This window comes from Ammospiza caudacuta, chromosome 2 (genome assembly GCF_027887145.1).
Source record: "Ammospiza caudacuta isolate bAmmCau1 chromosome 2, bAmmCau1.pri, whole genome shotgun sequence".
NCBI lineage: Eukaryota > Metazoa > Chordata > Aves > Passeriformes > Passerellidae > Ammospiza > Ammospiza caudacuta.
This window is the reverse complement of record NC_080594.1, coordinates 91,390,573-91,502,983: the sequence shown is the minus strand read 5'-3', so window position 1 is coordinate 91,502,983 and position 112,411 is coordinate 91,390,573. Positions and strand designations below refer to the sequence as shown.

General features: G+C 39.4%; 4 protein-coding genes across 4 annotated transcripts; all 4 read right to left on the bottom strand.

Annotated features, from left to right (window-relative positions):
* Positions 1–6,165: 6,165 nt before the first annotated feature.
* SLC9A4 (solute carrier family 9 member A4) lies at positions 6,166–35,787 on the bottom strand. Its single transcript, XM_058800092.1, has 12 exons — positions 35,505–35,787; positions 32,924–33,387; positions 27,454–27,713; positions 24,171–24,388; positions 22,022–22,224; positions 20,817–20,903; positions 19,487–19,557; positions 17,127–17,288; positions 11,741–11,837; positions 9,920–10,051; positions 9,117–9,204; positions 6,166–6,464 (listed from the first exon to the last, which is right to left on the bottom strand). The coding sequence occupies exons 1-12, from the start codon at positions 35,779–35,781 to the stop codon at positions 6,166–6,168; spliced, it is 2,358 nt and encodes a 785-aa protein (XP_058656075.1). The 5' UTR covers positions 35,782–35,787.
* Positions 35,788–38,862: 3,075 nt separating this feature from the next.
* On the bottom strand, positions 38,863–58,104 carry IL18RAP (interleukin 18 receptor accessory protein). Its single transcript, XM_058825606.1, has 11 exons — positions 58,000–58,104; positions 51,647–51,778; positions 50,318–50,585; positions 49,993–50,167; positions 48,586–48,760; positions 46,802–46,870; positions 46,524–46,644; positions 44,599–44,753; positions 43,590–43,727; positions 39,850–40,020; positions 38,863–39,227 (listed from the first exon to the last, which is right to left on the bottom strand). Exons 2-11 carry the CDS (start codon positions 51,768–51,770, stop codon positions 38,863–38,865), a joined length of 1,761 nt encoding a protein of 586 aa, XP_058681589.1. The 5' UTR covers positions 51,771–51,778; positions 58,000–58,104.
* A 4,521-nt stretch (positions 58,105–62,625) lies between these two features.
* Positions 62,626–78,841, bottom strand: IL18R1 (interleukin 18 receptor 1). Its single transcript, XM_058800267.1, has 10 exons — positions 78,737–78,841; positions 77,460–77,700; positions 72,046–72,223; positions 70,983–71,136; positions 70,370–70,432; positions 67,865–68,021; positions 67,551–67,684; positions 66,605–66,766; positions 64,917–65,075; positions 62,626–63,284 (listed from the first exon to the last, which is right to left on the bottom strand). Exons 1-10 carry the CDS (start codon positions 78,783–78,785, stop codon positions 62,884–62,886), a joined length of 1,698 nt encoding a protein of 565 aa, XP_058656250.1. The 5' UTR covers positions 78,786–78,841; the 3' UTR covers positions 62,626–62,883.
* A 9,809-nt stretch (positions 78,842–88,650) lies between these two features.
* On the bottom strand, positions 88,651–109,403 carry IL1RL1 (interleukin 1 receptor like 1). Its single transcript, XM_058800154.1, has 12 exons — positions 109,335–109,403; positions 106,470–106,559; positions 105,548–105,623; positions 103,028–103,229; positions 102,591–102,759; positions 102,348–102,510; positions 100,108–100,176; positions 98,064–98,196; positions 97,814–97,971; positions 93,660–93,803; positions 91,529–91,687; positions 88,651–89,708 (listed from the first exon to the last, which is right to left on the bottom strand). The coding sequence occupies exons 2-12, from the start codon at positions 106,470–106,472 to the stop codon at positions 89,362–89,364; spliced, it is 1,623 nt and encodes a 540-aa protein (XP_058656137.1). The 5' UTR covers positions 106,473–106,559; positions 109,335–109,403; the 3' UTR covers positions 88,651–89,361.
* Between the last annotated feature and the right edge of the window lie 3,008 nt (positions 109,404–112,411).

Genomic DNA, 112,411 nt, shown 5'->3' with positions numbered 1-112,411 from the left:
GCTTAGTAGCAAATAATGACTCCAAATTAATACCTGGCACAGGTGCCAGCAGTTTAATTTCAAGCATCTTTTATGATAATTTTGTATTTTGCCAAATAGGTTACTGATGAGAAAGCATTGAGCTGTGTCTGATAATCTGACCTGTGTTTGCACATGTAAAAGTGATGTTGCAGATGACCAATACCTGTGCCCATAGCTCACTGTGGCTATTCTTGACAGATCCTTCTTCTTTTCTATGTTTCTCCCACAAGGATGGTGGAAAAATAAGTCAGGTATGATGTTCAGATTGGCTGTCTACTTCTGCACATTGTTGGTGTGGCTGCAATCTGCCCTGCCAAAGAAAACTCTGAAAATCAGAACTTGACATTGTTTTCTCCAGTCCATGTCACTTTTCTTATGATTGAAAGGTAGTCAAAATTTTCCATAAGGATGGGTGGACTAGAAATAAACAAGAATCAATATTAGCTTTTGAAATTTAACACCTGTGAAACCAAAGAAGGAAAGAAAAAGAAGTTTCACTTGTGATTAACACTGAGACAGATTCTCAACATGAAATTAACTAGGTAACTTAGCTCAATAAACTTCCAGTCATTTTAACTGGTTCTGAATATTACTCATAAACCTAACATCTTTAATTTTAAGGTTCTAAAGTATAGTGAGTTTGGCTAATCAGTAAATATAATTGTCCTACCTAAAAAGCAAACAAAATATAGAGATAAGGTAATCTGCTTTTCCACTCTCTGTGTTTGTATTTTATGCACATATGTAAATAGAAAATTTTTAAAAGATTACATATGAAAAAAGGAAGATTGAAAATATTTTTTGCTATTTTCCAGTCACCCACAGGCTTTCAAATAGTAGCTTCCACTCATATAAGACAATAAAATGTGAGGTTTTGGGGTCTAAGTTTTTGGGCCACAGAAAAAAACCTTGAAAGTGCTAGTTCTCAAAACTGACACAACCAGCAGGAAAATAAAGAATATTTCACAATATTTTTCATCTTCTGTTATTTATAAGTTGTGTTTTGCATCCACAGCCATTTGATGGTTTCCCCTGCAGATATCACTGGTCCTCTTTCTTTGACTACTTCTCTCATAAATATGAATTTTATCCTTCTCACATTAAACATGATCACTATAAGCCTCTCCAGCCTTGAACTCTGACCTACTCTCCTGAATCCCATATAGCTTCCCTTTGCTGCTCTGAGCACATCTGAACTCTTGTCATTTAAGCCAGCGTACCTCCTTGGCACACACACAGCACTAAATCAGTCTACCCATAGCTCCCACCAGGACATTTACTCTTTTTCTTGTGCTGCAGCTTCTCCTCTCTGCCTTCAATGGACACCTGCCGGCTCCATGCACTGGGGTTTGAGCTGTGCTGCAAGGGGAGATGCCTCCCCCGAGCCCCTGGTTCTGCATCCTTTGCCAGTGTCCTCCCCTGGTGTGACTCACAAACTCTTTGGGGTCTGTCACAGCATCCTTCCCTATCCTGCTTGCTGGCATTATCCTGTAAGCAGCAGTTTTCCCCATGGGTGCTGTACAGATGGCAGCAGCCCTGACTGCTCAGGGGTGGGCACCACTGTCCCTTGAAGAGACACCACAGCAAAGCCTTCTTCCAGTGCACCCTGCTAACTTGGATGTAACATCCATCACAGCCTGGATGCTCCCTGCACAAGGTGCTATCTTGTCTGATTGCTGGCACTCCACTTGCTGCTGCAAACTTCATGCTGACTTCTCTAAGGCAGAGATTCTTCTTTTACTGCACATTCTTACTTGCCAGGGATATTAATTGAAAAGCAATAGCTGCAGAAAGAGCAACAAGATCTAACAGTTAATTACACTGTGCAATAAACATGAAAGTACTGCCAGCTCCTCACAACATATCACTGACCTCAATAAATGCTCCCTTTTTCTGCAATATTCTGTTTGAACATTGTTGCTTTTGCTCCTAAAATATGTTCTCATTGTGATTGCTCTTGTCTTATTTTTCTCATTGATTAACAAGTTCTCATTGATTAACAAGGTGTTAATCAATCAAGTCTCATTGATTAACAAGGTGTGAGGTGGTTTGGGCTGGGATAGAGTTAATTTTACTCATAGTAGCTCATATGGGCCTGTATTTTGGATTTGTGCTGAAAACAGTGTTGATAACAGGACTTTCTGTTATTGCTGAGCTGTGCTGACAGAGTTCTGTGTACACAGAGCACAGAGCTGCTCTGCCTCTCACCCCACCAACGAACAGGCTGGGGGTGCCAAGGCAGCTGACCAGGTGAGCAAAGGGATACCCCACACCTTGTGGTGTCATGCTCAGCAACAAATCTGGGGAAATAGGAAGGAGGGGAGGACAGTCGGAGTGATGGTGTTTGCCTCCACAAGTCACTGTTATGTGTGGGGGAGCCTGGTTTTCCTGGAGATACCTGAACCCCTGCCTGTCCATTGGAAGTGGTGAATGAATTTCTTGTTTTCTTTTGCCTGTGTGTGTGTGACTTTTGCTTCACTTACTAAACTGTCTTTATCTCATCCCACAAGGTTTTCCTCCTCTTCTCTCCCCCATCCCACCACGGGGGAGTGAATGAGTGACTGCATGGGGCTGAGTTGCAAGGTGGGCTTAAACCACATTACCACATCATCTTCTGTTTTCTCTACTGTGAAAGGTAAAGGCTATTAATTATTACTCCTTCCTGAAACTCATCTGTCTTGCCAAGGAAACAGTCTTCATTTTCTAAGCTCTTATTTCCTCTCTGGATTTTGAATAATATTCTTCACCTTCTGGGCATGGATTTCCTGTGCCAGTTTACCTTAAATAAGTGTGGAATTTAAATTCCTGAGTAAATAGCACTCTACCAGCCTAAAAAAAAAATAAAGGAAAGAGGTCTTGAATTAACTACCTTTGTAAATTACAGCACAAGGTTCCTGGATGTGACCCAGGCTCAAGAGCTTAAGAATGCCCACACACTGGATTTAAATTCATGCCCTAAACCATTTCAGCTTTCTTTATGGTGAGGCCTGAAAGCCTATGGACATGGATTAAGTTACTTGCAATAAGATATTGCTGTAGTTATTGCTACTTAAAATATAAGTAATGTGCTTCTTTCAGAAGAACTTTTTTCCCCACAAAAAATAACTATAAAAAAAAAAAGTGCAACATTATATTTTGGAACATATTTTATATAGGCATCTGCAGCATTGCTTCTTGGCTGATGGCCAGCAAAGCCATTAACAGCAACTAATGGCACAGAAGGAAATTTTCTTCCAGTATTATTTACTAATTGCTAGGAATGAAAACTAAAAATAGACTTTACAAGTTTAGGAGTTTGTAGACTGCAAAATCTGAGAGCACTTTATTAACTTCTAGCTTCTCTACAGCTTTACACTCTCTGAAGTTCTGGGTCACTGATTTCATCAACAAGATTAGGAATGAAGCAAAGGAGGGAGATTTGACTCCATCTATGCACTAATTGTCTTAGTATTTTATTATTTTTCTCTAGTCCTAATATAAACCCATAATTAGAAACTGAATGTTTTGCTCCCTACTTCTGACAGGTAATTATATTATGCTCCACAACTTGTACAATATTTAAGGAATTTAGGAGTCAATTTTGAGCCTATCTGTCAAACATATACGGGTCAAAATGCACAGATTCCTCTTTTTCATGGTGTGTGCCTAGTCCCTTCCCAGGCCATTCCTGACATCCCATAAATCCTTGTCTGACAGAGTTTGTCCAGTTCCCTGATTTAATTCGCTGATTAAATCTTGTTAAAGATGAAATGCTGAATTTGCTGCTCACAGTAATTCCTCCATTAAAGCTGTCTCTCATGAGCCTCCCTTGGAAGATGAGACACTATCCCTTCTTCATCTTTCTTTCAGATTTCCACATTCTCCTGTTCCCAAGGATTGCCAGCAGTTCCTATCCCCCACCAGCCAGTTTTGGAGATCCTAATCCCCCACAACTCTGCGATGCAGAAGCAGGTTTCACACCTCTTCTAGTTGTCCTACTCCATGCACCTCTGTGGCCTTAGACCACATCATATGGGTACTAATTTTGCCCTCAATTAAATATCATGTGGCAAATATCGTGTGGCTCACAGTGCAATTTAAGAACTGAGTTTGTATAGTAACTCTTTCCCTTAATATCATGTTTTAATTTAGATTTATGATATGTCAATATAACTTGCTGTAGGACTGAGATCTGGTGCAAGGCTTTTGTTTAAAAACTCTGTGGAGCACTTCCTCCTTTGGTGGAGCTGGGTTTATTTGTTGATTTTCAGGTACAGAACTGTATTTCATTGCTAATTCAGTTTCGGTACAGAAGAAAAATCCTACCCTGTTTCAATAATGTACCACTGTTTTTATAAAAGGAAGTCATATAATTTCTCTGGCACAATAAGGAAATACAAACAGAACTCGAGTTTCATAAAGCTTTGTACAATTTCAGTACAGATGATTCATTATAACCTGCTAAGCATAAAAGATGCAAACACAAGAAAATGGGGAAAAGGGCTTGTAGGGCTTTCTTCCTCTGGCAATGCTTTTCAAGTTTATTAGTTTATATTCTACCTGAATCAGAAAGCCTTTGTAAGAAATGTGAAATCATAAGTTACAGAAATAAGTTCTTTTATGGACCAGGACATACATGCAATAACAGCAATACAAAAAAGAGAAACATGCAAGTAGCACTACTATCTCTGACTCTTAGAGAAGCATTTACAGACCTTGAGCAAGGTCTGAGTGGAGGAAACAGGAGGAAAATTGACAAAAATGTGACTGAACTTCGTACATTTCTTAACCATAGATTTGACTTCAGGGCAAATGTAAGGGTGGGTTTATGGACTGCTGGATTCATCCCCTTGGATAAAACCAGCTCAACTACAGTGCCAAGACACAGAAGACAGTGGCAATTCTGCTTCCATTCCACAGAAAGGAACTTTTTCAGAGAAACTAGGTGTTTGGGACTTAGCTAAAATGACTAAAGACCACACTTGCTTCTCCTTCTGCTAGGGAGAGCCAGCATTGAGAATGGAGCATGGGCACACAGAGCCACTTGGAAGGGAGCTCCATAGAAAGGCGGGGAGTCCAAGTGCTGTAGTGCACATCCCTCTGGTTATTTCTGCTTTCTTTTGGAGAAAATCTTCTCTGTACAAGATATAGGAAGACACCACAAAAAGCTGTGAGGCAAACACAGGGCCTCTTTTTCCTGCTAGACAGCAGGCTACAGGATTAGGCTCCCTCTACCTTTAATCCCAGTTTCTTGCTTCCTATCTGCATTGCTGGTCCAGCTGTAGTGTGAAAAATGGTGCATGCATTTGGGCACACAAGGTGGGAGTGGGGAATGGAGAAGTTAGATACTCTACAAGGAAGCCTTCTGCTTGCTGTATCACAAAAATATTGTGTATGTTCTTGCCATTCCATGCTTACAAATAAAATCCTGACAGTACTTCTGCCTGAAAACTCCTCTGGATTTGTACCTCCTTTATTCATCCAAAACAATTGTAGGTGAGTGAGAAGAGCCTACATATTGAAATTGATTTAAGTATCTGGAGCCATGGATCATCGCAGTAGATGACTTTACACACTTTTGCAGTGCCAAAACCTGAGTTACCAAGAGGTTCCCAAGTGCTTAAAATGTTCACTGAAAATCCTTTTGACTTAAGGTCTTGCTTAGGCATCTTCAGTGACATTTACATGCCCTAAAAAATGCCTTTCTGCTTTTAACTCTTTCCTGGAATGCAGCTGATTCTGATCTGAAATCAAAAGCTCTATGCAAGCTGAAGTTATTAATCTGTGCATTCACATGTCAGAGATGCCTTTAGATATTTCTGGATGCAGACCATAGCATGAAACAAAGGCAGTGTCAGCTTCCACCCATAGTACTTCATGCACCCAACTACTGCTGTTTAAATCCACATCCAAACCCCTACAAATATCATGTTCTCCTCTTTCCTGGACTGTTTTGTTGGAAAGAAAGCTTGATATTAGCCCATAAGAATTTGAGTCTTCTCTGAGCCACTAAGTACCTTAATACAACTCTTGAAAGCGATACGAGAGCAAGCACACTGGTCCCCAGAGGAAAATCATAGTTTGGTTCATATAAAAGCTTTGTTATTTCTTTTGAAGCAGTGCAACAAGGGCCCTAGAGATGCAAACACTGATGATCTCTGCTCCTCATATAACTAATGGCCTGGCTGGTGCCATTGTTTCTGTCTCTTCTTCTGACTCATACTCCTCCACCTCTCTGACAGTGAAGCGAGCCCTTGGCATTGGAGCTGGATTGTGTGCTCTGGTGAAATGATGAGGCCTGACTGAATTTCCTCTGCGAGCTGGCAGGTTGGATGGAGCAGCTCGTCTGTCCAGGTGTGCCATTGGAATCAGCTCCTGGCGCTGCTGTGCTTCCAGCGGCCGCGGTCGGGGCTGGGACCTCGATGTCAATGGCAGTGCAGCATCAGAGCCTCTCCTGTGCTGATCTAAAGATAAACAGACAAATAATTCATTGCTTTAAACAAGAGAAGAGAGAAATGCCATTGGAAAGGAGAGATAAAGGGTATTAAATACAATATCCGGGAACTGAAACATTTTAAATAATTACTATAGAATAAGGACGCAGTCAAGAACTAAAAATAGCCCTAATTTTTAATTTTCATCTCAAAGTCGATGTTTAAAAGATTTTCTTTACCTCATCTCAGCTCTGAAACCCCAGAATATAAGCACATTCACCTTTTGGTGTCTCACAGACCTGCCCAATGCCTTCACTGCAAGGGTGAAGGGCAAGAGTGAAATGCAAGAGTTTTCCTTTATGTAATTTAAATTTTTCTAAAATTTCACAAGTACAATTTTACCTAGTACCATGGTTAAAAAGCATTTTTAAACCCACAGCACAAAACAAAACAAAAATGGGATAAAGGAGAAAATTCTGATCCATCAAAAATCAAGTTTGCCAGTGACCTGTGACTAACAAGATGAACAGTTTCATCTGAAACCAGGGGTGCTTTGATTTCTTTGGGTGTGTCAAATCTGCTCCTACCAGCTTGCTTTGCCACAAGTACATTGTAAAAAATTGCGTGCAAGAGGTCCGTAACTGGCATTCTCATCCTGCTGAGTTTATAGAACATACATTTTCCCTTTCCTAAAGCGACTTGTAGTCTAACTACAGAGCAGGAAAGTAGTTAATGTAAGAAACAACTCCTAACAATCTAAGCTAGGAGGATCTGGGATATAAAGACTGTGAACAGTAAAATAAGTCCAAATCCTGCTACACTTAAAGTACACATGTATTGACTGTGGTCACAGTTTTAAAATTTAAGAAATTATTGCAGATCCATAACTATTAAATTCTTTTAAGCTAATGTTTCTTTCACAGTTGGCACAGTGAAGCACTGCTGCTCATAGGCCACATGCACATACTACATCCCAAGCAGGATAGGATTTCTCAGATTTCCAGGGCTTCTAGTCAGCCCTTTGGGAGCATCACTGATAAAAAGTATGAATGATATATACTGCCAAAGAAATAATTCATAAAATCATAGACTGGTTAGGGTTGGAAGGGACCTTTAAGATCCCTTACTTCTGCCCCCCTTCCATGAACAGGGAATCTTCCACTAGACCAGGCTGGTCAGCCCCGTCCACTTGCTCATGAACATCTTCAGGGATGGGGAGTCCATAATTTGTCTGGGCAACAAGAACCTCTCTGGACAATTCATTTATATGAGTGGCAGAAAGAGCTGGTAGGTGACTTAAGGATCAATTTAAGGTATTTCTGAGCTTGATTTACTAAAATTTCTGCACATGCTGTATATAAGACCTAAATCAAGCTTGCTGAAAGATTTTTTTCCAGAAGGTCTTCCAGGCATAGACAAAAGAGATGACATTCATCTCTGAAAATGCATGTGTGCATGAATGAGGTTGTCACTCTAATTCCCTACATACTGAGTACTTCTCTTCTTAGTTTCCAAGAGCAATTTATCTCATCCCAAGAGTTTATGAGAGACTTTAGGGTGTTTTTTTCCTGCTGAAGATGCTTAAAGTGGTGTTAAAGCCACACAATGGCCCTAAGGTGGGGCCGGAGGCTGGGCCAAAAAATGTTTTATTTTGATAGATTACAAGGCAGGCCTTAAATTCAGGCCTAATAGAAAAAAAAAAAAGTACTTGCGTTCACTACTTCCGGATTTAGCTCTCTCCCCACTAAAATAATGCATCTACCTCCTATAGCAGCATTTGGTTCCTTGCAAGTGTCTGCAGTGCTTTTAGGTCTGAGACTGCTGTGTGGAATACTTTAGGTCTTTTAGGCAGGGAAGACTGGCTGCCCAAGGCCAGCTGCTGGAGGGTCCTACAACACACAAGGGAGAGTGTAAGACCAAGTCTCTGTGTGCCATTGTGTAGGTCTGTGTAACAGCAGCTGCTGGGGGCTGTGTCCCCAGGGGCTCACATGCCCAAGTGCCACCAAATGTGCAGATGGAAGGTCCAGGGCCAGGTGCTGAGCAGAGCATGTATCTCAGGCCAGCTACTGAAGATTCAGATAGCATGCATGTATTTATAATTTTTCACTAACAGTCTATCAGTCTCATCAGCCAGAGAGGGGACAAGGATGCGGCCATTGGTGCTGTTTGCATTTGTGTGAGCCCTGTGCCATGTCTGTGCTGCTCTCTGTGTCTGGCTGTGTGTACACATGCATTGAATTTTGGTGTGGGGCTGCATGTTGGGAATACCTGCTCAGTCTTGGTACCTGAAGGACCTGGGGCATGGAGCTCCATCAGTCTCACCTGGACTGGGCTACAGGTTCAGAAATTCATAATAATTTTGCATACAGCTCTGTCTGTAGGGCTGCAGGGAATGGCTAATTTGCGTTCTTGAGCTTAGCCAGGTGGAACTGCAGGGATCACAGGAATATTTGTCCAAGAGGGAAAAAGAGAAAAGCAGAAGGTGCTGGAACAAAACAAACTGCTGCAGTAATGATCATATAAACAACATAGATAAAACAGAAAGGAGAGAAGGGTGCAGTACATTTAAAGAGACTGTAGGCTTCCACGGGACTGTGCACGTAGTACTGTTAAATCCACCAAAAAACTGGCCAAGTTTCTTTTGCTACTGGAGTAGGATACAGAGTAAAGCACTTCCATTACCTGTAAAAGTAACATGCCTGGCTTTTCTTCTGGTGGGCTGGCGTGGACCCTGAGGCAAGGAGAGGTAGCGTATTTCCGTGGTCTTAACCTGTTCAGGAGACAGAAGTGTGTCCAGTGCCTGTGATTGGATCCACTGGGCACTTACTTGGTGAAACAGTAAAGAGTTATGGCAATATGCTGCACCTTTAAAGCCAAATTTTGATAGGCATGAATAAGACCAATGCTTGGTTTGGAAGGCTGAACTCACATCAGCTCCAGTGAGAATGTCTGTCTGATATAACAGCCAAAGGGGTTTTTACTGTCACCAGAGAAAATCATGTTCTTCTAAGATTCACCCTTCTTGTTTCAGGTGAAAAATTCAAATACAACTAATCCATCCAACAAGAACTTATTTCTCTTCCTTAACCATGATTATCTCAGCTATAAATGTCTGTGCTGTTCAATGCCTCCCTTTAGTCAAACAAATCTCTTACTGATTGAGAACCAAAATCATCAACGTGCCAGAGGCTTTGCATCAAGCCTTTTTTGATTACACTATACTTTGCACATGCAAAATCAATGCAAGTTACATTATTTTACTACACACAGCCAGAGTAGCTGATTTCTGACCAATGTATAGAGATGGGACATGAAAACTTCACTGCTCCCGTGCTAAGTGAAGCTCGCTCTTTGTAAGTGCTGCATGAGCACATCGGGAAAAGACCCATTTTAATGCAGTGAAGGGCACATTAAAACTAGTGTCTTTCCATATTTACAGAGAAGCAGAGGCATTTTTACATAAACAGTAGATGGATAACAGGTACCGGTCTACCCCAAGGCAAGCTGTTTCCCTTCCTGCAACTTTGCCTCAGGCTGTGTTCCCGACGGATGAGGATTTCTTGCACTTGTTTCTCACTTGTCTCAGTAGGAAGATTGTGCCTGTTGTATGCTGGTGCCTGAAACAAAAGATGCAGCCAGCTCATTTTCAATGCATTTGCAATGTTGATCAGTCTGATCAATCACAGGGCCAAGGGGACATCTGCCTCAGCTCGGTCACTGACCCAACACAGATCGCTTTGGTATCACACGGCAAAAGGCAGCCACGCACAAATCTCACTGCTGCAGAGCAAGACGGGAGGAAGATGAACACAGCTGTGTGTGTCAGACCTCAAGGGCTGTGTTTTGATGCCATTTTTGATAGACTCTTACCTGCTCAAAGTGCAGGTGTATAAAATATACCTTCCTAAGAAGGCTGCTATAATCTCTGGGCTTGCCTTGCCATCTCTTTTCTCCTCTCCTTAAGTGTAGTTGGGAGCTACAGATATGAGGCAGGTCTCAAGAAAGAGATAACTGGTTAACTCAGCTCTGAGTTTTGGTGCTAATATTACTGAGTCTGGAGCAAGATTCAGATGGACTCAGGAACAAAGAATGAATCTCCAGAATGAGATGCACAACTGAGTTTCCTTTCCATACTTGCACAAAATTCCAATTTATATTACCCTTAAACGGAGCATCATTTAAGACAAGCTTTTTAGTTTATCATCTACATCTAGTGAAATGAAGGAAATAATTATTGGCCTTAAAGAGAAAAAAATCACTTAAGTTTATAATCCCTCTTAAAAAGTAGAATCTCAGTTTCATTCGCAAGGGTCCTTGTAAAATTGATCTGCGGAGCAAGAGCTTTTCAGAGCTGAAAAGGAGTATTAGAAGCAGCATTACTTTCCATCCAATCTTTCATTTCCAAAAGCACACCATTCTTAATACTACATAGGAAATGACTAGCACAAATAGTCATTACTGTAATTGATTTTGAAGAGAGAGAGTTCATTTCAGTAAGCTAAGAGATAACTATATATGCAAATTGTTGCTGGTAAGATAAGAAATTAATATCATAAGGATAATTAGGCATGGCAAGTCAAACAATGTTAGGAATGAATAACATATTAATAATGCCACATTTAAATGAGCAGGCCCTAGCATTTTCTAGTACACGTGTGTTACATGAGTTAGCCTTGTTTATCGGCATAATTTCAAGGTTACTGTAATGTATTCTCTCCCACTCATTGCTGTGGGCGAGCTCTCAATTGTCTATTCAGTGCCCGAGACCGGATTAAGCAGATACCATACCCTGGGCTGCATCAGGGTCACTCCAAATTTCTACAAAACAAATCCCCACTGAGGTATTACCACACCACTTCTACAGGGAAACAAACCACCTAAATGTGTCAAATGAAGCTTGGAGGACGTGGAAATTTTTTTTCCTCATTTTTTTTCTCCTGCGGTACGGTAAATGCCGCTCCCAACACGCGGGACTGCGCGGCGTTTGCGCGCCCGCCCCCGCAGCGCAGTTTCAGTTTCGCAGTTTCACAGCCCGGCGGCGAGGGAAGCCTGACCTCTACAGCTCAGGCACTGATTTATCCTGGCTTTTCGCGCTGCCGGCAGGACGAAAAGCTGATGGGGGGAAAAAAAAAAAAAAAGGCGCAAACCCAGCTTTCCCTTATTCCGATCAGTGCCCAAGCCCAGGGTTCTTATTCCCTCCGTGCCCTCCCATCTCCCCGCAGTGCCCCCGCCCGCGGTACGGGCAGGGCAAACACGGGCTGCGGCGGCCCGGCCCGGCCCGGCCCGGCCCGGCTCGGCTCACGCACCCTTTGCCGCACTTGGTACAGGTTGTGTGCCAGGACGTCCCGCATGGCCTCCACCTCTGCCGGGGACAGCCTGTGTGCACGCTGCTTCTTGCCGCTCCTGGAAATAAAAGGGGAAATTAAATATTATATTAATGAGCTGATTAAATGCTAATCCCATTAAATAATGCGCATGGACTATTTTTAGTGCTAGAACAGAAGGCTATATAGGGCCTCTCAGTGATCAGCAACACCTGCAAATCATCCAAAGATGAATTAAAAAAGGTCAAATTTTGCTCTTTCATTGGTTTTATCCATATAGTCAAATTGGGCCCTAAGCCCTCATACAGCTGGCAGCAGAAACTCTTCTTTCTTAAACCTCCAGAAGGAAGTTCCTATTTAAGGATTAGACCAGGCCATAACCAGCTCAGGAAAACGCTGCAAGTTTCCTCCTCTGTCTGAACAAAAACCTCAGCATGGTCTAGCAGTCTGGGCCTTGCAATTTTACTGGTTTTTACTCCTTTGAGAAAGTGAAGAAAATCCTGAGTATATTAATTATGAAGTCTGAGAGACCTGCCCTGTGGTGAGGAGAACATATAGAGTTTCCTTGCTACTGAACCTGTTTCTCCATTTGAAATTAAAGAACCACCTAAAAGATAGTAATCTTTGTGTCTTTAAAAAACTTTGACAAGCCCACAGTCACTTGTAACTGCCTGGCTTTTTCACTAGCAAAACAGTGGAGGAGGGCTGCTGTGAAATGTTATCGGGTTTCACTACATCAATCACTGTGAGAGTTAGTGTTCAGATGAATTCCCAGGAAAAGAAAGGAAAATAGATAGTGATCATCCAGGATGAATCAGTCTATCTTGTTTCTGAATTTTTCCTTTCTCCATTTTGTTTTCTTGCCTCTTAAAAAAAAAAAAAAAAAGTGATTGCAAGTGGTGTTTTTCAGCTAAGTGATGTTGTTAAAATGTTGTCTGTACAGTATTGCCAGAGTTTTGTGTGCATCTATCTCACACTTCCTCTAAAATAAATTTAAAAATTTTAATGGCAAAGGACAATGGATTCAAGCTAAACTGTGATTATGATGTAAGCATAGGAAAAAGGTTGGAATTTACAATTTTATCTAGTTTAACAATACTACTACTGTTTTGTTCTATAATCTACCATGAACATCTTGAAAATTTGTAGGACCAACATGAACTACCTGCATTCTATATTTTACTGCCTCTTACTATGAAGTAGACAGTGATCTCTGGGGCCCTGGCCCCTGTGCAAAGCCCCTGGAATATAAGAATTAATTTTTTAAATATTTCAAGGTTTTGAAAGTGTTTTCATTTTGCCATCAGACTAAAACAGAGATCTGACTTTTTTCTGTGAAATAAAAACTAAAAGGGAAATTAACAACGGGTTAAGGTGTAGTATTAGAGCTAGGACTGGGATAAGCAGCAGGTTAAGGACCTCACTGAATCATGAGTCTGCCACTGAGATGCTGGCAAGTCAGTGTGACAGAAAAGGGCTGCCTTTCTGGATTTGACCAGAAATCTTATCTTGTCCCTGATAAATCCTTCCCATCAAATGTTTAATTGACATTCATCAATTCTCAACAATTGCAATGACAACAAAGTTAGTTATTTCCCATTAGGGAAAAAAAAGACCTTCACCATCACCCAGTTCCAGGCTGAATGGGTGGGTGCATTGGTTAGTTGGTTTCTTTTTCACTTGCTTTCAGTTCTCAGAGATACACTGGGAGGACCTGGGGATGCTACCAATTTTCAGGCTTGGATGCACTGTGCCATTACTCTCTGCTGGGTGTGGTGTGTCTCAGACTGGGGCACAGCCTGTGCATGCTGCCCTCCACACAGGGAAACCAGACTCCTTGCTGTCTGCAGCCCCCATCTGATGTCCCTTTGGACAACAGGGAGACCCTAGGTACACCTGGAAAATATACACAAGCACAAGCCCTGGGGACTGTCATCAAGCATTGGTCTCTAAAATACAGGCTTGGCTCATTTGTGTAATGCAAATGGAACTGGAGTAGTTGCTGCAGGTGGCTTTGACATCAAAGGGAAGAGCTGCCTCCCTGCTCTGTGCTCCACTGAATGTGTCCACCGGGTCTTTATAATTTACGGTTGGGAATAAACAGGGGATAGCATCTAAACAGGGAAAATCTTGACTCCACAGGGTAGATTATCAGATTATCTCTTTTTTTCCAGCTGCATACCCGTCTTTCTCCACATGCCAGCACAGAAGTATCCTGTTCTAAGTAATTTCATATCTTATTATTTTGCTCTTAAAGTGAATTAAGTAGAGTAAATAAAACTGCTTGAGTCTCAGTTGAGCTGGGGTAGCAAGAGAAAAAATAGCATGAAGATAATCCATATTGTTCTGGAGCACAAATAAAAAACCGTCATTCTTTTCATGGGATTAGAAATTAACCCACCCAACTGATAACAATGCACATATATGGTAATAAGGAAAAGATTGCTTTCACATTTTGCAGTACCTAAAGAAAGGGCTTTCAAACATGTACAGTATGTTACCAAAGCCATAAAGTAATCCTTATTGAAACTATTTCTTTTTTCTTATTGAATCTTCCAATATGTTACAACAAAAAATAGCACAGGATACACATGTATGAAGAAAAAACGTTATATTATAATATGCCATGAAAACTGTCTCTCTGTAATGACTGCCATGACATTATTTCTTTCTTCCTTAGATATGGAGATACTTGATATTTGATACATTGATACTTGCACAATCTGTGTAATTTTTTTTATTTTATAGCTAAAATTTTGAACTTTGTAAACTCTCCATTAATCTTTACTCGAATAATAATGAGTAATAATTTTGGGACACAACTTTCTCATAACTGTACCACCACAAATGACAATACAACAGTTAGTTCTGATCTGTACTGTATTGATACATTCTAAGATTTATCAAAGTCAATATTGCAGCAATATGAAGCCAGCATTAAGTAAACTCAGTACTAAACCATGGTTCTCTCTAACAGTCATATTTCCTACAAAAACCAGCCATAAACCCACAGTTTTGATAATATTTCCTAGATTCCATTTTTGCCATCTCCATCCTTATTTATCAGCTTATATTCTCCAAAGTGTCAGAACCAAATGCTCTGCTTTCATTCCACTGTGTATTCTTTGTTGCACAATCCATGGGCAAATTTTCTTGCTCCACACAGAAAATACTTACTGTAAATTGGACATCCACTCCACCTGCAGCAATCACACCAGCATGAATGCAATTCTCTAATTCGCTGCATTGGACATCTGCTTTGATTCTTATAAAGTAACTCTCCTTGAGTGCATAAAGACTGAAAAAACTGATCAGAAGTGTGAGCAAGAGTTTTCTCACTACTCTGGCACTGCTAATAATGATTTACATGCCATACATTGGAATTTTATTTCAAATCTCCTCTTGTTCATGGCCAGAGTTTTGTACCTTCACTGAAGACAGGGACTTTAGGAACATGCTAAATCAATGACAGCAATCATAGGATTTATAAATACATTTAGAGACCTTTTACACAGGTTCATTTAATTGCTGTAGGGAAAGACAGCAAGAACTGCTGTATTGGCTCAGACCAAAGGTTCACCAACTAGCTCAATATCCTGTCTCCTGCAGTCCTCAACAGCAGACACTTATCAATGAACAGAGTTGGGGAAACGTATATTTTCCTAGAACACTCTCACAGCCTGCAAGATCATAATGGCTTTGAGCCACAGGCTGTTTTTCTGAAGTTGACACTTCATTTTTAAAAAGGCTTTCTCATCAGAGGATGATGCATAGCAAAATTCAATTATAGCCAGGTTAGAGATTGCAAAAATTAGTCCATCATATCAGCTGGTTATTAAAGAATATTTTTCAATCTAAATTCTCAGCTCAGGAGAACATTTTTGAACTATGCTGGAGCAATTTGTCTTATTTTCTCATTCCCTCAGGAAAAGAAGAGGGATGTGGTTTGATTGCTATGGATTGTGTATCCACCTTGCACATTTTCTCTTGGCTCAGAATGGTTAAGGGATTACAGCAGACAGAAAGGAGCCCGACATACATGCAGTCTTTTTTAATATCATCCATTCAGCAAAGAACAATTTAGAGAGAAAAGGGCAAGGTCTTACACTGCATGCTGACATCAGTACAAGAAAGCAGATTGATCTTGACATGATTAAGCCAGAGTTTCAAGCAAGATTTTAATAGCCAGTTGATATTTGAATTTTCTGTTATTGGGAGTGATCATCATTCAAAAAAGGTAATATGCCAGACCCTACAAGGAGCTGCTGCAAAATGGACAGTGGTTTAAGGATGCAACAGGAAAGAGCAGGCATTAGCAGCAACAGTGGTCAGCAAGAACCCAGGAAAGAAATGATGGAGGCAAGTGCCTGCAGCAGTACCTGTGCTCTGGACAGTGTGTTGCAAGGCAAAGATAATACATGCATATCAATAATAGTATGCAGGACAGAAGATTTGTGCAACGTTTCTCCTAGAGGGTTTTTCCCTCAGTTCCCTCAAGAGGTCCCACCTGTTTTGTCCCCTGGTCTGTCTGATGTCAAGTGGCATCACTGTTTGATAGAATCATAGAATGCCTTGCAACTGGTTCCAAACCCCCCACAATGAGCAAGGACCTCCTCAGCTCTGTCAGGCTGCTCAGAGCCCCCTCACACCCAACTTTGCATCTTTCCTGGGATGAGGCATCTGTCACCTCCCAGAGCAACCTGTTCCAGAGTTTTACCCCCCTCATCATAAAAAGTTCTTGTACCTAGTCTGAACCTATCTTCTCTTTGTCCTACTGCTACAAGTCTACTAGAAAGTCTGTCCCTTTCTTTCTTGTAAGTCCTCTTTAAGTACTGAAAAGCTGCAAAAAAAGCTGCCAGTGTTCCCAGAGCCTTCTCTGTCTCCTTGGAGTGGTGCTTCAGCCTTCTGATCATCTTTGTGGCACTCCTCTGGACCCACTCTAACAGGTCTGTGTCTTCCCTGTACTGAGGACTCCAGAGCTGGACACAGAGCTGTCAGCTCTCACAAGGGCAGAGTAGCAGGGACCTGGCAGGGATTAACAAAACCCACTGGCCAGGTTAGTGATAAGTACATCTGTCTTGAGCCACTACTGTGATTTAAAGCAACCAGAGTGGCTTCTGTATGTGACTCAAGATTCCTCTTCAGGACTGCCCATCATGGAAAAGAAACAGGAAATGTCCATGATTTTATTTTCACTCTCTGAGCAAAGCACAATTATGATGAGCACCAAATTGCATCTTCTCTTTTCTCAACTGTCTTTTTTTTTTCTTACATTTCAATTAAATCATGGAATACCTTGGGTACCTCCTCATTTTTATCCCTGCCCTTCTGTGCCTACTCTGCAAAGGATCAGGAGGCTGGTACTCACTGTAAAGAAGTAGTGGATGGTTTTGAAATTTTCATGCCACTCTCAGCCATCTCGATGGCCAGTTTTATCTCCATCTTTTTGTACAATGACACAAGGCTGGATTTGGGCTGGTGTTCCCGAATTAAAATTTTCTTCAAATACTTATTGTCAAACTTCTTAAATCTGCAAAAGAGATACCAAAATCAAAGTGTAGAAAAGGAAATATGTTTTCATTTCTGTACTACAAGCTGATCTTCATTCAAATGCATATATCTACAATTCAGTGGTGGAAACTGAATACAAATTAGAGGCACCTGTGGACTCCTGAAGGCCTGGTGAGCTGAGACCTTTAGGGGGATATTTGGCATAGTCTACTGGTCCACAGAGATTGCAGAGCCCGGTAGACAAAAGAAAGAAACAAGCTGCAATCAGAGCAAAAAAGAGGGCTGCGTGTATGTTTGCATATTACACTGCCACATTTGTCAGAAAAGAATACGGCCAGTCTCCATGCCTTTGTACAAATGTTGCATTATAGAAGGACATAACAGCAGCAGCTGCTCTTACTGTAATCCTGGCCTATTCAGCCAGCCACCAATGAGGCTCTAAGTGGCCCAGCAGTTACAGTAGTTAGGGCCCATTACATTGCTGATAATTTTGAATCCTGACAATTAGAGCAGAGAAAATACATTTCTTTGTATTCTGAATAACAGAGAAATTGAAAGGACCCCAAAATACTATGTGCTTGCAGGCTGCAGATTGTAAAATATTGCTAATGTGTGGCATAATTTGAATGTGAATGTGTGTGGGTGCCTTGGAACAGGTACATGCTTTCAGGCAGACATTTAGCAGAACAACAGCAGATCTTCAGCAGAGCAACAGTTCTGTTTCTTTCAAAGGAACAGTTTACCACAGCAAGGTAAGGTGCTCCACGATGCTGGGAAAAGCACCACAGGGTTTGTATCTTTCTTTCCTTAGCAAAGGCTGGTTTTTATTCATTAATAGCAGAGGAAGGTACACAAATATTTGCACGGGGATTACAGCTCTTTATGTTTCTCTGTGTAATAAAAAACCTCCTGGATTTTCATTGCTTAGGTAATTAATTCTGTACACAACTTTAAAGCTGCATACAAAAGTTTAGGGAATACTTTTTAATAAAATCTTCTTATATTAAATGTCCTCAGACATGGTGTGTTTTTTGAATCTGTCCATGAACCAAAACACTACATTTATGGCTAGTTCAGGGAAAATTCTCTGTTCAGAGCTATCAGGTAGATATGGGACAAATGGATGGCATTTACTCACAGATATGTGTAAATGCAGCTATTTAAATGGATTTACTGCTCCAACAGAGATTTGTTCAGTTTGTTGACTGCACAGACAGTGGTGTGGTCCCAGCAGATGGATGTCCTAAAGCTATTTCTGTACTCAGAACCAAGAAGACATTTCAGATTCTGGGTATGCCCTAGTACATTATATCATTACTTCCCATTGGGACAAAAGTTGGATGCAAACTAGTCATCCTCTTTCCCCTCTGAATTTCTGATTTCCATAGGGAGAAACTTGGGAAGACTTGCCACATGTGCCAGCAGACACCCTTGGCTGCATTACTGGAGTCCAACGCTGAAAGTCAGACAAGATTCCAGCACAGAAGCCTAAGCAGAACTAGGGATAACTTTTAGCCCACGGCATCATAATAAGATGTTTGGGGGGAAAGAAAAATCAGTCTTTTCCCTACTTGCCTTCACATGCTGTGGTGGTGGCCAACATGTCCACAGGACTCCCTTAGGGAAAACTTAAAGGAAACAGATCTATCTCTTATGGGCAGAGTTTGGAAGAGCTGCAAAACTTCACAAAACCACCTCACACTGATGATGGAAGGGACAATGTGGGACCTGCATTTCTGAGTAAAGACTAGCTCTGCTTATGCTACTGGCTGTTTAAATTCAAACACTCCAGCACTCTTATTTTAGATGTTACTGAATGCAAAGGACTGTAAGGGATCCTTTTTGCTATGGAGGCTCACAGCAAAAGCCAGCAAAGCACTGAGACCATGTGTAGCTTATGTTCTAAATCCAGAGTTAAAGTGTTTCCTGGGACCTCAGATTTGTACCAAGGGTATGCACAGGCTGATGTCTGCAGCGTGAGTTCCCATGCTATGTTTTTCTTTCTGAAGGCTTATTTTCTGCTTGTGCAGATCCAATCTAGCAGGCAATGTATGAGCATTGCACTCTCAAGAGTTAATGGTTACTCAGGAGTTCAGTTTCTAGAAAGAGATACGGCACATGACCGCAGCATTTTGATATCCTCTTCTATTTACCTACTATATTTTACCTGATAGATAGGTTATTCTATTATATTAGACTGCAATAAGACATACTTACTTATCTCTCAGCTGATAATGACTCCAATGTCCACATATGTCTTCAATACCAGCCTTCAAGTGATCCATCAACTACAAAAAAACCATGGAAACATTGTAAGTGGCCATTATGAAATGTTCATGTGTTCATTATGAAATGTTACCACAAATCTGCACTTATTGACATGATTTTGAGATTTATTTTTTTTTTTAACTGGAGCACGTAAGTTAATTCTGAAAGCATCTACATTTTTCTAAAATCAAGGCAAAGATGCCACTGCGGATGCTTGGCTGCATTGAAAGTGTTTTGATGGAAGCAAAAAATTTTTGGGTCCTTTTTGTCTACTGAACCCAAAATATAAATTCTTGGTTCTGTTTCCCCTCCAAGTTTCCCCTCCTCATGCATGGCCTTCCTGGGAGAGGCACAGGGCCACATACCAACATCTTCACCTTGACAGATAAATTCTCTGAGGATTTTGCAGAATGACATGAGACGGGTTACTGCTACCTTCTGTTACTTTCAGTCCTTTTTTGTGCTTGTCCAGCACTATAGATACAGAAAAAGGCCAATTCTTACAGACATGTTGTCATAACGGGTGCTTTAAAATGCAAGTTTTCTTCAAGGTTCATTGTAAATGTTCAGATAGGAAGAATTAATTTCACTTTAAACTCCAAATCAGTTCAATGTTCTAATTTTGCTAATATCTCTTCAGCTTATATCTGTATGTGTGTTTCATTTTAAGACACAGTGTTTCTGTTGATTTCAAATGTATTCCCTATTGTGAAATGAAAGAATGTACATAGGTTTTCTGTAATGATAAATCAGATTGAACAACTTCCTGTGATTTTATATAATAGTAATTTGGGAACTGAAGTAAATGTTTGAGAGGATAAAAGATCACTACCCAGAATAAATTGAAGCTAAGTTTGCAGCTCAATGGTTCAACTCAGTTCAATAGATCTGGATTAAAGACTCTTAAGACTTCAGTGTCTAGAACTGGTCAAAAGATGGCAACAAGTGTTTCTGACTAATCCAGCTAGGAAGGATGGTGAGTACTTTGATAAACATTACCTTTCTCTTTCTGCCCTCCCATGGTCAAAGTGCCAATGAATAAGGGACCTAATACACCATGACACTTGTGGATGATAGTATAATATGACAGTAAATATGAATATAAATGAGATGCAAGATCTTAGAAAATCATGCCTAAGTTACCTCCATACATTCTTAGAATCACTGAGCATCCAAATGCACTCAGTGCCAGGTCTCCAAGTGCCTCCCTCTTTCCAGCTCTTTCAGAATACCTGTTCTTTTCTTTTTGGGATAGTGGTTGCTGATGTAAAAAACTTACTCGCACATGAATTTCTTCATTGATAGATTCCTTTTTGTTCGTCTTTTTAACATCCAGATATCTGACCAAAGGTCCAATTGTGATTCCCTGTATTTGGAATAATGAGTGGAATTGTTAATTATCTTTTAGGCAAAAATAGAAAGAATGCAAAAGGAGATAATTTTAATCAGTTAGGAAAGCTGTGTCTTAGCACAGAAATGAACCATTATTTGTATGGAGGTCTACAGAAAAGAATTTTAAATCAAAAAATGTTTAGAGGGGTTTTTTTAGTGAGAGTCTATTTATTGGCATATTCTAATAATGTAAAGTAACTGTCTCATTGGCAATCATCTTCAAAAGAGGATTCATTTGAAAGAAAATATTATCTTTGTGAGGTCTTGAAGTCTTAAAACCATTTACTTCAATATTTTCAGAATTAAAAATTCCAGGGTTTTTTCACTTAGAAATGGTTTTCATTTTTTCCCATTTCCTTACTGCACTGCTACAGAAAACCATTTTAAAAGTGGAAATAGAAACAAATTGTTTTTTTCCTGAAACATTCTGGTGGAACCTAAGTGCCTTACTTATCACAAGTGCATAGTGCCCCATTGGCACCCTAGAGGATCTGAGACTTTGGTATTGGAAAATGCAAAATATGGGTTGCAGAGTTCTCTAGAAGTTTCAGTTCTTCCAAGTACAGCAGTAAGCAAGGTGAAATAACTCAAATATCTAAAATAGACACCTATACTTACAAATGTGACTTATTCACTTCATTTTTTGAAATATTCTTTTGCAAAGCATTTCAAAATCTTTGTATTTGGTCCCTAAGACAGACAAAAATAAAACTATAAAATTCAAAATCTGTCACAGAACAGACATACTGTTTTCTGGTCAGTTTGAGATACACCACAAATAAAGAATGAATCACTACTGAAAGGTAAAGCTAAAAGACTTCTTAAATTGGAAGTACCAGGAAATGCATGTGGAATGAACATAAATAATTTTGGACACCAAGTGCCCTCTCCCCTGAATATTTTAAAAGATACAAAAGAATTTTTGTATTACCTAAAAGCTCTTAAAAAGGCTAATTACACAATACAGTGCTAAATCTGGCCCTAAAACACAATAACTTGTCCTAGCCTAGGAGTGAATTCAATGCTATTTTCACTATGAAGCTTTCAGTCACCTCTAGTACATGAAAGTTATCCATTAAGAAATATACATACTTGGATGAACACCGTGAAATATATAACCACAATGGTTGCAGTGATGAATAGTTTTTTTCTGGGGAAAAGATTCACTGGAAGCAAGAACACAAGAGAAAAGCTGCTGGCTCCTCGGAGGCCACTATAAGAAATGATGAGTTGGTCTTTGAAGGTGAAGGGATATGTTCGGAACTTGTTACTGATGTAGAAGAGAGCAAACACACCTATGAGGGGGGAAAAAACCCCACAGCTATTATCAATCAAAGAGAAAAAGCAAATATTAAATATTAAAAGCAAAACAATTGTTGTTTTGGGGAACTGTTGACAACCCATGTTTTTTTCTCTTTTTGTTTCTTGTAGCTTTTCTTTGACCAACTGCTAAATTTGGCTTGTGTGAAATATCTCCTATAAAATACTGGGGTTCCTAACAGCTTCAGGATTTAAATTCATTAACACAGTTTAGAAGAGAGATTAGGGAAAATATTAACTTCCTATACTTATGTTGCATAGTTTCCTCCAAAGTGTTCTGGAGAAAAGAAAAACAACTGGATGAGAGTTTTCCCTGTGCCCTCCCTTGCAATATTCCCTGCTTTCTGTACAGTGTCTGCCTAAAGTGTTTGAACAGTGCTTTACCAACAAGTCCTGTGGACAGGCTCACTGAAAGACAAAGAATAATAGCATTTAAAATTTTAATCCTTGGGTTTATTGTGACTCTAATTCTTTGTTTATTTCTCAAATTTAATTTTATTTTAATAAAATTTAAAATTAATAAGAATCTGTGGCTGTGTAAAGACTGCAACTTGTCTTTATAGTGTAATTTTAGCAATTGTTTGATTCACTTCTTCATCCTCCATAAAAAATATATATCCTATGTTTTATGTGGAAAACATTAAATTACTGACATAAAAGCTGACAAATGCTGATAACTGATGTTATTTTACACAGCTGTCACTGATACACTCAAATTATTAGAGGTAAAGCCAGTAACAGCATCCTCTTATGTAGGTTGCTGGATATCACTTTATGCAAGACCTTTTTTGGCTACTTATAATTATGTTAGGCATCAGGTACTCAGAATGAAACAGCCTATGTGAGGTATCAACCTCAGGCCACATCTCCTTTATTCAAGTTTCAGAGAAAATGATGTAATCCTTTTAACACACACATTTAGCAGAAAATGTTTAGTCCTTCCTCTGTAAAGCTCTAGCACTCCCCTTGGTGTCTGAGAGAAGGATGGACATGTGGCTGGAAAGCAGCTTTTATATCAGGAGAGCATTTTTCTGTCTTAATTAGAAGGATAATTCAAATGGAAAGCAAGCTTTTAAAATCAGACGCCACACTTGGTCCAGATACAGCAAGAAAATATGTAATTACTTCCTTTTTGCTACCACTTCCAGAACACCAACCACCAGCCTTCTTATTCCTTCTCCCTTCTCAGCAGTACTGTCAACCCATCCTGGACATAAGGAGAAGATGAGAAACTGTGTCTCACAACTTGTCTGACATCATCTATGAACTGCCCTGACCATGCTGGAGGAATCTGTCCCACAGGTCAGGGAGTAGGACTCCTTTGCAGGAATGGGACATGCCATGTGCAAAAATGGAGTAATTTCATATGGGCACTACTTTTTAGCAGTTTAAAACCTTAGACTTGACTTGTGATTAGTAATAACATAGTGCTGTTGGCCCACATGTGGTATAAATCCCTGTTCAGTTATCTATCAGTGCTAATTTTCACCTTCCTTCTTTTCCTATGCCTCCAGCACCTGTAGTGTTGTAGCACTGGAACTGTGATGATATACATTACCTAATTAATGAGTTAATGACAGTGTGTTGTGAAATCATTATGAGGCCCACTTACCCAAGGGGCATATAGTAAATAACGACATAAACATCTCTACAAGCATAATCATGACAATATTTTAATTTTGCTTTTAAAAGAATCAATTTTCACCCAAATGTAAAGTCTGTGCTTGGAGAGATTTGTGTGGGGCTTTTTCCCCCTTTTTCTCTGTGTGTAGATTTGTGAAATTTGCTTGTCACTAATATAAACTAGTAAATTTGTTGTTAAAGCAGTTGTGCCAGTCCCCACAGACTTTTCTAACAAAATTTTGTGCCAAAGATTTTTTCTCATAGATGCAGAGAAGGTTGTCTGCAAGAGTTTACTTACTCAGTGCCCGCCAAGTGAGGCAGAAGAACAGAGTGAAGCAAATGAAGGCCCAGTTCCATTCATGGTTCTTCCCCACTGTAGACACTCCCATGAACACAAAAATCAGGGTCTCACTGATGCTGCTTAGCATCTTCATGAAATATTTTATTGTGGTGTAAGAATTCTGGGAAACATTCTCCTCCACGTATTTTTTCATTGTCACTGCACATGCTGTCATCCTGTACCAAGCAAAACATCAGAGATCAGCCATGATCTGTTTTTCTTTTCAGTTAAGGACAATATCAGCCATCATTACCTGTACTCTCCACCACCAGGTTCTGACCTTCATCAAAACAAGCATTTTATTTCTCCAGTAACACTAGTTATTTCATTAGCTAGAAAAGGATCTTCATTCAGGTTTACAAATCTGTTTTACTTAGGATAAAGGAAGCAAACTAGTCGGCCTTTCTGACAAGGAAGGGAGGGTATCACATTCCAGCTCAAAGTCCATTTTATCCTGAATGCCTAACATGGAGCCACCAAACACCAAATATTTGTCTCAAACAACAGGCAGGTCGGTTCTGTACCAGCCTGCAGGTGGATCAGTTAGAGGGACATAACCTGCCTCTGGGTGACATTGTCCCTTGAGGTGGCAGTGCAGATCATGGTAGCCCCGCGCCAGGGCCAAAGCTGCCATGGCTCCCTGGCAGAGCAGCAGTGCCAGGGCAAGCTGCAGGGCTCTCCAGCCACAGCAGCCCATTGTCGCACAGCAGGAGAAAATTAAACCATCCCACAGAGGTGTCCTCCTCCCTGCAGTCACCTAGGGTGTGTGGAATGGGCCTAAGAAGGCAAAGGGATGTTTTGCATCGCTGTTAATGAAAACTAGAGCCTGTGTCAGAGGCATCAGCAGCCACCCAGCACAGACTGGGTGGCAATCACATGGAGCAGCAGTCTTTGATCAGCCCTGCTGAAGGGGATTTCCTTTTCCCCTCTGCATTTTCCATAAGTAACACACAGATTGAGTGCTATGCTAGTAACATATTCCATCACCTATCTAGTTTCTACTGATATGATTTTAGTCTCTGGGGGCCTCTTGTAATGATATTTTCCCAAACTTGTGAATTCAGAGAATGATGACTGTTCATTAGATAACCTTCCTCTAGTTTCAGTTCATTTAATTTCCACTGAAGAAATCTCAAGGGTATCCTGGTGGAGCTGAGTCATTTAGCATGTCCAAGGACACTTCAAGACAAGGCCATTAGGCATTAATGATTAATACTGTTGACTTTCAGATACACATACATAATAGATTTTCATGATCCAAGTGAAAAATGAACGAATCCTCAATAATTCAGAAAGGTGGCAATAAGTTTCCATCTCTAAAACAAGCAATAATTTCCTCAATGAAGCAGTAAGAATAATAAATCCAAATTATATTTCCATTCTTAAATTACTTATAATTTCAGAACTCTAATGAAAATAAGAAGTGAAAGAAATTAAGAACTATGTAGTCTTGTGCAAGGAGTAGGTGGGGAAGCAGTATTTCAGTCAGTGCAGGTAGGAAGAGGTCCATATGGTTTTACTGTTCACTGCACAGTACATCAAATCCTGCTCAACTAAAAGTTGCCAGTCAGCTCAATCTGAGCATTTGTGTTGGGTATACAAAACACAGCACAAGACTCATCTGCTTTGTCTAATTGCTCAAGATAATCTATATCCAGTCTAACTACTTATTTAATATGTTTAAATATTCAAATACTGCTTCCCAGGACCATCCTGCAAAGGTTATTTTTATAAAGGCAATTCTGCTCTGAAGCTGATTAACCCAGGGTTCTGCAGCCTGGAGAAGAGAACCCTTCAGGAACACCTTATTTCAATATTTTGACTTTTAAAAGAGGCCTATAAGAAACATGGGGACAAACTCTTTAGTAGCACCTATTGCCATATGACAGGGGATAATAGTTTTAGACTAAAAGATTTAGGTAAATTTAGACTCGATGTAAGAAATAACCATTTTACAATGGCAGTGGTGAAGCACTGGAAGAGGGTGCTCAGAATGGTGGCAGACATCCCACCTGTGAAAACATCCAAGGTCAGTTTGGATGGGGCTCTGAGCAACCTGATCTAGTTGAGGATGTCCCTGCTCATTGCCAGGGCATTGGACTAGATGGCTTTTAAATGTCTCTTCCAACCCAAACCATTCTGTGATTCTGTGAAATCAGAGCTTCACAAGGTGAGGTGAGTAAATGCACCTGTCTGGACATCAGCAGCCATATGTTTGTATTTGTTAAGTTTAAACTGGTTTGCCGTCTACAAAGGGAAGCACTTTCTGCAACACGAGGTCACCAAGGCCCATCACGAAAGCTCAGAGCCAGCAGAGGCCATGCAAAGCTGCTGATACCCACCAGCTGTGCACTGAGCCAGCAGCAGCCAGCAGCACCAGCTGGAGCATTTGGCAACAGGAGGTCTCCACCTTCTTATGCTGCACCCTGCAGGTGGGCTGGTTTGGGTGCTATCCTTGCAAGCCACTTGCCAGCAGCTTTCTCCTTAACTTCCATCCCTATTCCTTCCTTTCTCTTCCAGATCCTTTCCTGCTGCCATCCTTTCCTTCCACAATTCTCACCATTCCTGCATTTACTCCAGTCAAGAACCTAAAGCTTTCTCTCTGCAGCAGGCACCCACGCCATCACATACTTTGAGGAACATGTCCCTACCATTATAGCAGTATTAAGCTATCCTGACCACAAAAAAAAATTGCAATATTCATATACATGACCATAAGTATGTATGTGTAGGTGATGTTCTCTTTCACCTGTTTTTCCCCCAGTTTCAATCCCACTGATGGTGTACAAATGTAATACAATTCTAGTGAATGGTGTTAGGGCTGATGTTCACAAAGAACTCAGATGTGCTTTCTTATATTTTCCATACCCATTGTTTTATGCCTCTCTTTGAATCTGATGGTGAAGCTGCTTAGAAATAAATAAAGTGCTGTAGTATCAAATCATTCTCTGCTGCTGCAGAGATCTTATCAGAGATAGCAGACGGATGGTGGCAGCACTGGCCACTTTACACACAAACAGTATGTGAATTACCGGTACTTTTGCCAACTCCCCTCGTTAGAATATCTGTGCCTACACGGACTGTGGGTTTGCTTTTCCTAGTCACCACTGCATTTTACAGATCTCTAAGAATCTGTGCACTGCCTCTCTAATGCCTGTGTTGCACCAACCTTGAGCAAACCACCACAAAACAGCACCAGTTCCTCAAAGAGATCATCCAAAAAGCCGTAAGGAGTACTCACGCCAAAATGCCAGAGATGTAAAGGGTTTCAGCAGACAGGTATGAGAGGTAGCTGAACATGAAGACCAGCAGGGGTTCGATGGAAGAGACGTTGCGGGTGAAACGAGTCATGAATGCTGAGACAAATCCAAACACGATGCCAAACAAGACTCCACCCAGCCCCACCACAAAGAAGCGAGCAAAGCCAGCAAAGACATCGATGGATTCAATTTCTTCATACCTGTGCATCTGGGTGAAGGCAATGAAGATGTTGTATAAAACCTACATGTGAAAATAAGAAAACAGCAGTTGGGCATCTTTTCTGAACCTGACACCTATTTCATAGGTGAAATAATGTATGTGTGTTTAGTGTCTGTGTTTGCCAGAAATTAGGCAGATCAGCAAAGTAACAATTGAAATCTCAGCTGGTTCTTAACAAGTCTCAGAAATATGAGTCCATTAAGTGTCCTGGAAAAGAGCAACCAAAAAAAAAAAGGGTAAATGGCTGTGGAATAGTAGTAAAATAGTAAAATACTGGGGGACTACATGACATTGAGAAATAAAAAAAAATACCCTCTTTTCTTGGTTTGTTTGAGAGTTAATTTAATTTTTGGTCTTTGTAGAAGAGGTTAAAAGCTCATCTGGGTACCTTAAATACCATGGAGTCTCTATCCTCCATGTTCTCCTTCTGACTCAGGCTGGGGCAGGGCAGGGACTAAGAGTCACGTATTTGATTTAAATTCCATTTAGTTTGTCTATAGGATCAGCCAGTAGACTTGACAAACTTCATCAGATGGACATGGTAATGTTACATGTTTTTCAACAGCACTTGACACATAAATATCATGAAACATCACTGAGAATAGGACTGGGAAAGGAAGATGGTAGCCTCAGTTTCATTCTCTAGCTAGGTAAAAAAGCCTCTCTATCATGACATATTTGGAGTTTGGTGCTACTTAACCACCTCCCCAGATAACAACCTAAAAGTATGAATGAAATGCTGTGGCTCTCTAAATGTTCTAAAGACCCTGCACATATACACATTTTGACTAGAAATCTTGAAATTGTTAAAATCAAAATAAAATATCAGATTAGAAGAAAGATTCAATTTAATGCAAATTATAATTTTATAAAATGTATTATATAATTTGGTCTGAAAAGAAAATATCTTAGAGAAGAAAACTTTACCAAACTTCTATTATCAATAATTTCTATTCTTCAGAAACTGTTAATGAAAAGTTTTCAGCATATTCCACTTTCATTCATCTTTTAGAAAGTAATAGAAAATTTCCAGAGTGGTGTAGTAATAAAAAGGCCTTAAAGGTTGCTGACAATCAGTTAATATTAAGTCCTGTCAGATCTGTTTACAGTGACTGTGTAACATATGAAAGTCACCTTTCAGTTTTGAAGAGAGTTTGGGAAATAACTAGACACCAGCTCTCCAAAGCTATTGCACTAAAGCATTAGTTTGAAAACAATAAATAGACCAAAGTCATTTGCATTTTATGGTTTTCTTTGGTCTTTCTTCTTCATCTAGTTAATTCCAGAAGGTTATTAAGAAGACTAAAGCAGGTATTTGCAGGTAGAAGAGTCAAGCTCATTAGGATAATAATTACTGCTCAGCTACTATCCAAGCTTAAATTGCTGCTGGGGACATATAACCTTGAGCTGTCACACGGTCTGTTCTCCAGGAGGCTCACTGCTAATAGCTCTGGGAGACAGACAAGGCCTGACAAAATATTTCTTTCAAGAGAATACCCAGGACTTCCTTTTCCTAATGCCAGTGTATGAAATTTGTCACTTCAGCGGCAGATAAGGAAAAGAAGGTTCATGTTTTCACAGTAAGCAAACCTCACCCTACCTACCCTATAGCTTTTAATTTCAGAGCCTGTTTTCTCTCTGTTTCCCTTTCTTGTAGACTTTGACCTCTTCCTAAGACTTGTGATTCTTTATAAATGATACCACAACATAAGTCTATGTTGACTTACGAAGAAAGATTCTCAGCAAATGACTTAAGAATTTTTTTCACTTTTCTAGTTCCTAAATCCATATGATTTAACTGATTTGGCATAAAAAATGAAAGTTATGGAAACGTGACATAATTTCTGTATTTTTTTGTAACATGCTTTGTAGGAATAAGCTGTTCTGTACCACAACCTCCACTGTGTCATATAAAGAAGGCTCAGCTAAGTTACATTGCAGTGTTTATGCCAGTAAATGGATTACTAGAATTCTTTATATATCAGGAAAGCCTGAATCAGATTAGGAGGCTTTTCTTCACACAAAAATAAGGGACTGATTGATAGTGGTCTCATGTAGCAACCCTGAGAACATCATGATTTGGGTTGCTCGGAGAGGATTTTGTATCACTGGGCAGCTCTCAGAACCACAGGGAGGAGCAGAGAACATGACACTGCTGCCACAGAGGACTCCTCAGGGACTGCTCCATGCTCCAGGTGTCTGTGTACAGTTACTACACACACACACAATCCACACCAGAAGCATTGGAAGAAGAGATTTTCAAGTGACTGCCTTAACCACCAACACAGGCTGTCTTGATAATTCTTTCTTACCACCCTAATTCTTTCTGACTATTGTAGTTGGTTTTACTCTAATGGCAGTGGAACAACTTTTACAGCAAGAGAAGAGAAGAGAAGAGAATATCTCTATCCTGCTATCTAGCATCCAAACTAGTGATCAAGGTCTTTCTCAGTGACATCAGAGGCAATTTCAAATCTCCTAAAATAATAAACTAATTTTACTTAGGTCTTCAACATGTATTAGATTTAACTGTCCTGCTGCTTACAAAGAAAAGAGGATTCCATTAGAGAATACAGCCAGTGCCACACATTTTGAGTACAGCATGATATTTAGGTGTTCTCAGTATTTCTGAAATCAAGCCTTAGAGATGAAGCAGTCAGGGAATATTCCAGTTCCTGATTTATACCAGTGGCTCAGCTCCTTTTCAGAAACAAAATTGTCTGTGTATTTGTGGGAGAAGAGCTTCAGATGGCTGAAACACTGCACAGCAAAATCAGGGTATTCCACCAGAGTTCAGTCTTGAATAAGACCTGCACTGGATTTACAATACTCTTTTTGAACAGGGCTTTGAAATTCCACTAATGTATGATGTATCCTAGGTCCAGCCCTGATGTTGTCGGAACTATTCTGATGCTAGCAGCCCACTCAGAAATAACTGGGAAAAGAAGTAATTAACAGCACTTGGAACCTTCTTTTTTCCATCCACATACATGGCCCTACTGAGGAAAAAAAAGAAAAGGTACCAATGGGTAAAATTAGTAAATCATCCATTTTCTCCCACCCCCTTAAGGCAAAGTCATAAATTCTAGATTATAATTCTAATCCTACAGTCTGTTATTTTGAGATATTTTTTATATACCAGCATATTGAACTAAATATAGGAGACAGAGCTATTGTTGCCCCACATGTATTACACAAGTTGAACAAAACTCATACTAGTTTTTCCTGCTGGTGAAAAAAAATGTTCAAGCTGATAAGCAGGCTGGAGAATACCAGGGGATATTTGTATTTAAACAATAAAAAAATATGTATGCTTAATATATCTTGGTGATATTATCTTCTTCAAACACTTAGAGTTAACTCAAATGAAACTGTTAAGAGAGAAATAGAAGGAAAAGGTAAGAGAAGACACCTGAGATAAGTAGTTTTAAAGTGGGCTATCAGAGAGGAGACAGCCACCTGCTGGATTCCATTCAGGTGACAAATACTTCAGTCTCCTTGAGCATGAAGCCAAGTAGAGATTTTGAAAGCCCAAATGCCCAGAAAGGGGGTGAATGGTGGTTGATGCAGAGATGCAGTAGCTGACAAAGTGATGGCAACGCGGCTGCTCTGAGCCCCGAAGATGGGAGTGTGGGGCAATGGGGACTCTCAGCGGTGCGCACCCAACATACCCCATGTACAGCCCTTTCATCTCCTTTACTAACACACCCAGGGCTGCTGAGGAGTGCCTAAATCCACTGTTTTAACAGGCTTTCTGTCACTGCACATTTGTACTGTAACAGGATCCCAACTGGAAGCTTGGGTAAATACCAGCAGGAGTTGGAGCCACATGAAAAATAGCTGGGAGAAAAGCAAAGGCAAGGTAGTGAGCCCTTCAAGAAAAGCATGAAACAAGCTCTTCCAGTGTGAAAAAGAGGCATTAGATTTTTGAGGTCAGTATTTGAGGGAACCAAAAAGACAATTGTAAGAGATAGACTCATTGGGGATTTTTCTGTTACAGCTGTAGCACCCAAGTAGTTTGAACATAAATGAAATAACACTTGTCCCTGAGTTCTACATCAGCCCTGTATCTCTGCTCACCAAGAGGAAGGATTTATGATCCTTAGGCTGTGCCTGCAAGTTACTTTGCTCCTTTTGCTTTTCTCAGTACTGGCAAACTGCACTTCTCCCATGAAGCCTTTCAGCAGTGAACTCTGTACAGATTTTACAAGTCCCATTTGGGCTGTACCTCATGTATAGCAGTATCTGAATAGTTTTTATGTGTTTTAGATTCCTGTGATTTAAATTCTGTAAAGATCTTATCTAGTGAAACTCTTTAACCTGCTGTTAACTTGTACCACATGAGCAGTCCTGTTGGTTTCTGAGCAATAAACTTCCTGCTTGAAATTTCTTCCTTGAAAAACATATGTTTTAAATGTTCTTGTCATTTCTGCTTACAGCTAGAATTTCAGGTTGCTCCAATTTTAGCAGAACTAATGAGATAAGGGGGAATATATTATCAAAAGTGAGCTTAAAAAAACACTCTTATTAAAAACAAAAAATCAACAACAGCAAACAGACAACCAACCAACCAAATCTTTCTTATTCAGGAAACATTTTTTCTGGATATTTATGACAAGACAGCCAAAAAATTTAAACATTTGTCAGATGTCAATATTTTTTATTGATAGAAACAGAATTATGCGAAGTTCTTAGTGGCATTTGGAATTCCTGTCTAAGGTCTCTGGTGAAATTTCTGGAAGGGGCTGGAGCACATAGTGTGGCCCCAGAGGTTATCCACATCTGGTTTGCTTTTCCTTTTTTTTTTTTCAGAGGACCCTCTCAGGTATATGACAAGGCAGGATCTCCTATATTTCTACCCTTGCTGCCTTCAGTCTTCAAGCAGTACAATTTTCTGTTTATTTGCTTGCACAATGGCAAGAACATTCCAAGGTCCTACACTGATCTGACCAGAAAAATCAGCTGTAGCTTATCCATTCACTTCAGGGAATGCAAGAGCACATCTCACACGTATGTGGATGTTTCCCTCTTCCAGCAGCTCTAAAATACATGCTTTGGAAAGAGGTAATCTAAGATGTAATTTTTGCATGCATGAAAATCCCCTGTGTGTAATGAAGTATAAATAAAATAAATAATGTATTAGGATCTCCTGTGTTCTTGTCCTGTGCCCAGTAACCCTAGAAGCCAAAAGAGTCCAAAGAGGGGAAGACAAGGAGCAGAAACAAACTCACCACAGTTATGCCATCATTTAGCAGTGACTCTCCAAAGATCATCATATAAAGCTGCTCATTAACAGAGGCTTCTTCAAAAACCACCAGAGCTGCCACGGGGTCCACTGCTGAAATCATGCTGCCAAAGAGCAAGTTCTGCAGCAGGCTCAGGTCACTCAGGCCAAAGGCTTCGATCTGGCAGACTCCATAGAGCGAGAGGCCAATCCCAAATGAGCTTAGCAGAGCTCCCAGAACAGACCACCACAGAATGGATCCAAAGTTTTCAAAAAATGGTCGAGTTGGCATGAAATAACCTTCCTCCAGAATAATGGGTGGGAGGAGATACAAGAAGTAAATACTACTGTCCATCACTGGTGGAGATTTGTGATGGGAAGCAAAGATGATTGCTCCTACTAGTGCTCCAATGGCAATCAGGATGCAGCTTTCAGGCATAAGTTTTGGTAATCGGTGAAAGATGTGGAAACCTTGAATAAAACATTAGAGTATTATTTAAGTTTTTAAGTTACTTTGTCTTCAAACAGGCAGCTTTGGTATAAGGGTTATGAAGGTAAAAACAGGCAGTACTGTTCCCTTCAAAACTAAACATTCCCACACTTGTATCACTAAAGCAGGGCAAGAGTTTGACAATGAATTTCTTCTCTTCCTGCTGCCCAGCTCCTGGTTGCTGAGCAAGAATGTCTGAGTTTAAGCTCCAGTTCTGAAAATGCAGAAACTTCTTTGAAATGATCCTCCACAATTTGGAAAGAAAATATTCTTCGAGAATCCTTACTTCTCACCTGCTACTGGCTTGTCCAGTCACTATACAAAGAGCTGTGTGATCATAGTGTGAACAAGATGTGCCTGTACTAAAAATGTCAGGATTTTTTAAAATTTACAAGAATGAGAATGATGCAGACTAAGAAACCTTTAAATCCAATATCTGTGACTCCATGTTTGAAGCTAGGTCCGCCTTCATCTTGCAACTCTAGAAGGTTCTGCCATGACAGTATTTCTGTGACCCTTAAACTATCAGTTTCCAAAAGCAAAAGAATGTAATTTTTTTAGGACACTATTTTTTTTTTCTAAGAGGTATGTTTATATCATAACTCTACTTATCTGCTTTTTAATTTAAAAAATCATTTTTAAGTCTTCTTCTAGTCTTACAGATAAGGGGATTGTTTTGCCTTTCAAGATCTTGGAACTGTTTCCCACCCTTAAAATATTGAAATCCAGAAAGAAGATAATACCTGAACAAAACATTGAAAACTTTAACAGTTTGGAAATCTTCTTCTCTGGGTAATCAGATTATTCAGACTAATGCTTTCTTCCAAATATATTTAAAATTAACAGCTCCACACTTTTCATCAAAAATAATGTTATTTGAAAACTCACAGTAAAAGTAACAGGTCCACCTGGGAGGCATCACACAATTCTTCTAAAGTATCTGTTTCATGTGCAAAACAAGAATATTGTGTAGATGTGCCATATGTCAAGTTTTGTGCTTTATGGATGATAAATAAAGAATTTGGTCGATATGTTTAATATTAAAACACTCTGCTGATGCCATAACAAATTTAAATTTTGAAAATTTTGATTGTTATGTTACCAGTGGAAACATTTGTAGGAATCGGATTGAGAGCATCAGCTATAATGAAACTAGCAAATCATGGACAGTGGTGATGATTTTTGTCAGCTGGGTGACTATGACAGGAAAAATGTTTATCTTAAGGCCACCTCCAGAAAAACATCAGTCTCACCTACCAGCTTGTTCTAAGGAAGAGTTTGAAAATCCCACAAAAAGTTCAAAAGAAAAGGGATATCTTATATGTACAACTCTTCACATCATTACCGTCTTCATTTATTTGATATTGCTGCATTAATTCTAAATGGTCACAATGAATTCAGCCCAACCATGCAAATGTGTAAGACATGGTGAGCCTTTTTTTGCAATATTAATTCCAGTTCCTATTGCAATTATTGCTCCCTGAATTGCATTTCTCCTTTCAGATACCCACATGGAGCTCTAATAGAAGCTAGATGCATTGCTATGTATTCAAAAGATACATAGCCTACATCTCTGATGATCCACACCCTCAGAGACTCTCATTCTCTCTCCCCAGTATTACTTTTCACACCAACTCCAAGGAGCAAATATGTAAAACAAAGACTCAGAGGGAAATATTTCCTTTTATTCATACAAAGGAAGAATGCTTTACACTTTCTCCTCAAAATTCACTGCACTTGAAGTCTCAGTCTGGTGTAACTGATTTCTGCAGCTGTGTCAGGTTGCAAATTGCGGTATCTTGTGATCTATAAGGACTAAAAAAATGAATGGACAGCACTGTGTAAGGGAGCTCTGTTGCTATTTGCTACTCACAGCCCAAGAGACCTGAAGATTAGAGGTCATATGTTAACTTAAGTAAGATGGAATCATTCTAAGGTGGAATTTTGGCACTGCTGTGGTAATGAACACACCTGTTCTTTTGACAGACACAGTAAAATCAATCCCAGCTACAAAATGAATGAAAGTTACTTGGTTATATTGTATTTTTTTTAACTTCTTTCCAAGTTAGGAGGCCCCAAGATCCCATTTTCTACTTACCTATTTTTGCAAAAGAGGCAAGGAGGATCCAAAGGGTAACTTCATAGGGAATTTGCACGTAGTCATAGTCCAGTGTGAAAACATGTAACCTCATATCTTCAGAAGAGTCAACAGCACCACTGGAATCATGCTCATAATGAAGCAAGGACCTCTTGCCCAGGCTGGGCTCAGCCCCATGAGCAGCAGCAGAACAGGATACCACACTCAACAGCAGCAGCACACTGGAAAGCCTTGCATGTGCAAGCCTGGCAAAGCCCATGTCTGGGGCTGTGACCATTTTATTACAGATTTAGCATATAGTGGTGCATGAAGGTGTGCACACTCAGTTCTGGTGATTCACACTGCCCACAGCCACTTCTTCCTCAAGGCTCTTTCATTTGCCTGTTAGAGGTCATTTTATAGTCCTTATGTGCCTGTCCCATTCCTTGTGCTGCAGACAGACCTGGAGTTTCTGTGAAGATACCGGTTGTGCAGGTTCCACTGACCCAGAAAAACCTTGGCCACTGCATTACCCTGTTGAGGAATAAAAAGACTTTTCCAACTACATAATTTATGCAGCCTCTCTGATTTTTCCACTGTCACAAAAAAAAAAAAAAAAAAAAAACAACCCCAGGCAAAAAAGCTTTCAATGCTCACCTTTCAAGCAGCAAGCACCGCACGAGGGAATTGCATCGCTTGTGAGAGGTGGTGGCAGCCTGGGCAGGCAGGAGAGCCAGCTTCGTGCCTTCCTCTCTTGCCCTCGCTCCCCATCTGCCTCCCCAGCACAAGTGGCACCCCGGGCACCACACCTGGCACGACTCCCTGGTCCTGTCACACCTGGTGACAAAACTGCCCAGTGTGCAAATAAAGGGACTGTGCAGGGCTCCCGGGAGGGACATCTGGTGGGGGACCGCGCAAATTACAGCCTGGCTTGGGAAGGGACTCCCTCCCTTAAACGCGTGTATGTAATTAGCAGGTAATATCGACATAGAGAGGAGGGGCTGAGTCACACCACCTGCCTAAAATAGGATCTTGGGTTATCTTGTATTTGGCATTTGTTTTGCTCATACCAGTAAGGCGCCTACTGGGCAAATACATTATCCTCCTCTGGCCGCTCTTATGGATCATTTTTTTTAAATGCCCGCATATTTTCTCCTCCACAAAGACTACCATGTTTAGTGTAAGGATAACAGGGTGTGCAAACATAGTGCTGTTAATTAGAATCTTCTAAAACCTGTATTACTTATCTTAGAACAGAGTGCATTTAATTTACTGACAAATTATTCAAATTCATCAATGATTTGACTGTGTTAGAAGACAGTGCAGATAGGGCGGATGGTGAGAACAGATGTGATACCCCAAAACAAGTAGTTCTGAGGACCCTGAAACCACACTGCACGTGCTTGGGAGGGGATTCCTTCAAAGCATTGGCCTCACAGACTGAATGTCCCTTCATGGGTAGAGAACATCTTCCACTTGACTTTCTGTGGAAGGGATCCAGTGTGTGCAACTGCAATGGTCTATAATGCAAAGCAAAAGGTGACAGGTGGTGACAAGTGGGAAATTTGTATCAAAATGATAATTATCTGAACCAAATCTCCAATACAGGTGGAACTGCAATGTCAAAATTCTCTGTGGTACAGTGTTAGAACCCTAGTTACTGAGAATTTTAGACTTTCTGTCCTGATCCCCAAAAGAACACTAATTTAACCTGAAGCTGAAGAGAAAACTTCCAAAATTAAATGATAGAACTAAAATTATAAGTGTGTAATTTGAATAGAATTATATAATAACATATAATAGAAAACTTAGGGTTTTAGAGTTTTAGAATAAAGTAATATATATAAAACAAAATAAAAGTTTTAGAGCAGAAGCTAATCCCTCTCCTTCATGGGTTTGGGTAGTATTGTGTAATTAAATTTAAAAGTCCACATTATGAGCCATGAGTTATTAAGTTAAAAGTAAAAATAATTTAAGTATCATTTCTTAATTAGACAGTTTATCCTTAAAAAAAACCTTGTAAAGTGAGAGATACGGCTCCATTTTTTAGTTTGTTTAAGTACTGTAAGACTCACAGTTTTATGAGACTGTAATATAAATAAAAACTAGAAAACATCTGAATCCAAACAAAAAAAAACCATCTCACACATTTAATACTGAGCCTAACAAAAAAGAAGTTAAAACTCCACAGTACGGCCAGTGATGCCCTTTGATGGTCCACTTCTACATGAAGCAGTATCTTCTGTCAGCCTCACAGCACCATCAGTCCTCCCAAAAAAGCTTTGAACCCAATATAGCATTAGGAAGATAATGCTCAGCCTGCTTGCAAGAGTTCTTTTTTTCCAGTATATTGATCCTGTTAACAGTAGTATTTCTTAGAATCCCTTTCCAATAAGGAATCTGGCAGATGAGATATTCAATTAGCATTACAAAACAAGGATTTATTAACTTGAAGGCCAAATAAAGTGAGCAGAACAACCGAGAAGAGGCCATAGCACTCAGATTGCTTAGTACTGACCACTGCATTTCACTCAGCTACAGACACACACACAGACTGCAAGATGGTTTGGAGAGTTGGCAGCCAGAGGACTGCAAGGGAAAGATTTAGAGACCCTGGAAGTCTACTAGTTGTGACAATCAGGGCTTTGATTTACACCTGCAACACACCCATAGTGCCAACAGGTTCAGTGGGCATTGAGTGACCAGCGCCAGCCAGGATCAGCAACGATCAGGTGCGCGTGTCCCTGAGTGTGAACTGTTTTACAACTGGTTGAATTCTTCCCCTCATTGAAGGAAGGATGGAGACGCCTGGGGTAAGCCTACAGAGTGGTCCTTCTTTTCTGAATCCCTTTGGCATACCCAGCTGCAGCAGTCTCTCATGGTGTTTTCTTGATGTTCCCACGGGAGGAGGTAACTCACTTGAAGAATTTGGGTATGTCCCACTGGACTGCATCATAAAATTAGAAAATTAAACTGCAAGCTTCCTCTGTAGTTCCCTTTTAAAAATATTTTTTCTAGAAAACAGGTGTTAAAGTATTCCAGAAAGGAATGCAGTGCAAAGAACATTGTATGTCTCAAAATCAGAGCAAAATGGTATAATGAATAGTAAAAAAATGGTATAATAAAAATGGTAATAAAATATTAATTTATGAAAGATATTTACAGTTTTTAAATATTTACATATTTACAGTTATGTGCAGTGGCACAGTTTTTATGTGCACAGTTTTGCTGTCACACCTCAGTCCTTCTGACTGTTCCAGAGCGAGCCCTTGCTGGCTGCAGTGACAGCTGGCAGCTGGCAGGCAATACAGGAGAGGTCTTTGACAATCATGTTACCATTCCTGAGCCTGATGTCATCCCCCTGTGAAATTTCTCCTATCTATACCAGTCTGAATAACCTTTGGAAGAAGCCCTTGAGGCTGAAGTTTTCCAGTCTCTTAGTTTTCACTGGCATGTGGTAACACATATATTTCCAGAACTTCTTGTGTGGAGCAGCAGAAATTGAAGACTTCCAGGTAACGATTGGTAAAATCCGAAGGGCTTTCTTCACTACTGGAGGCAAAGTCTCTGGCTTCTGGAAATCCTGGAACTTTATTAATACCAGTTTGATCCCTTTATCTTCCAATGCACAGTTCACTGCTGCCTGCAGTTCAAAGATGCTCGGTCCACTGACATAGGCTGGGCTCAAAATGATTATTACCCGTCTGCTGTGTTTAATAGCAGTTACAACTTCATCTGTGTAGGCTGGAGAGGAAATGCTGAGAGTTACTGCATTCTGCAAAGGAGTTTTTATCTCATCACTTCCTTTATCAACAGCTAAAACCCAGAAATAAGGAAAGGCAAGAATAAGAATGCTTAGTAATGATACAACACCTAGAAATGAGTTTGCTATCAGGGGGTACCATGGCTCTTCTTATACAACTGAAGAACACAACTTTCTGCTCAGGACATGAAGGGCACAGCTGAGACCTCAGCACACTTCAGCAGGGTCTCAAGGGACACTTGGACTTGTCTTCATCTCTCCCACAGAGATGTCTAATTACTGAGGTAGCACTGGCTAAAGTTGCTCAGAAAGTAACTACTGGAATATTTGAAGTCTTGTTTCCAGGGAAAGGAGTCTGCTTGCAAAGAAATTCTTGCACAAGAAGCTTTGTCTCAGCCCAGTAGCTCACAGTGACCTCACTCCAAAGAATGTGTGCATCAGGCTCAGGGACCAGACACAAAGATCAAAACATTATGAGATTTGAACATAAATTCCACTACCTAATTATACAATTTGTTGCTCTGGTGCACAAAGGGGATTTTTTAAAAGTGAAACACAATTTTATAAAAACTGAAGATATTGTACCATGCCCAGGGAACTTACCTCCTCCCGGAAGAATATCTCTTTCAAGAATACATAACTTGTATCCATATTTATTTTCTAGGATATCTGGAAGAAGCTCCAGGGCAAATTTTTCTTCGCTAATTAAAGCAGAGCCACTTTCAGAAGAGTTTAGTTTTGCATAGGATACAAATGCATCAAATTCCTTACCATCTGAAATAAATTAATAAATAAATAATAAATAAATTACTATATACATTAAAAACTCTGGCGAAAGGATTCAGCTTCTTTCTTAATGCCCAGTTTCCATTTTTATCTGTTTAAGTAGGCACAACACAAACCTAAAATTATGATCTGTTCACAGATTACAGCTATCCAGCCACCAAAGACAACCTTGCTGTCTTACTCTCTTGCAAATTTGGAGGCATTTGCTGCCAAAGCAAACAAGCAAGCTAGAGATGTTTGGTGCAAGGTAGTTTAGAGATTTGGTCCTTTCCAGGCAAAAGCCATGTGGTAGGGAATGATTCCCAATCTTTTCTCTCATTTGCCCAAATGCTGATTAAAAAAAACTTGTCAATGGCCAATCTCATTTTAAAATATAATAAAGCTTAAAGGAACAATGTTCTTGAATATTAGTTGCTTGCAAAAGATATGCTGTTTTTATACACTGTTATGTTTGTAAACATAGAAACTTGTGTCTCTCTGTTAAGGAGCAAAGACTAAGTCTGATCAAAATATCAGCTCAGACACCAAGTACTGACCAGTTATTGAACTTTAAGTCTCCTTAAAAGAACATTTGCACAGTGCAGATGAAACAAAGGTAAAGAATTTTTCTTAGCTTTGGTCACCCTGATACCAATGTCCTGAGTTAGGTGCATTCTTAACTACAAGGCAAAATTAAATTATATCTGCTGAATAAACTTTGAACTGCACTTGGGGGAGAAGAAACATAAAATAAAATAATTTCTGGTGAAAGCAAAAGTCACAGTGAACCCAGTCGAGTTTCCCAGTTACTTGAGGCCGTTTAAGTTATCCTAGACTGCCAGATTTGACAGGGGAAGTATTGGAGATTCAAGCACTTTGGAATGGCAGGACATCATCAGGCAGCCCAAATACCATCAGGCACCTATGTTCAATTAGCTGAATTGTGTCACATGACAATATAATGAATAGGAACCAGAAAGAAATTCCCCTGTGTAGAGCAGAGTGCTGCTGCAGGGTGAGCTGAGAGGCTCTCTGGATTCCACCACATTGACTGCACCTTCACCTTCACTGCTTGGGAACTGAGACACCCACACCCAGCAGGGAGACTTGAGTGCTGAGTGTCATGGCCCACGTGCCTTGGTGTAAACCTCCCTATTTCTATCCTTAGATGTGAAATTAGGACCACAAACACAGGCTAGAGTCACCAAGTTCCTTCAGGATCTAGAAGAGCCTGTATGTAAAGCAAATTCAGAAAACTGATATGGATGAGCTGGGGCTGAACACTTAAATTCAGAACCAGAACATAGCAGAAGGTGTGTCATCAAAAGAAAACAGAGGTGCAGACTCAGTCTGGAAGCCAAGAATGTTATCAGACAACAAATGTTGCATCTCTGCTCCTCCCCTCTGCTCCTGGACACACTTTCAATCCCATCCTTCTACTGGTGATAATTCTTGTGATAAGCTCTTGTGATAATTGGGGAAGATGACCCACTTTGCTGGCTACCCACTGTCTTTTACTGAGTTCTTCTTCTGACAACTTGAGTCAATTTAGGCCCACAAAACTGAATCATCAACAGCAGGCACACAGGACTAATGTGGGAATTAAAGGTGGGCCAGAGGTTCACTAGGTTGGTTTAGCTGAACTTCAATTCATTTATACCCTAATTTGAAGCTCCCTTGAAAACAGATTTTAAATAACATTAAATTGCACTACAAGCCAGGTATTCCTCATTTCACCCACAGAGGTCACTGCAATCTTATTAGACCACAACCACTAACAACCACATACCTTTATAACATTACTATTACAATGGCAAGTTAAAAATAAATACAAAATAAGCACCATTAGACCGTTTTTTCACATAATTTTACAGGAAAATTACAAGCTGAGGAAATTTTGATGTTGTATTTAAGATGCTGAAAGTGTAGGAAATGAAAAATACCTGACTTAAGCAAAGTGATGGCATATGTGTTCTATAAACTTTAGTATCAAATCTCCTGCATTATTTATTTCTACATGTGGAAGAAGGCAGGAGTTTTAAGAGGTATGTCTGAATTGTCTAGGGAGGCCAATTAACCCCAGAGGAGTTGTGGTTTCTCTCTCCACAAGGTCCTGCAAAACCTAGGCTGGCTCTGCTTTGAGCAGGTGCCCAGGGTACCTTCCAGTCTTGTAGGATCCTTCCATTTTCTGATTCTGTGCTGAGAAGGACAGGAGAGAAGAAATTATAGAAAGGAGGAAACAGCAAAATCAAGTCCTAACTGCTGCTTTGCTGCTTTATGAGCAAGTCCTTCCAGACCTTAGGTGACACGCATCCATGAAGTGAGAAGGACACAATCCTGCAGGTGAGAACACATTTCTCTTGGGCAGAAAACTCTCTGGGTGTGCACGGTTGGTCTGCACACCCCCATACCTCCATGCTGCAAATGGAGCTGTGTGCTCAGGTACCTGAGAAGCAGGGGACAGGCAGGGGACAGGAGCTGTCATAGTGGAACCCAAAGGTGTCTTCAACTTAGTGCACAGGCCTTGGCAGGTCTGTGTCTGTCCTGCTGACATGCAGGGTGCGCTCTAAAGGGACTTTCCACAGGTCCTTAAATCACTTTGTCACCAGGTAGTGGGGAAATTTTGAGTGATTTCCCAAACTGCCTTTGCCAAATGTGCTTGTAAAAATATTTTCCAGAAGAGCAGTTAATTTTCCAATTGTGCATGTACTTGAGGGTATCTAGATACAGTTGTTTCACATTCACATATAAGGTGCTTGTACAAACACAAAACCAGACTCAGACACCCCTATCTCAAACTGCATCAAGATGCAAGAATTTTTAGAAAAATTTTCTCAGGCACAAACTATCAGAATTCTTTCAACGCATTTAAGAAAATCATACCTTAAGTTCTTTGAAGTAGTCATAGTGATTCCTGATACATTTTTACTCTGTCTACTATTTCAGGGACCTGTTTTAGCTGATGTGGTGGGGCAATGCTACTACAGAGACTTGAAAAATCAAAAGCTAATCACTCAGGTCCAAATGTCAAGTGGTTTACGAAGATTTTAGAAAGGAAATATTAATATTTACCAAACATTGATTTGTCAACTGGTGCCCTTCATCATCTTATTTCTTCTCCCTTTTGTTTATTCTTCTGAGAAACTTTTTGGCTTCAAGTGAAAGTTACAATAGATCCTGGAGTCCTTCACCTTGTTATGCAAGGTCATTTCATTCTTGTCCAAATGTTTTGTTGAATTTTTCCAGAGAATGGTTTTGAAATGTTGGAGATGCGAAGTTATTCCCTGCACATGGACTGCCAAAATTCAGCTTCCTACTCTAATCTTCTATGGCTAAATTTGGGTAAAAATCTAACTGACATTTCTGTTGGTGTCAGATATTTCTTTCACACTATATGACTTTTTTTTCCATCTGCATTCACTGAGCATCTTGCAAGCTTTAGTAGACTTTTTATTGGCTCAAAGAGAACAGAGTCTTTAAAAGAACATAATTAAATGAGTAATTCATATCAGATTATCCCACATGGCAAAAGGCAGTCGAAAAAGTGGACCAAATTCATATTAGACAAGGTTTCTTACCTTCTGTACTTTTGTTGTGGACAACATAACTTCGATACATCAGCACTATTTCAATCCAGTGCTGGTAAATAAAGACAGTGCACAAGACAAAGGCAAATAGAGTAGAAATGGCACTGCATAGTACATATAAGAACAACACTGCAGAAAGAAAAGAGTCTGTCATAACTTGAGTTTCCAAAATAATACTGACACTTAGATAAAAAATTAGTCCAGAAATGGGAACAAACCATCTTACAAAAACTTTTTCCTTATCCCTCTGGCAAAATTTAGGGAAGACAAGATTTCATGTAGCCACAAACCTTAACATAGAATTTCAGTCTACCATCAATGACCTTTTTTGCATGGCATCTCTTTGGTGGCATGAAAAGACAATCTATGACAGAGTGCGCAGAGAAAACAGTCTCTGGTACACTCAGCAATGCTGAAAATAGTCATCACCTGAGATGGAAAAGCTGCATCAGAACAGACACAGCTGCACCCAGTGCCCTTCTGGCAGCTTCCTGTAGCACTCCAGTGATGAACCTCTACTGTGAACTATGGTTTAACACTTTAATTTCCACACTGATTCAGGTTTGGTACTTGAAATGCTGCCACAATCATATCAGTTATGGTAACTTCTCAGAAACATGCAAGCTAATGACTGGGAAAATAAACAGAAATATCCCATGAAAAGCAGGGAATACTGTTGCTTTCAGCAGCCACTCTGCTTCTGTTTGGTAGATTGCCCATTAATGCTCAGAGATTACACTCTCCTCTTCTTCCTTCCAGTTACTCTCTAACTTCCACTTGACTCACTTCCCTGCAATAATTCCCCAGACAGCCCTGTTCTTCTGAGTAATCCTCAAAATACTTGGCTTTCAAGACATCTGACAAATCAGATTTTCCCACTCAGGTTCAAGAAACTTATGCTGCTGGCTAAAAGCCAGTGTCAATGGGGAATTAATTAGTAGCAGTAGAGTAAATAAAAATGTGTCTTCAGGGGTAAATAGTCACTGGTTGATAGCTTTACCTCTCTTCTTTCTTTTCAGCTGGATCACAGCAGTGGCATTCCCCACTGAATTCTGAGCAAAGCATGTGAAGTTGCTTCTGAGGTCATTTTCAGTAACTTCTTTCAAAGTTGCAACATGAAGAAGTGTGTGCCCCTTCAAACCTTTTGGATAGACACTAGAGAGAAAAAAAACATGTGTATTTGCATGATACTTTGCTGTTCATTCACACAATTTCCCAATTTCTTACACAAAAAAACAGAGGAGCTTGCAACTTGTTCATCTTGAACTTTTAATAGTAAAGCAATATTCTGGTTTGGAACCTTCACTTGGTTTATATATGGTAAGAAAATACTAACTAACATTATAAGAAAACACTTTGATAAGCCTGAAGACTGAAAGGTTTATCCTTAATTCATTTACTCAGCAAAATATTTACCACTTGCCTAGTTTTCAATATATAGTCCCTTTTACTTCTATAAAATTATTTGTGGTTTTCTAAGATGTAAAATATTCACCTGGCAGAAATGCAGAGAAATGAAACTTGAAAAAGGAGCCCCAAGACAGAGCTAGCTGGGCAAAAGAATGAGCAGCTCAGCCTGTTGCATAAGAGTAAAAAGCCCAAAGACAGGATAGGCAAACAGAATAAGATAGAAATAAGGGACAGAAGTATAGGAAATGAAGAGGTAAATGAGGAATCCCTTCAGGGCTGAGTGAAGGATATGGGAAACAGATCTGTATCTGCAATCACTCCAGAATACCCAGGGTTTCTGAGTTTCAGCATTCCCCTTTGAAAGACACAAGTATAAGTATCTCTGGGTCATCCCAGAAGTCATCTCACATCATGCCACTGCAAAATGACAGTGTCCCATGGCTCTTCCTCTCTACCTCTTCTACCCCAAGATATATAGGAGTGAGCATAGGCAAGGATTCAACCAAAGTCTCTTGGGGATGTTTCATTTGTTCGTATTTTAAAAGATAAACAGAAACTCTACCCATGAAAAAAGCTAAAAATTTGTTAACAAGAATATTCCAAATCTAAACATTCTAAAGTTATGAAAATGTAATTTCCAGTCTATCTCATGAGTGTGTATGATCTCATAATTCTTTTTTCCCCATATGACTCCTATTATGAACTTGATTTTAGCAGTGACAGCAGGGCTTTTGCTTCCCCCAGTGTACAGAAAGTCTACCCATGAAGTTGACTCAGGGCTGTGTGAAAGGCAGACTTGCCTGCATTGCCTCTGCTCTGTTGCTTGCCCAAGTTGAACACTGCATAAGTGAATGAAAACAGGAAGGAAAGGGAAGTGCAATCACTACAAAGGCTGTCCCCAGGTCACAGGAAACTTTCCCCCACATGTTTCTTCTCTGCAGAGTCTGGTTAATTCTCACCAGGGAGAAAAACAAAATTCAGTGTCCTGAAATTCAGTGCTGCAAGCCCTCAGACCTGGTCTGTAACATCCCAATGTCTGAGACACACAAACTCCCTTCCATGTACACAGGACTGTTCTGCTGATCTGATTCATTCTGCACTCAGAGGCAGCTTCCAAAGGCAGATTGTGTGAATTGCTAGCAAGGCACAACAGAGACTGTGCTTTCAAGAACACTTGAAAACAAGAACACTTGAAAACAAGAACACTTGAAAACAGCTGATGTGGGAACAGGCAACCAGGGGCCCTTCATGTTGAAGCTGTTTGTGAGCTAAAGTTTTAAGAAGAGCTAAGATTATGCAGTTTGAGTTCTTGATTTTATGGCCATCAATTTGTGCCTCTGTATGTGAAGGTCACATGCCTGTCCCTTGCTAGTGGCATTACTAGGTGAAAGAAAAGTGCCATCTAAAGTTTTTTCAATAAAATGTATTCAGTAAAGCTGTTGCAGAAGGACTTATAGAGCTGCTTGTGGTAGTAGTAACCAGAATATTGGAAGGGATGGGGGAGGAGGTTCTCACATTGTTTCCTGATTCAATTTCTCATTTACATTCTCTTCGTTGTTTCGTTTCCATGTTACCCTCATTGGAGAAACTGTTTCAAACCCAAACTGTACGCGACATTCCAACTCAAGTGGTTTGCCTGGAACAAATGAACACAGAACACAAATCCCTGCAGGATATTATTCTCTTAAACAGCCTAGAAAGCAAAGCTGGTTTGCTTTCTCAAGATCTGTCATTATTTATCAATACCTCATTTAATATTTTCATTTGCTTCTAGAGGAGGAATTGAAACTTACCAACTTCTACTTCGAGGATCACAACACCATTGGGATACAAAAGGTTTGGTGGATGAATAGTGTTTTTTGCTGCAATTAACAAGAATATCATTAAGTATAAAGTTATTGTCAGTGCAGAAAATCAAAGAAAATAACCTAAAGTTTAATTTTTCAATATTTAGGTGGAATTTGGACACCTAAAAGAAAGACAACAAAATTTGTGTAGCTACTCAAACATCTGCTATCTCTTTTATTTTGAGGCATTGTCCTCTTACATGAGCTGAGAAGCTCAGCAACTACTCTGCACTTTAAATTATTTAGGATTAAAAAATTAGGAACCCCTCTTGCAAAACCCCTGAAGGGTGCAATCCTCATACCAGTTCCCTGCCAAACCTTTTTTCATGCCCAGTAAGCATGAACAGAGCACATGCACACCCCATTCCCAAGCACAGATACTTGTACCAAAATAGCCATGTTGTTTTCAAAACTCAGGCTGCCAAAGGGCACAGATAATGACACCCACGGGTTGTACAATAAAACCCACAGCTCTGATATTCTAGGAAAGTCCCATACTGCAGGAAATAGTGTCACACAAAACACCTTTTTGTTCTGGTTTTTTGTTTCCTTTTCTTTTTTTTAACCAGGTCACAGCAGAGAAATGTAGCACAGAATCACAGAACAAGCTGAGTTGGAAGGGACCCACAGGATCGAGTTCAGCACCCAGCCCTGCACAGAACCATCCCCAAGGGTCACACTCTGTGCCTGAGAGTGTTGCTCAAACACTTCTTGAACCCTGTCAGGCTGGTGCTGTGACCACTTCCCTGGGAAGCTGTTCCAGTGCCCAACCACTCTCTGGGTAAAAAACTAAAAAACCTTTTCCCAAGACCCGACCTAAACTTCTCCTGACACAACTTGAGGCCATTCCCTTGGGTTCTGTCACTGGTCACCACAGAGAAGAGATCAGTGTCTGTCCCTTTTCTTCCCCTCACATGGCAACCTCCAATGCAAGAGGGTCTCCCCCAGTCTGCAGGGTTCTAGGGTAAGATGCATATCGTGCCTTTTAAATATTTTTCTGACTGCTCTAGAAAGTGAGCGAAAAAACTGAGAAGGACAATGTGTTTGCTCAAATACAGTCAGATCAGAATAAAAGCAGAGCTAGTCCAAGCCTGCCTGGAGAATTATGTGGGAATAAAGCCAGAAGGAAGAGTGAAAGAGCAAGAGGTATTTTAAGCCACCACACAGAGATCTCACAGGTTGGTAAGACATGGTTTCCTGTTCTGATGGGATGGATACATTTTTCCCTTGAAGTCTTAGAAACAAATGCTTAATATACCTGGGGAAAAAGGATCTCCTATTTCAGAAAAGTGCTGATTATCCTCATTAGACCATGATATGTCAGAGGAGTGTTTCTTCACTAGAACATAGAACCAGGTTGCCTCACTTGACACATTTCTTTTGCTCCCTAAATCCTGTTTTCCCTTTCACAGAGTGGCCTACCTTCCACCAGGATGCTGAGGAATAGTCCTGTGCTGTTTTCATACAGAAACAGCTGTACTGCATCCATACAGTTCAGGATATAGAAGAGATTTATACTTTCCTACAGGACCTACTGCTATTACTATTGGATGTTCTAGTCGGCATCCCAAGATGTCCTCAGAATACTTGGAAGAGGATTTGAATGATCCTGTAGCTAATTCAGTTTATGGGTTTTCAGGACAAGAGCCTGAACAAAAGACAGAAATAAATATAATAAAGAAAACATGTTTTACTTTAGATATTTCATTCTGGGTTTTTGTATTACTCACCAATGACTACTACTGTTACTGCAGTTCTCACTGTCCAGTTGGTAATGTTGTCAGACAGAGTGTAATCACACACATATGTTCCAGCATCTTTGTCATAGGTTGGATTCAAGTAGACTTCATTCTGCTTGAGCTTTAGGCTTGGTCTGCTTTTCCTGTATTTTATCTGGTGACCATCCTAATGAGAACAATATCTAAGAATTAAAGTTGTTTTTTTTTTCCTTGCTGTTGTTGCTGTTACTAAATTATATTTTGATATTTTTGGACAGGATTTTCATGGCAGAAGGGCTAAACCAAAGTCTTTCCACTGAAGCCCAAAATGGGACGTATTAGGAGTCTGAGGACAATTTTCAATTATACTAAAAAATATGTGAATAACCTTGATTTTTAAAAAATTATTTAAAATTTATGGTTGATGCAAAAATATAAAATCATGAAGCTGATCTAAATTAAACTCTTATTACTAAAGAGTGACAAAAAGGATCACTTTTTTATGGACTAGGTATTTTTGTTTCATAAAGAAATAATTTTGAAAATATTTTCAAGTTATTTTATGAGAAGTAAACCATGAGTTTGGATGGGCTGAGGACACTGTCACTACTTTTAGAAGCATAAAAATCGTCTATTTTTGAAAAGCACCCCTATTTTTCAGCTTAATATATTCATATTCCACCAAAACCAGCAAGAATTTTCCTTAAATCAAGTTCCTGAAAAAATACAGTAGCCCAAATGTGAAGATGCTCCTCGACTTCAGTGGGCTTCAGATCAAGATGTAGGTAAACATAACTTAAAATTTTAAAGTAAACGCAGAATAACTTTGCTTAGATCATAATTCTACTTGGTATAATAAAATAATGTAAATAATACCAGACAGGAAAATGCACAATTGCAAATTTTAGTCATTTTCCTTTGCACATTTATATAGGTTTGGGTGCTATATTACCATCCTTACAAATACTGTGTCAGTAGTGGTTCAGTACAATAGTGTTTGAAACAGAAGTCTTGGAAAGAACAATTTGAAACATTATTCCTAAAATAATTTGGTGTCTAACAAAGCCAATTTTTCCTTGATATATTGGATATTTTCAAAATTTGAAATGTCAAAACAAAACTTAAAATGTTGCATTTCAATCATGTCAGTTTTGTAAAAAAACTATTTTAATTCTCAATTAAATCAATTTCTTAGCTGAAGAGCAAGGATTTCTTGGCTTCTCTTTCCTATAATAATGTTTTGGGTGTGGCAAATTTCTTCAAAACTCTTCTTTAAATACTTGATATATATCAGTCCAAGATTCTAGTTTTGAGTTGAATTTCTTTGGCATTGCCTGCCAAAGAAGGGTTCAAGAACTGTGGCTCATGACATTAACCAGACCTGAAGCTCCACCTCCACTCAGCGAGGCTGACTCTTACCTTGTACCATTTCACATCTGGCTTTTTTACGTGGTTGTAACATTTTGTCCCAGGACAGATTATTGAATTCCCACTGCCAGCAAGCAGATATAGAATATTTGTGTCATGACCTGAACATTTTGCTGCCTTCTTTGTCTGAACATCCAAAACAATTTTGAGACATGGGATTTTTTCCCTGAGTGATGTTTAAAAAAAAAAAAAAAAAAAAAAAAAAAGAAAAGCAAAAAAAAAGTTAAACATTTAATACATAAACCAAACCAAAACAATAATTCTCCCATAGAAACAGAAACCCTTTACTCCGTTACTTTTTTGCTCCATTACTTACCATATCCTACAGATGTACACTCCAGAAGCACTGTCCCCTATTGGTTTAAACCAAAGTGCATCCCCTTGGAAAGTCAGATTTGAGCTTTCCTTGATAGCCTTCAGTGTCTCTGTATCTTTCTGGTGCCAGAACCATTTCACCTTATGTTGATTTAGAAGTGAGTTGTTATAAATGTTGGTAGCATCTCTGTGTGGTAAAGCACATTGTAGAACAAACTCCTCACCATTAATTGCACGATACCATATTTGAGGTTCAACATGGGAACACCCTGAAAAGCAGGACAGTAAGACATCAGTACCATCTGAAAAAATGAAGAGTCATGGTGAAAAAATTAAAAAAAAATTAGGAACAAAAATAGAACTTTACCTTTCTTGTGCTGAATATTTCTTTATGTGATCAGAATATGGACTAATAAAAAATAAGTTTCCTTATATATGTAATTTGCCAATGTTCTTGAAAATTTATTCCAAAGGTTTCCAAAGGTTTATTAGGCCTTTTTTTCTAAAGCTTAATGTGAAGAGTTTTTGTGATGTGTAGACTTTGGCATGCATGCTAACCTGTTAAACCTCAGCTGTGTAGAAAAGCAGATTCAGCTCTTCTTGATCTCCCTGTATTAATGGAGAAGGGGCTGACACAAGCCTGAGGAAGCAGAACCTGCCCACCACATGCCCTATTTAAGGTAAGATTGACAAACATTATTGTCTCACTGATATTTATAAATATTTACCCTCCTATGTTTCAGTCATTGTCTATAAAATGACACAATTTTTTAATTCTGAAAGGTGTGGTCAGCCACCCTAATGCCCATCCTGCCCATCAGGCTGTTGTGACCTTTGAAAGTATGGAAGGATTTCACCCCAGCAGACGGGAAGTCATGAAATCTGTTCCTTACCTATCCACCTGGGAAACCCTTTACAGTTTCATTTTCTCTCTGTGCACTAAACTGGATCAAGCTCCTCTAGGTATATTGTGTGTGTGGAAGGCTTTGATAAATCACTCTCTTTCTGCTTTTGTCTTCCTTCTCCCCAGTCCCTGCCTCACTAGACCAGATGCTGGAGACCTAAGTCACAGATACAATTCATTTGTTTCATTTAGGTCTCAGAAACTCTCCTTTGCATTTAATCTTTTCATTGGGGAACTGACTTTTGAGTCAAATTTAGGGTAGCTTGTATTACCAATACTTCAGAAGCTTGCAGAAAGGCTATTTGTCTGACACAAGCATGTACATGTGCGGGAAAAACTCACAAAAGCAAGGAAAAACTAAGATCTCCTTCTCTAAGTTTTCAGAAAGCACCACAAACACCAAACATCACTGGAGCAGATTCTTACCTGGCAAGTTAATCTCTCTAACTTCTACCCCACTGACAAATAGTGTTAGTATCCAGCACAAAGTGAGCATTATTTTCTTTATCAATTTTAGCTGATATTTGGAGACATTTTCTTTAAGAATCATCTTGCTTTCTGTAAAAGAGGAAAACAGGGTGTTTTTTTGTAAATAAAAGTCCAATAAAATAGCATATTTCATTGTGTACCACTGTAAAACTTTGCAAACATTATTTCCTGCATATTGTGGTTTTTTTAAAATGGAGTTTGCAGCACTTTTTCTGCTCATATTATTTCACAGAAATACAGGATGGATAATACTCAAGAATATGCAACAGTCTCTCTAAATACACCTTGCATAGAATTGCTTACAGACGGATTTCCAAGTCATACCTCCAACAATGCAGAACTCTGTTACCAGACATCTTTTATGAAAAATCCTTTCCTTAGGATTTTTCCTCCTGAGAAGCTGAGAGGCCTCAGGAACAAAGTGTAAACAATAATTATCTGCTGCTGTGGAATGCAACAGGTGCATCTGTGATTGGTCTCATGTGGTTGTTTCTAATTAATGTCCAGTCACTGTGAGCTGGCTCAGAGTCCAAGCCACAAACCTTTGTTATCATTCTTTCTTTTTCTATTCTTAGCTAGCCTTCTGATGAAATCCTTTCTTCTATTCTTTTTAGTATAGTTTTAATATAATATATACCATAAAATAATAAATCAAGCCTTCTGAAATGTGGAGTCAGATCCTCATCTCTTCCCTCATCATAAGACCCCTGTGAACACAGTCACAGAATTCCACCTCTGGAGTGAAAATGCAGACCCTTCCTCCTTTGATAGGAGCATGTTCTCTATGATGAGAGGTAAGATGCCAAATATAATCACCCTTCAGCTAGTGATGCGTATCGGCAACAGACTGAGACAGCGAAAATGGCACCAAAAATCCATGGAGTGCTGTTGTAACTTGAAGGTCAACAAACCCAGATTAGATTCCTTTGGGATTAAACCAAATCTGAAGATGTGCTGCAGCTGCAAACAGCATTGAGCCCATGTGACTGGAGACCCATGCAGAAGTAAAGCCCTCAAAGTATGTCCTGTATGGGCACATGTCCCAAGAGACGTGCTCCTAGTGGGCTTTGTTACCAGCCAAAATGGGCATACTTAGGATGCCTACTAGGGCCAGCAGAGCAACCTAAAACCCCTTCTCCACCTCTGTGTTGTACCTGGGTGTGCAGCATCAGGCCTCACTTTTGTACTACAATGCTGTGTTGCACTGCTTGAACAGCTGTGGCAGGGCCCTGCTGAGAAGGGCAACACCCACACCAGCATTAGGGACCAGCTCTGTGGGCTGCCCTCTGGGACTGGGAACACCCAGGGGATTTGGAGCAGGTTCACAAAGCACTCAGATAGATCAGGCCCCAATGTGACAGTACCCTGTACAAGGTGAAAGCCCAAACCATGTTGCTGTGTTTTCCTTCTTCTACTAAGAAGTCTGATCTGCATCCCATAGCCTTCTCAGCCACACTGAATATGCCCAGCGTGCATATTCAACAGCCATGGCTTAACCTGAGTGTTTAGTAAGGACATAACCAATGCCTATGACTGACATGTCTGCAGCATCTACTCCAGTAAAGAGGCAGTGCCTGGTTCAGGAGCAAAGCACTTTGCTGCTGTTCAATTTGCACAGCCGTGCATTGTGCGACAGAGTCCTTGAGGGGGTTTTTTCCTTTCCTTTGACCACAGAGTGACTCTGCATCTGCAGTGCTGTCATAGACGCTCTGAATCAGCCCAAGGGAAAAGCAGAGAGGTTGGGGAAAGGCTAGTCCCTTCTCTGTTGGCACCTCATGCAAATCAGACACTGCTCATACTGGTTGGCATCAGCAGAGCCTCCAGTGCACACTGAGCTACAGAGAGAGCTGATGAGAACTCCCACACAGCACTTTTCCAGGCAGCTGTCTTGTGCAGAGGGGAGAACTTTTAGTCACCATTCTCTTCAGAATGTCTCTATTCCTTGCAAGTGAATGATCTATTTTTATGCTCAGAAGCCACAGGAAGTAAGTGAACTCATTTGTCTGACCTCATCCTGGTTCTTTGTTACAGGTTGGCTGCTAACTCTCATCACCCCACATATTTTTTAAAATCATCCTGAAAGACCATGTCTCTATGTACGTCTCAATAAAGTGAGTTTGCTACCAACACTGGGAAAAAGCCCTCCATAAGTTTATCCAGCTTTTTTATCTGGTGCAAAAAGATGAATGGTTCCTGACTCTCAAATCTGGGTTTAAGACACGTGTGAAGACCTTGCTCAAGGCATTCACTGAGGCTGCATCTCTAGCCTTGTTAATTGTGTATAAAACCAAGAGTGGTGTTTTGAGTTATGTCATCCAGCAGCCCACATGGCAAAAACATGCTGGTGGGGTATCAATCAAGACCCAAGGGCCTTTTATGTGGTTCAGTGCTGTGGACCCTTGAGCAGGTGAGCAGGAGTTGCTGCTGTCAAAAGCAGAGGAGCAAGCACTGATCTCTTCATTCTCATGACCAGTGACATGGCTCGAGGAGACAAAATGAAGCTGTGTCAGGGGAAATTCAGGTTGGATATCAGAAAATTGTTCTTTACCCAGAGGATAGTTGGACACTGGAACAGGTTCCCCAGGGAATTGGTCGCCACACCAAGTCTGACAGATTTCAAGAAGTGTTCAGACAACACTCTAAGGCACATGATGTGACTCTTGGGGTGTCCTTTGTAGGGCCAGGAGTTGGACTTGGTGATCCTGATGGGTCCTTTCCAACTCTGGTCCTTCCTGGTGACTCATTAAGCCACCTGTGACTCTGTTAAGCCACCAGAAGCTATTTGAAGTGCCTGACCTGGCACAGGACAAGCAGTGCAAGTATTTACTTCCCAACTTCCCATTTGTGTGTAACTGGGGAGATACAGGCAAATGGAGTGAAGCTACATGAAGTGACTGTTCACAAAGCATTTAATAATGCCAGTGATGTATAATCTCTTTGTTCTGCAATTTGCTGTCACACTAATGATGCCTTCTTTAAGCTCCAAAATGTCACCACAAAGGAGTGCCAAAGAGAAGGTTGACTAATGAATCTTTTCAGTTTTTCTGTTGTCTTTAGCTAGGTGTGGGAAAATACACCACTGCCATTTTGGGGATATTTCTGTTTTGGTTTTTTTTGTTGTGTTTTTGTTGTTGGTTTTTTTGGGGTTTTTTTTTTTTTTTTTGCTAACTGATAACATTTTTAATAGAAAATCTTGTAATCTTTGCATTTTTATAGTGTTTAAAAAGTATGGTAGGATGTGAAATTAATAATTGTTGTCTTGCAACTGTGCTTGACAGGAAGAGGGAAATTCACGGCAGAAGCAGACAGCAATCAGCATTCAGGTGCATTTGCACTTCAGGTGCACTTAGGTAATTCAGTGACTCAGTTTACTCAAGGACTCCTTTCTCTTTATCAGTATCTAGCAGAGAAAGGACTCAATTCCAGGCAACTTGTTATCAAAAGTCTCTCCACCTTCTCCTGCCATGTACGCATCCATATTATCATATCCTTTGTCTAGGAATTTAGAGTGCCACTTAATTGGAAAATATCATATGTGCAAAGGAAATTCATGTGATCTTCACATAATTTCTTGTGCTAAAAAAATGCAAGTGAAAAATAGGAATTGTATTATATTGCCTATGTTTCAACTCCTAAAGTACTGTTAGAAGAAAAGAATAAATTTCTATTTCATAGAGTTTTCACAGTATTAGAATAAGCTGAGTTGGAAGGGACCTATAGGAATCATCAAGTCCAACTCCCAGCCCTTTTTAACTCTGTCAGGCTTGCTGCTGTGCCCAGCCACCCTCTGGGGTGAAGAACCTTTTTTTAAGATCCAGCCCAAACTTCCCTTACACAACTGAAGGCCATTCCCCTGGGTCCTGTCACTGGTCACCACAGTGAAGAGATCAGTAGTACACTATGATGAGGTCTCCTTTCACCGTCTTCTTCAGCTTTTTACATAAAATATAAGCAAAAAACCTAAAATCAGTTTCTTGAGAGCTGTGCCAAGTTTCACAATATCTCTAGAGTCTAGTAGAGAGTGGCATACCACAATCCTACCATCATACAATTCTGATTCTGATGAAAATCGCTTCACCATCAAAACTACCAATTCCTGTGTCTTGTATTCAACTTATATCAGTGGAAGGGCAAGCATAATCTGATTCTAGGACTAAGATTAGTAATAGCCACACAGGAGATGAAGAAAGCTTATCTTGTCTACAAAATGGAAAAGGATATTTATTGAAGCTAATTACTAAGACACTACTCTTTGCCTGACCAAGCAATTAAAGCAAATTTACTTTAAAATGCACATTCAAAGGCAATAAAATGAACTCACCTTGAGCAGATAGGGTAGGGAGGGCTAAAATCTAAAGCTAAGACATATAATTTAAAAAAAAATTATCGCAAGATCTTACTTGCACATCCTACCCAACATGGTTTAGAATTGTGGTTAGCTCTAGCTGTGCACTGTGTTGAATCTGTTTCCTTTACAGGAATTTCCTCTACCTCACAGTCATCATGCCTTCCTTTCCTAGTTTAGTTGCACTATGTTGAAAATTTCTGGGTCACTTTCTTGTAAAAAAGAACAGAGGAAACACCTCCTAGTAAGAGATCAAAGGTTCTTGGGTTCTAAAATCTTCTACTTGCATTGTGTGCAAAATTGTGTTGGATTTTTTCAGTTTGCTTCATTTAAGAAGGGTAATGTTTCCTTTCTTTTCTTTTTCCATATGCTGGTTTTAGACAGTTCACAAAAATCTGGAATACCTGAGATCTACAAGATTATTCCAATATACAATAATATTCACAGTAAGAATCGAGTTCTCCTGACCAATAATGTCCCCAGCTGCCTTCCCCACCCACTGTAAGTGGGAGCTGGTACCTCCCATCTGTGTCCTCCTATTCAGCCTCACTAGTTAGCCAAACACAGCCTTGGCAGAGAGGAAGAGAAGCCCTGCTGAACCTGAGGCATCTGTGACTTGTCCCCCTTGGACCTGCTGGAAGGCAGCGCACTTCAGCATAGAGTCCCACACAGCCCTCCCCCTCTTTCAGGCTTCCTGCTTGCACGTAAAACCCAAAAAACACTGACTGCACAGTGACCCAAACTACACAAAAGCATGTGAGAGCACTTTGCCATCAATTAAGATCCCAATGATCCCTATTCAAACAGAGGATATGTAAATATTTGTCCATCAGTGTGCAACAGACTTGTTTCAAGAACAGTGGGACTTGTTTTTCTTTTCTTGTGTGAAGCTCTCTATCTGTACTGTATATTGGGTCAATCACTCTGTTTCCACAGGTAGGTTAGAAAGGCTGTTTGTTTCACAACAAGGCATTTCAATGTTGCTTCTGTTTATGCACACATTCCTTTATGCAATAACCAGTATTAATGCTTGATTCTGTTGGGTTCTGAGCATTTCTAGCTCTCTGCTTGTTCCAAACCTGAGCCCACTGATGATCAACCTTGGTGATTGTCTCCTAAACTATAGTCAGTGTTTTGCCCCATGGCAAAATACATGTTTGATTTATGAATTAAAAAAACCTCCAATTTATCTCTAAAAACTTTAGTAGAAAGAATTAACCTTTTGAAGGTGTCCTGTCTGACTGAAAAAAATGCACTTCTGTTCCCTCTTCACTTAAAGGAATTACAGAGTGCAACACAGCTGAAGTCAAAGCCCTTCTTTCAAACTCAGATTATCAGAAAAAAATAGCTCTTTCACAGAGATGCATCTTAAAGACATAAAATATACTTCTTTCATTTTGAGTACAAATTGTCATAGAGTCCAAGGCTTACCACAGTCAAAAAATTAAGCCTAACAGTCCAACTATTATATCAGAAATGCATTTTAGAAATACAGCAGAAACACCAGCCACACAGAGTTTTGAAAGCCACACTACCAGAAGTCTGAGTGGTATGTCATGCTGGTTACCACACTGGATGAAAATCTTACACATAGTACCAAATATTTGGCTAAGCCACTTCTCCAATTCACCCTTTTGTCTTCTATAAAAATAATATAGACACTAAAAAAGCAGCCTCACACACTTGCACTTCCAAGGGTCATATTTATCTTTGCCTTATGCACTGCAAGGCAAAGTGCATAAGGAAGAGGGTAAAGAACCACTCCAGAATATCCTCCCTGCCCTCTCCTCCCTTTTACTCACTTACCTTCCCACTCTGCTAAAATTTAGCATATTTTATGCTATATCTCCAGAAAATTTTACCTCCCCACCCCTGTGGAAAGTCAAGTTTGGAAGCTTTATCTTACCTTGTCCATCTCATTTCTACTCAAGTGGGGAAAACCTACCGTCTCAGTGTGTACGCAGCGTAGTCTTATAGTGCTGAGAAGATTAGGCGTTTTTTACTATTCTGGCACTCTTCTGGCTTGACACATTTACACATCACCTCCTCCTCTGCCCAGCTATGGTTAACACCTAGTGGGTAAGAAATTTCCCACTCCAATGATCTTCTACAATGAGTCAGTGGTTCTGCTGTTGCAGGAGGTGTCTGAACAATGTTCAAACATGAATCTCTGCCCATTTTGTACTAGTTTATGCACCTTGTGAAATAATATACAGTCACAGGTGGTTTCTGGAACTTGTGGGTGATTGTGAAATAAAGGAAGGTGGTGTCAGTTACCATCAATTTGCTGCACTACAGTGAATTCTCCCTTGGGCATCAAGGACTAATGTCTAGAGCCACAGAGGTACTATGAATATACTAATAACTGAATAGCCACATACCAACAGAGAAAAAGCAAAGCAAATTCTCATCATGCAAGCCTTTCAAAAGTTTTAACTCTCACAATTCTTAGCAGTTAATTAGAAAATATTATCTAGCACCTCAAATTCCATGACAATTCCTTCTTGCCTTCCATGATAGCCCAGCCCGCTTACTGCAAGCCAAGAACCATAAACCTGACAGAGGTGACTACTGCCAAATGTTTGGTTTTCTTTCAGAAATTTACTGAACTCCAGCTTAAAAGTAGGTCAGGGTAGTTTCTTCTTTACTCTCGCAGGAGACCTTACTCTTATAATGGCTTTAAAGCCTACCGTATATTTATTCAAGGACACGTCCTTGTATGCATATTATTCCTTAGCTTGAACAGCTCTTCTTTCTAGTGCTTTTTTTTTCCTGTATGCATTTGGTAACAATTCCTTTCCCTGGTCATTTTACCAACCTAGGCAATTAAAGTATTCTAGGACCCCTTTTCATGGCTCCCCTGCTGACCCTCAATGGCTCTGCCTCACAGGTCTCAAGGTCTTGTTTCACTGGAAGCAATTCACTGGTATTTGTCTTTCCTTCATCATGCTGGAAGCTGGAGACACTCCTGAGATTGTCACAAGTTTTCATTTCCAGTGTACGAGTTCCTTCCTTGTAGATGAATTTTTGTTGCTAGTTCATAAAGGCAGTATCTTCCTTATGTACTACATAAATAAATATGTTTAATAATAAATAAATATGTTTAATGTGTGGCTTATCAACCCAATATGCACAAATAGAGATGTTGCTGTCACAGGTGAGAGCTAAATATTTACTTTCAAGACTCCTGAAAGAGGAGGTCTCATAATGAGGTCTCATAATGAAGTCCTCAAGAGATCTTTTTGCTAGTGATTGTATGTATGTATACTGCCTGCTCTTCAAAACTAGACTCAGTTACTTCTGAATTTGCCCAACTGTTTCTAAAAAGTCAGATTTGTACAGCATTACAAGTAACTTTGGAGCCTCTTACGGAAAAGCATTCCTTCACCATAGTCAAAACCCCTAAAACAGCTACAATTTTCCTGCAAGGAATAGAAAAGAGTTTTGTAACCTTATAGTAAAATGAGGTCTCCAGCACACCACTGAAATTGTCTTAGTTATGGTAGTGGCTGAAAGCAGTACAGCAATAATCCATAAATCTATTTTATTGTCTTTAAGAAATACCTTAAGGCATAAATGTACTGAACTCTTTGTATTTGATAGGTTACAAGCAAAAAATATTACACTGGACTGTCTTTATGAATTACACATTATTTCTTACCCATCATACCCAGATGGGAGATCAAACAATAAGAGACAAAACCCTGTAATGACTTTTTTATATATTTAGCTGACAAAACAAGCAAACAAAAAATACTATTGTGGCCTAATTGCAGCTGCTTTTGCTGAAATTCAGAAAATTTGGACTGCTGAACTACAGGAAGCTGTAAGTCGTGGATACTGCAGAAATCTTAGTAACTGCTGCTTCACCCAGACACGTAATCTAATTCTAGTTCAGAAAATTATTTCCCAAAAAATGCAATCACATTTGCTTTTACAAAATATTGAATGCTTTTTAAGTACATCACAAGCATCTCATTATGAAAGGCAACAAACATTCTTAAAGCCTGCGAGCCACTTTCAAACATTCTTAAAGTCTGCAAGCCAGACCATAGTTGTCTCTAAAAAGAGACTTTTTTTTATTTTCTCTGAGAAATCAAGATAGAAAAGAACAACTTCAATATATAACCACCGTTCTAGAGTAACCCTCCAGGTCAGAAACATGCATCTATCTTCATAACTGCTAATCTCTGTTTTCTATCCATTTTTAATTATCTGAGGACTCAATCTATGGAATTCTGGATGTGAAACATAAAATTCTGGACCATTTTGCATAAATCGACTATGTACCCTTACATAGGGTACTATGTACTCCCTTAAGGTCTGAGACGTGCAGTGAACACTAACCTCACCCTGCACACACAGGAGTTGTGTTCTCAGAATCTGTTGGAGCATCCTTATTTGTTGGAGAATCTGTTGGAGCTCTCCTTTTTTGTGTCTGCTGACTGCAACCACTGTATTTACCTTCAAGTTCAGTAAGCACACTGGTTACAACTTCCTTCTGCAGGCATTATCAGTTGCTCTGCAACAGAACCAGCAAATTAAGGTTCCTCCCGTCCAGCCCTTCTGCAAATCTCCTGCTTTCATTACAACCTGGACAGTGGTGGAATTGGTAGGATTTGTCTTTATGCTTCGGAGTGACACAGCTGCTCAGGAGGGGGAATTTATTCCTGCTTCACAAGTTCTACATCTCCAATGTCTCTAAAGAATGCCGATGTTCATGAAGGAACAGAAGCACTTATAGTAGGAAAAAACCCCTTGAACTGACAAAATCTTTGCAATAATCTCCCTTATACAGTACTACCCTACAGCAATAATGCACAATAGTCCTAATTCTTCCTACATTTATGTTACAATTATCAATAGACAAGAAGAGTTCTTTGATACTGTTTTGCTTTCAGCCTGTATTGTGTCTGGTAGAAAGTGGTCAACCAGCAACACTAAAAAAAAATGCACAGACAGACCATGCTCTCACACCCAGTTACTATGTTATAGTACATAGAAAGAGAGAAATTTCAAGACTGGTGGCTTGCAACAGCTGTCTCCTTACTGATCCCATCTGTGTTCACCTCAGGGAAATTACATATTTCAATTGCTTTTTTGGATTTGGCTTTGTTTTAATCTTCCTAAATTACAAATGAGACATTTGTTGCTTGTGGTCTAACCACACTTGCTTTTCTTGCAATTTTTCTTCATACGCTAAGCTTGATTTTTGACTCTTGCTTGTGATGGTGCATCCCTCCTCCCAGCCCCTCAGGTCACACTATGAGCTGAGAAATGTTCAGTAGGCCTCGGCCTTCAACAGCACCAGGGTCGAGCTCTCTTGAGGAAAGTTTCCGCCCAAATCGTGGCTTGGATGGGATATTATCATGACTAAAGCTCACTCTGTTGCAACCCTATAAAAAGCAGTCCTGATTAGGACCCTTTGAGCTCTCCAGGAGCACAGCGGGCTGCAGCCAGCAGCCTCCCTCTCAGAGCCAGTGAACTCCCAGCTTTGTCACACTTGGAGGATCACCGGGCAACGACAGATCCTGGGCTGAAAGCCCCACTGCTCAAGGCTCAACCCTTTGTCCATTGAGAAGATCCAAAATCATCCGATGGGAGCTCTTCACTGAATTCAAGGGTCATTTTTCACAGAGATATCTGATACATACTTCTCCAGGTCTGCATGCATGCGAGTGTGAATATTTAATAGCAAATGTACTATGAATGTTGCTCTCCTAAAAGACTTGAGTTTGTAAGCTAGTCTTGTAAATGAGTTACTGTTTTGCTGCAGTAAATTCTATATAAATCTTTTGTTAAATTGTTTAATTTAAGCTATCAATTAAGTGCTTCTAAATGCTGTTAAACCTTTAGGCCTAAACTGTTGATCAAGACTGGATAAGTTTAGCTGTGGCTCTGAACCTTGTACCTAAATGGGAGCGTCTTCCTAATTCCTTTTTATCCTTACCTTTTCCTACCCTAGCTCTTTTCTTCCCCCCACTCCCCCTCCAGCCTCCTCATAGATAATTTTTGGGTTGATTTTGGGGTTGGATTGATTGATTTTAGATTTTAATTTGACTTTTTCTGTGTGCTTTAGCTGTCCAGTAAGTAGTAGAGTGAACCTTGCCAATGAACTTTTTTTCACTTTTATATTAAATCTACTTTTTCCAACACATATGTCAGTGATTCTATAAACAACCTTAAAGCACTCATTCATGATATTACTTGTCTAGCTGCAGCAAAAATGGAAGCCACAGATGTGAAGAAGGAGAAATATAGTTTTATTAAGTGCAAAAGTGAACAGTATAAATAAAACTGCCCTAGTTTTTATAACCTCCCTTTTCTCTGTTGGTTTGGGGTTTTTTCTACTTGATGTTGCCCAAAGCCTGCATGCCAAGCTCTTTAAGGCAGGAGCTGTTTGGGTCTACTTACAATCCTTAGAAAATACAAAAATATAAAACAAAGAGCATCCTAATAATAAGAGATTGTAAGTACTGGTTTATTTATTGAAGGCCCTAAAATGTATATGCAAAAAATAGTAAAAATAGTATCATTCTACATCACTGAAAATCATGAAATAAAAATGTTTTTCATTGTGCTTCATGCCATGTGCTAAGTCCTAAGCAGAATGAAACTTCTGCTCCTTGTGCAGATTGCTGAGGAAACCTTTTCTAGGATAGGATTTCTCAATTGGGGTTGACATCCTGGCCACTGCAGTGACTTCTGCATTCTTCTCAGATCTCAGAGCTGGCCTCTTAATCAACTATTTCCCAGAATATTAGATTATTTAGTTCTACTAGTTAGAAAAACACACAGTTTTCTGCTACATCTTCAGTCTCCAGAATTGTTATATGATTGCTTTAAAGTCACAGCCCTCAGTCCAGGGTTGAGCAGTTTCTGAGCCTGAGTCAAGATTATTATAGTGCCCTTTGGTCTTTGTCTTGATAGGCTTTGCTGGCATCAGGTACCGAAGGTTCTTCCAAAATCTGGAATTCACGGGAAGAGATTTATCTTTTTTCCATTTCACCACCCTCTTTGATGGTAAAAGTGACAGTGATTCTGGCAAGAAATTGTAGTCACTTATAGGCATATATTCAATTAATATGATCTTAGTTTTTCTTTCAACTAGAGCTTTATGCAGTCCACTCTCAAGTTCGTATATGGCTCTGTCAGAGATGTAGTTCTGGCTCAGTATAATGATTAATCTTCTGCTTTTATCAATGAATGAGTGGATATCATCAACAAGTGCTGCAAATTAAAGATAAATTTATTGTTATATTAGATTGAAAGGATAGGGACCAAATCAACTTATCTTTTAAATTCACATATGTACTAAAAATGTCCCTCTTATAAAGTGACAGCATGTAAGTATCCTGTCCTGATGAAGAGATTAATATGTATAAAATATTAGGGTCTCCAAAAATTAACTCAGTTATGGTGAAAGATTGTTCTCTAGAGCAGACATAAGCCTACTGATAGCCTCCATCTACCCTAGACTGCTGTCTGGTAGTAGTCACATGGCCAGAAGGCAACAGCAAAATTAGGTTTCCCCCAACCAGACATCTCTTTGCTCTTTCCTAATAGATACCATTCGAGTGATTCCACAGAAAGGCACAAATAGCAACTTCTCTCCAAGTATTTTGTAACCCTGGGGTTATACCTTCCTTTATGACACCAAACACCCAAATCTATTTTCAGTAATCCAGAGCTGAGAAGACCAGCATGTGATGACAAAAGGAGTACCAATCGTGTTTTAGATTGACTTCTGGTATGAAAAGTGACGAATGGAAGTGAATGGTGCTACCCTTTAAATATCAAATTAAATTTTCATTAACAGCTTCCAGTGCTTGTTTTAACACCATGGGACAGAGTCTACATAAAGCAGAGATCTAGAAAACATGACTTGTAGAGAAAGGCAAAGCAAACCTCAGAACTATCCTATGCAAGAGAAAACTGAGGGTAAAAGTAGGATATGACCAAGGGTGTTACAACAGCAAAGGCACCTGTACAAAGAAGGAAATATTCTATTTTATGTGTTCACAATGGATCAGACCAAAGAAAAGGAAATAATCTAAAGCTATTGAAAGAATCAGACTGTACACTTCAGTGAACAATTTTTTAATACTTAAAGAAGGAGAATAGGTAAGAAGAAAGGGCTTGGAAGAGCTGTGGCTTCTCTCAGGATAGAAAAATTTGTCAGGAATGGATATAAAGGGACAAGATCCTGGTTAATGAAGGAGGCTAACTGATCCTCTTGTTCTGTGGTTTGCACAATGAAATTTCATTCCTCAGCTGGATCCTTCGACTAAATGGAAACTCATAGTACCTTTTATCCAAGCAAAAGGCAGATGCCAGATACATCCATAGGCCAAACAAAATTCCATTTCTTATTTCAATTTTGTTATGGCACCCATTTCATTCAGAAAATGGTTTCAACCATCACATTGAAGATACAGCAAACATCCTACAAGTTACCTAAGAATTACTAGTACCAGAGTCATCAGCTGCTCTGTGCAATAAATGTGAGTTCATTCATTGGCCCTCAGCAAAAGCAGAGCAAAAGCACTATTACTGGGAAATATGTGATATCTTCTGTGTCCACACCTTAACCTTCTTGATGCTTGCTCTTTGATCTTTTCATCTTGATTCTTTGCAATTAATGACTTATGAGTGCATGTGCAAGGGTATATGAATTCATAAATATAACTATAAAACATGTAAATGTTTGCAACCAAACTTTGCATGCACACAGTCCAGATTAAATGAAAAATGTAACTTTTCAATGCACAACACGTGACAGAATTCCTTCTAATTATAGACTTCTACCTTGGTGTGAAAACTAGGAGCCTATTTAATGACAGGAATATTCAATGCACTTACCTCCTCCAGGGAATACATCCCTCTCAAATATACATAACTTGTACCCAAAGTTTTCTTCTAATATCGTGGGCAATAACTTCAAAGCAAATTCTCTCTCTTCTTCAGTAGGAGAAACACAGTCTTTCAGGTAAGACACAAATGCATCATATTCTTTTCCATCTGAAAATAAATCAACAATTGTTGCCTTGTTATCAACCATTAGAAATCCAGTATCTGATTCAAAATTCTGGTTTTCAAACTTAGTATCTCCATGGTAAAGCATCTAGAAACCCCTGATCTTTCTTCTGAAGACTTTGAAGAGTCTTCAAAAACTCTCCTTCAGATTCAAAAAAAAATCCTAAAGAAACTTAAGGTTGATACAAAAGATTCTGATTGCATTTGGAAAATACTTGAAAAATATTTCCTTTCTGCATTAAGGTGTTTTTAAAATAAAATCAGATTAATTTAACCAATTAATGTCACATCTGTGAAAATCAAGATATGAAGGGAAGCAAAAAAGATATCTGTAAACTGAAAAAATTGCTGTTTAAGTGATGTTGCAGATTTCAACATTTATTGTATGTTGTGTCAAAGAGTATCAAGTGGAATGGATGCCGGCAAAAGAGAGAACAAACCATTTAATTATTTTTGTTATGAGAGTATGCCATGTCTGGTCTGGGTTGGGGCACTAATTTACAGACAGAAAATCAAATATCCATCCAGAGGCCACGTCCACCACACTGCCACAGAGCAACTACCAGGACTGATACACCAGCACACATGGCTTTGCTTCTGAAACTGCACTTCTTTGCTTCCCTTTCTGAATGGTTTACTGCAGGTAGTTCGTAAGAGAGAGCACAAAGTAAACACTGTGAAACCCCACACCTTCAAGAGCTCTAGGAATAGGAAATCCATTGCCTAATATCCAACAGGCAGCTCCTCCAGGGCAGCACAGTCCAGGTTCTCAGAGACCCTCCCTGAGCAAATGTAAGTAGCTGATACCAACAAGTAGATAATAACACTGGCAGGCATAAATTACATCCACCCATTATCCAAAAGTCTCCAAGCATTGCACTTTATTCAAGTTATATTCAAGCTGATTTAGAGACCAAGAAAGACCAAGAAAATCAGACCCATATATACAGAAAGTTTTGTCACCACAATATTCAGAAAAAGTATTCATAAAATTGAGTAGTTGTCAGGTTTGCTCGCTGTGAAGGCTACAGAGCTGCTGCCTGGTAAGATACTGGTAATGTGCACTCCTGCTCTCCTGAAGTGCATCAGTGAGGTGAAAACAAATTTTGTGTCAGTCTGTCCATCTGAAAACTCCAGAGTGTTCATCCTCTTCATGGATAACTGAAAACCTTCATGGACAACTGAAAACCTCTCCACCCCTGTCAACTTTTGTGATGAAGAACATGGCAGAACAGAGCTCATGTGAACAGCATCCAACCACATCCCTTCCACTGCCTGCTCCAGAGGCAGCTTCTTCACTGTGTTTACCTGCTGCCATAACCACACACATACAACAAACACACGTTAGCACCTGACCATCAGGTTCTCTTTTATATATTCTTTGTTTTTTCTCACACCTCTCCTGGATTTAAGAATTTTTTTATCTTCCTCAAAGCTGATTACTTTATAGAACCTGCCAGAAAATATTTTTCATCAATATGCTTATTTCAATGTCAGCATTAACAAAGTCATACCTCCAGCAGTATCATCTCTCCTGCAAATATTTCTGTAAAATAGAACGAAGTCGACCCTAAACATCACTAACACAAACACCACAGCTATGGCAACAAATGAAAACAGCAGAGCAAGGACCATTCCTGTGGTAAATACATGCACTGGCAAGTCTTGGATCTTCCCTGTAAGAGAGAAAAAAAGCAAATTACAGCCTTAACAAAGAGTATTATTTAACAAGATTACAGTATCAAATACTGATGGCACCTAAATATCACCTCAAAAAAACACCATGTTGATCCTTTCCTGCTAATATTTCAGGCACATATGCATGCCACACTAAGATAGAGAGAAACTAGAAAACATGTTTTACTGCAAAAACGGGAGAAACAATCTGGGACACAATCACCTACAGTTCCTTTGTGTGTGTGCAGGGTATGTGAGATCAAGACTGACATTACAGGTCCTCACACATGTGAGGATCCCAAAATGATGGTCACTCACTTTTGCGAAGAGTTTCCTTCAGGTTTTTTATCATTTCTTCTCATTATCTACCTTTCACCCCTCTCTCAGTCCCATCCATAAGCCCTTAATGTCCCATTTAATCTCTTTGGCCAAGATTCTTTTGCTTTTTTTTCTCTAGTCTCTTTCATGCCTTTCTTCATTATCATCATCATTATCATCATTAATCTTTGAGAATTTTAGTTCCAAAACCAGATTTTTAACATTTAAATCTTTGTGAAGTTTTTATGAAGACATTCTCAAGACATGCTCATTGTAGCCAGTATTTCTTTTGCTTTGCACTCCTCCTGTCCCTGTCTGAGAGCAGGAGGTGTCACCCAGGGGCTGTTAGGTCCAGCATTAGGTGTGTGAGGGCCTTCATAAGCAGACAGTATTTAGAGCAGTGTTTTGAAATGCCCTCAGGATTGAGAAGACTGATTAATAAATTATTTCTAGTTTATGCCATACCTTTCTTCAGTTTTACTATTTTTATCTGTGTGGTTTCATCAACTTGCAACCTGCAGGTGAAATTATGATGCATGTCTTCTTCTCTTACTTTTTTAATCCGTAGTAGCCTTGTGATATAGAACTTGTTTCCCAACCTGCAACAAGGAATGGCGTTAGCAACACTATCTGTGCAAAAACCTAAAACCATCTGAGAGGCAGATTTTGAGGAAAAGTTTCTAGAGAAAACCCTCAGGATGTGTTTTTTACTGAATTTGCAGTTCCACAAAGTGTAGGACATTATCACATACTAAATGCAGCATTTTCAGGAAACCTACTGTAGTGTTTTGAGTTCTTCTTCACATATTGGAGGCTCATTCTCAGGGATACCTGTGCATTGTTCTGGAAATGTTTGGTTAATTAACCAGTAGAGGCTGGCATCTTCTTGCATATAATCACCCAAGAAAACTGTGCAATTGAATATCTCTTCTTTACCTACAGAAAAAGCATAACATGGGAAGATTTAGTGAGAAGTAGTATCCATTCACACAGTGCAGTAAAGTGTCAGCTTTCCAGGAAACATATCTTATAAGCTGTGCTCCCTTCTAAATTTTGTAGCCCCTGCTCAATGTTTTATAGGTGTTACACCTGCACTGGTGATGGCCTCATGCACTGCAGCAGAGTGACAATCATCCATTGCTTTCTTTGAGATAAATCATCAAAGCCAGGTGGGTTTAAATAGACCTGAGAATTTCAGGCTTTCGAGACCTAAAGGGAATTGGACTTGATGATCTTTATGAGTCCCTTCTACTTGAGATATTCCATGATTCTATAAACCAGACTGTGTTCTGCAGTCTGAGAACAGAAAAGGAAAACCTATCACCAGTGTTCCAGGGCCAGGTAAAAGTAAGTAACTGGTAAGAGGAATTACAGCCAACTAATTGTAATAGGGAAACTAAATATGACTACTGAACAAAACCAAAGCACATGCACAGAACAAATTCTTATCTCAGTATCACCACTGGAAATTCCTGAATACTCAACAAGTCATTTAATTAGTCAGCTACTTGTCCCACTTCAGAGCACTAAGTGTAACTGACAGGAACCATCCCATAAAGCTCCAATAGTTTTAAGAAATTGCAGAACTAAGAGGACAACTGTAGACTTGGAAAAAATAAGGGCAGAGGACTGCAGCTCTGGAGTGTGAGATTTTTTAAATCCTGTCAAGGGAAGCTTGACCTGAAGCTAGCTGCAACCACAGTTTCTAGGCTATTGCAGCATCATTTCTAGGGAGCACATCCAGAATACTCTTTATTAAGCCAGGAAAAATGCATGTTAGTCCTTCTTCAGACCATCATACAGAAACACTTTCCAGTAAGCAATTACCCAGCAATTCTCTAAGAGCACACAAAGCTTCTCAAGACGTATCAGGTACTTCTAGAACCTTCAAAGCATGAGCCAGCTGAAAAACTGGCTACCGTAGATTCAGACCTCAGAAATCCAAATTACAGTTGCACAGACCTAACCTAGTATCATTGGCCTTGCAACTCCAGCATTTCCACCATACACAACAGCTGTTTGGAGGCAAATATCATAGAACATCATGATAGATCATCATCATGATAGATTTTAAAGATCATGGACCTGGCTCATCCTCAATTCCCTTCACTCTCCACCATGCCATCTGCCTCATCACTCAGCAGGAAGTTCAATGACCTTATCAAATCATCTTATCAAGGCATATAGGGGATGGAAGACAGGTAGTTCATAGGCATTTGATACCAAACCCTGCTGGCTTCTAAGGGCTGGGACAAGCACAGTAACGAGGAGGAAACATGCAGGAAGGGCCTTCTGGGAGGTTGGAAGGCATGGGGCATCATAGGATTGGTACTACCACTGGGAAATGGACTTACCAAGCAGTACTGATAGGAAGGAAGGAAAATTAGCATCTGAGGTCCTACATGAGTAAATGAGATACAGACATGAGCCACGGAGCGAGTAAAACTTGGAAAGGAAGGATGAGGAGAGGAGAGGAGAGGAGAGGAGAGGAGAGGAGAGGAGAGGAGAGGAGAGGAGAGGAGAGGAGAGGAGAGGAGAGGAGAGGAGAGGAGAGGAGAGGAGAGGAGAGGAGAGGAGAGGAGAGGAGAGGAGAGGAGAGGAGAGGAGAGGAGAGGAGAGGAGAGGAGAGGAGAGGAGAGGAGAGGAGAGGAGAGGAGAGGAGAGGAGAGGAGAGGAGAGGAGAGGAGAGGAGAGGAGAGGAGAGGAGACTGGTAAATTTCTGTTTTAAAAAATTAATTACAGCCTCAATCACAAAATACTGGATCCTGTCCAAGACTGTGTGAAGCCTGCAGATCATTTTATCTAACCTACTTCCAGCTAGGTAAGGTCTCTTGACAATCCAGAGGTACATGAACACATTGCCAGAACTGTCACACCTCACACTCCTCATTTCCCTGAAGAATAACATTCTCAATCACGTCAGGTATCAGCAGGGCTACTCATTATGGCTGTTCACTGAGTAAACCATGCATCTTTTGCACATTCCTTCATGGGGTTTGCTATCTACAAAAGAAAGCCATGATGAGATGTTTTATCACCACCTTCTCTTGCAGGTTGTAACAGCAGCCTCAGCTTCTGCCTCTGTGAAAGGTACATTCAGTGTACTTATGTATCAATCATGGAATACACTAGGCAAAGCATTACCAGATGTGAGGTTAGATCACATACTGGATGATGCACAGTTAGTTTGATTGCACTTATCCAATCCATCAACCATAAAGAAATCAGAACAAAAGCATGTAGGTGGAGTAGCTACCTCAAAGATTTTTGTATTAATTTCATACCTATTTCTGTTTCAATTTCTTCATCACGTCCAACTATCTCCAAAGAGAAAGACTCTGGTCCATCTAAAATAGAAGTATTGTTATTGAAGTAATACCTCACTTATGTTCTTCCACAGTAAATGTTACATAATTGCTCTATATGTAAAATTAATCACAAACATTTCATTCAATTCACAGAACAATATCTGGGTTCTGGTGTTACTGAGTAGCTTAAAACCCAGTATGTCTTGTTGATTTTTTTTCGCATACATACATACATACATATATATATATATATATTTATATATACACACACACACACATATATATATATACAGAGTACAATTTGTAATGGTTGGAAAGACTCTTGGGCAAAATTTTTACTAAGTTGTATGACTTACTTAGAGCACCTATTTTGGAAAAAAAAAACTGCAGGGAAACCATACTAAAGACATTTTCCAAAACTGGTAATATCTCAACTTCCACTTTTTTACTTCTCAAATTATTCTGAAGTAGTTCAGATTACCAGACTTTATCCCCTGGTATATATTTATCAAACGAGAACTGCAATTTAAAATCTCCTAAGTAAAGTGAACCAAAAAGTATGCTTCGAAATTTTAGAAAGCTTTCTTACCTTCTTCTACTACCAGTTTAATTGTATTTGTGCTGTGGTATATTGTTCCTTCATGACTGATTAGAATTTTACAGGTATAGATCCCAGAGTTCTGTACTGTTAAGGCTCTAAAATGTAGTTCCCTCTCTGTTTCATGTTCGTAATTCTTACAGTCCTGCATCAATAAAACCAGAAAATACTATTCTGCAGCAAACATGCATTCAAAATATTAAAGAAATTAAAATATTTTTATTTTTTTTTGGAAACAGTGTCACCATCACCTTTTCACTATCTCAATTATATGTGTCTGACCCAAAAGAGGTGCAGGCCCAATTTTCATTCAAGGTCACTTAAATGCAACATTTGAACATTTAACCCAATAGAAGTTGAGAACATTGCAATAGAGGAAAGCATAACAACCTGTGGCCCTATCCATCAATGGTCACATCCTCCCAGGCCCATAAAGACAAGAGAACAGGGCTGTGGCTCATTCTTGCCAGGCTACTCCAGATGCCTGGACTAAATCAGTCAAAATCCCTTCCTGAAGCTGACTGATCTTGGGGTGAACAGGGTCTGTTACTCCAACCATGAGACCTGAGAGGAGTAAGGAGCACACCCCAAAGAGATGAATTGCCAAAAATGAACAGAAGTGGATCTGTTACACACTGTTCAGAAACAGCAAATTTGAAAATTTTGCAACTACTTTACAAGTACATGCCAACTGTAAAATAAAAATCTTGGCATCCCATTTAGCATCAGTACAATATCTGTATCAGCAAAGTAGCAGCTGGCAAAACCAGCTGCTGCCAAAATCAGCAAACAGACAGGCACATCAAATCTTTTATCATTCCAAACTACTAGTTTAATAACTTCTGAAACAGGTATTTTTTTTAAACAAATTGGAAAGCAGACAAAAGCTTTGTTTGTGTATCTGTCCAAAGATTTTCCCCCTAATCCCATGAGAAATTAAGGCTTTACAATGTTTGTAGATGCTTCTAAAAATTTGTTTGCAATTAATATTTCCTGCAATCAGATGTTTTGTTTCTACAGCCAATGATTTGAGTGACACTGTTTCAGTAATTACCTTATACCATGTTATGCTGTCATTTTCATGGACAGACAAATCGCTGCATTTCAGTGAATAACCAGTTCCAGCACTTTTAATTTCTGTAGTTAAATGATTTTCATTGAAACAGCTGCTTTTATTTCTTTCAAGTACATTCAGTGTCCACTTTTGAATTGTGACATTTTGTTTTCCATTGCTAAGAAAAAAAAAATTAGCAAAATCAGTTTTAGGAGTTTCTTAATATAATGCAGCTTGGTGAGTTACAAAACACAAATAAATTCTCAAATACATCTGTTAGGTAGAAAGTGCCTCTACAGTGAGCAAATTACTTTTTATTTCCCTTTATCACTTTCCCACTCCCAAATTAGTGTAATTCCCTTTAACCGAACAGGTTACCTAAACTAAATGCACTATCACAAAGCATTTGACAATACAGTTATATCTATGGAACATGACAATATATGCTACATAGACCTGAACAAGGATGCAACAATCTGTGACATCATCCATAGTGACGTGAGACCATCAAAGAATTTTGGACCTTGAATCAGCTGAAGATTTTACAGGTTTAATTTACTATGTGTTGCTAAGATTAAAAGCCATGACAGAAAAATATATTTGTAAAATTAGAAATAAGATAGTTCATATTTAGATATCTACTAGCTTCTATTCATATATTCCTTGAAAGAATCATTTTATAGATGTAATTTCACTGTTTGGTATATCCAAATACATGACTACCAAGGGAAAGGAACCTGAAGAACTTTTATTTGGCAAAGTTAGAGCTTAAGAAAAAGCCATATGCTGCTGTCAGTTAGTGGGTGAGATTCTGTCAGTTAATGGGTGAGATTTTGCAATTAGTGCATAGAGCTCTCATTTGTTTTCTGGAAAAGCTGCAATCACAGACAACTTCCCTCCAATGTCAGTCATGTCTTCATAAATATGTTTGAATCTTCCTGCCTACAAGAAAAGAAAATTTCTTCCAGAACTGCAACTAATCAAGAATTGTTTCAATGAGAAAGTCCAAGAGGACAAAGGAGTTGGAATGGAAAAGCATCCCTGGTGAGTACAGCAGCTTAAACACCATTCTTGACATGTCTTTTGAGTGTACAAGATTCAGAAGAGCTATTAGGACATCATTTTTATATTGAATTTAGACCAAGTCTTGGGTTCTTTTCTGCTTTTTAAGCTCCCCAAACAAATGTATTTTTGTATCTTGCTCACCCTCTCTGCATTGTAGCCCTTTTTCAACCTACACAGGTTCTCTACTCACTTGAGATGTTCATTACTCCTAGCTGTAATTGGATCTTTAAACTCTTTAAACCAAAACACAGTGGTTTTGGAAAATGAGCCAACTATGCTGTCACAAACAGGAAAAGCCTTACGAAAGCTTTTCCATCAGAGACAAGCTCATGTGGGTATTCACAGTGGGTGGAGGTCTTCTTACCTATTCTTATTTACAAAACATCTTATTTGCACATTTAAATCAGAGCTACTAATCACAGTCAGCAGTGGGACCACATCAGAAGTCACCCTGTTACAGTGCAGTTTATTAGACCTATTATTCATATTTTGTTTAGGACAAGATCACCTGTGACCCAGAAAGGCCTTTCCCTCCCTGACAGTAAAAGTACCTAAGATAAGTTTAGGTGTGGACATAAACACTGATTCCAATTAATTCCACTGTGTCTCTGTGTTTCTTTAGGCATCACTCTACTAATCTGAATACTGTCAAAGAATTAATTACAGATCTAGACATGAAATGCATATGATTTTACTCTCTAGATTCAGCAGATAAAAGAAAAGGGTCCATAAAGCCACATGTTCACCTCATCACTGTTACTCCACAGAGGATTTATTCTGTGATCCTACCTGGGGAAACCACTGAAAGTGGATCAAGATATTCTGCCTGATGAGCCAACATCTGGCAAGGAGAATGCCCCTGGAAGGTATTAAAACCATACCAGTGCAAACAAAGATGAATTTTTTCATACATAGTTTCTAGTTGTCTGCCATATACCATGGTTTTCAACACACACACACAAACCACATTTAGTTGTAAACATTTAGTTGTATTTTTTAAACTGCTAGTGTCTGAATTGTTATATATTTTTATCATTGTTTTGACTTGCTGAGAGTCTCCAGTGATATTCTGTCAGAACAAAACCATTTCTGGTTTAACAGCTTTTCAATCTCCCCCCCTCAACAAACCCACCAAGAAGGAACCACAAAATCTTGCTTGACTCAGAAGACGATACAGGGAAGTGAAAGCCCTTAGAGAATGTAAATCAAGCTTACTGGATACATAGCCGATTCTAAGTAATCCCTTGGCTATTTTACTGCAACAAGCCAGTGTTATCTTGATATTGCAATTTTCTGCAGAAGCTGTCACTCTGCTTTCCAAACTACAGTATTAACTTTATATGTACGCTCCCATGGCTTTCAGTTGTTCTAAACATATTGAAAAATTGAGCAATATTTGGATTTTAAAATTTATCATGTGTTTATCATGGTTGTCTGCAGTTTTTTTGGTTTTTTCTGGAACCTCTAAGTTCTCTCAGTTTCAAGGTTACCAAAATAGAGCAACCTGATGACCTGCTTTTTTGTATTCTGTTTTTCTCTTTGACAGCCACAGGATACAGGCTATAAAAAAAACCCCGTAAAAATTACAAATCTTTCCAAAGACCTGTGACACAGTTTTTGCTGCTCACCACACTTACTCTAAGTTCAGTTCTTATTTTCAAGAATGTTGCTGAAGATGGACACAGTCAGGCCTATAGGTGATGTCCACTGATTCCTGAATTTGTATCCTAAGTCTAGTGTACTAACAAACACACATGAGCATGTCAACACACATGCATGCACACTTCAGCTGTCTATGTAGGTCTCAGCAGGACACATCTGGTTTAACTGTAAAACTTCTGATTCCTCTTTAAGAAAAAAAAAAAAAAAGTGGTTACAACATCATAAAACCATTGTTACATTACTTTCACCTCTTCCTTCTTACATACTGTCAGTTGTAACACATCAGAAAAAAATCCTACATTTAATTAGTTTGAAAAATATGTCAACATGTTGTCTTTTTTTCTTGAAAATCTGCAGTATATGTAATTGTCACATTGTTCCCTGAAACTGCCTAAAGTTATAAGTATTATGAAAATTATTTCCCATGTAGCTTACAAACACCTAACTCTAAATAGTTAAAAATTAAAAATATAAATAAAAATATACTTAGCATATCTTATTTCAAAAGTAGAACTTTTAACCTACTATAAATACTCTGAAATTAAAGTAATTCCACTCAGTCGTTCTTATTAAATCTTAAACAAGTTCAGTAGCCCACAAGAGCCCACAATTTTTCCCTACAGAAACTTCTAAAAGTCCTCTGTTTTTGCAATAACCTTCTGTATTTACTGAAATATAACTCATTTGATATGCCTGCCAATAGTGAGAACCATCATATAAACTAAGCCCAAGATCTCATTAAAATACCATGAAAAAATCCCCTAATGCCTCTTGTTCCAGCAGTGAGACCTGCAAAGAGTTCCCACAGGAAAATTACCAGATTCTGGCATCATTCGGATCCTAACAGAAAATTAGTGTTCATATGGGCCTAACAGAAAGAAATTTAAAAATTAAAAACAAAAAGAAAAAAGAAAAGAAAATATGTTTCAGAGTAAGAAATTTTCCCACAAAAATACTTTCTTTCAAAACTGGTTTTTAAAATGTAGCATGTAACAGTTCCAGAAGACAAGACAAAAAAGAGAAAACCAAAACTCTCAATTCCAAATGAATACTTTGATGTAATCAAAACTTTTTTCTTTCTCTCTTAAGCAAATGAGTAAATCAAGAAATTTCATAAAAGATTCTGACATTTTTGTGTTTTCCAACGATTATTCATTTTTAAAAATTTTATTTTAATAGTTTTACTTTAGTTCTTTTCTTGTCACCTTCTTCTATATGTCAGGCTGTTTCCTTTGGTTTTGAGGTTTACATTTTTTCATAGAAATTTTGTAGAATTCTTGTGACTTACTGTGGGTTTACTGTCATTACCCCACGTCCTTAAAGTAACCAAAAACCACAATGATCATGAATTAAAGCTGAGGTTATCACAGCTCTCTTCTCTTTTGCCCTTTAATGAGTATTTAGGACTCATTATGGCAGATTCCTTCAGTAGCCTGGAAATTCTGGTATGACCTCCACCTACCTTTCCCCATGCCAAAATTAGTCAGTCTGCATTTTGTGACACTAATTAGGTGGCATTGGAGTGAGTTTTTAGAATTAATAGCTTTTTTGTGAAGTGCCCATACAGAAAACTGATCAACTCAACAAAACAGCACAACAAACCAGACAGACTACCATATTCATCATCCCTAAAGAAAATCCTCTTGAATTTAACATAGATGAATGGAATTTTTCTCAATATTTAACCTACAATTTAAAATATTTTGCATTTCATATACCATGAGTCAGTACTTTTTAAAATAATACCAGTAAGGAGATAACAGTAATGATACATGGAAGAATTTTTTAAAAAATGTTTTCAGCTTCCAAATTGACTTGGAAGTTAACAATTGAATTCTATTTTAGAACTGTAAACTATCAAACTTGAGATACTTCTGGAATAAAGTGGAGAGCATTTTTCAGTATCCATAGTCCCATCCCCTTTATAAAACTGCCTAGAACCTTAAAAATATTACATGGAGAACAGCACAAATCATTACATGCAAGGTGATCTTCTTCAAATTAATCATTGCTTCAACTGTAAATGCTGAATTATGGGTTAGTCATAAGAACTCACTCCTGCAAACCTTTGATTTAATCCCTTTCAAGGTGTTCCAATGAAAATTGCCACCAGATAATGGAGGCCCATCCTCATTTCTCCATTTAACCCATGGTGTTCTATAGCAGTAAGAAATCAAATCCAATTATTTCATTTGTTCTTTGAATGGCTCCATGCAGGCAAAGGTTTGCACAGAAAGCAGAATTCAACTATGCTATGTTTAATCTTTACTATACAGTTAGATGATTTGGCAAGCCTCATAGCATGAGATCCACTCAACACAGCAAGAAAGAACAAGTCTGGGGAAGAAGACAAGCAAACGTTTCCTTTTTCTTGACAGTGGACAGAAGGGTTGCCTGACACTCATTTTTCTTAGGTAATTAATCACAAGCCAGCAAAAAGGTTACCTGCCTTATCAAAAGGTTTACAGAACATTTAAAAGGCTGAAACTCCTAATAGACATTTGTAAATATTTCAGGTCTACTTTGATAGTTGTTGTGAAATAAAGTGGGACATGACACTGCAGTTAGAGCAGTTCCCCAAGCCCCTTTTATATGGATGCCACTAGCTATAGAAGACAAGACAAAGAAATTATCTTCATCATAGACATGCACAGGCAAGACATTCACCCAGTGTGTTGTGTACCCACCTGTGAATGACAGAGTAATTCCCAGAGTCACTGAGTTCAGCTGGCCAAAACTCCAGAAAATTCATTTGTGTAACAATTCTGCGTGTTTCCTTTATCACTTGCTGCTTCCCAGCACTTTCTTTGTACCAGTTTATTGTATATGATTCTTCCTGACAATGTTCTTGCCTTGACTCAAGATAACAAAGGAAAAAATATTCCCCTTCTAGAATATCAATGGAGGCACGAAGGGGACACAACTTGTCTTCAGAAAAAGGGGAAAAAAATACATTAGGAAGCCATTATTTTATTATTTCAGAAAATTGCATTAGCCTGACTTTAAAGTTATTTGCTTGCTGATGGCATTTTATGAAAAGACTTCTTTCAGCAAAATGGTTTGGCAGCATTTATTTATTTATTCCTGCAATATTCGCTAAAAAACTCAGCCTTTTGAAAGCTTTTATTCCATCTTACCAAAGCAACACCAGAAGGAGAAAAGGACTGAAAATAGAAGGACATTTCCCTATCTCTATGGTTATTTCACATGAGCTCCAGAGTGTCAGAATCTCATTGGCTCAAAAGGCAGAATCTGGCCCCACTGTACATTAAAGCAGCTGCCACAAATGGAAGAGGAGAGGAGAAATTCTTCACATATGGTTTGACTTGACAAATATGTTTGAGATAAAAGCACAGATCCTATAAATTAACATTTGCATTTCCTTATCTTCTTAATTAAAACTGAATAATTATGTAGATATATTTCTGAAAAAATTCAAATATCTTTGGAAAACTGCTTTGGAATGAGATTATGTGTGTAAAATTTAGTCTTCAAGTCTGCCTTTCCAAACAAATTTCCCAAATTTACTTTTGCATACAGAAGTTATTAAAAGTATGGAAAAGGAACCATGATCAAGGATTAAGAGTTAAAAATAAAATCAGGCTTCAGACTCTCTTTCTCCTGAGGTTCTCAGAGATTATTGTTGTTTAGCAACTATTGTGACCACACTTCTGAATGGCACAAAAAGAAGCAGACTCTTACTCTTGTTTGCCATATCTCTTCATACAGTTATGGTCACATGCAACATCATCAGGTTTCTCCAGGTAGCATCCTTGCTTTTTCATTTCATAATTTTGGTGTTCAGGACCAAATTTCCCAAGTCTGGAGCTGGGCTGTAATTGCCAAACCTTGGCAATTACAAGGTTTGGCTGCAAAAAACAAAACTTGTCCTACTCCAAGCAACTGTCAAGAAGCTGGCACATATTTTGAATGGTCTATTACTGAATTGAAGACTTTTACTTACCAGAGGAAGATTCCATGACTAATGTTACTAAAAAAATCATCAGAATCATTTTCTTGAGTTGCTTCTCACTTCTTCTCCAAACAAAAAGAAACTGGATTGCTCTTGCTTGTTCTGAAAGCCTATTAAAAAAAAAAAAAAAAAAAAAAAACAAAATTCACAGCACCGCAAGTCCAGTGAAACAGATTCCTTTGAGCATGTGAGCAGTGTAACTATTGCCTGCTGCTGAAGAGGGCTTTCCAAATGGGAAGCTGCATATTTTTATCATAACAGCTATTTTCATATATCTGGTAATGTATCTAGATTTTTCTTTGCAATTTCATTTCAAATTCAGAAAGCACTGCAGGATTTCCTTATACCATTTTCTTATTTCATGGATGCATTTTGCAGTATTACAAGAGCGCTCAAATCCTGATTAGAGATACCTACCACAGGACAGGACAGGGCTTTTTTTTCCCCACAAAGAGAATAAATTTTGCAAGACTGGACCTTGTAGAAACAGCCACTGGAAACTTCCCTTGCCTTCAATGAGAACTGCACAATAGTGTAGATTGGATATGTTGATGGCTAACTTTGAGCCTGTTGGAAATCAATGGGACGTAATTTCTTTCACAATTTTTTCTGTGGGGGCAATAAGCTCCAGCTGAGAGTGCTAACATTTCCACTGAGGGGGAGGACAAGAAGCAGCCTATATTCACTTGCTTCATGTGCAGTCAACTGATGTCAAAGGCAAGTGAAAACCACCACTAAAACTGGCTTACAGCAGATTCTGAGGTTCCTCAGAACAGCAGGTACCAAAGACAGAGCTGCTCCTGAGACTCAGCCTCTGTTTTGCTACAAAACAGGTGAGATACACAATCAGCTCAGTTCAGCCCCTGAATCCAAAACAGATAACCTTGCTTAGCGTGACCCAAACATGGATGGATAGATGAGACAAAAGCACATGAGATGTATTTCAGAGATCTGGGAGATCTGCTAAAAACTCTCATCAGCAATCCATTTCTTTTTTATTGGGTAAAACTGTTGCAATTTGAGAAAACACAAACTTTAAGAGACTGTCCTAAGATTTAGAGTCAGAAAGTTCCTGTGACCTGAAGAGTCTGGAGGCAGGAGGCTACTGCATTTCCAGCAGTATTGCAGGACACCAAATTGGGTAGATGCCCTCCCTCTCCTGCGTTTCTTCTCTGTTCTTTAGAAGTGTGCCATCATCCCTTAAAGCACTGCAAGGAGATGAAGGAAGTGTTTCACATCCCTTTTTTAGACAGCCTGGTAGGCAGATCCAGATTTAGAAAGCTAAAAGAATCTGGATGGGGAATACTGCAACACAATTTCTGTTCCTTATTACGCACAGAGATTCAAACTCCTGCACTTCATAAGGAAAGAAGGGCCTCTCTCTTAAAATTCTTGATTTTTGTTTTCCATTTCTATCCTATTACATTCAGAAGAAATACAGCTGTTAGTGACTACAAGACTATGATCCACCACATAAAGATAGAATCATTTAATGCCAGATCTTTAATTCTAAATCCTCTTCTTTTTTGGTACATCACATCAGCACACAGTAGAAGCTTGGTTGAAAGCACACAACATAATGGAAGTGACTTAGTAATGACCAGGTTTGAGATTCATGACTACTAAAAATCAAGACACAAGACCTCAATCTTACTTTGTCATTATGTTGAATCTGATCAATTTGTCTGAAATTGTTCTACTGTAGGCCAAAAGATTTGAGCTATACAGTTTGAGTACTCTTCACTGAAAAGTTAGAAGGGGGCAAAAAATGTAAAAAAAAGAAAAGAGCTTTTAGTGAAAGTCAGCTAATCCAGAGAGAATCTTTGAGAAACAGAATAAGATTTTTGATTTTCAGAAAAAAATTGAGACATTTTAAAGTAAAAGCAAAGATTCTCTACCTAATAAAGGAGTACAGAAATACTAATGAGCAAAATTCTAAGGTAATAGATGGAAATGACAGTTTCAATGAAAATGTATTAAATTACAAGTTGCCTATAAGGCTCAAAGTGACAACAGCTTTAAGTATTTTTTTATGTTTTTTACATGTTTAAAACCACTGACGGAGTTTTAATAATAAAATACAGTTCTTAAAAATGCTTGTGCCACTGTGAAACAAAAAAAAATTTCAAACAAACCAAAACTTTAAATTCTGTAAAGTGGATTACCAATGTCTCATGAATTAGAAAATCATGCACCATTAAAATTATTCCCCACTTTCAAGAATCACCAGAAGATTTTTGAATGAAATTGGGCTGATACATAGAAGCGATTGATCCTCAATTTTGGACAAGTAACTAATTTTGATCAACACTTTTGGAAAACTCCATTTGGTCCTGAAGGGTTGTCACTTCCTTTAAAAAAAACCACAACAGGTTCTTCTGAACATGGGACTGTTCCAAACATCATCTTGGGGTTGAGAAAGGAAAGCAGTAATCTTTGCTCTTTAAGAACAGCTTCTTATGGAATTTAAGCTGATTTTATATGAGTATTAGAATGATTTTATGTAAGTATTACCACACAGTGCCATAATTTACGCAGCATTGATGAAGAAAACAAAAATATTTAGCAAACAGTTGTCTTAACCATACTAGATCCAAGCAGCATTCTGCCAGGATTGCAATTTCTTGGTAAAAATGAAAATCTTTCTTAATTTCAAAGAACATAAGCAAAGCTGTTTACTTACTATGCAAGTCTTGACAGGTGGAAAGTGGATAGAGAGGGAGTCTTCCAAACTCCAGAGAGTTGCAATTTGAACTTACAACTCTTCTGAATCTCATTCATCACTGAAACAGAGTTGTTTCTCTTAGCAAGTGATTCAATGCATAGATATTTCAGTTTGAAAAACCTTCTGAAATGGAAAAAGAGAACTGTTGATCGCAGGAAGGAAAATGGAAAAGGGAGATGGGAGAAATTCATTTCTGCTAGCATTAATGAGTAGTTAATAGCAAGTCCTTAATATTAATACTTTTTTAATAAGGCATTTGAGAGCTGATACACAAATGTTTTAGGCATAACCTTTTGCTCCTACCACCTACAACAGTGCTGAGGGAGCCCATCCTCTTCCAAAGCCACCCGGGTGTGAGGAAAAGGGCTGCAGATGGTGTAGAGACAGTGACAGGGGCTGTGTGTTGAAATAAGCCTTTTTCAGGAGCTGAACTGTTTATGACAGCTGGATAATAAGGAAAAAGCACAGCGTGGGCCCCAGACAGAGGTGTCTGAGACAGGTGACTCTGGGGAGTGCCGAGCAGGGCCACGGACAGGGAAGCGCGGCTGGGTGGGAGAGGGAGAGGGATGGGGATGGGCAGGGATGGGGATGGACAGGGATGGGGATGGGCAGGGATGGGACAGGCAGAGCTCGGGACGGGCAGGGATGCGGACAGGCAGAGATGGGGACGGGCAGGGATAGGGATGGGCAGGGATGGGGCGGGCAGGGATGAGGACGGGCAGGGATGGGAGTGAGCAGTGATGCGGACAGGCAGAGCTGGGGACGGGCAGGAATGGGAACGGGCAGGGATGGGGATGGGCAGGGATGGGGACGGGCAGGGATGGGACAGGCAGGGATGGGATGGGCAGGGATGCGGACAGTGAGAGCCGGGGACGGGCGGGGATGGGGACGGGCAGGGTGACCCGGAGCGGTCTCCGGCCAGCTAGAGCGGCTCCCCGCCGGGATGGATGCCGTGAGCGGGGGGGGGCGCTCGGCTCCTCCGAGCGAGGGGGAGTGAGGTGTCCGCGCCCAGCCTTGGCCTCCCCGTCCCGCTGCCCTACCTGGCTGCGGTGTGGCCGGGCGGAGCGGTGCCAGCAGGGCCCGCACACCCCGAGCGCGCCCCGCCGGCACAGCGAGGGATGCTCGGCTTTTTTAGCGGGCGGAGAGGGGTGGGTGTGTGCGCCTCTGCCCTCTCACAACCTTTCAGGGGAAGAAAAGGCGTAAGGAGGTGATGCCTTCCGCTGTCTTGGGCTGAAACGCCTCTTCCTCCGCTTTTCCGCTGAACGCACATTGTAGGAGCGTGCTGGAGGCAGGACGGAGCGCTAGGAACGAGTATATTGGGCTGAGTATATCAAGTTTTGCCTCTGCTACAGCTTCCTCCCCATCCCGCTGCCTGGTTTGAGAATGAGGTGGTGCAAAGAGCTAACACTGAAAGGCTGATATTCCGCAAAGACATCAAAAGACACACACACACACAAACACACACACACACACACACACACACACACACACACACACACAAAAAGTTCTTGTGTAGTTCTTAAGTTCTTCAGTTCTCATAAGTTTTTATGACAATATCCTCTTCAAAGGGAGAATAATGGAAGCTTTCAGGACATTAAACATTTTGTAGCTCCATTGCTGCACTGTGAGTGTATGTATTAACATCTAAATAAGCCATCATGCCATTAGTTGAGTTTGTTTGTTAGCCAAATGTTGGTATATTGGAACTGTGGTTCAATCAGGGGTTTCTGAGAGACATATTTCTTGTTTGAGTCCTGTTCCTAAGTAAATGCATGCTTGCCCTTTTTAATTCCATGAATGCTTTATCTGGTAAGCACTGTGCAATAATTCACTGTACTTCTAAATAAAGTAAATTCGATAACATCAGGAAAAAAATCATTCCCTCAGGAATCCTTTTATTTGCATATCACCCTTTTCATCTTCAGAAATTTGTTTGGTGACAGCTACATTTTGGGGTTTTTACCCAGGACAGCTGCTGGTGCAAAAGTTCCCAATTTCAATGGGAGGGGCCAGTTTGGAGGTAAAACCAGCAGGCTACACTTAAAAGGAGGGAGGGATTACACAGGGCTGGCTTTCTTGCATATTTTTCATTGCAGAGGTGAAGAGAAGAAACCCTGGAGTATATTACTGTCTAATCTTGTTTGTTTTCCTCATCACAGAATGAAGCATATGCCTATAACAACTAGACCTTTGCATAATGTAAATCAGCACAACTCCAGGAGAGTAAGCTAAGGATCTAAATAAATATAACTGCTTAAAAAATGTGTAGAAGATACTGTGCAGTGCTTTTGGTTTTATGACTTAGTACCTGATTTTAAAACCTAAAAGAAAACAGATATCATAAAGATGATAATGATTTTATATGACAGTCTGGAAACTATTTAGCAGCCAGCAAAAAAATGGTAAAGTAAAATATCATCAGATTCTTACTTTCACAGACTGTCTTCATAGTTACAGTTTGGAAACTTCTTTTTCTGACTCAGTCTTTTACAGCAATATTTTCCATGAGCTTCTCTCACATTTATTTGCTTTCATATTCTTTTGAAATACTCTCAAGTTTCGAGATTTAATCTGCATTGCAGAAAATGCTGTATTCAATTGGTCCTTTCAACTAATGTCATAGTCATACATGAACATAAGTGAAAGGAGAGTAAACTTTACACTTTTTAGTTCTCTGACTAATGCAATTTTAATGGAGAATTCATAGTGTGATAATAGATACGTAACTTGACTAAAAATAGCTACATCTCAGATGTTAATTTTGAAAATGTCATGATGAACAAAAAAGTTTGCACTAAGATTGGAAAACAGATTTTTGAATGAAGCTCTGATGACCTGACCAGTTGAGAATCAGTTAGAGAAGACCAGTTATTTCACAGTTTTCACATCTTCCTTTCCATCCAACATAAACTATATAGAGGTGCTAACTGAAAAAAACTGAAATTATTTCCATCATAAATTGCAACACATCCAACTCCTGTAACCATAGTTTAAACTTGTTTGCTCTTAGGTGGCAATAGTCCTTCTTAAACTTCATCTATTATCTCTATATACAAGTTATATTAATTCTTAGCACATGTTAAGTCATGTTCAATACTTTTTCAGCATTTTCTTCCCCTGATGTCAAAAAAGCAGGTTACGAACAGATAATGTGTCTGATAGAACCACGGATGTTTCTCAGAAATTTTAAAATACAGAAGTTGGACACTTTGAAATGTTCCTCCACATCACAGCATCACAGGATAATTCAGGTTTGAAGGGACCACTGGGAGTCCTCAGGTCCAGCCCCTCTTCAGGGTGCACACAAAGGAGACCTGAACACTTACAAGGATGGGGATTCCACAGCTTCTCTGGGCACCTGTTCCAGCTTTGGAACATGCATATGATGAAATTTTTTTCTAATATGTAATATAAATTTCCTATGTTCTAATTAGTCACAGTTACTTTTTTGTCCCATTTCTGAGCTCGTCTGAGAAGAGTCTGGTTCCATCCATTCTCTCTCTGTCTTTTCATTAGATTATTGTAGGTAGAAACAGGGACACTTGTCCTCTCCCTGTATGATCTGTGCTCTTGTTGATCTTCCCCTGGACTTCAATATGTCAGTACCTACTCACTTGTGCTGAGGAGCCCAAACCTTGACATAGTGCCCTAGAGATGACCTCACAAATGCTGCATTCAGGGGAATAATCACTTTCCACAACTACATTCTCATTAGTAAGGTGCAGAGTGCTGTTGGTCATCCTGGTCACAAGGACACACTGCTGAATTGTGTTCACTTTAGTGTCAACCAGGACATCCAGTCTATTTCTGCAAAGCTATTTTGCATTAGGTTGACCTCCAGGCTGCATTGCTGAATGGGTTTGTTCCATCTCAGCACTTTGCACATGCCTTGGGCTGAACTTTGTGGGTTTCCCATCAGTCCATTTCTTCAGCCTGTTGCTGTCTAAAACAGCAGCCCTGTGCTCCAGTGGGTCAGCTATCCCTCCCCAGTTTGATTTTCTGTCTGAAAATTCATTGGTCATATATTCTGTCCCATTGTCAAGGTCATCAGTAAGGATTCTAAACATTCCTGGTGCTGATGTCACTCCCTGAGGGACACCTCTAGTGATTAGCTGTGAGTTGAGGTTTTATGCTGGTCACAACCTGTTAGTCCCTCAGGTCCCACAGGTCCCACTGTTTTTCTGATCATTTTTGTGGATCTGTCTGTCTAGCAGAGATTGTGTCAAGGACCTGGCTCTCTACAAGATATACAGTATCCAATGTCTGAAACACAGCTGGATATGCATGATTAGTGCCTAAAACAACAGCTGTAATCTTTCAACCCTTTAAAGAGTAAGGAACATACAGTTGCACATTCAATTTAATGTACTATCAATTTTGCACATCATCTTCCAAACAGGCTTTGTCCAATGCTCTATTAATATTTCATAACAAATAATGGCTTGCTAGGAGAACTCTTGAAAACTTCTAAAACCTTCCTTTAAGTGGTAAGTCTCTTGGGCTTCACAACCATGTGAGCTGCAGGAACATCAAATCTCAACCCCATTGGATTTCCAGCTGGTCAGAGTCTCTGGGCGCCTGTTCACCCACGAGAGGGCAGGATGACTCTGCTCTATTAAGTGAAAGTAAATCTGCTCTCCAGAGTCCCTTGAGGTGCCAAAACCACAGAAGTGCAGGGTAGAAACCAAAGAACATTAAAACTCTTTGTGGACAATATAATTCAGAAACTAAATTGCCTTGGTGCTCTTTAATTTAAGCTTAAGGCATCCAAACTGAATCTTCTATAAGCTTTCTGTGTTTATTCCTATGTTATTATTTCTATGTTTATTTATTCCTATGTTGAAAGGATACTTCTTTTTTTTTTTCAGGGGGGTGGGGGGGACAGGGCAGACTGTCATTCTGTTATTCCATGAAGGCAGACTTCTTAGCATACAAAAAGCCAATTTTAATTAAAAAAAAAAGTTTTTGAAAATCTAGGTTGTTTGTAAGTTGCATATCATGGAACTATTGTGGATGAAAGATACCTCTGGAAGTTATCTAGTCAATCCCTATGCTTAAGATTGTCCAAAATCAAGTCCTGGAGATTTTTTAGTATCTCCAAGGTTGGAGACACACAACTTCTGTTGGTAACTTGTGCCAGTGCCGGGTCACTCTCACCATTAAAAAAAAAAAAAAACAAAAGAAAAAAATCTTTCTGATGTTCATCTGATGTTCAGAGGGAACCTCCTGTTTTTAGGTTTTCACCCATTGCCTCTGGTCCTGTCACTGGGCGTCATGAGATGAGCCTGGCTCCCTCTTCTTTGTACCCTCCCTTCAGGTGAGGGACCTCACCAGGCTGAAGAGTCCCAGCTCTCTCTTCCTATGAGAGATGCTCCAATCCTTTCACCAACCCCATGGCCCTTTGCTGTGCTCACTCCACAATGTCCCTGTCTCTCTCCTACTGAGGAGCCCAGAACGAAACGCAGGATTCCTGATGTGCCCTCAGTAGTGCTGATATTTTATTGATGCTGTAAAAGTATTCCACAGTTCTTTTTGTGCTTTTTTTCTAACATTGCAAATATGATAACATCTGTAGAATATACCCATTTTAATGCATATCTCATATTTCTTTACTAAAAAGTAAGGAATAACAAAAAAATCTGTGACAACTGTTCTATTTTTTAGTCATAATTATGGTCACATACTCATGCCCTGATACTGTAGATGTTCTTTGCCACACTGAATTTGCTCCTTTTCTTCACTGCTGGCAAACCACCATAAGAATTATTTTCCTCTTTTTTTTTTTTTTCTGTGCTGACCAGGAAACTTGAAAAAAATGTAGCATCACCACAAGAGCCATGTAGTGAGTTTGTTTTTCACCACCATGACTACATGCATGGCTAACAGGAGTCAATGACACACCAGTATATTTCAGAGTAATTTGGTTCATTTCTCATCCTGTGCAATTCCTCACTGTACCTTCTCCTCATCTCTTTCCAGCTTCAAAAGTCATCCTAGACTTTTCACTTCCAAGATGCCTGCTTATCATCCTTTCTTGTTCATTACAAGCCCAGGACTCAAACTGTATTAAAAACTTATCCTGTGATAATCTTGGAAGTGAATATTCTGTCTTGCTCAGCAGCTTATGTGTAAAAATCTTCAAAGTTTATAGGAACAGGCTTTCCTGCTTTTACATATGCCTCAGTGTTGGCATGCTCTCTGTGGGAAGAAATGAACAAACAAAGGAACAAACCAAGTCTCACACTGGCATGAATCCATCTTGTGGGGCCTCCACAGAGACAGTAAGGTTTATCCAGAGGTATCTTTAGGAACAGGACCCAGCACTGCACACAATCTAATGAGGTAATTACAAAATGCAACCTTTGATGCTTTATAGTTGTGGTGAAGTGAGCAATGAGTGAATGAACGCTTGAAAATACAACTCAGTGAAAAACTGTCTAGTGTGCCATAGATCTTTTAACAGAATGCTGAAAAATATCTATGCATATATTTTATGCACGTTTTTTCTACTCCAAATAGCTATCTATAAGTCTGAAGATCCCTATTCAATAAAAACTTACAGTAAAAGGGAAGAATTTGCTTGCTTTTAATCCTGGACTGGGTAACAATGAGTTACCATTGAGTTAGTTTTCTGCATCTAATTTTCACTTTTTAAGTCTATTCTGTAGCAAGTCTAATGCTGAAAACTAAGCCTTCTCTGACAGTAAGAATATCCTGGGTTTGAAAATATAAAAAGATTAAAGTTTTCAGGGATACCTGTACTAGAATACATCTTGTTCCCCTGAACTAGAAGGAGATTTGGCTCTGACCTTTGCATTTAAGGTTATTTCCTATCAAAAATAAGAAAGTATAACTACACACAAGTATAACTACACTACATCTGATTTCCTATCAGAAATATAAGAAAGTATAACTACACATGAGGCCAAAGCATGGGGAAAAACTGTATAATTCTTGTTGTAAAAAAAGCAGTCTATTTTTTTTTTTGGTAGCTTAAAGGAATGCTGTCAGTGTATCAAAAGAACATCCTAAATTTTAATATGTTATTTCTATGTGAAGATAATAATTATAGTAACAGCATGATTATTGTACCTGAAAGGCTTAAATTTCCCATTTGTGTGATTCATTTTAATAGATATATAAAATATTTTAAAGTGCATATAAAATACCTTTGTATGAATCAGTGCATTCATTTCCCTTAACAATGCATGTAAAATATATATATATATATATATATGTATGTATATATCAGTTCATTTATTTCCTGTAACAATGCATATTTTTATATATAGATATATAGATATATCAGTGCATTTCTTTCCCTTAACACTATTCACATCAGTCTCAAAAGACTCTTTAGTGAGGCATTCGTACCAAGGAAAAATAAAATTTCATCTTGTGAGTGTCACTATTGAATCAAAAAGGAGTAAGTGTCAGAAAATAGAAGTTAACAAAAGAATAACATTATACTTTCTAATTGCAAAATACACATTATACTTTGTAATCAAATAATACAGAAGGCATTTATATTTTATCAACTGCATTAGAAAGATGAATTCAACCTGCAAGGCTTTCAGTTATTCACAATCATAACTTTCTTTATATATACAACTATATATAGAAAGAGTATAGGCACATTTGGTTTTCTGTGACATGCAAAATCCTCCCCAAAATCTAGAATTATTTATTTAGACCTCTCATACCTGTAAAATATCCCCTCAGTATCCTAGACCTCTTCCATCAATTTACCCCATCATTACTCAGTAGAAGGACTGAAAAAAAGTTCAAAAAACACAGCCAGACTTCCAGACTGTACAGTCATTTCCTTTCCTTTCTGAAAGGACCAACAGCTGTGGGCTTGTAGTCCATCCTGATGGGGCAGCACTGCTCTTCACCTGGTGTCAGCCACGTGTGAGGGCCTGCGTGCCAGCGGCATATGGAACCTCACCTGCTTCCAGAACTTAGAATTGGGTGACTGTGGGTGCACCGTGTGCTCCTCTTTCCATTTGATGGTGCCTTGCTGCTTAATAAGAAACCTAAGAGATTCCTGAAGCTTCCCGTAAGTCCCAATTGTCTCCATTTCCAGAAGGATCACCTTGGTGTCATTTTGAATGAGGGCATTGTATAAAGCAATGTGTTGATCATAAGCATCTTCTTTAGAATTAACCAGCTGGTGTGTCAGCAGCATGATCAGCCTCCTGCTCTTCTGCATCCTCGTTTCAATTGCACTGGCTGCATCTAGTAATGTACAAGAAAATGATGAGACACTGATATTCGTTTTAAAATTCTTTTAAGATTGGAAACTCCATTTTCATTGCTTTGTAACCAGAAATAATTTCTATCTCACTTCAGTCTGATACAGTTTGTTTATTTATTAGAGAAAGACCAATGGGGCAAGGGGAGAGAAAAGCAAGAAGCCTAAAGCAAAAAGCCTTCATTTCAAATGGGTTTTTTAGTCGAAACATTAATATAGTCACTGCTTTTAAGTATTGTTAGGAATTTCTATTCCAGTGACCTAGGGTCAAATTCAGTAGATCTGACTGTAACAAAATTGTGTTTGATCAATAGTCTCCATGTAAGGAATTGTGTTGTACCATGTTTAATGCCTTAGAGATGATCTTGCAATACATAGCCATGAAAAATAGTCATCAGAAGACTTTTGAGTGACTTGCATCTAAGAGGCTTATTTCCAGGTGGGGTTAGACTAAATTATAGTGAATTGTCCTGAGTTATTGTGTGCTAATTTATACACTAATCTGTGCGTTGTGTTGGCCTTCACCCTGCAGGGGTAAATCCAGACTTTCAGGGCATCTGTGTGTCAGCACAACAGAAGATGTTTGAATTTCCCACTGCCACGTTAGGGAGAGCTGATCAGTGCTACTGTCCCTGTGATGCTGGGCCAAAAGAGAAGTGGGAGCGCAGCTGAGGAAATTCAATGCACCAATTATTTAACAAACTAGCTGATTTGCAGATGCATCAGCCAGCTCCATATGTGTCCTCTTTTCCTTTCCTGGGAGTTGCCAGACCACTGCAAGAGGTGTAAGATTTTGCCTTTGACAGTTTTGTGAGCTATTGTAGCTCCTTGTGCTGGATCTGGGAATGGTCTGACTCAACAACTTTTGCAGCTTTTCTTTACCTTCATTTTTTCCAAGGCCAGGCAGCCCTTTCACAACTTTCCAGAAGAGGAGGACATCAAAGATTTCAGCCTCAGCTGAGGGCAGATGAATGACACCTGGCCCAGTGCAGATGATTTCAGAAATGTGAAAGAAAATGCACCAGCTTAGGCTTCATGCCTGCTCACTGACAGAGAGAGAAGATCTGGTCTACAGAAGAGCCAGGGCACAAGATAAACAGAGAAGTCAGCTCTGGAGGAGAGCAGATACCACCTAGGTGGCAGCAATCATATGTGATAGTGTGGAGGGTGTTTATATGGAAATTAGCACAGAATAATTTACATTATTTCATCCCGAAAGACAAGAAAGCAGAAATAAAGCATACCAATTCTCTCCTGAACTAATATTGGGAATTGTGTGAAGGGAAAATAGAACGTGTCAGTGAAAAGAAGCTGAACTTCTTGTGATTCTAACACCCTCATAAAAGGTTGAAAACTCCTGAGTGATAACAGCAAAGGTGTTTCCTTAGCTGAGTTTGTGGGTTTGGCTGAGCTTATGGGTTTCTCCTGTTCCCTGTCTTGTAGTCACCAAGCCAGCTCATACAAGGTTTGGTTGTGGCTTTGCCCAGATAAACCTGCAGAGAGTTAGATTTTCCAAAGAGCAAGTGTATTTTTAAAAGAGTCACACTCAGGGTCATGTTTCCTGTGTGTTCCAAGATGATAAGAAGTCTGTGCCCTTTCCTAGTGGCTTGCTTCTCCTAGCACACTGGAAAGCACAGAGTGCCCTTGTGACACCTGGCCTGAAAGAGCAGGCAGATGGCTGCTGAGGACATGAGCTTCAAGGTCTGGAATGCAGAGTGACCTCCTACACATCTAAAAGGGACTTGAATCACAATTTGCTCAAGCTTGACAAGTGTTTCAGTGCATTACCAGATCTGAAACTTACCTTCTCCAGGATATATATCTCTCCCATAAATACACAATGTATATCCACATTTATTTTCCAGAATATCTGGCATGATTTGGTAAACAAAATATTCCACAAAATTAGCTTCACTGGCATGGTTTTTGGGGTAGATAACATATGCATCATATATCTTCCCATCTGTAAGGCAAAACAAGAGGAAGGAGTATTGTGTTAACATGAATTAGAGCTGTCTGTTGCAAAAAGTAGGAGAGAAATAAAAATATCAGTCAATAGTGAAATAGATCTAAGAAGCAGTTCCAGCCAATCTGAATAATGTATATCATCTGGTGCATGTTTGGAAATTAAAGGCTGTGCATATTTGGTGTTTTCCATGCTCAATTGTTTTGTCTTGTGTGTTTGTAGCTTTGGAGAACCTGGCCTTTGTATTGTGAAGGTTGCGTTCCAAAGTATATGCAGTAAGATTTCAACTGATCAATGCATATTAGCATGATATAGCCATGAAGCTCAGCATTTGTTTTTTCAGTGATACAATTTGCTATTAACAGGCTTTGTCTCTCAGCACAAGATATTCCATTTAAATTCTTCCATCTTGAAGACTTTATTCATCATTCCCACAACATATCATACACTTGAGTGAAAACCACATTTCTTAGGAAACAGTCTTACAGTCAGAACCAAATACAAAGTCAAGTATTTATTTCATTCCTTGATTCATTTCTCTAAATTAAGTTTTCCATTACAGCATTTTTATTCTAATCCCAAATGTTTCTTTCTTTCTGGTGGAGATGGCTGTATCCTTTCTTTTGTTGCTGAGGTTCTTGCTCAAACCATTCTAACAATAGATCCTTGGAGAAGCAGCTGAGGGAGCTGGGGTTATTTAATCTGGAGAAGAGAAGGCTCAGGTTTGACCCTGTTGCTCTCCATAATGACCCAAAAGGAGATTGTAGCCAGGTGTGGGGGTCAGCCTCTTCTCCCTGGCAAGCAGTGACAGGACAAGAGGACACAATGCTAATCTGGAGCAGGGGAGGATTAAGTTGGACATTAGGAAGAATTTCTTCATAGAGAGGATGATTAGGCATTGTAATGGGCTGTCCAGGCTGGTGTTGGAGCCACCATCCCTGGAGATGTTTAAGGAAAGGCTGGAAATGGCACTGAGTGCCATGGTCTAGCTGACAATGTGGTGTTTGGTCATAGATTGGACTCGATGATCGCAGAGCTCCTCACTGATTCTGTGAATCTGTGATCCTGTGATTCTGTAATAATAATGAAATGTCCGTTTCCAGAGTCTGATTAATTTCATCATAAAATATGCTTACATGGAAACTGTCCAAAAAAACCATACTTCTTTCCTCTTTAATGAGAAGTAACTAGATCAGCTGTAGATATCTACATGCATACATCTGTGGTAAGAGTCAGCTTCAGACTTAAAATTCATCCATTTAGCTGGATTTGGTCTCTTAAAAACATGTACTTCATCACATCATTAGGCACTGCCTGCCCTTCAGCTGCCCCCTGCAGAGGGTTCAGTCTCACTGAAGCCCTAAGGCAGCACCAGCAGCACCAACTGCTCATGGTTAGACAGCAGGATCCAGCCACTGATCTCCAGGTTTCATGTCTGAGATGGAAACTTTCCTGTGTGCACTTTCATTTCATACAACTAAATGCAGACATCTGAATCCTGAGCTGAAAGCAGCCAATAAAGCTAGATGGGATGCATTCCTCCAGAAATGTCTTCCAGACTATTGGTATCTTTCTTTTTGGCCTACAAAAACTGTGCTGCTCTAATATATGCTTTTTTCACATTAGTTATCAGGTTTGATCCTTTGCATTAGACAGCACATTACAAGTACGCTTAATAGCACTGTAAATCAGGTTTTCAACATCATTCAGTATTTATGGCAAATACTTTCAATAAAAAACTACAAAAACAGGACTGAATCTATCTTTTATGTAATTCAGTCCTACAAAACCCAGAAAGCAAGGGAATGTAAAGCACTTGCAGAGCCATGTATTACTTCTCTTTACTGAAGGTGTAAGAAAGAAAAGAATCAGGCTCAGGTGTCATGGGTTAGCAACTATCAAATAAATTACTTTCTCTATGATTTGCCATTTTCCTTTTATTAAACTTTCCTTCTCAAATCTTACGTACCATCCTTGACTGAGTAGGGCTGGAATATCTCCCGATACAGCAGGACAACATCCACTCGGAAGGACTGGTAAAGGATCACTGAGAGGGCTATTGCACCTAGCAGAACTAGAGATCCTGTGATCAGGAGGACATTAGGAAGAACCTCTGCAAAGTAGAGGAATGTATTGTTAGCCACAGAGAAGTTAATGAGTGTGCTGAAGCTTCAGGCTCATATCCTCACTTGTGTTACAGCTTTCAGGAGCTCAAAACAGAGATGAGAAAGCTTCTTCCTTCCCCAGCTAGCATAGCCAACCACAGACCCCTGAACTAGAAGCATACTGTGCAGTATATAATTAATATTCACTTTGTTGAATCCAGACCTACTTATGCTAAAAACCGCAGCTGACAATGATGTTTAAGTAATCTGTGACTTTCAAAAACTGGTAATAACACAACCATTTTGTGAGACATCTAAGCCTACGCATGAAAATCTACAAAAGGACAAATGGAGGCTTCTTGGCATGATTGCACAAATAGGATACAAAGAGCATGTGCAAGTAATGAAATCTGCAAGATAAGAGCTAAGATAGCACTAGACAAGCAGGAAAACAGAACACGTCCTGGTCAGAGAAATAAAATAAACAATGCTAAGTCAGATGATGTTCTCTCCTGCCTTTTCCTTTCAAGATGGTCAAGGGGCATGTAATAGCAATGACGAGTAAGAGAAACTGAGATAGAAAGGAGCCACCCACTTTAGTTCCAATTTCCCTCATGGAAGAGCTCTAGCATCTGTCCATCTTTACCTCAGAGATGAAGACTTATCACAGATAGATTAAGTCTAGATATATGGAAAACATTTTTTACATTGAAGGCGGTAAAACAGTGGAACAGATTGCCCAGAAAAACTGTGGGTCCCCCATCCCTGGAAGTGTTCCAGAATGGCTTGGATGGGGTGCTGAGAGATTTGGTCTAGTGGAGGGTGTGCCTGAGAAATTCTGCTGAAAATGTATATAAATGAAGAGTTTACAAACACATTTTCCCTTTCCTCTGGTAGGTTGTGAGGCAAATTTAACAAGATTTTCACAGTCTTTACATTTATTTCTTTGGAGTTTAAAGGGAAAAAGAAATTCTAGGCTTTTGAGGAAGCTTACCTCACCAGAACTAGATCAGGAGGAAACACCTTTCAATAAGATTGGGCAAGAAAACAGCTCCTTCTTAAGTGAAATTTGACCATATTTTTAATAGTATCACATAAGCCTATGAAGGAACTTCATCCTTGTTGACCCCTTCAAATTTTGGTATTTTATCCATTTTCCTGCTCAATACACACAGACAAAGTAAGGAAACCCCTTTCACTACCTGGAGGGGCTGCCCCAAGCACCAGAGTGTGATGATGTTTCTTGCTGATACATTTGTTGACAGCATGCTCATCATAACATTACAATTACTGGTGCATTGCATTAAGTCTCTATAATGTGGAGAAGAAGCAGGTTCCAGCATCAAAGTTTGCAATTGCAAACCTAAAAAACGCTGTTTATATTTGCACTGATTAGACCAAGGCTGGAAAAGAAGCCAATGTGCCCATGCAGTTTGGAATGTGTCTTCACAGAGGTGTCTTCCTGGAAGAGCAGGTTCAATTCCCAGTAATGCTGGCTTAGCGCCCAATTTCTCTGGAATTAACTAATGGACATTCACTAATCTCATTCACTAGTGAACATTCAGCACAGTGGGGGCAGGTGCCACAAGCCCCTGAACAAGGCTGAATAGATCCTGTTGTTCCATTTGACTTTACTGCATCATTTAGCAGCTGAGCTCATGAGTAAGCCATGTTCTATTTATATTCAAGAGTAATGGGAATACAGAACTATCAGCTCACAAGAACTAATACTGGAAAGGCCAGAGAAAACATGTCAGAAAGCAACTTTTGAAGGAGTTCCAGACAAACTCCAGAAGAGCAGCAGTTTTTTCTATGTTCTCTGGGATCTAAGGCAGATGCACTTCCAGATAGTGAAAGCAGAGATCTGTGTCTAGAGTTCCTGTCCACATCAGCCTACAAAACATGAGCCAAGAGGTTAGCTTTAACATTAAACATCTTTGAAGAAGAACAGAGATGATGCTTTCTGAACTTTATCTCTGCTTTGAATGACTGCAAAAAAAGGCATTAACAGGGTAGTAGCTAGCAGACACAAGTTGTGCTGTGAGAAACACTAAAGAGCAATCATATATTTGGAATTTTTTCCCTATTAAATACAAACATACAAACAAAACAAACAAACAAAAAAGACTGTGCACATCCTTATTACACATTTACAAGATGAGAGGCACAAGCGAATCCTATATAGCATTTTTATTATTCTCAGAAACAAGAGACACTGCTTTCACATAAGTATTGCTTAGCTTTGAGAGAACTGAGTGAAGAAAACTAAAGCAGAGCACAGCCACTTTTGGACATAGCATTGCTGACACCAACAGCGCTGAGGAGCAGAGGCAGACACGTTGTCAACAGCAGCAACAAGGACAAGGGGACAGATATCCACACCAAAAAGGTAGCAGTGAAAGCAGGGTCACAGCCAAGAGCTTTCATGAACATTAACTGAAGACCTATGAACAAAAAACAAAATAAAATTTGTCTATAACAGAAATTAGACTCAACGATTCATGGGATGAATACAGGATATGCTGCATGTTCTCCTTCATCTAGTCTGTAATATGGGGCCAACGAGAGACTTGTACTAATAAACAAAAGCTGTTATTCAGTTTCCTTCCCTCTCATTGCAAATACACTCCCACACTCAGGTACTCCAGTGCAAAGCTGGTGTACTTCCAGCTTCCTGAGTGGTGCTGCACTCAAACTCACCTATCCAGCCAAAACATCTCCTGCCACCTTCCTGCTGGTGCTATTCTGCTGTTACAATTCACCTACATCTCTTCTAGTCCAGGCTAGCAAGGAAACTTGTCCAGGCCTTGAAGCCATGATCCTGTAGAAAGTCATGAGCAGTCGAGGATACAGCAGGACATGGGTCTGTGCACACCCTGTGATCACAGTACACTGGATTTTACTCTTCCCACCACTCTCTTACAGAAAACTGTTAAAGGTCTTGACATTTACTTTCAAAGCCCTCGAGAAAAGAGAGTAGCTTTAGATTACATATTAAGAAATTCTTTCCTGTGAGGGTGGTGAGGCACTGGAACAGGTTACCCAGAGAAGCTGTGGATGCTCCATCCCTGTGTTTGAGGCCAGGTTGGATAGAGCTCTGGGCAACTTAGTCTAGTGAAAGGTGCCCCTGCCCTTGGCAGGGAGTTTGGAACTAAATAATCTTTAAGGTTCCTTCCAACCCAAAACATTCTATCACTCCATGATTCTTGGTGGTTAACATTTCTGAAGGAGTGAAAAAAGAAACAATTTATCACAGCTGCTTCTTGAGCCCTTCCAGACAGAATAGCATTTTCTGCCATAGGAATCTCATTCAGAGGTGTTGGCAACAGTGCTTAGGGATCTGGCTATCCCTATTAAAAAAGAAAATTCCCACATGAGCTAAGGACTATCTCTGTCCCCACCATTTACCGCCCTGGATTTTCCTTCTCTTTCAGGTACTACTAGAACCAGGAAATTAAAAACAAAACCAAGGGATAGCCTTTGAAGCACTACTCACACCTCTGTGTGGCACAGAGGGAACACAGTGGCACTCAGAGAAGATAAAGAGTGATTTTGAAGAGGTGATTCTCACAACATTCAGTCCAAAAAGGTCACTACAGTGGATGCAGTGTAGTAAGGAAGACAAACTGGCAAACCAGCAGCTGAAACCCTTATATTTAAAGTTAGACTATTTTCTGCCACACTTTTACACTACAGACAATAGTTCTCTTTGGCACAGTGGAGAAATATCCTAGAAACAGGATATTCTTATCACAGAGCTGATACACTCACGCTCTGTGTATTTCATCTCTTGCTGACCCTGTTTGAATAATGTCCCACTCTCTCCCCAACCCCGAGGAAAAGGACTCAGACACAAGAATTTTGCAACTGGCTGGAGCTTGTAGGGAAGAAGCAGGCTGGTTTTGTTTCTTATTAACTGAAACTTTTTTACTATCTGAAACAAATAAAATTAACTCACCAGCATGTTTCAAACTAAGTGCAAATTGTAAAGAATTAAAATTAAAATTAAAACTCCTACCCTTAGATTGCACTTTGAGTTGTAATGTCACTGTGACTCTTGTGCTGTACAGTGTGTTCAATGCTATACATGTGAAATTTGACTGCAGATCCTCCTTTTTTACTTCAGTAATATTCAAAGTTGTCTCTCCATAGTATACTTGCTCATGATCATCAAAACTAATAGAAAGAGAAAGAGGTGGTACCATTGGTTTCAATGGCTAGGCACAGTTTGTGTAGAAGAAAGATTATTCTGTGTTATGTGGACTTACAAATGAGTTTCTCTATGAAATCTTGAAAAAACAAGTCTTTTCACTGAGATGTTATCCACATCCCAGCTGACAGCAGCCAGTGGCTGTTTGTTAATCCCCAGGCGGGCCCGACATTTCAGAGACAAAGCAGCACCTAATCAAGAGACAGAGATGTAAACATTCCTTGATGAAAAACAAGGAAAATTATATTTTCCTCATAACACCTTTCCCTACAAATCTTCATAAAACTTGTGAGTTTTGTCATAATATTTTTTCTGAACTACTGCTGAAAAAATGATACATAGAACAGACAAAAAGAAATAACAGGAATTTTTCAGCAAATGATCTAATAGCACACCAAGGATTACAAAAGGAATTATTTATATTTATTATGATGAAGACAATATCCCCTTAACTTGTGATGCTTGACACATATAATCAGCTGGATTATATGTGGAGGAACATAGGATAGATATGGTGGTTAACACACAAATGTACACATAAACAATCTAATTAAATTTCAGCATCTATTATTTTGCGACTTGTGTGCAGCCTTATCTTGGATTTCATTCAAGCTGGACAAAAGTAAAGTAAGCCAGTCCAGGCAACACTAAAACAGGAAATTACTTATTAAATATTCCCCATTAGGAAATATTTATTCCAAAGTAAGAGTCACCATTGCACCAAAAGAAAATATAACTTAAACATGTTAAATTGTTTCCATGTAAGTCTGCATCTAAACAGGTCTTAGATAAGAATATTAAATCTTATGGCTAAGATTTAATATTCTCTTTCCCCATGCTCCCTGATACCAATCATGAATTGGTATTAGGGAGCATGGGGAAACCCCTTCATTTTTGCAAACAGGAGGCAATAGAACCAGTACAGCAATTGGGTTTCAAATGCAAAGTGAATTTTCTCTATGTAAGCACTATCAGAGTGACAGGCAGAGCCCACAGAGCACTGGGCACTGACCATCTTACTAGAGAAAGCTTGTCCTCGAGCAGAGACCATCTAATTTCTGGGGAAAACAGCTAAAACAGCTGGGGAAAAGAGGAATAAAATAATGGGAATGAGAGTCAACTGACAAGTTTCTGAGCCCCAGCACATGGCACAGAGAGGGCTGTGGACCCTGCAGTATCTGCTGCCTGAGCAGTCTTGCTGTAGGACAGAAGCAGAGGAGTGTAGATACAACCCCTTCTCCCACTGGCCCAGTTTCACCCCACTTGCCCTGGCAGACAGATCCTGGATTACCTATTTAGATTTCTGATGGGTTTAGTCTCTTGCTGGAGAGCTCCACCTTTCCCACTGACTGCAGACAAACCCCAGACAGCTCTCACTCCTGCCAGGAACACCTTATCCTGATGGTGCAGGCTAACCAGGATGAATGTGAATCCCTGGGAACATCCATAGCCCTGAACAGCAGGGAGCCAGGAGGAAGCCCTGCATCATGGTCTGTCCAGCTGCTCTGTCTCAATCCACTGCTGGGTCCTGTCCTTCAGCCCTCCCAGTCCTCCTTCAGCTCTTCCAAGCAGGCTGTCTGATCACTGCCAGCCAGCTTGGGTATGAGACAGGCAGCGCTCCTCAGCCTCAGAGCCAGCAACCAGCTCCTTGCTCTCCTTCATTCCTCAACAGAGACACAGGCGCTGTCTCCACGTGGGGACTCAAGGTAGCAAGGAGCAGCTCTAGCCACAGGAATAGTCCATCTTTCCCTCTCAGGGGTACCACCAAGCAGTTTTGAGGGATTTAACCACAGCCCTCTTTGAAGTGGATGGAAGCTGTCACCTTTCAGCTGAGATGTAATGATTCACTCTGTGAATAATCCAAGTGTATCCCAGTGAGAGTAGAACCAGTTGATTAAATCTTCCTAAACTTCACTTAATGCCTAAATAACACATCAGTTATATCTAACTTCACACCTCTGAGCCTGGAGGGAATTAAATATGGTAAATGTTATGGTACAAAACTGTGATGAGAAGTTCCATCATTACATCTTCTTGAAGATACACGTCTTCTAGACCATTACAAAATGTTAATTTAAAAACAGATTAAAATTTGTACTCACCAAGCTCTGCTTCTATTACATCTTCATTCTTTGGAAATATGATTTGAGGTGGTAGAGGTGAGTATTTTACTTTAGAAATTAAAGAGGAAAAGAAAGTATGCATTAACAAGTTGTGAAAATGCATTTTGTAAGATAAGATTTGTAATCTGTACAATTAATATTTTATGATCACAAAACAGAATTGCAAACTAACAGTGTTTCACATACTTGTTGGGATCATCAGGTTTTATTCCTACAACCAAATATCTCTGGGGAGTATGTACATGTAAATATCTTCTATGTACCTTTGTACATAGAAAGTAAGAAAAAAAAATAGGTTTTGAAGTACTGTATTAGCTGCTGAGTGGGGGGAAAAAGCAAATGCTGTTATAGGCTTGTATGATTTCTCAGCTGTTTTGCGGTTTCTCAACTGTTTTGGAGTTTTATTGAGACATTTGAGAAATTACTCATATCCATTATATGAAATAGCTAATACATACTTTTATGCAGAATCTGAACCCCAAACATATTGCTTTCTAACCCTTTGCTCATTAAGCTTTTCCACCCCAAGGCACCTCTGTGAAATGCATATTTCCAAAAAAATTCTGTAGGAACACATTGCAGTCCCTGCTTCCCAGACTGACTGGATATGATAACATAGATGTCAGGAGAGAGCCAGTAACTTTCCAGCTGCCTGACTATGCTAAGTTCTTAGCTGCCAGAATTCAGAGGCAGAAACTCCTCTGGATCAGCATGGATCTGCAAGGCAACAGGAATGTGCATCATAATTCTCTAATAGTAACCAAACAGAACAGTTCCACTCATCAGCATATGTATTTTAAGGTCTGATAAAAACTCAAAGTTGCCATTAAGTGCTTTGAGTTTAGAAAACCCTGGAGCAGACATGCCAGACCCAGCCTAGATTTCACATGTTATGTTGTGATCTCTTCTTTCTGCAATGATTTCAAAAGAAAGTTAGGTGAACTTCAAGATCTGTCTGGATGTAACAAAGGCTTTTATAAATTTGAATGTCTTTGAGCCAAATAAAACCCAGAAATTTTTGTTGTAACCCAGGAAGAACAGTATTCCAGAACAGTTAAAAAATTTTTGATGGAAGTACATTCAACCAAAAATTGTTAGGCAGAGCAAGTGTCATGGAAAGCATGATTGTGATCATGTAGAGCAACAGGCAGAAAAGGAGGAAAAGCACGACATTTCCCAGCTACTGAATTAGGTCTCTGCTCAAGCTGTCTTCTGTCCAGCTCAGAATAGTCAGAATGAACTCTGCTACTGAGATCTGGGCACAGCAGCAAAAACTGCATCCAAGGCTCCCACATTCCAGGTCTGCACTCTGCCCACAAGCTGTGGGCCTCCCCAGAGCAAAAAGGCCTGATGCTCAGTCTGCAAATGAACATCACTTTTTTTTAAAAAAACAAAGTAAGTACACAGCAACAAAACAACCACGTGAGCCAAACTCAAGCCCTCCACCATCCCCCAAGAAAAGGTTTTGCTGACTATTTTTCTACTGATCTGATTATAGAACTGAAGATGCATTTTGAAGTTTTGTAAGTTGATGCAATCTGAAACTATAAATTTCTGTGCACCATTTCCTGAACACCATCCAAATACAAAGCCTTCCTGAGGAGACTACATCGTAGAGGCAACCCAAAGTCCACACATCTCAGTCATATTGGCTATGTTCAAAATCACAGAGACATAGTAATCACTGAGATCCATCCATTTTCTATTTCTAGCTATGTTTTGTCTCATTAAAGTCAAATTTAAAAGTTTTTTCTGTTCTACTACCAAATAAATGTTAGAATGTTGAGACACACCACGAGGCATTAAGCTGAAGGCCATCAACACATGACTGATTTAGTGACCACCAGACAGTCCTCACTAGCCACAGATTCTGCTGCCCTCAATAAATAGAAAGCAGAGCATAGTGGCATTCCACTGAGGAGATCCTTCATTTCAGAAATGTGCTACCAGAGAACTCTATCAACCACAGCATCTAACTAGAGTCATCAGAACCTTTTAAACAAAAATCTAAATGAGACCAGGTCTGACTTTACCTCATCTTACTCCATGTGGGTGACCATCCACAAAATTCATCTAATAAAGCTGATGTAATTCTTAAATAAGATGATAAAACAAACCAACCAAAATGCTTTCTCTTTTTAGTGTACAAAAGGAGTTTCCTTTGCTCTAAATTGACATTAGTCTTTTAATCTTAGCAAGCTACAGAATTACTGTCTTACCCCCACTTATGAAAATTCTTGTTGCTGATACATTAAACACATTTCCTTTATGGGTATAAATAAATTGACAAGTATAATAACCATCATCCTCCCTTCTTGGATTCTCAATATAAATATATTTCTCTTTCTTGAAGTATCTCTGTCCCTTAAGAGGTTTGCAGTCCTGGAAAAGAAAAATGTGTTCGGTTGCAAAGAGCTTTTCAATATTTTGACCTACATCAGCATTATCAGGGTTTTATTTACCTTATACCACTGGACAATGGTAGCATTCTTATAGTTATCAATGGTAGGACAAACAACTCTTCCTGTTTGAGTGTCATTTGGGTAACGAATCCGACTTGGGAAACATTCTCCTGGCTTGTATGAATGCACTTGCACACTCACGTTGTACGACTTCGTGCGATTACTTAAACTTCAAAAATGGAATAAGGTATGTCAGTGACTGCATTTTTACATGGAATATATCAACGTTTGTAACAAATGTGTGTCATTCTATAAACATGTGGGTGATTATTGTATTTCAGTCGCAGCTTGGTTTTAATGATCTGCCATAAAAATAGCAGTTGCAGGATGAAAACTTATTTTAAAAAGTCATCATGTCCAAAAATTTAATTATAATATATTATCAAAACATATATTCTTGCCAGTCTTACACCTTCCACTTTCCATGTGGCACTTACAAATGTGTTACACAAGTGTAGTTTCCAGAATCCTCTCTAGAAGTTGGCAGAAACCAAAGAAATCGTTCCATGGAAAACACTCGTGATCCCTTCTCTTCCGCAGGAATTCTTGTGTGAGTGTCCGTGCGATACCAGGTGATGTTCACTGATGAACTCCATTTGGGACCTTTTATAACAAAGGCCTCACCTTCCATAGCATCAACTGCAATTGAGCCAAAGATCAAAATCTCAGATAAATTGAACCTTTGTCCGCTGAGACGGAGAACTTGGCATTCTTGGATCAGCAGGCCAGTCATGTCCCTCTACCCTCCTTGAGCTTTCGGAGATGATACACAGCAAGCTTATTGTCACTAGATGGTTTTTCAACAAAAATTTTGTTTACCTTGAGCTATGGAGCCATTTGTTTCCAAAAACAGGAACTAATATGGGAGGCACAAATAAACAAGCAGATCCCTAGGTTCTAAGTGGAGATACAGTAAAAAACAAGAGGATTTAATTGAAAAAATAGTGATTTCTTACAATGAGATTATTATGTAAATCTTTGCCTGAAATACTGTTTCTATTCAAAAAATTAATTAAAACAAAGAAAAATACGGCTTTAATGTAGTTATCTTTCCTTACTTCAGTATAATGAATATTTTTTTATGCAATGGATGAGTGCTTTTTTTACTGCTTTTTTAATACAGAGAAATGAAGTTGATTTTTTTTTTCCTGGAAGAAAAAAATCATAGAAGGAAGTCTGTAGATTAGATCCTTAGGAAAAATAAAATAAAATAAAATAAAATAAAATAAAATAAAATAAAATAAAATAAAATAAAATAAAATAAAATAAAATAAAATAAAATAAAATAAAATAAAATAAAATAAAATAAAATAAAATAAAATAAAATAAAAAATACAAATAAAAACAGCCCCTCTCTGAAGTTCATGAAAATAAGGTGGGAAAAAAATGAAAGCAATGTGATAGCCTGAAAGGAAGAATCTGATGAGAAATCAGATTCTGGGAAGGTGAAAAGATACAGAAATAACTGAGACAAACAAGAAGCTTAGAAAAATAAACCACATATGATCACACATAAGAAAATCTGGGAGTAAGACACTAATATTTTAAGTTGGTTATTTTTTTTAGCTGAATATACTTCTACTTTTGAATACTCAAATTGGTCCAGAGAAACTAGATTCAAGCAATTGTGATAAATGCTTCAGTGCTCAGGTACCTAAATAGTGTACTGGCCACTGAAAACAATCTGGAAGTTAAATTGCATTCTAAGGAGCGAAAGATTGGAGTATGAGCAAGGATGGTGACAGAACAAAGATTGAGATTGGCAGAGGAGCTGCAGTAGAAAAAGGAACATGAAAATGAGAGTAGATAACCAAACAGCTAACCAAAACAGACAGTGTCTCTCAAAAATGACACTTTGCAATGGTGGCTTTAGACATGTAGGTGCACAAATGAGGAGGTGAGATTCTACATGATGGACACTTCTGCTCTCGTTCTTTCTGAAGAAATGGTCAATCTCCACTGATATTGTCATCTCACTTACTAATTTTGGGCTCCTAAATTAGCCAGCTATGAGTATGAGGAACCTCAACCCTACAATTTTAACAGTTTTCCCACCCACAAGCCTTGCAAAGACACTTGGACATATCAGGAGGGGGTCAGAAAATGCAACATTGCCCTACCAAAGGTAGAACATATTGGAAATACGTTCCAAATTTTGGATTTCTGAGGAAAAATAGTGTGGAGATGGAAGATATTGAAAAAGAAAGGCCTCGTTTTAATTCAATGACATCCATGAAAATAATGTTGCCAAATTCTTCAGCAGAATCTGGCACCTTAATAAATATACTTTGCTTTAATCTTAGCATTCCTATTGTAAAACTGACAATACGGAGAAATATTTAGAGATCATATCTTACAGAATTTTTCAGATAAATGAGCATCTCAGCTCAAGAATAGAAGTACATGAGCACTGTACAACACTGTGTCCCTGGTCAGCATTACATAGCTGAGTCAATAGAGCTGGCCCATCATAAATAGTTTACTGCTCTGCACATTGCCCCTGTGCAGGGAAACATTATTGTTACACTGAATTTTTCAATTAACATCCCCAAATTTAGGACATTAAAGAGCATTTCTGTGGAGAACAGCGCCCATTTACACTCCTGGTTCAGCAGGGTGCATGTGCATACACGCTGCTCAGTGCAATTAAAGCATGTTCTAGGAGTTTGTGCCCAGCTGGGAACTGGAGCACCAGCTACTCTCAAATTCTTTCAAGAAGACCCTTTCCTTTCTGCTTGCAGAGGTGCTAAGTGACAGAAGTTGAAACTACACTTGCTGTCATAGAAATGGACAGTGTTTGGTGCATTTTAATACATTTTAAAAGCTAGATTTTAAGTTGTGATTTCTGGCTTGAGGTGAACTCACTAGGCTTAAAAATAAAACCACTAATTAGGAAACAGCCTACGCATTTGTACAGAACAAACCTTATCAGAAAGTATTTTTAAAATGTGACTTACATGTTTCAGATGTCATGGAAACTGAGAGGAAGGTAGATAGGAGGATCAAATCTATAAGCTTCATCATATTTCTAAACTAGGAAGAAAAAACTTTGATATCTTAGAATATACTCTGACTTTATCAGTAATGCTGTATCAATGTACATCAGAAAACTGAACAGAAAATTATATCATGCAGTGATAAATGGCATCATGTGAGCTGCTCTGTACACTGTGTGCAGCAGTTTTGCAGCTTTGAGGTGAAGTTATTTATTCTATCACCATTGAAACTACAGTTATGACTTAGTTTAGTGGGAGTCAGGGAATTGCTTTGTCATGGTGCTCCTCAGACAGAAGCCTCTCTTAACTTACTTGCTTTTTTAGAAAGGAAGATAAATGTACATTGCATTCTCTTCACAGTCAAGTGCAGAGAAACTGTACCCCAACTTAGAAAAGGACAGATCCTGGGTCTGAAAATGTAAACCCTGGTTTTGAATTAAGGTTACATCCAACCAATTGCTTAGGTGCACCATACCTTTTTGTCTTTTTGTGAAAGGGGAGTAATCTTCAGTGACAGCTTCTCTAGGTAAGTGTTGAGCTGTAGTATCAAAACCAAGTGAGTGTCATGAACAATGCTAAACTGAAGGGGAACTGAGGAAATGGACTGGAAAGGAAGGTAAAAGAGCATAATATTGTACTTAACTAACAGCAGCAGGGCAGATCCTGTATCTCACTGATGTTTTCATCTGTCTAGCTGATACACACCAGCTGTAGTTCATGGTGTGGCTCAAGAACTCTCCAGAAAACCCCTTTATTTAAAAAACCTGACCATTTGATCGTGGGCATTAAGCTGATCCTAATTACTGACCTAATCCAGGAATATCTCAGAAGACAGAAGGCATGCAACCCAGCTATATTAGGTAATTATAAGCATTCTACTTACCATGAAAAAGCTTTGAATGCAGTTCTTCACTGCAGATCACAGAGCAGTGGGTTCTACTGTCATGTATGAGTGAGCAGCAGCCACTGGGTCCTACAGACAGTAGACAAGTTATTTTCAAGAGAAATCAAGTCAGAAAGAAAATATAATTTATCTCGCAGATAGTGAGCATAAGGGGAGTAGTAAAACACAGGCAAGAAATGTTAAGTACTGTCATCACACTTACTGCAAGGAATTTTTATTTCAGTGCCAAAACCTTCCAGACTAAATAAACATGGACAAGACTTATCAAGTCCTGTGTTTTTGCCAAGTCTAAAATTCAGAGCAAACTCAGTTTTGAGCTTTCAGAAATATCGTCACCTTTGTATTGAAATGGAAAGTTTCTTCTTTTAAAAGGTTTAATAATATCCAGAGTGTTATTCTTAACCTCTGAAAAAACAATGACAAAACCCAATGCTTGAGGAGAAAAGTGTGAGAATAAGATGAGGTTTAGACCCAAAAATGCAGCATCTCAGCACTGATGTCACAGCAAAGCTGATGCCATGCCTTTTACAGGAAGTGAGTGACCAGTCAGGAGAAATATTATGTGTGAGGATCTACTTGCTTTCCTTTTTGCTGGAGAAAAGCACCACTACAACTGCAAATCTATTGACTTCTTTAATTTTAAGGAAACCTTAGGCCCGGTGAACAGATTTTTCAAGGGTACTTTTCAACACTGACATCAAGAGTTTTGCCCTGGAAGGAATGAACAAGGTGGCCCAGAACAGGGTTCAGGAGGGACCTGGGACTGGACAGACCCTTGGGAGAAAAATACATGTCACAAAAGGGCACAATGAAATTCACAGCATCAGCACAGCAAAGCATTCATCTTTTTTATCATTCAGAGCATGAGGCTTGTTCCTAGAAGTCATTTCTAACACTAGCAGGGAGCAAAACTATCCAGAATATTCCTTCTCTACCGGAAGCCTTTTGCCACCAAGTGTTTGGTTTTGTTTCAGCAACTTATTTCCCCCAACAAGGTATGCCAGCAGTCATAGTAACCGCCCTTCTATATTTTAGAGCTGTCTTAAGTGAGTGATACCTCAGCGAGATGACAAAAACTAAACTGCTTGATTTTTAAAGAAAAATTATTTCACAGACTAAGTTTGGAGTCTTTCTGAAATGAGGAGTTTTGTCTCATTTGATATTTTATTTGTAAGTGCTTATTAGGACTTTAGCCACAAGTAATACCACTGTTGGAGACACTGGCAAGTCCCTTATTGCCAGTGCTATTGCAGCCCTAGAAATGGAAGGCTGGTGATTACCAGAAAGCTGCAAGGAGATGTGCTTTCACCATTTTTAAGATACAGCTTTGTCCAAGAAGGGAGACAGCCAATTACTTGCTTTCACTAACTTTTCTAACAAGCACCAGAATGATTCAGGAGTAAGAAATTCTTAATTTCCTATCTTCATACTTGCCAGCTGCTGCAGTTAGCCTTCTGTTTACTGAAAAAAATATGTCTTTGAGAGACCTTACACATACTGGGCTATCAGCCTGCACCAAAAGAATGCAAAATATTTGAGCTGAGATGCTCCCCACCAAATGTGATGATTGCTTTATTGAATTTCCCTCCATTTTTAAGTTGCTGTGTACCAGCAGCAGTTCAAGGAGGGTATGGGGGTTGTATGTGTGAATATGTCCAATATAGAGGGCTCTAATAAAAGAGGAATGTTTCCTGAAAATCCAAAGATCTCATGCAACTGAAAAAGCAATGTGATTCTGTTTGCATTTTCCAAAGTAAGCAGCAAACACCAAATTACCTCAATGTGAACTGAAACAGAGGTTGCAGGTCTAGACAGAAAGCAGCAAGAGAAGGACTGGTTCTGCAGTGCCTTACAGCTCCTTCCTACAGCTTCAAATGACTGCGTGGTAGCAGTGTAAACCTAAGCTCTGCAAACAAAAACATCACTGTGGTGCTGGAAAAGCACTAGACCCAGAATTTGGGATAACTGTCTGGGTGGGTCAAAGCCTAGTTCCTAAGGAACCTTACCAAAGGAAGGTGAGAGAAGGGGGAACCCACTGTGTGCATTGCAGAAGCAGTGGTCAGTGGGGCTTAACTCAGTAATTCTCTGAAGGCAGCTGTGTTAGTCACATATTTCTGCCTTTCTTTCCAAAATTCTATTTTCCAACAAACTGTTTATAATACTGTTTATATAAGTGACAAAATTAGCATACTAACAAAACCTGGAAATAGTATCTCAATTTCTACCCAAAAAAAATTAACAGTCTTTACAATGTAAAAATACCATGAAAGAGTAGTTTTGTGGAATTTTTTTATAGATATATACATCCATACACCTTTTGGAAGTGATTTTCATTCTTCTATCAAACCAGAAAATCCATTCTGACTGAAAATATCCTATTAAAATTGCAACATTAAAACTGAACTTATTCCAAAACCATCTTTCTCAAAAGCTAACAATTACACTAGTTACAGGTGTAGGTGTAAAATGTAGGAATTTCAGCATTAAAGCATAGAATTTCTAGAATTGATATACACATTATTCTTTAAAAATATTTTTAAGCTCAAAATACATAAATATGCTAAACTCTGAAAAATTATTTGGGAAATAAAGATTTTCTGTGTCTTTGACTAATTAGTAATATATGCCAGGAAACTGATGGCAAAATCCATTTCTAAACACTCTTCACAACAAGGCAAATTTTTGTTAGTCCCAATACTAGCTGTCTATCATGGAAGTATACCCACTATTTTAATCTAATTTTATTTCTTAAGATAAAGAAGCACATAAGTGAACGGAAATAAACTTTCTTATCAAATACTTCTATTATTTCTGGTTAAATGACAATATAAAAATTTGACCTACCATTTGGAAAATTCAGAAAGCAGAGAAGTGGCTTGCTCTCAGTGGACGGGTCTTTTGCAGAGATTTCTCTGCTAATCTGGTACCAGATATTAGTGTGAGCTCTTTTTATCTGGCTGGGGCAGCTCCTGTCTGCAGCAGCAAGGCACAGAGCTCCATTCTGAGACGCCTCCCACTGAATAGAGCAGAACATGCAGATTACTGTAGCAATTTACGTTAAGTACATATAAGAGATAGCATCTCATAGTTCCAATTAATCAGATATCTTTTACACTACCATAGGGTTTTTTATTGCTTTTAGCACAATTATAGTGAAATAAATCTGCTGGCTGGGGAGCACTGGGAGAGAGGGGAAAATCAGATGGCAGAAGGCACTTTGAAACAGATTTTGCTTGAAAGCAAGTAGCAGCTTTGCACGGTCTAGTCAAGCAGCAGCTCCCTGAGAACAGCTTGAAAAGTCTCTGGAGAATCAGCAACAGTTTTTAATGAAGTGAAGGAAACTGCTTCACTGAAGCTAAGCTGGTCAAAGAAGATGCTGAAAAAACAATTATCTGCACCAACAGCTAAATCAAGTCTGTGAGGGAAAGATTTTATCCTATGGTCATTCAAACTTTGTTTCCCTTCCCTGGCAGAGTTGTGAATTCCATTTGTTCCTTTCAGTGTTCCTGGGACTCTACAGTCAGCATGCAACAACTCCACATCAATACACAAAGATGTAGCAAAAACCTTACCTATGTCACACCCATGGTCTCCCCAGTTCTTGGTATAGCATTTCCTTTGAAGTGGTCTGGGGGTTGCACTTCCCATATGACAAAAACAAACAAACTAAAAAAAAAGCCAACCAACCTGCAACAAAGAAATCTCACAATGTTTTGGCAAAAGCTCGCAAATTACACCCTGCTCAAGTTTGTGAGGTTTCATCAGAATCAAGTCTTTCTCATTTCCTGGTGTAAGAGACTTTGGTGAAAATTCTGGAGTAAACATCTGCATCCAGTGGTGGGTTCAATATCCTCCAACCACAACATGTCATTTACATCGAGGGAAAGGTTAAATATATTCAGGTAAAGCTAACTTCAATTTTCTGAACACAAAGGTTATTCTAAAGGCTAAAAGGTTATTCTATCACAAATTCCACTGAAACTTGGATCAGAGGTGCTTATATTGTTGCTCATACCTCAGAAGAGCCCTCAACCCTGTAGTGTTCCCCATGCCCAGCTTGTTCCCAGATCATGATGCAGATGGGAAAATGAGCTTCTGGCTAAAGAGGATAGTTGCCAGCTGAGCAAAAGCCATTCTGTAGCTTTCATAAGAAACTAAAATCAATGCTGAATGCCTTGTAACTTAGGACCCGTCTCCTAAAACAAAATCCTACCGATGAATTTATGGAAAGAAGAGCTTACAGAAAGAAATACCTTGAGATTCCTTTGAGGGGTTAATTGCTCCCTTGGCAGCCTGTATGCATAGCACTACAAGCAAGCAAGGAAATTATCTGTTCTCAAAGCAAAGACATAAGTAATGGCTTTGAACAGAAACAGGGGATAGTTAAGCACAACTGCAGAAAAATCTTTTAAAAGGTAACATTGTGAAGCACTGGAAATTTGTTGGGAACTTAGTGCAGCTGCCACTCAGTAGTGTGTGTTAAAGAACAATTTAGTACTGGTATCAAATGAATGTAGCTGGCCCCAAAGGTCCTTGACACTAGGAGTCAATGATCCAGAGATTAAAGCATCAGTGATCCAATGACTGTTTTGCCACAGCATGAATGTATGAACTTAACTCAAATGTGTTGGCAAAATTACTCCTGTGAAAATATGCAAGCTAAAGCCACACAAGATACAAAAACTGAAAACCCAGACTGAACGAAGTTACTGACATCTTAATAGTTTGGAGTTCAAGTATGTAACAGGAAAAACAACGAGATTGAAAAAGATAAAGTCCTGAGACAAAAAGCAGAGATAGGGAAACAGAAATTCAGCATCATCAGAGTTCACGTTGCTTCAAGAAGCAGTGCTTAGCCCAGCAGCACATTAGCCTTGCTTGCCTAATACCTGACTCTGTTAGCCAGGAGACATTTGCTGGGTACAGTTTTTGCACCCTTCTTGCAGACTGTCAGTGGACACAGTAGGGAGTCATTCAGACACAAGTGACCCTATCAGGAAAGGTTTCACTATTTCCATTTATTGAGGCCACCCCAGGGGGCTCTGAGGGAACTGGCACATGGTGGGATGGCAGGGTGTTGGGTTGTGCCCGCACCTGTGTCAGGTCTGGTGTTTTTTGGCTGGTGGGGATCCACCCTGCTGAGGTTTCGGAGTTCTTCCTGTTTATCTGTGTCATGGTGCCCTTCTTGTGCGTAGCAAAGGCATCTCATATTTTGTGTAAAAGGGAAATTAGAACGATTTTTCAAGGTTCATAGTATTCTAATAGAGATGAACTGTTTCCAAGGAAAACGTTTCCCCCAGCCTTTATCATTATCAGGCAGCCCTAGTACCACCCATATTGTGGGTGATGGAGGGACTGGTCCCCAAATAGCTCTGATGGTTTCTCTCATTGAGAAGTTTGAGACAGTTACCCCAAGAAGACACTGTTGGTGGATACATTCCTAACCAGGATGTATTGGGTTTGGCAAAACTTGGGAGGGCACAGAGGTGACTTCTGTGAGGAGACACCCAGAGCTGCCCCATGTTGAGCAGAGCCAGTTCCAGCAGCTCCCAAAGAGACCCACGCTGGCCACACCCAAGCTCATCAGCAGCACTGGTAAGTACTCCATGGGAACATGTTTGAGAAAAGGTAAAAACTGCTCCACAGCAACTGTGAGCGAGGGCTGAGACAACCCTGTGGTGAACAAGGAGGGGGAGGAGGTGCTCCAGGTGCTGGAGCCAAGATTCCCTTTCAGACCATGGGGAAAGTCACGATGACACAGTTTGTCCTCCTGCCACCATGGAGGATGCCACACTGGAGCAGGTGGGTGTGACCTGAAGGAAGATGTAGTCCATGGAGGGTCCGTGCTGGAGCAGGACCTGTTCCTGGCAGGAACTGAGGCCACAGAGGAGCTCATGTAAGAACAGGTTTTCTGGAAGGTG

Bases quoted from the DNA above. Each gene is read 5' to 3' on its own strand.
- SLC9A4 (XM_058800092.1), bottom strand. From the start codon at position 35,781: ATGGTCACAGCCCCAGACATGGGCTTTGCCAGGCTTGCACATGCAAGG. The intron at 17,289-19,486 runs GTAAGTATGTCT...TCTCTTTTGCAG, and splicing joins CATTATCAGCTGAGAGATAA to ATTTAAGAAGTTTGACAATA. The intron at 11,838-17,126 runs GTGAGTACCAGC...TTTTATTTCCAG, and splicing joins CCATCCACTACTTCTTTACA to GAGCGGCAAGAAGCAGCGTG.
- IL18RAP (XM_058825606.1), bottom strand. From the start codon at position 51,770: ATGATTCTTAAAGAAAATGTCTCCAAATATCAGCTAAAATTGATAAAG. The intron at 48,761-49,992 runs GTAAGAGTCAGC...TGTTCTCATTAG, and splicing joins CAGATGTGAAATGGTACAAG to GATGGTCACCAGATAAAATA. The intron at 43,728-44,598 runs GTAAAGCTATCA...TTCTTTCTGCAG, and splicing joins GCTGAAAAGAAAGAAGAGAG to TGTTGTTCTTATATGTACTA.
- IL18R1 (XM_058800267.1), bottom strand. From the start codon at position 78,785: ATGATTCTGATGATTTTTTTAGTAACATTAGTCATGGAATCTTCCTCT. The intron at 68,022-70,369 runs GTATGAAATTAA...CTTTTTCTGTAG, and splicing joins AGAAATTGAAACAGAAATAG to GTAAAGAAGAGATATTCAAT. The intron at 63,285-64,916 runs GTAAGTGCATTG...TTTAATTTGCAG, and splicing joins GGATGTATTCCCTGGAGGAG to CACTTGTTGATGATATCCAC.
- IL1RL1 (XM_058800154.1), bottom strand. The intron at 103,230-105,547 runs GTAAGTCACATT...GCTCAATTGCAG, and splicing joins TTCCATGACATCTGAAACAT to TTGATGCTATGGAAGGTGAG. The intron at 91,688-93,659 runs GTACGTAAGATT...TTTGCCTTACAG, and splicing joins GCCCTACTCAGTCAAGGATG to ATGGGAAGATATATGATGCA.